Source organism: Tenrec ecaudatus, chromosome 1 (genome assembly GCF_050624435.1).
Source record: "Tenrec ecaudatus isolate mTenEca1 chromosome 1, mTenEca1.hap1, whole genome shotgun sequence".
NCBI lineage: Eukaryota > Metazoa > Chordata > Mammalia > Afrosoricida > Tenrecidae > Tenrec > Tenrec ecaudatus.
In genome coordinates, this window is record NC_134530.1 from 291,049,406 (window position 1) to 291,193,584 (window position 144,179).

Below are 144,179 nucleotides of genomic sequence, written 5' to 3' on the forward strand. Positions count from 1 at the left end.
AAAGCCCACTTTGCAGGGTCACTTTCCCAAGCCACGGGCTCCCTGCACCTGCAGGGGCGTTCTGGGAAGAGTTGAGCTGGGCTGAGGATGCCCTGCACAGCCCCAGGCTGACCCAGGTCACAGTACAAGCTACTGTGTTTCCAGCCCAGATGGAGCTTAGGCGAGATCCCGATTTGCCCATGATCCTAGCCCAGAGGCTGGCCCGGAGTCTCAGGGGCCCGGCATTTGCTGCATGCAAGAACCATGGAGGGGTGCAGCTTCTACCTTTGAAGGGTGTGCAGTCTCCTCCAAACAAACAGCATGCCTGGGTGGCACACAAAGTGGCTACCTGCCGAGTGCCGGGTTTTAGAATGACCCCACCTGCTGACTCATGGGGATCCTCCAGAGGGTTTGCAAGTCAGTAAATCTTTCCAGGAGCAGGGAACCTCTTCTTTCTCCTCAGGAGCAGTTAGTGGGCCTGAACCAGGCAACAGCCCAACACTTCCCAAGCAGGCCTCCTGGAGCATTGTTAGAGCAAGGGGTAAACTGCTAGTGATAATGGGCTCCTGGGAGGAGAGTTTGCAGAAAGGCCTGAAGCGCTGAGCAAGATCCCAGGACGGTGGCCCTCTGGGAGCTTAGGACAAGTTCTAAACCCAGCCAGGAAGCTGAAGGGCTGAGCAGACAGAAGCTGAGGGGGAGGAATGAGCATGCTGGGATAACTGCTGACCCCCGCCTGGGGCAGGGCTGCCTGGTTGGAGCTGTGGGAGCTGACTCAGGCCAGACCCCACCTGCTCTGAGATGCTGAGGCCACCCTCAAAGTTCACAGCCAACTGTCTCACGTGCTCGTCCGTATCCAGGTGGGTGCCTGGGGGAGGGGGTGGCTTCTGCAAGTACTGCCACCCCAGGCCCAGAGTCCCACACTCAATGCCCGGGCCCTTGGCCACCATGCTGTCTCAGGAGAAAGCCACAAGCCTCCCAGATGCTGTGTCCCACTGGGTGGAGGCCCCACCTGAGGAGACATGGATCGCACCAATGAATCACACAATCTGCCTCTGACACCTTGAGGCCTCCTCACCCCCCACTATCATCATCCCAGTGCCGCTTCCCACTCTGGACTAGAGTGCATAGGTATTAGCAAGAGATAAAACTCACAACACATGGAACCCAGGATCAGGAATGGGAATAGAGATACCAAAATGGTAGGGGGGTAGAGGATGGGAGGAACGGGAACCGAAAGCAATGAATGACATATAACCACACACCCCTCGCAGGTACAGGAGCAACAGAAACCTGAGGAAAAAAGAGACAATGGTCGATGTGAGATATGAAAATAATAACAATCTATAATCTATCAAGGAACCTCGAGTGGGGGAGGAGGAAAAAAAAGGGGAGCTGATCGCAAGGGCTCAATAGAAAGTAAATGTCTAGAAAAGAATGATGGCAATATACGTATGACTATGTCAGATACAATTGGTGTATGGTTTGTAACAAGAGTTGTAAGAGCCCCCAATAAAATAAATAAATTTAAATTTAAATTAAAAAAACACACCAAAAACCTCCATCTGAACAGTGAGGCAGTGAAGGGACAAGAGTCCCGAGTCCCTAGGCTCTCACACAAGGCCACCAAAGGCTACCTCTAAGTTGGGGTCTGGCAAAGTTGTGGATGGGTGGGCAAAGCTATCAAGCTGCCCATGAGGGACTTCATTGGCCCTGGAGAACTGGGTGGGGAAGGAGGGGTGGCGGGCAGAGCTGAGGCTGCGTAGACACTTGGTAAGGCTGTGGGATTGAGCGGCAGAGACATGGAGGTTTGGACATGAGTGGTGGTGGACTCAGGCCGGCTGTGACGCTGCCTCGGTACCAGGTCCCCTCACCCCGTGCTCTCCCGTGCTCTCCCAGGCTCCAGGTGCATGACTATGCCTTCTGGGCAGCCAGTGTGCAGTGAGATTTGCAGGTGGTGGAGGAGCCCCAAGACCCCGGCAGTGGAGCCCAAAGCTTCAGTGTCCACCAAGAGCTGCGGGCCAAGCTGGAGGCCCAGAAGGAGCTGCACCAGTGCGCCACCCAGCGGGGACAGCAGGTGCTCCAGGCTACAGGGCCGTCCGCCGTGGAGGTCGGCTCTCCTTTCTGGCCCTTCCCCAGCCCACTGGACCCCTGCACCCTGGCCCCACAGGGCCAAGCACCTTTCTTTTCTATATTTTTAATCATTTTATTGGGGCCTCGTGCAATTCTTATCAAAATCCATACATACATGCATTGTGTCAAGAACATATGTACAGGCTCTTCCTCTAACTGTAGCGGCCTGAGGTGACCTGCTAAAATGGTTCGCTACTCATTTGACCCAGAAAACCCTACAAAATCCTGCAAATACAGAGGGTCGAATCTCCGGGTCCACTTCAAAAACACCCGTGAAACTGCCCAGGCCATCAAAGGCATGCACATCTGGAAAGCCACCAAATACTTGAAAGATGTCACTCTGCAGAAGCAGTGTGTGCCTTTCCGACGGGACAATGATGGTGTTGTTAGATGTGCCCAGGCCAAACAGTGGGGTGGGACCCAGAGTTGGTAGCCCAAAAAGAGTGCTGAATTTTTGGTTCACATGTTTAAAAATGCAGAAAGTCATGCTGAACTTAAGGGTTTAGATGTGGATTCTCAGGTCATCGAGCACATCCAGGTGAACAAAGTCCCCAAGCTGCACCACCGGACTTACAGAGCTCTTGGCTAGATTAATCCACACAGGAGCTCCCCCTGCCACATTGAAATCATCCTAACTGAGAAGGAACAAATCGTTCCCAAGCCAGAAGAGGAAGTTGCACTGAAGAAAAAGATTTCCCAGAAGAAACTGAAGAAGCAAAAACTCATGGCTTGGGAATAAATTAAGCTTAAATAATAAAGGTTTTTTTTTTTAAAGAACATATGTACATTTGTTGCCATCATCAATCTCAAAACATTTGCCTTCTACTTGAGCCCTTAATATCTGCTGTTCATTTTCCCACTCCCTCCTACCTCACGAAACCTTCATCATTCATAAATTAATATTATTTTATCATATGTTGCACTGTCCAAAGTCTCCCACTTCCTTCTTCTCTGCTGTCCCTCCCCCAGGGAGGAGGCTATTTGTAGATTCTTGTAATCAATTTCCCCTTTCCACCCCACATTCTCTCCACCCTCCAGGCATCGCCACTCTCACCACTGGTCCTGAAGGAGTCATCTGTCCTGCGTTCCCTGTGTTTCCAGTTCCTATCTGTACCTATGTACACCCTCTTATCTAGCCAGATTTGTAAGGTAGAATTGGGATCATGAGAGTGGGGGGAGGAAGCATTTTAGAACTAGAGGAAAGTTATATGTTTCATCGTTGCTACCCTGCACCCTGACTGGCTCATCTCCTCCCCACAACCCTTCAGTAAAGGGTGTCTGGTTGGCTACCAATGGGCTTTAAGTCTCCCCTCTGCACTCACCCACATTTTCAATGATATGATTTTTTGTTCTTTGATTCTTGATACCTCATGATCCCTTCGACAGCTCGTGGTCACACAGGCTGGTGTGTTTCTTCCATGTGGGCTTTGTTGCTTCTGAACTAGGTGGCCACTTGTTTATCTTTGAGCCTTAAAGATCCCAGATGCTATATCTTTTGACAGCCAGGCACCATCAGCTTTCTTCACCACATTTGCTTATGCACACGTTTGTCTTCACTGATCGTATCAGGAAGGTGGGCACCCACTGATACGATTTTTAGTTCTTTGATGTCTGATAACTGTCCCTTCTACACCTCGTGGTCAGTCAGGCTGGTGTTCTTCTTCCATGTGGGCTTTGATACTTCTCAGCTAGATGGCCGCTTATTTATCTTCAAGCCTTTAACACCCCAGACGCTATATCTTTTGATAGCCGGGCACCGTCAACTTCCTTCATCACATTTGCTTATGCACACATTTTTCTTCAGCAATCGTGTTGGGAAGGTTTGAATCCTGGAATGCCAATTTAATAGAACAACGTGCTCTTGCATTGAGTAAGTGCTTGAGTGGAGGCCTAGTGTCCATCTGCTGCCTTAGTACTAAACCTATAAATATATGCACATAGATCTGTTTCCCTACACTCATATAAATATATTTACATATGTACATTCCAGTCTTTGGACCTCTATAAATACCCTTTGTCACCTAGTTCTCTCCTCTATTTCCTTTTACTTTCCTCTTGTCCCACTATCATGCTCAGCCTTCATTTGGGTTTCAGTAATTTCTCTCGGTTACCTTGCCCTTGCTGAATCCCTACCAGACCACTCACACCCTCCTTGCTACTGATTTTGGATAACTTATTGCTCCCCTGTCCCTGGGTTGGTCAGCACTACCCCTTTGCCCCCTTCTCTCCCACTCCCCTATTCCCCCGGAACTGTTGGTCCCCTTGTTTTCTCCTCCAAACTATTCATGCAGTCTATCGTATTTAGATAGGTCTGTAGAGATAATAATATGCACCAAAAATCAAGTCATTGCAAGATAGGCAATGAGTGAGAACACAGCAATGACAACAAAAAGGAAACCAATTACCCATAGAAGAGTAAATTAATTTTGGAAGGCAAATGCTTTGAAAATGATGAGGGCAAAGAATGTACAGATGTGCTTTATACAACTGATGTAAGTATGGATTGTGATATGAGTTGTATGAGTCCCTCATAAAATGCTTTTTTAAGAATAAAATAAAAGAAAAAAATTTTAAAGAAAGAAAAACCTATACATAGATGAAGGTCTGATTTTTAATCTCTAGGTGTGTCCTTCAGTCAGGTCCAATGGGGTACCATGCTTTGGCCCCAGAGTCTGTCCTTTGTACTACCTCAGGGGCTCTCTGCTCAGCTCCCACGGTTGCTCTGCCACACACTTTTAGTGGTTTGCCTCAGTGCCATAGGATCAGTCTGGGCCAGTTCTAACCCTGAGTCTCCAGTGTTGTCCCCCTTGGACCCTGGACCATCAATGGACGGTGTGTCTCGTAGTGGGATCAGCCACATTGTCCACTCTGTCCATTGGCTGTTCAGAGCCGGGATATAGTCCTCCAGGCCTGATGGGCCAGGATGTGCTCCACTCTCTCTTCCTCCCCTTTCTTTGCTCCCATTTGCTCTGATCAAACATGCCCCTCTCTCCTAGATGCAGCTTCAGTGCTGTCCTCTGAAGTAAATTCTTCAAGGGACAGGGGCAGTTGTCCACATAGCTGGTATGGGAGCCCAGCCCTCAGGCCCCTCCACTGGCTCCCCACTCCGTGTGGGCACACTACATTCATCTGGCACTGGCTTTATATCTGGTCTCTCTTTCCCTGAGGAAACACAAACAATACCCTCCCCTTGGGTGGGACAGTCAGGCACCTTTTCTCTGGAGCTTCCCTCAGCACCACCTTCGGTTGTGTCCATGCCCACGCCCAGGTCCAGGAAAGGCTATGCGCCCTGCAGGATGCTTGGGAGCAGGTCTTTCAGGCCTGGGAACGGAATCAAGGGAGACGGCAGGCCATGCACCACAAGAAGCTCTTCCTCAGACAGTGTGGCATCTGGACAAGATCCTGCAGGCCCAGGAGACAGCTCCCCTCACCACACACAGACACACTGACCCCAGGACCTCCAGTCCTCCTGTAGTACCACCCCAATCCCCCTTGCTTCCTTGATCACTGGCTGCTATTCTGATACGGAGCTAGATAGTGTGTCTTCCCAAGTGGCCAAGGGGACACCTGAGCCTCAGGTCACTCAGGGCCATCTCCTCCCCACACCTGGCCCCAGCCAGCCAAGCCCTACGCGGTTTGGTTGGAAATTGATGGGGCTCCTCCCCACCTCGTCAGAAGTTGGGATGTTCCTAACGGCCCCCAGGTTGGAGTGCTCTTCTTCCTCAGGTTCCTTCCCCTCCTGCTCAGCACCCACCTCCCCACCCCCAGCCGCAGGCCCCTTGATGCACCCCCAGAGAGCCCAGGCTGTAAACCAAGGTTCTGGCAGACGTTGCTGTCTAGGGTTCCCTTTGAACCACCATCTGTGCCCCCGATCCCCCCCCCACCTCTGTGTCACCTCCATGGCTGCCCCATGTCTTCCAGGAAGCCAGTGCCCTGGAGGGCTCTGTGGAAGAGGTGGAGTGGCTGATCCAGAAGCATGGCACCTTCCAGAGGTGCTGAGCACACAGGAAAGGGAGGTGATGGCCGGACGGTCATGGGTGTGACCCTGATAAGGCCGGGGTATCCAGACTGTTGGGGGCACACCGGTGAGGTGTGTATGCACACCGAACCTGTGCTGGTGGGTGAGGGATTACCAAGGAACCAGGGGCTCCAATCCAGGGCTGGTGACCAAGCCGAGGTGCCCAAGCACCCAGAAGCGCATGGGGATGGGTTAGGCCACACTCTGGGGACCACAGAGGGCATTTGGATCTGCCAATATCACATGGCCCCTGCTTCCTTCTGCCTAGCAGCCTGGCCAACCCTCAACTGCAGAGCTGAGGGGAGGCCCCCGGGACTTATAGTGAGGGCTATGGGCTGTGAGCCAGCCCCAGCAGGGGTACATTCGGTACTCAGGGCTGGGTCCACCTCCCACCTCCCACTACGCAGGAGGCTGCGCTGAGAGAGCAGGCCAGGGTGCTGCCAGGCCCCTGGGTTCAGGGCCTGCTGGGCACGATACGTGAGCGCCCGGCTTGAGTGGAAGCCCTGGGAGAAGGTCAGCAACACAAGCTTCACACCTCTCTGATTACTGCCGGCTTTCTCAGGGCTGCTAGCCAGGTCAGAGGGCACCCCACCTGAACCCCATTTTACCTTTACAAGTGACCTTCAGCCCCACTAGGGGCCAAGGGGCAGCCTGCGGTGGAACCGGATGTGGAGAGTTTAATGGCTTTTCCAGGGCCAAAGCTAGGACTGGAGCCCAGGGCCCTTGATTCTCAGACCAGTGTGGACACCTGTCATCCTGATGGGCAGAGTAGACAGGGCCCCAGTGGTGGGTGAGGGGCACCCTCCACATGAGAACCCACCCATGGACCCTGCCCAGCCACTTCCTAGATCTGAATAATGATGCGCCTGGGCCCTGTCATCTTGGGTGAAAGAAAAATTATTGTGCTGTCCCTGAGCTTGGTCAGCATTTCACTCCTTGGCACAGCCCGAGGGGGAGATGGGGTCACCGCTTGGGGCCAAGGCAGTATGAACATCAGGGCACTCATGTCCCCATCATCACACAGGACAGCGACTGGATCCAGGGGTGGGGCCAGCAGCTGGAATAGCCTGTCCCTCTTGGGGACCACAAAGAGAAGCTGATGTGGTTTCAGAAACACCTGGCCTATGAGACAGAGACCCCATGGAAGGGAGGCAGAAAGGGAATTGACAGGAAGACCTGGGACCCGTTCTAGGTACTGGTTTTCCATCCAGCAGCCTTGTCCCCAACACCCGCAGTGTCACTGTGCAGACACTAATCAGACACTGTCACCTGCCCGAGGCCAAGGTCAAGGCCAGCCAGGAAGAAAGGATCGAAGAGAACCCTGGGCAGAAGGGCAGAGGCCAAGCCTGTAATGTGCCCGTCCTCCACAGGGTGCCCTTGCTAGAGTCCTGGACCTTGGGAAGGATCTGGAGAGCATGGAGAGGCTGCTGCACAGACACGAGGCCTTGGAGCAGGAGATGGGCCTCCTCCAAGTTCAGGGGCAGGTATGCCACGGGGTCTAGCATCGGGGCCAGGCCAAGGGACCTCTTCTGTGGGACCCTGCAGAGGAAGAGCTGAGCCAGTATACTCCCATGCCAGGGGCCTTTTGAGCACAACCTGATCCCCTTCCTCAGCCTCCGGACATCCCCCATATCCCGGAGCAGAAGGCAGCCCTCCTCTGCCAGAGAAGCCTGGGGTCAGCCCGCAACCTCGGCCACAGGTGCCAACAGTTTATGGACAACAGCTCCAGAGCAGAGCCCAGAAGTGGTATGGACACCCTTTGGGCCCATTTCTTCACTCCTGCCCCCCTTCAGCAATCAAGTCCCATGCATCTCCTTGACTCCTTTTTTTAGGGTACAAAAGAGACCTTCAGGACAAACAATGTAAAGAAAACATCGATCAAGTCTTAAAAGAGACCACGACCACACAATGACCCAGACACATCATCCGTGAAACAAATCCAGGGAGACTCATATGTGTGTAAGAAAGAGGTCTACTGGCGATATCTAAAACAGATGGAAATAGAGTTACCATATGACCCAGCAACCCCCCCCCCCCCCGTTACTGGGCAAGAAACAAACCAAAGTCAGACATCTGTGCTCCAAAGTTCATTGGCACAGTTCACAATTGCAAGGAATTGGAAACAACCCAAATTTCCAACACCTGACAATTGGATTAAAAAGCTGGGGTACCTCTACCAGCGGGGATCAATGATATAATGTCACACCGGAAGTTCTCGGCGCCCCAGCATGGGTCTCTGGGCTTCCTGCCTCGGAAGCTCAGCAGCCGGCACGGCAGGAAGGTGAAGAGCTTCCCCAAGGATGACGCCTCCAAGCCAGTCCACCTGACGGCCTTCCTGGGCTACAAGGCCGGCATGACCCACATTGTGCGCGAGGTCGACAGGCCAGGCTCCAAGGTGAACAAGAAGGAAGTGGTGGAGGCCGTGACCATCATGGAGACCCCTCCCATGGTGGAGGTGGGTATCCTGGGCTATGTGGAGACACCTCGCGGCCTCCGGACCTTCAAGACAGTCTTTGCGGAACACATCAGTGACGACGAGTGCAAGCGGCGGTTCTACAAGAACTGGCACTAGTCGAAGAAGAAGGCTTTCACCAAGTACTGCAAGAAGTGGCAGGATGACGAGGGTAAGAAGCAGCTCGAGAAAGACTTTAGCAGCATGAAGAAGTCCTGCCCGGTCATGCGCGCCATCGCCCACACCCAGACGCGCCTGCACCTCCTGCGCCAGGAGAAGGCGCACCTGACGGAGATGCAGGTGAACGGGGGCTCCGTGGCTGAGAAGCTGGACTGGGCCCGAGAGAAGCTGGTGCCAGTGAACCAGGTGTTCGGGCAGGATGAAATGATCGAATTCACGGGGGTGACCAAGGGCAAAGGCTACAAAGGGGTCACCAGTCGTTGGCATACCAAGAAGCTGCCCCGAAAGACCCACCGAGGGTTGCGCAAGGTGGCTTGTATCGGGGTCTGGCATCCCGGCTGGGTGGCCTTCTCGATGGCCCACGCTGTGCAGAAAGGCTACCACCACTGCACAGAGATCAACAAGATCTATAAGATTTCCCAGGGCTACCTCATCAAGGACGGCAAGCTTATCAAGAACAACGCCTCCACCGACTACGATCTCTCTGACAAGAGCAACAACCCCCTGGGCGACTTTGTCCACTACGGGGAAGTGATCAATGACTTTGTCATGCTCAAGGGCTGCATGGTGGGCACCAAGAAGCGAGTGCTCACTCTGCACAAGTCCCTGCTGGTGCAGAACAAGCGCCGTGCCCTGGAGAAGATCGACCTCAAGTTCATCGACACCACTTCCAAGTTGGGCCATGGCAGTTTCCAGACCGTGGAAGAGAAAAAAGCATTCATGGGACCACTCAAGAAAGACCGGATTGCCAAGGAGGAAGGCGCATAACAGATGGTACAGCTGGTGGGATCAGAATAAAGACTTCTTTTTCAGTGGGGGAAAAAAACTGTGGTACATACATACAATGGAGTACTACGCATCGCTAAAAAGTAGTGATGAAAGTTTGAAGCACATCACTGCATGGGAAGAACTGGAGGAAAGCATGCTAAGCGAAGTAAATCAAGCACAAAATGACAAATACACACTGAGTCCACGGAGGTAAGCTTTAAAAAAATGCAAAAGGGACATAGGGGAAAAGCTACTGTATGATCATTACTGGGTTCCTGGGGTGAGGACCAGGTAATATGGCAGGGACCAGACCAAATTCAGGGATACACATGGTAGACAGATAAAAAGAGGCGGGGAAAGGAAAAGTAATAATAATAATTAAAAAATGGGTAGCGGGGTCACAGGGCACTAACCCGTCCAAGGGTGCCACCGTGAACCCGTATATCTCCGATCTGCCTGCCTCTGTGCCTTTGCCTGTGCTCACCCTTTCTCTACTTGGCTCGGTCCTACACCTGTTCTTTTGTGTCTGTCTTATGTCATTACCAGCAGCCCTGCTGGCGTAGTGGTTACGAATTGGACTGTGATCTGCAAGACCGGCAGTTCAAGTCCACCAGCTGCGCCTTGTGAGAAAGATGAAGCTTTCTATGTCTGTAAAAGAGTTACCATCCCCGGAACCCGTGGGGGCAGTTCCACTCTGCCCTTTAGGGTTACCATGAGTCAGAGTTGGCTGGATGGCAGTGAGTTGGGAATTTTATTTACTTCATTCCCAGCATGTCTTTTCAAGGTTCATTTGTGACCTGACATTTATCCCCCTATTTTAATGAAAGGACACCACTCTGTTCTAGAACTCGAACTCACTGACTTGGTCCATCCATCTGTCCACGGACTCAAAGGCGGCTTCCACCTTTGGCTTTCGTAACTATAATGCAGTGATGTCCATAATTTAAAAGAAAACATTTTGACATGATGTTTTTAGGGGACTCAGTGAGACCAGAGCATTTGTCCCTGCTGGTGAAGGGACTGGAGGTCAATCCTTTTTTTCCCTTCTTTTTTAAGTGTCTCTATTCCCATCTACAAAAGATGGGCCCCAATCAGGACTGTATATGGTTTCTCTCCTTGAAACAAAAAAATCCATTGTTGTGCCCATTACATAGAGGGGGGAACGAAGCTTACAAGCTAGTGCCCAGAACCAACACCCACAAGGCTGGTGGCTGGAGGAGGTCTGTTTGCCCACTGTGGCTGCAGGAGTGACAGAGGGGCCTGCAGGAGGGCCACTGGGCCTCAGAGACCTTCCAGGCGAGGCTACAGGAACTGCAGCAGCTCTGGGGCGAGCTGAGGGCCAACTGTAGGAGGAAAGAGACCACGCTCCAGGAGGCCTGCAAGGTGGGACTGTGCACGCCCTGGGCCAGGTTGGATGGGACCCCAGGTTGCCCAGTGCCCACTGCTCACCCCACGTCCTGTCCCAGGCCCTGCATACGGGGGAGCATCTGGGAGCTGGAGAGCTGGCTGCATCCTGTGGAGGGGGAGCTGCGAGTCCCTGGCAGTGGATAGGACCGTCCTGGGGTGGATGAGCTCCAACTGGGGGCAAACAAGACTCGTTTCAAACACCAGCTCTGTCTCCTCTAAGGGCCCGTGTACAACTGCGACAACACAACATTGGGTCCTGCTGGGTCCCCATTAGCATCTGGGAGGAAGGCTATTTATTACAGGGAATACTACCTTTGTCCCTTGGTGTTAATTGCAGACTCACTGGGTGACGGATTGTATCTGACACGCACCACGTTTGCCGCAGCAAACACCAACACTTTGTCAAACTCCGTTTGGTATTGCTCCATCCCTCCATTATTCTCCCTAATGACAAAAATAATAAACACATTCATATAAAAGCACAAGATGAGGAAAGCTTTAATTTATGCATCTAGTTCAGGGTCATCCCTCTTATCAATATATGACAATCTAATGAGGCTTAATTAAAAAGTAGCAGTGAAGCAATTTAGGAAACTGAGGGATTGTCATGAGTCCTGGTTGTGACAGCATGTTTTGTGCACCATGGAAGATAACAGATTTGTCTTCTGTGGTATCTCATATCCATCACCCCCAAACGACCTGCTCTTAGGGGTAGAGAGAGCGAGCTTGTCTTTGAAAAAAGTGCCTGGGTTTGGTAGCTGCTCACAGGATGGCAGGTGTAATGTATTATGAGAACTTAACAAGGCTCTGAGAAGATAGCTATTGGAAGGTCTGGGTGGAGGGCAAGGTCATGACCCTGAAGGATTCAGGATCCAGAAGTCAAGTCAGAACTGGATGCCAGAGACTTTCTCAATCCAGCCCTCTTTGCCTCTCCCCTAAGGCCAATACATTTCTAAGGGTTATGGATTCTACTTCAGAATCTTTCTCAAACCCAGGGCCCTCTTCACCATTATTGTCTAGACCTGGTCACCTCTGGCCTTATAAATAAAAATATGGGTTTATTGTAAGTCTCGGTCTGTTAGGTTTCTCGGGTGGGAAATGTCTCTGTCCTTGGCTACACACTGGAAAGAAATTCACACCAAAGCCTGGTTGGTAATCCGAGTGGGTTTATATACATGAGAGAAGAAGGTTCCGGCATTACACTAAACTGAACACGGGCACCCTCATGACACTGCACACCCAGCCCTGCTGAGTGGAAGGCAGAGAAGCAGCTGAAGGGAAGGTGGGGTGGTCTCCAGATTCCAGCCTTTTAAGGGCTTTCAGCTGGGAGGCATCAATTAAGCTCTCCTGGCTTGGGCTTAGCCCGCATTGGCTTCCAACCTCCCGTAGGGGGCCCCCTAAGCATGCAGAGGAACAACCCCTTGTCTTGCTACCTAACCGGTCTACATTCCTGCATGGCTACATTGAGATGGAACTAGCCCCTTTAGAAAGCCTGTGTGGTTCACCAGGAGACACGGGCCCCAGTGTTCCCTGTGACCACCTTAAACCTTAAACTACTGTTGGAGTTTATATTACCTGTGTGGGTCTGTGGGCATGGGACGTTTCCATGCCAGAGACCTGAAATTACACAAATAGGCATCCAGAACAGTACTCATACAGGCTCTAATAAGATGCTCAGGTGCTTCTCGCTAGGATGAGAATTTAACGAAGTGTGTGAGCAGTTCAGATCTTGTAAAGGAGAACAGGTCAGTAGGGTATCCAGAGAAGAGAGCAAACGTCAGGGGAAAGGGAGGGGGCCCACAGACATCTGTGCTCTGTGTTTGGCCACAAGACAAGAAACCGGGTCTCCTTGCAAAAGAAAGCAGAACAGCATGTCCCTCAGAACTACGACATTTTAAAACATGACCTATACAACACTCGGCTCTGGGAGGCGCCTTGGAACCATAAAAGCCCTAAAAGAGGGGCAAGGAGGAAGCCCAAGTCTTTGATTTTCCCTGCTGTGCTTTCAGTGTTGAAATGTCTGTGCACGGAGCCTTTGAAATTTCAGAATCAGAGAGTGGATTCACAAGCCAAGCTCCTGCTTTATTCTTCAATGCATTTTGGCCCAGCTTCTCCTTGGTAAGACATGTAACAGAAATTCTGGACTTAGGAGCCACTTGGTCCTTGGACACTAGGAGATTTCAGTGGAATCTGAAATAGGGCTCTAACCACCAGCTGGACTGGCCTAGGAAGCCCAAGTATTCAGTCTCCCAAACACCAACCTCCCGTTGCTCTTCATCTGCCTCCACCTTGTTCAGCTTTAGTGTTGTCCGTGGAAGCGTTTGGCACCCATCTGATGCTTCGGAACCCAGAAAGGAGGAAAGGTAAAACTGGGATTCAAATGAAACAGACTTAAGCAGGACCATAGCCAAGATGTGCCCAGGGCTCCTCGCAGCATTTGTCACCTTCATTTCCCTCTTCGGACTCAGACGTGGCAAGGTTCAGAAACAAGCTTTACCAGAAAGAACAGCTGTGAACCCAGCCTGCTTCCAAGTGAGAAAAAGCCCTTTACACATGAGTTCCTGAGGTCAGCCCAGCCCTGTGCGTCCCCACCACTCCCAGAGTCCCCGGCTCTCTGGCGAAGCATTAAAGCAAGTGGAAGCAGAGATTTGCTCGGAATAAAAAAATCATTTTTCACAATAGCACGGCACGTTCTGGATGGCAATCACGGCTGCACAAACCATATCCGTCCTCCAGCTATAATGTTGGCGCCTCAGTGACCACGCACATACATTGTGTGGCGAGACTCAGAGCCTATTCCATTTGTGGTCAATTGTTTCCTCCCTCTCCATACTTTGCACTTAGGAGACATGCTCTCTGGAGGTGGTTGAGGCTTGTCTTGTCACCAATAATCATCTCCTACGCCTTCCTTTACAGTCACTAATTTGATGTGTTCACTCAAAGAAATGCCAATAATATGAGGTTTCAGAGGAGAGCTCCTAGAGCTCCTAGAGCTCCCCCAGACAACAAGGAGGCTGAGTGTCACCGTCATTATCCTGAGCTGGGAGGGGGCACTAGTGTTCCGGAAGCTGGGGATCCGTCACTGCCTGCCCACCGCACAGACAGAGCAGGTGCTGGTTATAATTGCTTCTAGACGTCCTGCCATGCTGAGTTGAAAGTCAAACCCATAAACGCTGCCCGACTACAATAAAACTGGAGTACACAGACATTTCTGCATCATTGCTGGGTGAAAATATACTGATTGGAGTTGGATGAGATGGCAGCAAGTGCCTAAGGAGGGGATGCTGTGGGAACACCAACAAGATGACTGTCAGTCGCCGTTTCCTCTTCTCGTCTGCTTCCCCCCCCTATCTTTCAGGACCAAAAGACATGACAAATATGTAAGGAAACAAATTTGTTCATTTTTAGAGGAGTATCCCACCCCACCCCACCCCACCCCCATCCACCTCTGGCCTCCTTTGAGCAAGTCAGTAGAATTTTTTTTTTTTTAAACCTGGCTTCTACTATGGCAATTTCCGGAGTTGCTATGTGGCTGTGCTTAAAAGTCGCCTTTGGGATCCAGAGCACAATCCTAGTCACAAAGGCATTCTCCCAGTCCCAAATAGCAATGCGACCTCATTTCAGGAGGTTGTTCTTGTTTCTGTAGACCCAGAAAGGAGTTCAAGCTGTTGATCTTGACCGTGGTTGTCGAGTCAGCCTCTCATGGGCACCTCATGGGAAGCGGAGCAAACTATGCCAGTCTGTGCTATCACCGGGGCTGGGAGGGGAAGCCAACCATGGCGGGCCATAGGTCGATGTGTGGATGGAGATGATCAGCTCTTTCGTCCTTATTCTATTTCAGTCTGGAAACATCACTGAAGCCTGCTCAGTGTCATAGCAACACACAAACTTTCACTGACAGTCTGGGGCACATTGGCTGCAAATCGAACCCGGGTCTTCCCGGTGAAAGACGATGAGAGATCTACCACTGCAGCACCGTGTCCCTCACCTCAAACCAGGGCAGTCATTTCCCACAGATCTACCAGAGTTCAAACCAGACCACAATGCAGGATGACTGAGATTGCCACCAGAATCTGATACTGATGCAGAAAAAAACCTAACTACCATTTTATTGACTCCCACTCATACCGGCCCAATAGGACAAAGAACTGCCCCTTTGGGGTTTTGAGACTTTAAATCCTTACAGTAGCGGTTCTCAACCTGTGGGTTGCGACTCCTCTGGGGATCAAATAACCCTTTCACAGGGGTCAACCAATTCATAACAATAGCAAAATTACAGTTATGAAGTAGCAATGAAAATAATTTTATGGTTGCAGGTGACCACAACATGAACTGTATTAAAGGGTGGGGGCATTATGAAGGTTGAGAACCACTGCCTTACAGAAATAGACAACCTCATATTTCTCCCACGGATGGGCTAGTCAGTTCAAACCCCCGACCTTGCGATTAGCAGCTTAATGCACAGTCCACTACACCACCTGGGCTCCTAATGCTATAATAAGAGATACTATTGTTAGATCTCTCCTGGGAGAGATATACCTCAGGCCTTGGCTTCGCGCGAGAAAGAATTCACTTCAAAGCCTGGATTGTGATCCAAGTGAGTTTTTTGAGAGAAGAAGTTTCAGGTTTACACAGGCACCTCAGGGCCCCTCACGGGGCACAGCCTACCTAGAAGCTGCTGGAGAGAAAGTCATTCAGTGGGCTCCGGGATCCTGCCTTTTTTCTTTTTTTTAAAAATCGTTTTATTAGGGCTCATACAACTCTTATCACAATCCATATATACATCAATTGTGTAAAGCACATTTGTACATTCATTGCCCTCGTTATTCTCAAAACATTTGCTCTCCACTTAAGCCCCTGGCATCAAGTCCTCATTTTACCCCTCCCTCCCCGCTCCCCCATCCATCAAGAACCTTGATAATTTGTGAGTGGTGATACTGAGAGGGTTGTGGGAGGGTGGATTGGAAAGAGGGAACTGATTACAAGTATCTACATGTGACCTCCTCCCTGGGGGACGGACAACAGAAAAGTGGGTGAAGGGAGACATCGGAGGGGGCAAGATCCTGCCTTTTCAATTCCTCCATAGGGAGGCATGGTTGATGGTCATGGTCAACCCCAATGGCTGGATTGAATTCAGCTGGCCCAGATGGGCCAATCCAGGTGTAATGCCCACCTAGGTGTACCACCCCTTCCTAGCCGGAAGTTTGAACCTGAGCATATGTAATGGATGACCCAGTCCCTATGCTAAACCACCTAATAGTATTTGCAAGATGCCAAGCACCGTTCTAAGCTTTTTGTGTATAATAATTCAATTATTCCACTTAACAAGCCTATATGTGGACGCTATTCTGGCCTCATTTTACAGATGAAAAATCAGTGGCACAGGATGATAAAGTCATGAGCCTAGGACCACACAGTGAGGAAGTGGGAAGGAGAGATTTGGACCCAGGCTGCAGAGCCCATGCCTTGGGTGCCTACAGCTGCCATGTAGGGCACAGAAAAGCATGGAGCAGACTCGGCATAAGACATTAGGGAGTTGGGAAGACTGTAGCATGAATGTATGTGCTATGAATTCATGAGAGTAGCTGCTACTCAGATCCAGAAGAGAATACAAGCCTTTTGCAAAAATTATGTTTGCCAAGAGAGGGTGAAAACTGCATCTTGTGCGAAATCCCCCCAACATGCACATGTGCATAGCTATTTCAGAAGTTTCCAAACAATGTGTGCTGTGCGGCAAACCAAACTGACCTCAGGGGGAGCTGGTCTGTGGGTTATGTTAGCCAGAAAGTGAGCAGTTTGAACTCACCAGCCACCACTCCAAGGGAGAAAGAGGAGGCTTTCTGCTTCCATGGACTTACAGTCTTCGAAGTGGCAGGGAGCATTTCCATGCGTCCTATGATTAGGATCTCGGAGGGTGAGGGTGGAGTTGGTTGAGACCTGTCTTCAGGGCATTTCCCAGAAGGGCTTCCTGCAGTGGCTCTGCCTTCAGGAATGTCTGATGACCTTGAGGGCAGCAAAGTCCTAAACACACTCGGGCAGTGGTTCTCAACCTTCCTAATACAGCTCCTCTTGTTGTGGTGATGCCCACCTCCCCCAACCATTAAATGATTTTCTTGCTACTTCATTATTGTAATTTTGCTACAGTTATGAATTGGTTGAGCCCTGTGAAAGGGTCATATGACTCCCAAAGGGTTCGCAACCCACAGGTTGAGAACCACTGCACTAAGGGTTCCCCTCCCAGGCAGCCCTACCAGTGTCTGGTGTGCATAGTTCTGTGAGGTGAGAGAAATGGACTTAGTGTCTGCTTCTGGTGACAGTTGATGTGGGTGGGCTTTCTCCCTATGTGAAATCCCTCTCGAGCCATTTGTCACCACAACAGAGGGAGCCATGCACAAAAAAGCAAGAAGAGGATATAGCACAGCAGGACAGCAAGCAGAACAATGATTGAATAAGCACAATTCACTTCAATCATGAATTGGGTGCCCTTGAGATGTGAGGAAGACCCCAGTCTTGTGACATTAGATCAGGTTTAGGGATTGAGTGAAGGGACCCCTCTTGGCTCCCCTCAGCCCCTATTTTGCTTTCCCATTGACCCTGACCCTTGCATCGTGATTGGTGCTTATTCCAACATGATGGTTGGTTTCATAACCACGGCATATGGGAATGTGTTAGTCGATAGGTTATACAGGCACAGCCTCTGGAATGCGTAAGTGAGGAGGCGATTTGGGCTCGCTCATGCAGACCTCTAGTTGTCCTTGACATGACTGGTAGAATGGATCATGTGAAGTGATTTGAGATCGGCGTTGAAATCTGATAGGTCATGCAGACTTCTAGCTGATCCTGGCAGTACCCTATTTTAAGGAAACAGAATTCTTGGCGTTTAAGTCGTATTTGAGCTTAAATTTTGAGCAATAGGCTGTGGCTCACAGTGAGAGTCTATGTGGAGACCCTACATCCATTTTGAGGGGCCACAGATTCAGCCGCCATTGAGTTCTTTCCTACTGCTGACTGGCAGTGGAAAGCTTGTCCCTCAGGCAGTGTGCTTGCGTCCACTCCCCAGGCCAGACTCAACGATATACGGTAGTGTGCACATCCCAATGAAGGTTCCGCTCATGCTCTCACAGGCCCTCCTGAAACTCCATGAATTGATCTGTCTTCAGTCACAATTTTGTGACAAAGTTGTTTGTTTTCTATGTCTTATTTAAGTTTTCAGGAGCCCAGGTGGTAATGCTGGATAGTGTTGGACTATTAAGAGCAAGGTCGCTGGTTCAAAGCCACTAGTCATTCCACAGGAAAAAGATGAGGTTATTGCTTCCTGTAAAGGTAGCAACTTCAGGATCCCTACACAGAGTCACTATGAGTCAGAGTCAGCAGGACAGAATGGGTGTCATTTTATTTAAGTAACTGTGGCTTTGGGTCCTTCTACACCATTGTGGCCTCATGTGGATGCTCTCCTTCATCCAGAACAGCAGTTTGTGCCTTTTTCTTGTGTAAAACTTAGCAAAGGAGTTCCTAATGAAATATAGTTGAATTGGGGGTCTTTTCCCCCTAAAACAAAGTAAATACATAAATAGAAACGAGACTATGGTACTAATAACCAGTTGGAGAGTTGAGAGAGCTGAACTCTCAATCCTCATAGAAACCCATTGTGACTGAGCACCTGCTCAAGGTCATCCACAGCTTATGAGGTTGAGCCTATGTGTTGGGGAGTAATTGTGTACATGAAGTTAACAATTTATCTTTCTAAAAATTCTGTCTAAAACTTACTTTAAATAATAAGTTTTCCCCTGGGCTAGGTAAAGTTCAGGGAGTTTAACCCCCTAGTATCCACCCCCTCTCAGCATTCATCATGTTAGGCCAGAGGAGGCAAATCACACAAACTACCCAGGGAGCACTGCTTCCAAAAGCTCATTGCCTGTGCTGGTGGTAGATGGGAGGTACCCGGACCAGAAATGCTGACAGAGTGGAACCAGAGAGCTCAGCCCCCAGCTTCCCGAGGGAGCAGCTGTGATGGTTCACTTCTGGATGAATATGTTTAAGCAAAGGCCAAGGGCATGACTTGGGCAGCACAAAAAGCAGATGTGCAGAGGTTGTTCACTGCATTCCAGAAGTTCACACACTCTCCGGAGGCTCCTTGCCCCAATGGCAGGAAGTCATTGGTGGCTTCCACCTTCAATCCCAAAAGGTCACTGCCGTCCAGTGGATTCCAACCACAGTGACCCTATATGGAGTGTTCAAGACTGTAAATCTTCATGGGAGCCAGCAGTCTCATTGTCCCCCTTGGGACAGGGAGCTAGCAGCCCGTTTTGCCACCAGGGCTCCTTCCTCTCTAATTCTGGATCCAGTCCCTCCGAATATCCTACCTTGCCCTTGTCTAGGCTTCTTAAATGCGTTCCACGCAGCTTATGTTAGTCTGGGTGCATTCGAGAAACAAATCCACAGAAACACATATGTATAAGAGAGTTGTATGTAAAGGGTGAGTGCACATCAAGAAAACATGCTCGTATGTGCTTATGCACCCGCTTTGTCTTCAGCGATCATGTCAGGCTGGCTGGTGTGCTTTTTCCATGTGGGCTTTGTTGTTTCTTAGCTAGATGGCCCCGTGTTTATCTTCCAGCCTTTAAGACCCCAGACGCTATATCCTTTGATAGCCGGGCACCATGGTGCTTAACTACTACACCACCAGGGTTCATTAGCATGTGACTTATCTCCTGTCATTCACACTAGATGCTCAAAGTAGCAGGAGACCAGGTTTCTCCTTTGTGGCCACACCAGGTACTGACAGAACCAAGAACAGAGACACAGTTATATATCTTGACTATCATTTGCATATTATATGCCAGGAATCCCTAGGAAGTGTCTTGGAATTGTTCTACTCTGGTTCATATTTCACACACCCTCCCAGTTTCCATACTGAATCTGCCAAACCCCTAGTAACTGATTTGCACCTCCTATCAACTTGGGGAAAAGACCCTATGCCAGATATAGAAGTGGACATACTTGGTACCCAGAAAACCTCTTCAGTGTTTTGAGGGCGGCTCAGCAAACACCCTATGTCAGACATAGAAGTGGACATACTTGGTACCCAGAAAACCTGTTCAGTGTTTTGAGGGCGGCTCAGCAAACAAAATGGGCACAGTGATTAAGCATTCAGCTGCTAACACAACGGTCAACTCTGTAGTGGTTCTGAAAGAGAAGGACGTGGTAGTTGGCCCCCCAAAAGAGTTACAAACTTGGAAACCCTATGGGTATTTCTATAGGGTCGCTATGTGTTCCAATTGAGATGATTGTCATAGGTTGGGTTTGGTTTAACCCGTCTTACTGAGGAGACTCCTTCTTTACACGCGATCAGTTACTTTAGAGGAAAAAGACATGCCTGTCCCAGAACAATCCAAGGACTGGTAAAGGCAACACCCACAAAGACACTCCCTCTGCCTGCCTAACTCTAAAATGCTGCCCATAAAACACTGCCTGGTAATATCTGGGCAGCACACTGGGGAGGTGCAGCAAATGTGTGTTGAATGTATGAGGACATTTCATAGTGTGGCTGCACGATGAGGGTGTCTGTCATAAAGCCGATCTCTTTGACTCCACCTCTCAGCAGAGATGAACACAAGCTTCCCGTTTTTTTCTCGGCAATGTCCTTGTCAAATAAAAGTTCCTTGTAGATCAGTAACTTGCCACAGAGCAAAAGATATGGGAAGAGGCTCATCTTTCTCCGGGCTATGAAATAGAATGGCAAGCCCCTCCCTTCAACACACACACACACACACGCACGCACGCACACACACGCGCGCGCACACACCCCTGCCTTACAACTACATTCGGTTGATTAGCAAACAAAGCTCTACAACCCAACTATGTGTTTTTCTTCTCCAGAGGAATGACGGACTTATATACCCTGCATTGTCTTTTTTTAATGGAATTGCCCCAGTTCTCCTCACCTTTCCTTAGATAGTGCAGTGAACTATTAGATGACTGCAGGTATTGAAAACTAGTACTGATTTCCAGTTTGTGTCACCTTTGGCTTTGAGCACCCTCCACTTCTCTAGTAAGCTTTCCATTGCTTTGGGGGAAATGTTCTCTCTCTGAATTTATTATGTGAGGGGGGTAGGGTAATAATCAATGTGCCTATGGAGGACTACCTTTCCTGACCTAAACTCATTAAGGGGCAGTGCCTGATGGAGCATCAGGTTGGAGGAAGTCTTATTAACAACCTGCATTATACAGATGACACAATTTTGCAGAAAATGAGAAGGACTTTTTTCACTTGCTGATGAAGATGAAGGATTAAAGCCTTCAGTTTGGATTATGACTCAAGGTAAAGAAAGCCCAGACCCTCACAACTGGACCTATTGATAACATCATGATAAATGGAGGAAAGATCGAAATTGTCAAGGATTTTGTCTTGCTTGAATCCACAATCAATTCTCATGGAAGCAGCAGAGAAGAGAACAAATGATACATTTCACTAGTCAAATCTGCTACACGAGACCACTTTAAAGTGTTGAAAAGCAAGAGATTACTTTGAGGACTTGGGCGGGTTGACCCAGGCCATGGTATTTTCAACTGTCTCATATTCATGTGAAAGTTGAACACTGAATAAGGAAGACCAAAGAAGAATAGATCTATTTGATTAATAGTGATGTAAAAGAGTAATGAATGTACCATGGACTGCCAAAAGAACAAACCCATCTAACTTGGATGAAGTACAGCCAGAATGTTCCTCAGGGCATGGATAAGGAGACTTCACCTTAACTTTGACATGTTGTCCGGAGTGATCAGTCCCTGGAGCAGGACATCGTGTTCTGGAAAGTAGAGGGACAATGGAAAAGAGGAAGGCCCTCAACAAATGGGATTGACACAGTGGCTGCAACAATGGGCTCAAACTTAAGAACAACTGTGAGAATGGTACAGTACCGGGCAGTGTATGATTATGTTGTATGTATGGTCACAATGAATCCAAACCCTCCCTATGACACTGAACAACAACAACAACAACAACAACCTGACTGAATCCTCTGGGAGGACTCTTGAATGTGAGAAAAATGGAACGAAGCCAGCGGAAGGATTGGAGGATGTCTTAAGTTCCTGTCTTAATCTCCTTAACCAAAAATTATCCAACAAGTCAGTAGCCTTAAAACACTTTTCCCCCTGCTTTGGAGCTTACAGGTTCAAATTGGGGTGTGACTCTAGGTCAGGGTCCTTCTTTGTGGATACCAGAAAGTTCCTTGGCATTCCTCGCTATCTTTTTCCCCGTACTGTGTGTTACTGTGTCTATCCTGGCATTTAACTCAGAAGTGTTTAGGTTTAGGCTCAAGCCTATTCTCATATGGCCTCATTTTTTTAAAAACATTTTATTAGGGGCTCATACAACTCTTATCACAATCCATACATATACATACATCAATTGTATAAAGCACTTCTGCACATTCCCTGCCCCAATCATTCTCAATGCATTCTAGAAGCATTAAAGGCAACAGAGATAAATACTCCAATAATAACAATAACATACAAGGATAGCTACAGAGATAAATAGATAGATAGAAAAACCACAAAATCTGAGCAGTTGTGGGAAGGAGAATGGGACTAGCCCCATGAATAAATATAGGTTTGCCAGAAAATAATTCTATATACATATTAGCATATACTACAAATATGTCCATGAATATATTAGTGCATCCAGGAGACATAATTATGAAAATGTCTTAGCTTTAACAAAACCCCTTGAGGGAGCGTGTCCTAAATATGGGGGATCAGGAACATAGCACTGAGAGACCTCAAGATCAATTGGTACAAACTAGCTCACAAAGACAATGTTCTGTATCCATCAGGGAAGTGACTGGGGTCTTCAAAAGCTAGTGAGTAGCAAACTAAAAGTCGGTTCTTGGTCTCACCCTATGTGTTGGACAGGGTTCTCTAGAGAGACAAAACCATATTGCTAGTAATGATATATAAATATATTTATAAAGCTAGATATACAATACAAGAAATGAACCAGTAAATTATATACAGATAGATAACACAAGAAACTAACAGTTAAATTATAAAACAGTGAGACACTAGCAGCCCTTTAAGGCTTGACAGCTGCCAGTTGCCAGTCCCTTTCTGTAGAGAGAGCTGGGCTATGTGTACCCAGGCAGCAAACAGCAAGGCAAGTCACCAACTGTCACCAACTGTCGGTCCCCAGATCCAGAGACGAACATTCCAATCCTGTGGGATTAAATGGACCTCAACTTACAGTGACACAGTCCACAAGTTAGGCATCCCACAGGTAGTGTACCCCTTTAAATTGAGGCACAGAACAAGCAAGGCGAGGCACACGAAGCCATTTATCCCTCTGCCCTGCGATTAGTCCTACTTGTGTTTATCGGCCTGGCTGGCACGATAAACTATTGCACCCTGTCTGGAGCAAATAACAGTGAAGAAAATCAAGATGCCTGGCAACAATTAGTCCAAATCAGTAATGGACTATGCGTACCTCAGCCTCTATGATGCTAAGGTCACAAGAACTAAATGGTGCCTGCCTATCACAAACAGCTGCTCTGAAAGGGATCATGGTACATGATCCTAGATAGAGTTGGGAGTAATGTGTAAGAAAACTGAAAGTCATACTACTACTACCAATAGTATTAATAATAATGATAAAAGATGAGGTTTATTGGTTAGATAGACTAGTGGTCCTTCATCACCCTTCAGGTCTGGAACTGAATTCAAGCCCCTGAAAAATAGACAGGTTTATAAAGTGAACCTTATGAGAATCAAAGATTGCAGCCCTCAGTATGGATTACAACTCAATGTCAAGAAGACACACATCCTCACAACTTGATCAATAGGTACCATGATAAATGGAGAAGTTTGTTGTTGTTTTTATTTGTTGTTATTTGTTGAAGTTGTCACGGATTTTTGTCTTGATGAGGTCTATTATCAATGCTCTTGGAAGCTGCAATCATGAGATCCAATGACGCATTGCATATGGATACATTTGGTGCACAATACGTCTGTAGAGTGCTAAAAAGCAAGGATGCTACTTTGAGAACTAAGGTGCACCTTACCCAAGCCATAGTAATTTAAATTGCCTCATAAGTATGTGAAAGTCAGACATTGAATAAGGAAGGCTGAAGAAGAATTGATATGTTTGAATTGTGGTGCTGGTGAAGAATATTGAAAGTAACATGGACTGCCAAGGGAACAAACAGATCTGTCTTAGAAGAAGTATGGTCAGAGGGCCCCTTAAAGGCAAGGATGGTGAGACTTCCTCTCACATACTTTGGTCATGTTATTAAGAGAGACTAGTCCCTGGAGAAGGACATCATGCCAGGTGAAGTAGAGGGACAGTGAAAGAGAGGAAGCCCCTTAAGGAGATGGATTGACAGTGACTGAAACAAGGGGCTCAAGCTTGGGAACAATTAGGAGAATAATTCAGGGCTAGGTAGTGTTTCTTTCTGTTTGGCATAGGGTCAATGTGGGTTGCAACTGGCTCAATGGCATCTGATAAGAACAACTACAACAAAATGAATCATAGAACTGAGGAGCACACATTCCTCAGAACCATCAACCATTCAAAAGCAAATAGGCAGTATTTGCCCAAGGCCAAATTCAAAAGGCAGGCAAGGTTAGGGGTGAAGGGTGAATGAAAACAGGAAGCAGAGTTTCAATGGCATGAGTGATATTACATTGCAGGAGATTGTCATCAATGTCACATAACAAAACGTGTATAATTTGTTACGTGCAAAGCTGATTTTCTCTGTAAATCTTAACCCACCTTACAATAAAAAGTTTCTTTTTTTAAAACAAAGACACCATCGTTCGTATAATAGACACAGACAAAGATCTCTTGGACAATCCTAAAATGATCTCCCAAATGATTTGGGTAGTTAGCCCTCCCCAGGGAGTTCTACCCATTGAAACACTGGGCGGTTATGGCTGCAATTATATTTCAGGCCAGAAGAGGCAGCAGAGGCCTGGTTGTTCAAATGCTGCAAAACTACCAGACAATGGGCAAACAGTTTCTTTCCACGGACAACTAGCGGCTCTGTCATATCCATGTCTGGTGTTCAACACTTGGCGACAGAATCCAGCCCCCTGGGTTTGGGTGGGGTCTGTTTCTCACCCATGCTTCGCTTGGGATTGTTCTATGGCATCCAAAAAGTGGAGTCCTTTCCTTTCTGATGTCCCGAGAAAGCTGTTTACTCCTTTTTCTCTCTCCGGCCCTCTTCCCAAGAACCCTGGGGTTCACTCTGCTTTCCTCTGGTTGATGTTTCTCAGGCAGTTACTTGACCTTGGTTCATCTACTGCAGGTGACCATTAGCAAGTAACTGTACCGTCCTTGGATGGTATTGTTCATGAGCTAGGCTGCGAACTACGGGTTAAAGGTTTGAGTTCACCCAGAGGTGCCTACCAAGAAGGGCCTGATGATATGCCTCTGGAAAAAAACCCACCCCAGCCATGGAAAATTCTAGGGACTGGACTTCTCTAACACACTTGGGCTCTCCATGAGTCTGAGTTGACTCAATGGCAATTGGTTGCTGGTATTCCTGTAAGTAGAAGACAACAATCTTTAAGCAGTCCCTCTTGGATTCATGGGAGGAGGATGGCTTCCTCTGAGAGAACTTCTCAGGGCTCCAAGGGCTCAATGATCTTACAGAAAATGAGAGAAACGATGAGCCTGATGACAGATGATATTGCTGTGCAGGCCCTGTTTCAGGATGCTCAAGTTTCCAGGTCTTTCCCTGACTCACAGTGGAGCCCTGTGAGGTTCCAAATAGAAGGGCACCCTTGCTCCCAGGACCTGGAGCCTTGTAGCTGAGCAGAGCAGTCATGATGAGAAAGAGGACCCAAGGGGGAAGTCAGGGGGCTGCTTCACTTGTCTCAGTGTCAAGCAAACAAATGTTTTGGCAGGAAATTTCTCTTCAAGAGTGTTCTGATTTCTTGAAGGAAATCTTTTTCTGAACCATTTCCTCAGGGGAAAACCACTCAACTACCCCGGGAAGGAAGATTTTTCTCCTGCCAAGCTTACCAGGCTGTGCTAACTCACAGAGGAGGTGTGACTAGCAGGCAATGAAACTGATTTCCAGACTCCTATGAAAATCAGCAAGTGCTCGGCTGCTAAGTGAAAAGTCGGCAGTTGGAAAATCCCAGCTGCCCTGCAGGAGAAAGTGGTGGCTGACTGTGTCTGACAAGATGACAGCTTTGGAAACCTAATGGGGCAGTTCTCCTCTGTGTTCTACAGTTGCTTTGAGTTGGAGTGGACTTGACAGTGATAGATCTGATCTTTTTCCCCATGAAAATTGGCTTTCACGAATACATGTGCATTCATGGATGTCTGTGTCTGCTTTGGCATGCATGTGCACATATGTGCCTATTTGCACGTGGATGGATACGTCTGTGAATGTGGGCGTCTCTATTTACTTTGCCATGTGTGTGCACATGTCTGCCTTTGTCAGTATGCATGCGGGCTCAGGCAGCATAAAGAGATCACAGAGAAACTTGGAGAGAAAGAGAAAAGTAACCTATTTTCTCATGGGTCTCCCATACCTGACGGTCTACTGGCATCCACCGCCACGAAGACCAGAGGTCACTTCATGCCATGTGTCCAGCTGCCCATTGCTGGTTGAGGTCAGTCACCAGGGAGGCTGCAGGAGTGATTCCCACCATCTTTCCTGGATCCCCTCCCACCTTACTCAGCCTCCCTAGACCTTGAGTGAAAGGCGTTTCCAACGTTTTTACATAAAGATTTCTGAGATTGACTGAAGAAATGATTTCATTTGACAAAACATGAAGCTTTGAATTTAAAGATTTGAGGCAAGTGCCCTCCAGAGAGGGGGACACAGGACGGGGCCATGCTCCCTTCCGGTATGCACGGGGGTTGCTATGTGTTGGAACCAACTTGATGAGCACCTGCCAGCAACAACAACAACCAGAAGTTGTCCAAACTTCTGTGGCCTCAACTCGGAAATGAGAATATTAATATTGCCTCCTAGAAAGAACTCAAGGTATGTACAATTGGTTAATAGGTGTTTGGAAAGTGAGTACATTAAGTGGACTGATGACATTGATAAGGCAATAAGAAACTGAGAAGGCTTCACTAACAGGTGCTTTCACATTTGTAACCAGTAGATTACTTCCTTCTTCATCTCTTGCCATCTTCATCAGCTCCCACACTTTCCAGGCAGCTTGAGGGTTTAAATGTTCAGTCTGATCCTATTATAAGCCTCAGAATCAGAGGCTTTACCTGAGGTTTGAGGAGCTATACTGGGAATGAGGGAGAGTAACCTGTCTTTTCTATTGCTCTCCTATCGCTCCCTCTTCCCTAGCCCTTCCCTGTCTCTGGGCCTGCATTTCCTCCCTAGAGCATTGGCTTCCCGGAGAAGGGGATGGAAACAATGAGCACAATGAGCACATTCCTGACCAGGCCTCTTACCATGCTATCTTCCAACCCTCTCTTGGAAGGGCCTCCAGGAAGTCCTCTTATGTCATCTCACAATAACTTGTTAGATACCATTGAGTGAGCTCTGACTCATAGCAAATGTACAAACAAGAGATTGAAGGACCACCTGGTCCTGCACCGTCCTCACAATGGTCCTTGTGTGTGAGCCCATGGTTGCAGCAGTGTTGAGGAGATCCTGTCCAAGAAGGCTGCCAGTGGGTGGGAGCGGCTGCAGCATTCTGAGACTTTGGAGGATGCCAAGGTGGATAGTTCACGGCGTATCATATGAGGTCAGCCAGCGGACCTTGGGGGCCCTTCCCATTATCCATAGATATATAAAATAAATGGAGGCCCTCAGCAAGATGGGCTGCAGACACCTCCAGGACTCACTTGATCCTTGGCAAGCTCCCTTAGCCTTAGGACACCACCTGCTGGAACTGTGGCTTTGCTGCCTCTCCTGGCTCTCAACTTCCCTCCTAGAGGACTCCAGCCACCCTTCTCCATCCAGATCCTTCCAGCAGGAGGCAGATATTGGTCTCTGTGCTTTTGCATGTGGCCAGTTTTCTAGGGACAGATCAGCCTCTCCCAAGAATTTGGGTTCACCAGAGTGAGCATGCCCACAAGTCTGCAGAGCGTATGGCCAGGCCTCTGAAGAGAGAACTGCTGGAAGATTTGCCCCTTTTCAAAAGCGCTAATTCCAGAGTTGAGAGCTCGTCTCCTGGGGACTCAGTTTGAGTCTCAAGGAGCACATCCCCTTTGACACTGCTGGCAACTCGAGGTGCTGTGGGTCATTTTCTTGCCTTTGAGGAGTGCAAGGGAAATGCTACAATATGTCCCTTCACATGAACCACCAATCCTTATGTGGAGAACTCTCCGAGATGACAGGGATGGGAGGGAGATGTTCCTGGGGCACGCTTTCACCTGCACATCTCTGAGGTGAGTCAAACATTTGACCCCCAAAAGTTGAGTATGATGGTGAGAGTTCAGGCTGGGAGATAGAGTGTCTGGGTTCAAATCAAGAGCCTGAACATCTCAGCTCCCATGGTTCTCCTGCATAAAACCCAAGCCAAGCAGTTTATCACTTCCCTGCTGAGCATCCTACTGAGGTAAGCTAAACTCATGCTTTGCTGATGACAACGTTGCTTGTACAAAATGGCTTTGCCATGTAGCCCTTAGCAATGGCCAGAAGGGCTGCTCATCAAACCGCAGAGCAGGGCTTCTGTCACACATGTTAAGAAGGGGGCTATTGACAACAATGTCGGTAGTTCAGAACCCACTAGCTGTTTCTCTGGAGAAAAACTGTGGCTGTGTGCTTCCATAAAGATGCCCTGCCATGGAACACCCCTGGAGAAGGCCATGATGAGCTGGAGTGAGCTCTACAGGAGTGGGATTTTTTACTGTGGATGTAATCCCACCTGGGCAGAGATTTTCTTTGTGACATTAAAGAGGTTGTACCTTACACCAATCACTTGGCTGCTACAAAAGGATTCAATTCAACATTGAAGCAAACTAACTCCAAGGGAAGAAGGCAGCTGCCATGCAGAGAGCTCCAAGGACCACCAACCATGGAGGTTATTGAAGCCAAAACAAGAATACCGCCCACCAGCCCTCAGCCCCCAGGGATGGACAAAGAGAGCCTGCCCATCAAGCTGGTGCACTGGCATGATGCTGTCAGCCTCCGGTGCTGTGAGAACATTGACTTTGGTGTGTTAACGGCACCCACTTGCAGTATGTTTGTGATGTCAGCGTGTGGAAACTATGGCAAGCCCCCCTCCCGGCCTCACAGCAGCAAAGCCTCGGCATTAAAACCCCGTGCCTTCTGCGGCGCTTGCTAGCTGTGAGAGGGCAGGAAATGCTTTTGGCTTTTCTGCTCCTTGTTGCGACCTCCCTCTGAGGCAGGGAGCAGAGGATGTGAGCTTGGAATCTGTTTTGTTTCATCACTACCCTTTGTCATCTCTCTGAACACTGTCATGTGCTCCTCACCAGTGCTTCGCCCTCTCTATCACCAAGCCATGTGCTCTTTAAAACATGCACATACACACACACACAAACACACACACACCTAATGTTCACATTTTGAGGCACATATGTCTTTAATTCACTAATAATAACAATAATTATTCAAAGCCACTTTAACATCTGAAAAGAAATCTCTATGCATACACTTAGATCATGGATGCCAACTGCCTTCTTAACAACATTTCCCAATGAAATATTCAGCAGCGATTATATGAAGCCTGAAGCTGTTCATCCAGTTTGTGTAAATCAAAACAAAAACAAGAGACGAAGGGATCCAAAAGGACTTGTAAGATCATAGACTGAAAGTATCCCCATCGAGCACCAAAGGCTTGTCCAGAAGGGCAGAGCCACAGGTAAAAGCTACGTCTCTCTGGAGTTGCTGGCATTTAACTAGATGCAAAATGTCAGCGCAGGAAATGGCTTGCCCAATGCAAATACTAACAAGGGGGGCTTGTGTTCCTGTGTAAATGGAGCTTCAGCCAATCCGGGCCTTCAGGATCCAGCTCCCATCGCAGCATCCACGGGAAGCACCAGGGGAATGTTCCGTTTGCTTATTTTCTCTCTCTTTGCTAAGAAGAAAAAGAGCCTTTGTGGCCTAGTGGCTACAAGTTGGGCTGCTAATTGCTATATCAGCAGTTTGAAACTACCAGCTACTTTGTGGGAGAAAGATAAGGCATTCTGCTCCCATAAAGAATTCGAGTCTCAGACACTCCCAGGGGCAGTTCTACGCTGCCCTATAAGTTGGCTGTGAGTCAGTATGGATTCGATGGCAGTGAGTTTTCTAAGAGTAAGAAGTATCTAGGGGTGTAAACAGTTAATGAGCTCTGCTATTAAGGGAAAAGTTGTCATTCCCAACCCACTTAGAGGAGCTGTGAAAGAGAAGCCTGGCAATCTTCTTCAGAATCCTCGGCCATTGAAAAGTTTATAGAATGTATTGACCTTGGTTGTTAAATAGATCCAGGTATATGGTGGAGCATACAGGGACCAATGTCATAAAACTGCGTGGGGGTGGAAAAAATCTCTGAGACAGATGCAAAAACTGTGAGGGAATGAGTTGTTGAGCCTGGGGGATCAGGACCATCGTCTCTGGGATTTTCAAAGTTCCTGAGCAATCAGGAAAGGGGCAACAGTTGGTCTCTCCCCATCCAGAGGACAGCAGAAGAGGAGAACTGATTGGGCACAATGAATCAATGACTAATGACTCAAGCAACGATCACCCTCCACCACTGGAGACCAGAAGAACTAGATGGTGCCTTGCTCCCACTATCGACTGCTATGAAAGAGATCACATTAGAAGGGCTTGATTAGAGTAGAAGGGAAATGTGGGGCAAAACTCAAAATCATGATAAAACACCAAGCTTACTGTTTGGATAAAGGCTGGTGAAATTGCAAGACTATGGTGCTCAGTTACCCTGCAGATCTGGAACTGAACTCATCATGGCTCGATGTTCAACCAAACAATAGACAGGTCTATAATGGGAACAATGACATTAGAGACATACAAATACCATAGAATAATAGATCACATGAGATCAAAAGACAGCATTCCCCCAAGAACGAAGTTCAAAAAAGTTGAGAATGAAGGAAGCTTGGAGACAAGAAACAAGAAGATGTGGGGGAAGTGATGGTACATTGTGGGAATTGCTATCAATGACATGAAACAAAATGTGTATGCATTGCTCAATGGACAGCTGAGCTGCTCTTTAACCTTCACCCAAATCACAATAAAAATGTTTTTAATCAAAGAAAACATCATGGTTCACTTCTACTCTGACACACACGGGGTGATGAGGAAATAGTGTCAACCGGGTTTGCTGTGGTCCAGCCACCAGACATGTGCTTATGGGAGAAAGAGCATGCTGACGCTGGCAATACCGAGCAGGACCAAGATGGTTTTATTTGCCTGCATCATGAAGATGGTAGCCCTGGTGGTGAGATGATTCAGAGCTCAAGTGCTAACCAAGAAGCCACCCAGTTTTAACTCACCCAGCCCTACTGAAGGAGATTTCCCTCCTCAAAGGTGTTGTTGGTTGTTATGTGCCATTGAGAGGAGATGGGTCAGTCAGGGTGCGATGTAGTACCGATGAAGAACACAGCTTTCCCCCAGATCCTGGATGCTTCCTCTCCCCAACTACCAGGATCCAAATTCTACCTTGCAGGACTGGATAGGGCAGAGGCTGTACACTGGTGCATATGGGAGCTGGAGGCACAGGGAATCCAGGGTGGATGATACCTTCAGGACCAGGGGTGTGAGGGGTGATACTGGGAGAGTGGAGGGTGAGTGGGTTGGAAAGGGGGAACTGATTACAAGGATCCACATGTGACCTCCTCCCTGGGATATGAACGGCAGAGAAGGGGGGAAGGGAGACTCCGGAAAGGGCAAGAGATGACAAAATAACAATCTGTGGATTATCAAGAGCTCATGAGGGAGGGGGAGCGGGGAGGGAGGGGACAAAAAAAGAGGACCTGATGCGGAGGGCTTAAGTGGAGAGCAAATGCTTTGAGAGTGATTAGGGCAAAGAATGTACAGATGTGCTTTATAAAATTGATGTATGTATATGTATGGATTGTGATAAGAGTTGTATGAGCCCCTAATAAAATGTTTAAAAAACAAGAGCAAATAGATGAATGCTTGTTTGACTCCAAAACTGGGCACCATAGCCTCGCCACATTGATATGCAAAAGGAGCCATCACAGGGAGCTCTGTAACTGGGACCTGGCCAAGTGGTGACCAGTAGCCTGGGACTTTGTAGCCTAATACGTTGCAGCGAATTGCTTACTAGTTCTCCTCTAGCTATAGTCTTTGTAACTCCTACCAATGACAGGGTGGAACTATGCCACCGAGGGAAGTAGACAGCATGCTAATAATATCAGTAAGGTGCATGGTATCCTCGAAGAGGTGAGACCATTCAAATAAGACCTGTAGACCCCTAATGTAGGGATTGGTCGGTTTGGTCCTCCTGGGTGAGTTAGCTCAGAAACAGAAAGTGGAGTTTCAAGAGCACCGAGAAAGACGAGCCAGCAGTGGAGTGTGCTCTTTGGACCCAGGATTATTACTCTGAGCACCACCTCTGTCCAGGAGACAGAGATCCCTGACACTGGATGCATCAGGAGACAATGAAAAACAGTGGCAGATAAATAGCTCATGGAAGCAGAGGCAGCAGCACCAAGACCCCAGAACAGGGAGCTCACCAGCACACAGAATGAGAAAGCAGAGTGTCTTTAGGCCAAGGCTTCCAGACAAAGCGGGCTGCCTCAACGCACTTATCAGCAGAGCTGAAAGAACTTTGTACACGGTCCCAGGCAGAGCAGAGGTCAAGGAGCTGCAGGGCAGAGGCCAAGGACCAGAAAAAGTTCTGCCTCTGGGCACCACTGGGAAGAGACTGTCCTGACTGAAGAACTATATCCCCAGTCATTTCTGATCCTGAATTGTCACCTGCTAGGTCCCCAATTAACCCCAGAATCATAAGTATTGTTTGCGAGTTCTGTGTGGCCATTGCCACTTAAGGATTATCAAACCCAGCAGAGAAGAAGAGAGTGTCATGGTAGGGATGGTTGGTGTCAGAAACTGTGAAAAGAAAGGAGGGTGGAGGCATTTTGATCTCTGTCTCATAGGAATCAGCCTTGGGCTGTTTATCTTGATTTTCCTCCATTGCCTTTTGTGAAGTTACAGGGGGGTCAAATGCCTCCACTATGCCATTTATACCCCTACATTGACAAGTCGTTGGATGAAGGTTAGTTTGGGGAAGGAGCAGACCTTGGATGAGCTCTCATCAGCTGAGGCAATCCTAAAAGGGGCCAGACAGCTGGGACCTTTTCTATCAGTGGCTCTCTCAGCAGCTGGGGAAATCAGTCTCTTGGCCCTGAGAGGAATCTGCGTGACACACTCATCTATGACAATACCCTGAAGAACAAGCTCCCACAAAAACCTGGCTGAGAACTCTCGCCTAGAAAACAGGAGTGCATGCCTAGCTAATAATAGCCATTTACTGAAGGCCCTATGATTGGAACTGTGCCTCATTTACAGATGGAAAACTAGAGGAAGGGATTTAAGGTGGCTAAGTTAATAAGTGACAGAGACAAGATTCAAACACAAGTTTGAAGCTGGTACTGTTAGCCTTTTTTCCAGGGCTGGGTTTTAGATGAGGCAAATGAGACACTTGTCAGGCACACAAGGTAAAGAGGCCTTCCCTCTCCAGTGTGACTTTCCCCATAAGTCTGAATCATGGGCCTGGTGTGTCTTATTTGCCTTCCCTGAGTCTCAGAACCTGGTCTAGTCTGATTTGCTATTTTGAGGAATAAGCCAGAATGCTCAAGTACTCTGAGTCAAGACCCATTCTCCCCTGGAATTGTTCAGTGGGACTTACCAGCCTCTTCCTTCGTGTTTCACTTTTCTAGAAAGCTCCATGGAGGACTAGCTCTCATGAAGAGAGCTTCAAAAAGCTCATGGCAAAATTCCATTATTTTTTCGTATCATTTTTCCACACGCTTTTGGAAGCTCCCTCCTCATCCCTTTCCACAGTTTTTCTCAAGGAAAGAGACTGTTGCTGGTTGATGTCACATGCCCCTGAGTCTGTTTTCTACTCAGAAAGCTCTGCACAAACTCTATCAACAAATGACGTAGAGTCAAACGTGCGGTGTGTCTTTAAGTTGATGTCAGCTCATAGTGACCCTACAGGACAAAGTAGAACTGCCCCCAAAGGTGTCCTAGGCTGAGATCGTTATGGGACCAGCTCGTCAGGTCTTTTCCCCTTTAGAGCCCATGGGTAGGTTCAAACTACCAGCCTTTTGTTCAGCCATCCAGTCCTTAGCCATTGTACCACCAGGGCTCTTTAAAACAGGGATTAGGTTGATTAATTGTATAATCTCCAGCCACATTTGAAAGCTGCTTCCCAGAACACCCTTCCCCAGATTGTTGATTAAGACGGGCATTTGGGGACTCATTTCTTTCTCATTTGTGTAAGTGCACTCTATGAGAGGGGTTTCCCTTCATAGATAGGTGATCACATACTATTTTTCCAAATTGAACCACTCTTGGTGGTATATTGGGTTAAGAGTTGGGCTGCTGCTAATGGCAAAGTTAATGGTTCAAACCCACCAGCTACTCCTTGGGAGAAAGATGAGGGTTTTCTGCTCCAGTAAAGATGTGCAGTTCTGAAAATCAGCAGAGCCAGTCTATTGTGCCATATATGAGGTCAACCCCATGGCAGTGGATTTGGTTTTGGTTTGGGTCTGTGGGGGAAGTCCTTAAGTCATTCTTTAGTCACATGGAGGAGTCCCTGGGTGGTGCAGTTGGTTAACATAGTGGGCTACTAACTCATAGGTTGGAGCTTCAAGCCCAGCCAGAAGTGTCTCCGAAGAAAGGCCTGGTGCTGCATTTCAAACAACAACAACAAAATCAGTTATAGAAAAAAACAACAGAATGTCGTTCTACTCTGGCCCAAAGGAGTCCCTATGAATCAGAGTTAACTTCATGGCAACTGGCATGGGTTTGGTCCATGGGAAAGAAGAACCCTTCATAATTGCCTCCATGCCCAATAGTATCTTTCCTGTATCCCTAGACCACCCCAGCACCCTCAGCATCTTGCCTTATAATTTCCATGGGTCCGTCTCTCTTCCCAATGGGCCAGGCTGTGATGCAGCCGCTGCCGACACAGAGGGATTGTGCAGTCCCTGCATGATCTACAGTCCTCATGACATATATCTTGAATGAAGATTAAGTGATCCTCTCTAGAGCTTAGCTCAGGGGAATCCACTACCTCAGCTGGAACCGAAGTGGTTCCAGACCAATATCTGTTTTTAAAAGATAGAAGGACATTCCTAATCTTTGTGGAGAAACGGAGAGGATTTAGTGAAATGTTTCTGCAGTTGAGGCTACAGATGATCTGTTGACATGGTCTAAAAGGTTGTAGGTGGTTTAATGTCTCTGGGTACCATCAATTTTGCATTTTGTCCTGACTTAGCAAATTGGTTGGGATTTCGGCTTACTGACAAGGACCTTCAGAAAGAATGTGGTTGCAGGAGCAAGTTTAGAAAGGAAGGAGCTTTGAAGCAGCCCTCACTGAGTACCAATCCAAAACTCTGTAACCCAGCACCTCAGAGGGCTTGATCTGGGATGGACTATGGCAGCAGCACCATGAGCCACTTCCTCCAGTGGCCCTGACTGAAGGCTCAGAACCTGCCTCTGATTGGCAGCTGAGAGATACTAGGACCGTTACCTGCCACATCGCCTGCATTTCTCCTGGCAGTAAGAAATCCCCAAAGTACACTATGTTCGGGCAATCTTTCCAGCCTACAAGCAGTTGTTGCTTATCTCTGTCAGCTTTGTGCAGGGGAACAATCAGGCTTTGAAATCGAAAGACTTGCATGTGTGTGACTCATGAGATTAAGATCCCAACGCATAACCACTATATTACCAGGTTTCCTTCCTCTTGAAGGATAGGTAAGCAACAAAAGGACCATTTCTCTTAAAACCTCTGATCGAGAGTGGCACACAACTCCTTCCACTTGTATTCTATTGGCCAAGCCCTTCGCTGGCAGGGCAGGAAAGTTTACTCTTTCCTTGGATGACTAGGAAGTGAGTGAAATTTTGTCATCTCATACAAAGGGAAAAGGGAAACATGCTCTATGATCAAATAAGTTTTAAAAAAAAGTCAAAATATTCATAGAATCTGCCGAGTGTGGCAAAAGCATGAGCACTCCCATTGTAGAAGAAACACTGCTCTCGGAAACCACACTGTGCCTGGCAAGGGGGGCTGGGAGGATTTATGCTTGATCACTTTGGCCAAGTCATTAAGCAAGGCTGATCAGTAGAAAAGGAATTCGGGTTTGGTGCGGGGATGTGTCATTGTATATGCAGGCGATTCTCCTTGAGATGTATCGGCCCACAAATTTGGACTCACATACAGCAGTGACCATGAAGATGGCATCGGACCTGGCGACATTTCATTTTTGTATATAGAAAGTTGACACAAGCATCTCCTGGTGGTGTAGTGGGTTACACATTGTGTCCCTAACCTTAAACTCAGCAGTTCGAAAACATCAGCACTCGGTGAGGGAAAGATGAGGCTTTCTACTCCTGTCAAGAGTTACAGGCTCAGAAACTCATGGGTGCAATTCCCCCTGTCCTACAAGGTCGCTATGCATCAGCAGTGACTCGATGGCAGGGAGATTAAGTTGATAATACCTATTTTAGAAAACGGTTCTGATTATTCAATTAAGTAAGGCAGGTGCAGCCCTGTCACACAGGGTTTGTTTAGATAGCACAGTAGTGTCCACTCACTCATTTGCTCAGTGTGTCTAGAAACCCAATGTGTATTTCCACATGGGACAAGTCAGGTTGAAGACACTGGGGATTCGTGCTTTGTTGAGCAAGCCCTGGAATTGCAAGAGTTCTAAAAAGAGGTCAAAGTTCCTGTTTTTATAACTCTCTCTCACACACACAGACACACACACACACGGAGAAAGTGGTGAACTTCACAGAATGTAGTGGGGACTTCACAGAAAGGGAGGTTGATAGCCGTGAACAGGGTTGGGATGGGTCTTGTTCTATCCATTTGAAAGTCTCTAGGCTAAACAGAATGTCCTGGTAGTATAGTAGGTTCGGTGTTGGCCTGCTAACCACCAGGTCAGCAGTTCTGAATCCACCAGTTCCTCCATGGAAAAAAGATGAGGCTTTCTATTTGAGTAAAGAATTATAGTCTCAGAGAGTCACTGGGGCATGTTTATTCTTCCCTATAGGGGCGCTGCCAGTCAGAATGAACTCAGTACAGTATGCAAATAACAAGCTGTGCTAATACCATTCCAGAGAGACAGTGGTGTTCCAGGGACTTTGGTTTCGCCTGGCCCCTGACCCTGAGGAAACATGAGGTCTTCAGGTCCTCTCCTGCTGCTCTTCTTTACCATCCTCCCATATCCTCCTCTGCACTCCCAAGTGGTGGGCATGATTTATAAACACAGAAATCCACTTACTCCTTTGGAAAAGTGGTTTACTTCACCCAAAAATTCGGAGAACTGTGTCGTCTCCCTTTCAAAGTAAATTATACCATGAACATACAATATTGATTGCAGGCATGTGGATTCTTAATCCTCAAGTTCCCATGAAACCCTGCTTTCCATGGCAAATCAGCCCGCCATTTCAGCACGCCAGTATTGCCAGGAGAAAGGAGCCTCAGCAGCCACCACTGCTCCGCAGCCTGCTTTTCATGGTCACACGGGGATGTCAGAGTGCCCCACACCTCGTGCACTTGACTCAGTGCTTGCTTGCAGGGGTTGCATTTCGTTAGAGCCCAACAACTTCCGAGCATTGGCAAATTCCCTCAACCAAAGGTGGGCAGTGGCCTCAAAATGTCACCAGTCATTAACCACCAGCAGGGTTGCGTTATGCTCGTCAGTGCCGTCATGTGCAAGGGGAAAGACAATTCCCACAGGCTGCCCGCTGTGTTTGGGGAGGGAATGCCAAGTGGGGAAGCTAGGGGTCCTCACCCCAGCAGCCACAGTTCCTGGCTCCAGGCCCTGCCCCAGGCTGTGCCAGGACGAAGAGCCGGGACTCGCAGAGACTCCATAGCTCGATTTCCACTCAGGTTGTGTTGTGTTGATCATTCCTTCCCTAGGCTGCCACCCATCTGTCAGTTTGTCATCATGTTGTCATTTGTCTATAGCTGTGATTGCTGTAAGCGGTGTCACCAGCTACGATTATAACCAGAGCAAGCCACTCTGGACACGCTTCACCAGAGCATCCAAGCTTGGACACACTGGGAAGAAAGACCTGATGATATACTACTGAGAATGAGTCCATGGAACCCTGTGGATCAAAAGAGAATACCGTTCAAACAAGTACTGGAACAGGAGCACCCTAGGTGGGAATACACTCACACTATTCAGTGGGAGGACTCCCTGGGTAGTGTTTGACTAGCACCCAGGAGGTCGGCAGTTAAATCCCACCCAGAATACAAGAGGTGCCTAAGGAAGGTAGGCCTGAAAATCTGCTTCCAAAAGGTCACAGCCTTAAAAACCCTATGGAACAGTTCTACTCTGAAATGCATGGGGGTCGCTATGAGTCCAAATGGACCGAAAAGCAGCTAATAACAACAACACTGTATAAAGAACAACACTGCAAGACCTTAGGACAAAATACACAGCAGGCACAATAGCCTCGACCCCACAGGATAGGGCAAATTATTTTCCTTTGTACCAGAGACCGGAACTGTACAACGGAATGAAACCCTGCCTGCTCTTGTGTCATCACCACAGTCGTTGGTCCATGTTGAGTCCATTGCTGTAGCCACTGTGGACATCCATCTTATCAAGGGTCTTCTTCCCTCTTGCTGCTCCTGTACTTTAACAAGCATTATGTCCTTTCTTAAGAACCAGCCTCTCCTGATAGCATGTCCAATGGATGTGAGATGAAGACTTGCCATCCTCACTTCTAAGGGGCATTCTGGCCATGCTTCCTCCAAGAGGGATTTGCTTGTTCTTCTGACAGCCCAGACGACTTTCGGTATTGTTTGCACATCATTCACATGCATTGATTCTTCTTCAGTTTTCCTTACTCACTGTCCAGCTCTCACATGCATATTGACCATTGAAACTACTTACCTTGAATTCAGAGCTTAGGGTACACTACTCAAAGCCACATAGCTTGTGAGCGGCTGAAACATGTCTGCTGCCAGGAACTGTCCAATTCATTTTATTGAAACATCATACTCAAAAGATGCTTTAGGCAAACATATTTTGTCTTTTGACTACATGTCCCAATAATATAACCAGGCTCAGACCCTCACATTGTAATGATTCAGCTATATGTCTGAGAGGAAAAAGACCGCCAACCATAAAACTGATGGGAGAATAGGTACTGACTGTCACCTGCAATGCCATTCCTTCAACAAATATTTATTGAGTGTTATTCAAATGACAACATTTTGCAAAGCTTTAAGAAGACCCAGATGTAGAGAACACAGTCCCTGCTCACAGGAGACTCACAGATACTGCATCAGGGCATTCAGATCAGGGACACCACAGATAGATGCTGAAAGAAAAATCATAAAAAAAATAGCAACCACGCACGGAATGCAGGACAGATAAAATCCTCAGGAACAGTAATGGGAGTAGCGATACAGTGGTAGCTTTTTAATCTCCCATCATCTTGCATAGGGGTGGAGTCCAGACTGTCACTCAGGCCATAGCCAGTGAGGTCTCAATGTGGGCATGGCCTTCTCTTGAGGATTCTGGCAACTCCTGTATTCTTTCCTGGGGGTGAGAGACACCCATGACTTGATATTCCTGCTGACAAGATACATGGGTCTACATTGATGGCAGCCAGAGCCTTGAATGGGGAGGAGTCATGTGGAGACCCATGCCACTTTCCACCTCTACTGGGTCCATAAGACATTCCACTGACTGCCCTGTGATCTTCCAGCACTTGGTTTCATTGCATGTGTTGCATAAGTCTGAAAAAAATTTACACACTGTTATTGAATATATGGGTTAATTTCGTACTTATGGACGTGGTCTGGACTGGCTTGGGATGTTTTCTTAATATACAATTATTCTTCTATATAAAGCTTTTTTAAGACACATGAGTGTTTATGAATGTGATTCTCTAGTCAACTCGAACTGACTCAGATACCATGAGGGCACAGGGTGGCTGTGTAGGGAAGGGGAGGGAAAGGGAACTGATAACAATGATGGATTTAGAACACACAAACACACAGCCTAGGGGCCGAATAACAGAAATATGGGTAGAGGGACACAGAAGACGGTGTGTATAAAGATATTAATTTATATATAATTTAGTAAGGGTGTGAGGGTGGAGGACAGAGGGAAAAAACCGGAGCTGATATCAAAGGGGTCAAGTAGAATGACAGTGTTTAGAAAATGATGGTGGCAGCATATGTACAAACTCGCTTGAGCTAATTGATTTATGGATTGTTATATTATCTGTCAGAGCCCCCATTAAAATATGTTCTTTTTTTGATAACAACATAAACTCACTGCCATGGAGTCAATTTTCACTCAGTATAGAACACCCCCTGTGGTTTCATCGCTTGCTATTCTTTAAGGAAACAGAAAGCCTTTTCTTTCCCCTGCAGAGTGGTTTCAACTATTGACTTTGAGGTTAGCAGGCACCATAGAATCATGATTCCTAAGGATGCTGATACAAAGGAAGAACCTTGTGGAACATAATTTAAAATTCTTTAATTATGTAGACTTACTTAACTGGAAGAGTCCCAGAGATATGACCCTGAGTTACTCTTCAAACCTTGAATTGAAACTGTCCCCTGAAGTCATCTTTAAACTAAATAACAATTTAGCTCTTAAAGGATTGCATCCTTGAGTATTGCAGTCTTTAAAAATCAGCACAAATCTAAATGGGTTACAGATAATTCAAAATATATGTGAGAGGGTTGTGGCAGAGAGATTAAGTAAAAAGAAACACCTAGAATAGAAAGAACAAGAATGTTAATTCAATATGAAGAGTGTGACCAATGTCACTGAATATTGTGTCCAGAAAGGGTTGAAATGGAACAGATTTTGCTTTGTATGTTTTCACATATCAAAATTAAATATTAGTAGAAAAAGAGAGACTCGCATCTGTTTGAGGCAGACTACCAAATACTGGGTTATATATAATGCTAAGTATTGAATATTATCCCATTTTCATATGGCAAGTATGGAAAGCCAAGGATGGAGTGAGGCATTCACGGGGAGATGGCATTTGAATGATCCAGGAATATCGCTAAAGAAGATGCTCATTCCCGAGTGTTTCCACTGGGTTCGCAAACACATCAGCAAATGAATGTCAAATAACCCGTCTCACCCTCTAACTCAGAGGTGTGCAACCGAACTCTCTTCTACGATGAAAATGTTCCAGAGCAGTGATTCTCAACCTGTGGGTCGCGACCCCCATGGGGGGGGGGGGTCGAACAATGCTTTCACAGGGGTCATCCGATTCATCACAGTAGCAGTATTATAGTTATGAAGTAGCAACAAAAATAATTTTATAGTTGGGGGGAGCACCACACATGAGGAACTATATGAAAGTGTCAACATTAGGAAGGTTGAGAACCATTGTTCTAAAGGCATGACATCCAATCTGGTAGCTACTACATTTTATCAGGACAGACCAGTCCATGGAAAGGGACATCATGCTTGGTAAAACTGAAGGTCCACAAGAAAAGAGACTGACCATCAAGGAGATGGGCTGACACCATGGCTGCAACAATGGACTCCAACCTAACAACCATGGCGAGATTTGGCACAAGATCAGGCAGTGTCCTCAAAGTAACATCCTTGATCTTCAGTCTTTTTAAAAGATCTGTTGTAGCACATTTAGCCAATGCAACGTGTCATTTGATGTCTTGACTGATGCTTCCTTGAGCATTGATCTGGCTTAGGGTTTAAAAATTCCCCTTGGCTTCTCAATCATACAGGAGGCCCACACAGTGATCATCTTTCCTCACTACACAGAGTGTCATGCCCCACTCACATTGGTCTCCTTGCTGTTCCAGGAAGAAGCTTGGAGAACCCAATCACAAGGCCTTTTGCACTGACTGTCTCCTACCTGGAACACTTTCCCCACCGCCACATGGCCACTCCTGTGTCTTCCTGCCTTATTCAAGTACTGCACTGTCAATGAGATCTTCCTTGGCTGCGATGCACTACTTGCCCCAAGTTTCCCATCCAGCGCAGTTTAGTGAGAAAAATCTCACTGCTACCCGCAGGGGGGGAGCCTCGGCACTGGCATCTCAGAAAATGGAGCATAATCAGAACAGAAATGTGACCCTACCTCTCATGCTAAAAGGCTGCTAACTGCAAGATCTAAACCACCACACAACCAGCCACTTCTAAGGAGAAAGGCTGAAAGTTAGTCTCAGAAACCTACAGGGGAAGTTCTACCCTGTCTTATAGGGTCATTATGAGTCAGTATCAACTCTATGGCAGTAAATTTGCATTTGGGGGGGGCGTGTTCTAAGGAGCTCTGGGTCACATACCCTGATCAATCCAACTGGCAGCTGCATCAGCTGGCTAAGGCTTCAAAAGACTGAGTAGGTAACCCAGAGCTCAGTGCTGTTGGCAGAAACTTGTGGGGGGTCAGAAGGACTTGAGGTGATGGTGTCCTTCTCAGTGGCCTCAGATAATCTTCTCCCCGGTCTGGGCATCAGCATCTTCTTTGCAAAATGGGATGATTGCATTAGAGAACCACTAAACTCCTACATACCTGAGCAACCAGGAAGCAATTGTAAATCCTGGAGAGGAGCAAAGACTATGCTGGTGGCTCTGCAAATCTTGGGAAGCTTGGATCCGATGCGGCTGGAACTGTCCACTGCGAGGCACCAAGAATCCCGAGAGCTGTAGTTCAGGTCTCCCCCTTGCCTGTGTACCATGGAAGATTTAATAAATGTTCTCCTCATGCTACCTTTAGGATCCTTGGTGGTAAAGTGGCAAAATCCCTTCACATTGGACTGTTAACTGCAGGGTTGGCAGTTCAAACGCACCTGCTGCATTCCTGTAGGAAGGGCAGATTTCAACTCCCACAAAGAATTGTTGTTTCAGAAATCCACAAGGACAGTTGTATCTTGTAACTATGAGTCAGAACTGGCACAATAGCAGTGCGTGAGTGAGCTTTAAACTACATTTGAGACTGTGGTCTAATTTGAATTCCCCTACCTATCCATTTGGTGTCATGGGAAGAGAGTAGATAGGAGAAAAAAGGGTAGAAGGCAGTGAGGGAGGAGGGTAGAATGTACGGGAGTAACACGTTCTGGCAGAAAATTGTGTGTACGTGTGTGTGTGCGTGTTCTATTGTAATTCACACAGATTATGGGTGGGGGAGGGAACTGAAAAAGTAAATATCCATGAAAAAGAAAAAATTTTTTTCTTTGGTGATTTTCCTTTTGTTGAGCTAAGGGATGGAGAATGTACTGCATGGGCGTGACCAGCCACTGGACCGGTGTGCTGTTAACACGCCCTCCTGCCTTTGCATGCTGGGGGCCTCTCTGTAAACAGAAGTGACTTGTGACTTCTGATTTCCTGGGGCTCTAAAGAGAACCAGAGAATAGAAGTTCTAAATCGTGAACAAAGGAGAGACAAAGGGTTAATGAGCGGACAGAAGTTTGAAGTTTCATTGGATGAACACAGCGCCAGCATCCAACAAACATGCCAAAGGCTGAACTCTGCCAGGAAGTAATGAATGAGCACTGCCTTTAGCCCGTGTCCTCACTCTCCCCGTCTCCTGCACTCCAAGCCAGCCTCACTAAGAGTAGTCAAAGGTGACATGGTGGTCCTTTCATCTCTCTCTGACCCCTCACGCTGCCTTCACCTCTATCCAAGTTGCTTCATCCTTCCCCCTTCTCCCTGATCTTCCTCGTGGAAAGATCTAATTCATAGTAACTGGTAAAAGTCAGTTAGCACACAAGAAAGAAGACATCTCCTTCCTCAGCCTATGCTGCAGAAAAGGAAACTCGGGCTTGAGCTCATTTGCCCTACTGTCAAAGGTCCCATCACGGGCAGGGCCATGATGTGAAAATTCAAGCAAGCAGCCCCAGAGCCAGAGCTCCCCACCTTCATCCACTGCAGTTCAAGTTCATGGGATGAAGTGGTGAAAAGCTAACCAGAAACTGAGAGTTAATGTAAATACCCAAGGCTTACTTGCCAGGGCACTCACTCACTGCCATTGAGTCAATGCTGACTCATAACAACCCTATAGGACAGGGTAGAATTCCCCTGTGAGTTATTGAGGATTTATCTCTTTATAGGAATAGAAAGCCCCATCTTTCCCTTGTGGAGTGGCTAGTGGTTTTAAACTGTTGCACAAAGCATAACCATGACACCATCAGGACTCCAAAACATGCCAGGGCAATCAATGGTTCGGTGAGATCTCTCAGGATAGAGATATACCTTGCTCCTTGGCTACACACGAGAAAGCATTCACCTCCAAGCCTAGTTTGTGATCCAAGTGAGTTTTATGAGAATTAGAAGAAGTTTCATGTTTATAAAGGCACCTGCAGGGCTCTTCAGAAATGTGCATCTCCTTAGAAGCTTCCCTGAAAGTCACGAGGTCTGCTCTGTGCTCCTGCCTTTTAAATTACTCCCAGAGGTGGGGCGTGCTGGTGACCCTGGTTGAACTCATTGGCTGAACTGAATTCACCTGGCCTTGGTGGGCCAATTCAGGTGCAGAACACACCCAGGTGTACCTCCCCTTCCTGGCTGGGAACCTGAGCCTCTGAGCATGTGCAGTGTACCACTCGTTCATGGGACAAAGGCTCAGACTGCTGACCATGCGTAATGGATGCCTCAGTCCCTAAGCTAAACTACCTAGCAGTTCCAAAACCCCACTGCTGTGTAGTGTTCATGAACTTTGGCAGGAACACATCCTTACCACGAAGAATCCTGGTGGCCCAATGGCTAAGCACTTGGGCTTTAGACCGCGGTCAGTAGCAATGCATGAGAAAAAGGTCTTGCCATTGTAAGCATTCCACCCCACTGCCATCAAACGCAAAGGACCTCTGGTGACATGGCGGGCTACTCACAGAGCTACTAAATGCAAAGTCAACAGTTCTAACCCACCAGCTTCACTGTGGGAGAAAGATGAAGCTATCTATTCCTATAGAGACATAATATCTCAGAAACCTATAGGGAAAATTCTACCCTGCCATGGACTACTAAACGAACAACCTAATCTGTCTTGGAAGAAGTCAGGCCAGAGTGCCCTTGACAGCATATATGGCAAGATTTTGCCTCCCAAATATGTTGGACATATTGCCTGGAGAAGGACATCCTGCTTGGTAAAGTGGAGGGGCAGCACAAAAGAGGAAGGCCCTCAACGAGCTGGATTGACACCGTGGCTGCATCAATGGACTCAGGCAGAGAACAAATGTGATGATGGTGCAGGACCTGGAAGTGTTTGGTTCTGTTGTGCATAGGGTCACTTTGGGTCAGAAACCACTCAATGGCACCCGACAGCAACAACAACAAGTATATAAGATCACCATGAGTTGGAATCAACTCGATAGAAAGTGGGCTTTGGGTCTGTCATGGAACCAACCCTGGCTCATAGCGACCCAATCATGGGATTCTGAGGCTGTAAATCTTCATGGGAGGAGAGGGTCTCATCTGTCTCCTGCGGAGCAGCTGGTAGGTGTGAACCCCTGTCTTTGCAGTTGACAGTCCAACACTTCCCTTAAAGTACCCCCCGGGGCTCCTTTGGTTATGATGACAGACTAGGAAACCCAATGGGGACATTTCTACTCTGTCACATGAAGGCATCCTATGCAGAATGGGCTCAACGGGAACTAACACCAACCCCACCACTTTTAACACCATCCCAATCTTACAGACTGTGCTAGGCTCTTGAAGGAATTGACTTTTTGCACTTCCACTGAGCGAGCTATGAGCATGCATGCCAACACGTAACTTCCGGTCCTGAACTAGGGATCAGCTGCACATGTAAGGATGTGCTTCTAATGTGGAAGGAAATAAAGAGAGGGGATCTGAAAGCAGGAAAAGCCAGGAAGCAGGAGTCACTAAGGCAGACCCCTTTCCTAAACCAACTTAATTAGCATATCACAGATCCTGGCTCAGAGGTGATGTTCAAAGAAGAATTGTTGACTGAATACACAAGGGAAGGAACAGAATAAGTAAACACAGAAATGTGCTAATGACCAAATTGACTCACAGTTCTGACCCTGCTCTTCTTCTTCCAGGTTCTTCTCTAGTTGCTAATGGTATTTGCTCGAACTCTCACAAGCACAAAAGGAGCCCTGGTGGCCTAGCAGTTAGGCAGTGGGCTGCTAACCACCAAACTAGCAGTTCTAAATTAGCAGGCATTCTGAAGGAGAACAACAAGCTGTCTGCTCCTTTAAAGAATTACAGTCTTGGGAATGCACAGTGGTAGCTCTACCCTGGCCCATAGGGCTGCTCTGAGTCTGACTCGACTGGACAGCAGTGAGTATGGGTTTGGTTTGGTTTTCACAGATACCCCGATCCGTTGGTGGTCTTGGTAAATTGCACATGCTGGTTCAGTGGACCTTGTGTAGGGCTTGAGAATTTGCACTTCTATCAAGCTCCTGATGTTGCTAGTCTGTGACCATATTTGGGGTGGCAAAGTTCTGGACTACCCGGGTCTTCCTGGTGGCTGCTGTCACAGTGCAAGTTCCCAAGAGTGCACCGCTACTCATTTCTTTGGAATGATTTGGACTGAGTTTTCCCAGCCATTTCAACATGGTTTTTGGCTATTTGTTCCATGACACTGAAAAGTTTGGACCTGACATACGCAGCTCAGGCTGTATTATCTATCTTCTCTGCCCTCTTGGATTGGAGATGGATCACCTATGAAGCGATGAGGGAAAGAAGGGTTGGGTGTCCCCGGGTAATGTGAACAGTTAGCGCGCTCAACCACTGCTGATTAAAAGGTTTGCGGTTCAAATCCAGCCTTTGAAAGCTCTGTGGGGTCCCGTGGTGCTGACCCACACGGCATCACCGTGAGTTGGAATGGACTCCTCAGAAACGGGTTTAGTAAGCAGCACAAAGAGGAAACTCCTTGGTGAACTGGAGGCCACAGTAGCTGAAACCATGGGCTCCAACATACTACCCCTGAGGCTGGCAAAGGACCGGGCAGTGCTGCCTTGTGTTGCAAAGAAGGTCCCTGTGATGTCAGAATGACTGGACAGCACTAACAACAACAAAGGATGTCAGGGCCCTTCACTTCCCCAGACCACTGACCAGGTCAAAGACCCGCATGTGAGTATAGTTTCACAGTTAGACGTGTTTAGAAAAAATAATGTTTGCAAAAGTAAAATCTTGGTTTAATTTTACAGAGCATGCACAATTAGTAGAACTCTTAAGGTCCACCGGAACCTCTTTAGGGTCCCCTCCACTTGTTCACCACCGATAAGTCGATTCTGACTCATATTGATCCTACAGGAGAGGTTAAAATTTCCCCTGTGGGTATTTCTGAAACTGTAGCTCCTTATGGGAATAGAAAGCCTCCTCTTTCTTTGCAGCTGGTGGGTTCAAACTGCCAACCTTGTCTTCAGCAGCTCAGGACTGACTTGTATCTCTATGAAACCAAAATCTACCTCACTGCCAGGGAGGTGATGCTGACTCATAGTGACCCTATGAGGCAGAGTAGATCTGTCCCTGTGAGTTTCTGAGACTGTAATTCTTTATAAGAGTAGACAGACTCTTCTTCCCACGGAGTGGCTGGTGGTTTCAAAGTGCTGACTTTGGTGTTAGCAGCCCAACATGCAAACACTATTACACCAAAGCTCCTTTTGTACTCCTATAAGTAGATAGATATTTCTCTTATATCTGTGTTTCAACCAAAGGCATGGCTATAGAGGAAAAAAGGTCATGAGTGTCAAGAATGATTTGAAAATGTGGAGTTCTTTTGGGAAAGGATATATATACACTTGTGTATATAAATAGAATTCTGACGGCAAGAGTGGTCAGGAGTTGGACTGTTAATCTCAAGGTTTGAATGGCCAACCGCTCCTCTGGAGAAAGAGGAGATTTTCTACTCCTCTAAAGAATCACAGTCTCAGAAACCCACGGGGGCCATTTTACTCAGTCCCATGGGCCTGTGAGTTGGAATGGACTTGATGGCAGTGAGGGCATGTAAATATGCAAACGCCCACCTCGGACTTAGGATTTGACCTGCTCCCTCAGCCCCGTGAGCATCTGCATCTGAAGCCATGGACTTGGCCTTCTGTGAAGAACCCATTAGTGCACCGCCACAAAGAGAACGAGTTTCCTCTGTGTCAGTCCATTACCCTGCCAACGTTCAGGATGGAGCCAACACCCTTGGTTTCCCAGAGAAATTGGCTCAACATCCCCCTGATGTGGTTGCATGACATAGGCCACTCATGCAATGCACTGCATGTGCTCTATTTAATGCACTATCACCAACAAGTCTACATGGGTGGTAACTCTGAAAACCTTGCCCAAACAGCTGGCTTCACCAAAGTATATGGAATCATGTGGAGTCGTCGACCAGTTCGACTCTGCACTGGCTGTACGTTGGCATTGCCAAGGGGGCTTTCTCACTGACCGTGACCTGAATCCTGCTTCCACTAAGCCTTGCTTCATTGGTCTGGGATGGGGCCAGGCCAATGGGAGGCTGGAAAGCTCCTAAGGGATTCCAAAGTATGACCAAGGGTGAACACTACTGTTTTTGGCCATCACATCCGGGAAGGCCCTTGGGACTTTGCCACTCAAAGTACGATAGGTCAAGGAACCAGCAACATCAGCATTAGCTTCTCCCATGCTAATGCCATCGAGTTGATGCTGACTCATAGTGACCCTACAGGACAGGGTAGAACTGCCCTTGTGGGTTTCCCAGACTGTCACTCTTGCCCGGAGTCTACAGCCTCATATTTCTCCCAAGGAGTGGCTGGTGGTTTAGGACTACTGTCCTTGTGGTTAACAGCCCAAGAGTACCAGGGCCTCTAGAACTGCTGGATCCTAGACCCCACCCTGAACCCACAAAATCAGAATCTGCCCCCCAGCCCGATTTCCAGGAACCTGGGTAAGTGCATGCATGTGAAAGTTTAAGAAATACTTCCTTAGAAACCATTACTTTCCAGAACAAACTCCTCCGGCCAGAGGTGCAGAAATGGAAGCCCATCAGGCCATGCTCGCCTAGAAGCAATTTGAGGTCTCAGTGCTCCTATATCCTGGCTGTCATCCAGATTTCCTTATTCTCACCTGGACTGTTGTCACTGCAGCAGGTATTGGTGAGTCCTCAGCACGAACAGCCCCACATTAGGTCTAGAGACACAGCTCCCATTTCAGAGTAGTACAATCCACAGTTTACTGTAGAGTTTCTGGCTTTTACTGGCTTGGGGTAGGGTCTAGTGGGAAACGCATCTTAGCAAGAGCCATTATGTATTCTGGATGTGCACAATGAGTTTGTCTTGAGGCATATTTATGTCTGATGTTGTTATGTATTCTCTTTCTATCCCATGCAACGTTATTTTTTTGAAAATTTATATTTGCTTTTAATTACCCAGACATATAAGTGATTTATAGCTAGGTCTGATCGATTGGAATCAGATGACCACGCCTGGATTAACCATGGGTCCTGGTGACCATTAGGCACTTCTTTCCATGAATGATATTTTCACCTGAGTGAATGCATTCACGACTTTTCTTCTCTTAAGATAAATAAGCAGGTGGGTATCCTTTCGCTATGCTGGCACTTCCTTGTGCTGTTTTAAGTTCACCCAGCAATTTTTAAAAAGAGAAACATATTACAACTGTCACACACTTTATAATTCATGTGGAAAAATTTGAGGGAGAGCTAAATAGAGGTGGCCCGTGGTGCAGTCTTACTTACTGCTTGTTAGAAGGTACTGAAATCTTATATACATAAACACTAGAAACCAGGAGAGAGGAAATGGTGGTTCCATGGCAGAATTCTCACTAGCCATGCAGGAAATTTGGGTTTGATTCTTGGCCAGTGCGCCTCCTGTTACAGCTACCACCTAACTGCTAGTGGAGGCTGGCATATTGCTATGATGCTGAACAGATTTTAGCGATGTTTTCTGCCTACAGACAGACTAGGAGGAAAGGCCTGGTGAACTCCTTCAAGCCATCAGCCACTGAAAACCCCCCAGCTGACAAGGGGTCAAATCTACAACCCATTGAAGGAATGGGGCAGGACCAGTGGGCATTGAGTTCTGTAGCACATGGAGTCCGCATGAGTCAGGAGCTGGCTGACTTGAAGGCAATTGTCCACAGCACTCTCTAGGAGGCAGTGGTTGGAGCACATAGGCGTCCTTCATGTGGCCCCATGATCATCAAGCCTTAAGTCATGCAACCAACTCTGGGAAATGAGAGATGCCCGGGGTACCAGGAATATTTGAAAGACCTGGTGTAAATTGGTTCAGCCCAGGGGATTTCTGGAAACCACCGAGGTAAGCTTCCTGCTGAAACCACTAACTTAGCTCCAGTGCGAGTGGATGGGTGTCTGCACATGTACCCAGCCACCATTAGTGCGTTTTTTGTTGTTGTTGTTGTTGTTGTTGTTGCCGTTCACGTCCGTAGAGTCAATGCTGATTCACAGTGACCCTATATGACAGGGTAGAATTCCCCCTGTGACTTTCTCACACTGTGACTCTTTACAGGAGTAAAAAAGCCTCATCTTTCTCTTGAGGAGTGGCTGGTGGTTTTGAATGGTTGATCTTGCCATTAGTCCATTGCGTAACCAGGTGCTGTCAATTTGGTTCCAACTCATGGCCACTCTATGTACAGCAGAACAAAACAACACGCTGCCCTGCGCATTTTTCACAGCCATTCCTACATTTGAGCCACTGTGTCAACCCATCTTGTGGAGGTTTGTCCTCCTTTTGGCTTGACCAAGCATGCTGCCCAACTCCAGGGACTGGTCCCTCCTGATAACACCCAAAGTACATGAAGCCAAATGTCACCATCCTCGCTTCTAAGAATCAATCTGGCTGTAGTTCTTTCAACATAGATTTGTTTGTTCTCCTAGAAGTTCCTTGGTGTATTCAAAATTCCTCACCAGGACCATATTTCAAATGCATCAATTCTTCTCGTGGGACTTCCTTATGCATTTTCCAGCTTCCACATGAAAATAATCATGCCTTGGGATAGGATACTCCTGAGTTTTTAAGGTGACAAAGTCACCTTGGTTCAAAAAAATGTTTAAAAGGCCTTTTGCAGCAAATTCACTGAAAGCAATTTATCCAGTGATTTCTTTACAGATATTTCTATGAGCGTTGGTTGTGGATGGGTCCAAGTAAGATGAAATGCTTCATCATTTAAATCTTTTCTCTGTTTATCATGTTGCTTATTGGTTCAGTGGTGAGGATTCTTGTTCTTTTAACCTCGAGTTGTAATCCATACTGAAGACTATCATCTTTGAACTTCATCAGTAAGTGCTTCAACTCCTCTTCCCTTGCAGCAAGCAAGGCTGGTCGCCTGCATATTTCAGGCTGGCTGTTCTCAAATCTTCCTGCAATCCTGAAGTCTCCAATTCAGCCATTCAAAACTCAAAACAGCTCAATGCCATGGAAGTCAAGTCAATTCTGACTCCAGCAACCCTGTAGGCCAGGGAAGAACCTCCCGGAAGGTTTCCAAGGCTGTAATCTTTGTGGCAGCACATGGTCACATCTTTCTCACTCGGGATAGCTGGTGAATTCCAAGTGTTGCTCTTTCGGTTAACAGTGAAGTGCTTAAACATTGCCCTACCTGGATTCCAAGTGTGAGCTAGCAGCCACAATTTTCTTCTGAGACCAAAGGGGTTGTTAGGTGTGAATTCTCGACCAAGGGTGGTCCAGCAGACCTGCTCAGTATTCGCCCAGGTGCAAATTCCATCAAGAGGATGCATTGTCATTATTTTTAATCACATAACACACCCAGGTGTAGCAGCAACCCAGCTTTGTAATATCACCCTGGTTTTGATAAATATGTACCAATCCTTGATAACGCTTCCATATCCTTTAATATCCTGCAGCTCAGTCCCTGATGTCTGGCTGTAACAAAAGGTGTGAAGGGAGACCATATGTCAATAAACTCTCCCCGTCTACCACAACTCACCGCATAATCAGCTCCACGGTAAAATGCATGGTAAGTCAGTTATGCGCTGGCGGGGAGGGCAAGGGGCCCCTTTAAGGTTTGTCTTCTGATGAAGTTGACCAAAATGACTTCTTATTTCAGCCTATTAGGAGAGTGAGAGTTGCCCCCCCCTCCCTCGCCATTTTTCTTTTCTTTTCCCTTTTTGTCCCTTCCCCCTTGGAGGGACAGCCTGCTCTGCTATTCTGAAAGGGTTGTCTGTTTTATGCTGCGCTCTCCACTCCATTAAATCACCTTTCATCACATTAAATACAGGTCTTCAGGGTGGTCAGAGAGCTTTGCTGTGAGGGATAATGATATAATGAGGATGACATGCATGAAAAATCATTTTTCAGCTCAATCCCAGGCAGACCACGGGGAAGCATGAAATGGGAAGGGGGAGAGGTGTACCTCACTTTAGACAAGAGCCAGGCTTCTGAGGGGGCCAGTCTCGACCTGGAAGGCTGCTGAAGGCTTCTTTACCTCACTCACTCATTCACTCATTCATTCAACCAGCTTGCTACTTACTTATTAAATGCCACACCTTGGGGCTCTCTCACTGAACAAAAGAGACAAAAATCCCCCTACTGTCAAGAAGCTTCCATAAACAGAGGCATTCAAACACTTCCTAGAGAATGTGTTTAAAGTCCAATTTACACAAAAGCAGAAGAAGAGACTGATGCGAGGGGTTTCACACACACACATGTTCATATATGACTCCCATTGCAGCGACAAAGTGTAGGACTCTTCCAGGAGACACTATTCATTGGAGTTAAATTGCTCCCCCCAACCCCCTGAGCTCTCTCTCTCTCTCTTTTTTCTTTCTTGATGAGAGCAATTGCCCTTGGAAGGGATTAGCTGTTATCACTCTCTAGCACCTTAGTGTGAACTTATTTATTGGCTCCTTTTCCTACCTAGATAGGAGGGGCCTCCAGGGCTGCTAAAAGCCAGAAAAATCCCAAAAGAGGCAGCAACAAGAGAGGCAGAGGACAATTGGGGCCAGTGTTTCTCATTTCAGTGGGGGTGGGGGGCATTTGTTAAAGATGCAGATTACACACACATACAGCACACACACACTTCCCTGCCACCCCACCCAATATGGCCCTACTAAATAAGGATCCTACCCCACCATCTGTCCGGGAGCCCCTGAACTGGCCCTTCCCATGAAACAAGCCAGGGCCATTGAAAGTGACTCTTTAGGCAAAAGACCAGTGACTTAGGTTTTCCAAACCAGGATAAAGACCATTTGTTAAGCACTTGCATATTAACCAAAAGGTTGATGCTTCAAACCCACCCACAGGTTCCTAGGAAAGCAGGCCTGCTGATCTGTTTCTGAAAGGGCACAGTCTTGAAAAGGATCCCTGGTAACATATTGTCCTGCTAGCCATAAGGTCAGTAGTTCAATACTACCAGCTGCTCTGAGAGAGAAAGCTGAAGCTTTCTACTGTACAGATGTATAGTCTCAGAAACCTACCAGGGCAAGTATACTCCGCTGCCATGAGTCAGAATTGACTCAATGGCAGCAAGTGAGTGGATGGGCAGGGATTGATTGGGCACCAACTAATACTAAGAACAACTATTTTGGGTGGCAGTGACATTCTTCTGTTTTATCTAGAATCTGAACTCTCAGCGTCATTAACAATGGAGGCAACAGACAAATAATTATAAACTACAGAAGGGTAAAGAAAAGCTAAAGAAGTTACTTCTGTTTGGGGTTTAGTTGTGTGCTTTTTTTAGCAGAAAATATGAACTATGAAGGAGCAGGGACTTGCTGGACTTAAATATGAACTGTAAGATCTCTCTCCGGGCTAGAGTTACATCTCAGTTCTTGGCTCTGCATGAGAAAGAATTCACGCCAAAGCCTGGCTCGTGATCCAAGTGAGTTTAATGAAAGTTAAAAGAAGTTTCAGGTTTTACGCGCCACCCCTAGGATTCCTCCCCACCATGCAGCCTGGCAGAGACTGCTCGAGGTCACGCAAAGATCTCTCTCCTAAGTTTTCCTCCAAAAAAAGACCTGTCTCATGTTCTTTCTCAAGTTCTCTCCCCAGTTCCTGTCCCCAGTTTTTCCTTTCTCCCCCTCGCTCCTGCCTTTTCAAGGATTCCCGGGGAGAGGCATGGTGAATGACCCCAGGTCGATCCCATTGGCTGAATTGCAATCACCTGGCCCAGGTGGGCTGATCCAGGTGTAACGCCCATCCGTACCCACCAGCGGGAAAACCTAGGCTTTTGTTCTATGCTTGGTTCTCCTGGGCATGCGTCAATGGACATCTCATTCCTGCCTATCTGCCTAACAAAACCTATTTTTCAACCCAAGTCTTTCTTGCCAAAAAATAATGTCCCATAATAGGAATGGCATGAGCAGGGCTTCTGTGTTGGATCAGATCAAGAAGATAGCTTTCATGCCCTGTACTAAGATCACAAAAGAATGTAATCCAGTGCCTTGTAGACAGTCTCGTGTACACAAAAGGTTTTCTAAGAGTCTCCAGAAGGCTATGCTACAGCCTAAATAGGCTGAATTGCAGCCTAAAACAGAGAGGGACCCATTTCAAAGGGATGTGGGGACATGGATTTCATAAAATTGAATGCATCATGTAATCCAGTGCAAGGGAAACCCAGTAACTTTGGGAAGGAACTGCATTGGCTTGGACTAAACAGCCAGAGATAGTGCTACATAAAAAGAAAGAAGATGATTGATAAAGCAACCCAGACATTATTGTTGAAAAGGAAAAGGGACTTAGAAGACAATCAAAAGCTACAAGGAACCTCTCTTAGGGAGAAGTCTTGTGGTTTCAACTTGTGTGCTCTGGGGGATATTTGGCAGTCACGTATTAAATTTTGCATTCAATTTAATCCCTTTAAGGGATTTTGTCACTGGGCCTACAGCCCAACTATCCTGACAAAAAAATCTATCTTGAAAATCACCCTGCTGTGAGGAAGCTAAAGGCAAGCACATGATACGATCACATGGAGGGAAATTGGGGAGCCAATGCAACAGCAAGAACCCAGGCCCTAGACCTAGGCCCTAGACCTATGAACCAAAGCAAACCCATCTTGCTGGGTCTCGCTGCTTGAGCTGGTTTGGCCAATGCCACGTGGAGTGGAGATGTGCTGCCCCAGCCAAACCTTCCTCAAATAACAAAATTATGAGCAAATAATACACCGAGGGGGATTGAAAGTCACTAAGCAGCAATAGGTAAGTAAAACATATGGGCCTACCATTACCTATCTGTAAAGAGTCTTTGGCAACTGGTTTATGGAAGACACCGGCCCTGATTGCCTCCCATAACACATATTCTTTATCATAGCCACGGACACTCATGGAAACATTAAAGTTGTGCTTGAGAGAGGAAAAGGTGAGTTAAGAACTGAGAAAGATGGTCATGTGGCCTGGATATTGCTCAAACACTCCATTCTCCTTGGTCTCTTGGAAGAAGGAGAGGGATGAGAACCCAAAGCTGTAAACATTGTGTGGATTAGAAACGTGTTAAGTTTGGCGTGAGGGCTGAAGGCCCAGGTTGGTAAAATTATTTCTGTGGGATTATCTAGAACCAGGGCTGCTCTGAGGCCCACACTGGAGAGAATGCCATGGTCATTACCCTTGTATTCTTTATTTTGGCTGACTCCCTCCCCCATCATGTGTCAGGGCTTACCCAGTGCCCCTTCTCAGCCCTGATACACGGTGTTGCCAAAAGGGCTCAGAGATGTTAAGCAATCTGATCAAGGTCATGGGGCTTAAGGTCAGGTACAGAGCCAGACACTGAAATGCAAGAAGACTGACTCCTATGCCCAGACCTGGGACAAATCTCTCTGACAGAGCTGGGTAGATGCCCCTAAACATCCGTCTTGTGTGTGTGTGTGTGTGTGTATTTGTGTGTGTGTGTATGTGTATATCCACATATATATGTTTGGTTTATTTGTCATCAACATAATTAGAGTATTTCTATCCAATTAAAAAATGAATTAAGCCAAGGTTGGTGGTTTACAATTTGCACAAGTGCCTTTATGAACTATCATGGTTTACTTTCTTTCATTGGGAGGCAGCTCCAAGCTTCAGACCTCTTCACTCCCACGGTGAGGTGCTACATTCAGACCAGAGTCAGAGGAAAGGATTGACCAGAAAGAGTCAGTTCACTGAATGAGGTTCCTTTGCAAAGGAAGCCAAAATGGCCCTTAAACTCATGGCCATCAAGTCAATAATAGCTCCTAGTGAGGGACCCTGTTAAACAGGATCCTATGGTACAGGGTAGCTCTGTCCCTGTGACTCTCCAAGACTAACTCCATGGAAGCAGAAAGCACCAGGTTTCTGCCACAGGGCTGGTGGTGGTATCAAATTACTGGCCTTTGGGATGTCAGCTCAACTTGTAACCACTGTGCCACAAGGGCACTTAGTCAATCTAACAGGTCTGGCAAAATGTAGAGCCAGACATTATACACTGAAAATGGCTCACCACCACCACCAAAGGCTGGCAGGGGTAAGGGTAGGGGTAGGGGTAGGGGTAGGGGTAGGGGTAGGGGTAGGGGTAGGGGTAGGGGTAGGGGTAGGGGTAGGGGTAGGGGTAGGGGTAGGGGTAAGGGTAAGGGTAAGGGTAAGGGTAAGGGTAAGGGTAAGGGTAAGGGTAAGGGTAAGGGTAAGGGTAAGGGTAAGGGTAAGGGTAAGGGTAAGGGTAAGGGTAAGGGTAAGGGTAAGGGTAAGGGTAAGGGTAAGGGTAAGGGTAAGGGTAAGGGTAAGGGTAAGGGTAAGGGTAAGGGTAAGGGTAAGGGTAAGGGTAAGGGTAAGGGTAAGGGTAAGGGTAAGGGTAAGGGTAAGGGTAAGGGTTAGGGTTAGGGTTAGGGTTAGGGTTAGGGTTAGGGTTAGGGTTAGGGTTAGGGTTAGGGTTAGGGTTAGGGTTAGGGTTAGGGTTAGGGTTAGGGTTAGGGTTAGGGTTAGGGTTAGGGTTAGGGTTAGGGTTAGGGTTAGGGTTAGGGTTAGGGTTAGGGTTAGGGTTAGGGTTAGGGTTAGGGTTAGGGTTAGGGTTAGGGTTAGGGTTAGGGTTAGGGTTAGGGTTAGGGTTAGGGTTAGGGTTAGGGTTAGGGTTAGGGTTAGGGTTAGGGTTAGGGTTAGGGTTAGGGTTAGGGTTAGGGTTAGGGTTAGGGTTAGGGTTAGGGTTAGGGTTAGGGTTAGGGTTAGGGTTAGGGTTAGGGTTAGGGTTAGGGTTAGGGTTAGGGTTAGGGTTAGGGTTAGGGTTAGGGTTAGGGTTAGGGTTAGGGTTAGGGTTAGGGTTAGGGTTAGGGTTAGGGTTAGGGTTAGGGTTAGGGTTAGGGTTAGGGTTAGGGTTAGGGTTAGGGTTAGGGTTAGGGTTAGGGTTAGGGTTAGGGTTAGGGTTAGGGTTAGGGTTAGGGTTAGGGTTAGGGTTAGGGTTAGGGTTAGGGTTAGGGTTAGGGTTAGGGTTAGGGTTAGGGTTAGGGTTAGGGTTAGGGTTAGGGTTAGGGTTAGGGTTAGGGTTAGGGTTAGGGTTAGGGTTAGGGTTAGGGTTAGGGTTAGGGTTAGGGTTAGGGTTAGGGTTAGGGTTAGGGTTAGGGTTAGGGTTAGGGTTAGGGTTAGGGTTAGGGTTAGGGTTAGGGTTAGGGTTAGGGTTAGGGTTAGGGTTAGGGTTAGGGTTAGGGTTAGGGTTAGGGTTAGGGTTAGGGTTAGGGTTAGGGTTAGGGTTAGGGTTAGGGTTAGGGTTAGGGTTAGGGTTAGGGTTAGGGTTAGGGTTAGGGTTAGGGTTAGGGTTAGGGTTAGGGTTAGGGTTAGGGTTAGGGTTAGGGTTAGGGTTAGGGTTAGGGTTAGGGTTAGGGTTAGGGTTAGGGTTAGGGTTAGGGTTAGGGTTAGGGTTAGGGTTAGGGTTAGGGTTAGGGTTAGGGTTAGGGTTAGGGTTAGGGTTAGGGTTAGGGTTAGGGTTAGGGTTAGGGTTAGGGTTAGGGTTAGGGTTAGGGTTAGGGTTAGGGTTAGGGTTAGGGTTAGGGTTAGGGTTAGGGTTAGGGTTAGGGTTAGGGTTAGGGTTAGGGTTAGGGTTAGGGTTAGGGTTAGGGTTAGGGTTAGGGTTAGGGTTAGGGTTAGGGTTAGGGTTAGGGTTAGGGTTAGGGTTAGGGTTAGGGTTAGGGTTAGGGTTAGGGTTAGGGTTAGGGTTAGGGTTAGGGTTAGGGTTAGGGTTAGGGTTAGGGTTAGGGTTAGGGTTAGGGTTAGGGTTAGGGTTAGGGTTAGGGTTAGGGTTAGGGTTAGGGTTAGGGTTAGGGTTAGGGTTAGGGTTAGGGTTAGGGTTAGGGTTAGGGTTAGGGTTAGGGTTAGGGTTAGGGTTAGGGTTAGGGTTAGGGTTAGGGTTAGGGTTAGGGTTAGGGTTAGGGTTAGGGTTAGGGTTAGGGTTAGGGTTAGGGTTAGGGTTAGGGTTAGGGTTAGGGTTAGGGTTAGGGTTAGGGTTAGGGTTAGGGTTAGGGTTAGGGTTAGGGTTAGGGTTAGGGTTAGGGTTAGATTGATGTGTGACTTTACAGGGCCACTAGTAAGCCAGCATATATAAAAGACTTACTCCCTCCCCCAACAGAATGGGTTCTTTTCTCCAAGATTTCCCGAAACATGGCATGACCAGGAAAGACAACAGGTCCAAGTTCCTAAAGCCACCAATGTGGAGACCTTTCCTCCTCTCCCCATCCCCGTCGTCTTTTTCCCACTTTGCAGGAGGACTCAGGAGCTGGAGAGCTGGCTTAAGACCCATTGTGACCGCTGCCTGCCTATCAGTTCATGGGGGGCCAAAGAAAGAGAAATACCACCCCTTTTAAAGTCACCCCCCAACACGTGCACTTGGGCTGGCATGTCCTCTCCACCCCCCAAGAAGGATCACTGGTCAGCAGCATTCTCTGCTTAAGGCAAGCAGCCCAAACACCTGGGGAAACCCCCCCACAGTCCCTCTTTGGGTCTATGTCCCCTTTTTTCCCCCAGGGATTGCATAATTGGAATAAACAATACCCCCTGTCTGAGAAACCACAAGGTCTGATTTCTTTGCTAGACTAGCTTTTCCACATGCATCAGCCCACCTCAAACAAGTGCCAGCCACTTCTCCAGGTGCTGTTCACAACAGAGGAACGGGAGCCCTTCCAGAGAGAGGCCCAGAAAGCAGTCAATAGACCTGATGGTCAGCCAGCGGGCACTCCCCAGTGGAGAGAAACTCTTTTTACCACTCCACGAATAATGTGGGACCCAAACTCCCAGTAAGGCCCCGAGGGCTTAGCCAGGTATCACCAGTTTCTCTTGCAGGGCCTCCGCAGGACAGCTAGGAAACCTATGCATTTATCTAAGGTCAGTGAGAATTTTCAGGCGCCTACAAGAGAATGTCTGCCTGCCTGCCTGCCTGCCTGCCTGCCTGCCTGCCTGCCTCCATGCCTGCCTTTTTGGAGTGGCTGATGGAAGCCTGCGTTTTTGTACCCCCAAGGACCCAGAGGCCCCCGAGAACAAGAGGGAAATAAGTATTGCCTTTATTACTCAGCCGCCTCAGACATGAAAAAGAAATGGGAAGCATTTGAAGGGAACAAACTTCATGATTTGGTAGAAGTGTCTTAGTGGGTGTATCACAACACAGATGACTCTACCACGACAGAGACAAAGAAATAGCTAAAATACTAGGAATTGCCATGGGACACACCAGAGACTCAGGAAAAGAGATCATGGCCCACTCACGGAGAGACTGACCTGTGGCACTGCCAAGCCCCGAGGAAGGAAGGATCCAGGTGCCTACTACAGAAGAGACAGACATTGGAAAAACCATTGCATTGAAAACCCCAGGAGAGATGGACAAACCTCCACTAGAGAGGACGGCCTCGTCCTCGCCTAGAAAAACCCAAGCGAGAGACAATAACGCTTGAGGAAGCTGAAGGAATGTCTCAGGGCTCTGTTTCACTGGCCCCCAGGATCCCGTGCTAACTGTCCAAGTCGGGGGCCAGCCAGCAAATGTCTTGGAGGACACAGGGACCATCTTCTCAGGTTCAACAAAGAGAACGGACACATTGTCAAAGGAAAGATTGGAATTACTGTCAGCCTATGATTGCTTCCAAAGTACTCACACCAGAAGGTTTGCATGGAGATTGGGGGGCTTCCCAAGCCATCAAGGTAAAAAATGTCTCTCTGCCCTATGTCCCAGTTAGCCACATGGTTTTCATGGCACTGGCTCCCAACTCGGCTGTTGAGCCAGTGAAACTCTTTTAGCAGGAGTTGAAGTGGCCATCAGCAGAAGGACAAAACCTCCACAGTGGGCTTCCCGTTTCAATACGAAGCCACCTATATCACCTCTTGGACATTATCATTGTCCTGGGCTCTGAATCGCCACCCCAGATCTAGAATGCGCCTGACATGTGCACATGGTTTGAATCAGGTTCGGGTTAACCCCTCTTGATCACTTAGTGACATGGGACACTAGACCATGGCATACCTTTACTTTCCAGATGAGAAAACTCACTCAAAAAGACACAGGTACTGACCCACAGGAACACAACTGGTTAACAACAAAGCCACATTCCCAACCAGTGTCTGGAGCCAGAGCTCAGAGCCCCATATGCCTGTGCCCAGCTGAGCAGTCACCCTCTCCTGGACCCTCGAAAGATCTGAGCAGATCCTCCCCCCCCCGTGTCCCCTCCCACGACCGAATGTTTTTTCATAGGATGGCACTGAATCTGCAGCTCCGGGAGAGGGACATATCTGATGGAGAACACGGAGAAGACGAAGGGGGAGGAGGGGAGAGTGGAGCACATCCTGGCCCACCAGGCCTTGAGGATGATGTTCCCACTCAGAGAAGACAGTCCACACAGAAGACCACATGGCCAGCCCAAGATGAGACACGACGTCCCTCAAAGACCCATAGCCCTAGAAGGGACAACACTGGAGACACAGTGCGGGAACGGATCCCGCCACACCGAGGCATAGCACTAAGGGGGTGCAGCAGAAGAGCAAGGAAGTGGAGCAACAAGGTCCCCAGGGAATGCCATAGGAAGACTTTGGGGGCAGGACTTGGTGCCCACACAGACTGGACTGGAAAACACTGCTAAGGGCCAACAAACAGTCTGTGAACTAACTACGAGCTTTCCTTTCTTGATGAGTTGTGTTTTCTTTTATGGTCATTGGATTTTGGCTGTTTTCTTTCTTTTGGTGCTTGCTTTTGCTCTGTCTTGTGTTTGTGCATGTTATTACCTCTACTGTATGTCTAAAAAGAGATGCTGGATGCACAATCTGCAGGAGAGAAAAAGGGGACCAACGCTTCGGGGGAGGGCCACGGGAAAGAGGGAGTTGGGGGGAAAGCAAGTGATGTTAAGAAACCCAGAGACAAGGGAACAACAAGTGGATGCAAATCCGTGGTGAGGGCGATGTAGGAATCCTGGTAGGGCGTTATCAAGGGTGAAGGAACCAAGAGGATTTACTGAAACCCAAATGAAGATTGAGCATAGCAGTGGGCACAAGAGGGAAATGAAAGGGAATAGCAGAGCGACCTAGGAAGCACGGGCCAGTTATAGAGGTCTAAAGAAAGGCACGCACAGATGTAAATATATTTATCTGTGAGCATGGGGAAATACACCTATGTCCATATCTTTATAGGTGTCCTATTAAGGTAGCAGATGGCCTTTGGGCCTCCACTCAAGGACTCTCTCATTGCAAGAATACCTTGTTCTATTACATTGGCATTCTATGATGCTCACCTTCCCGACACGTTCCCTGAAGTCTAAGCGGTTGCATAAGCAAATGTGGTCAAGAAAGCTGATGGTGCCCTGCTATCAAAAGATATGGCGTCTGAGGTCTTAAAGGCCTGAAGGGTAAGCAAGCAGCCATGTAGCTCAGAAACAACAGAGCCCACATGGAATAAGCATACCAGCCTGTGTGATCACGAGGTATCAAAGGGATCAGGCATCATCAACACACAAAAATCTCATTGCGAGTGAGCAGGGAATGCTGGGTAGAGAGCCAAAGCCCATTTGCAGTACACTGGACATTCCCTTAAGTAAGGTCTTGGGGAAGAGACAAGCCTACACAGGGTACTAGACAGCAACGGTGAAACACAACTTTCCTCTAGCTCCTCAATGCTTCCTCTCCCCTCACTATCAAGATCCCAATTATAACTTACAAATCTGACTAGACCAGAGAATGTACACTGGGGCAGATAGGAACTAGAAACACAGGGAATTCAAGGTGGATGAGCCCTTTAGGACCAGTGTTATGAATGGGGATGCTGAGAGGGTGGAGGGAGGGTAGGCTGGCACCAGGGAACCGATGACAAGGATCTACATAAAACCTCAAAAGAAAAGGGGGTGAAGGGGAACATCAGACAGTGCAAGATATGACAAAATAATAATTAGTAAATGATGAAGGATTTATGAGGAGGGGTAGTGAGAATGGGGGTGGGGGGAATGAGGAGCTGAGGCCAGGGGCTTGGGTGGAGAGAAGATATTTTGAGAATAATGAGGGCAATGAATGTACAAATGTGCCTTATATCAGTGATGTTTGCACGTATTGTGGTTATTGTTGTATGAGCCCCTATAAAAGGAGAGGGAAAAAAGACCCTGCCAGAGGGCTGATGCTAGGATGATCTCAGGCTGGATTAGACCAGCAAAAGCAGGTGCTGCAGTCGCCTCACCCTGTGTCTATTCCTGTGTGAGGCATGAAGCTTAGGGTCCACAGCCCTGGCAGCTGGACAGTGAGAGAGGCGGGGCTCCTGGGTAGTCCTGCTGTCTGGGGCACCTCTTTCACGGAGCCCACACCAGGGGAGCTCTTCAACTCATGGGGGATTGGCAGGAAGCCTCTGCTCATGCACACACACCACCACCTAGCTGGAGGACCTCGGTGAACAAAGCCTGAGGCAGACAACAAGCCCACTAACTGATCTTGTGAGAGATATAATCAGGATCCAGGAACCGGCAACTGGGAGTAAGGGGCAGCATACCTGGGTCCCAGCCCCTCCCACTGCCCTCTGCAAGGAGTGACATTCCAAAGCACAGTGTTTTCCAAAGGCACTGTCAGGACTTTGGAATGGGCAGCTCATTTGTGGACATGGATACTATGTCATCCAGACATACTACCTCCTCCGATCCTGTCAGCTGAGACTAAAAACCCTTCCAAGCAGAAAGCCATGCATCTGAACAGTATCCACCAGCCACTCACGTCCACTCCTGCTGCCTCCAAAGAGCTTTCCTGAGTTGGTCAGATCTCTCTGGGGACAGATATCCCTCGGTCCTTGGTTCTGCGTGAGAAAGAATTCACGCCAAAGCCTGGTTTGTGATCCAAGTGAGGTTTAGGAGAGTTAGGGAGGTGTGGTGGGCAACCCTGGTCGATCCTAGTGGCTGAATTGAATATACTTGGCCTAGGTGGGTCGATGCAGGTGCAGCGCCCACCCAGGTGGACCTGCCCTTCCTGGCCGGAAACCTGGACCTCTGAGCACGCACAGTGTGCCACTCCTTCCTGGGCCGCTAACTGGGCCCTCTGAGCATGTGTAATGGACACCCCAGTCCCTATGCTAGCTACCTAACATTTCCACCCTGAAGAGATATGGACCCAAATCTTTGGGGTACTGGGCAACGACATCTCTAGCTACTTCCTGCTGGCAAAAGGGGCGAAGTGGGGCTTTGGGTCCACACCCTTCCTGCTCTGCAGGGAGAGGTTGTCCATTCAGCGCTAGGATGGATAAGGTTGAAGTGGTCCAGGAGATGGTGGTCCTGGAGCTGGCACACTTGGATTAGGGGCTTTGGTAACTTGAGAACTTCTGGAAAAACCAACAAACGCACAAAAGGGTGAACAGTTTAACTGAGACAAGGCTAGAATTGTGAGGTGGGACTGCCCTTGAAAGTAGGTGAGTATCACAGGAAGTAAGTAAAAATCTTAGAATTATCAGGCGTGTGTGTTTGTTCATTCTAAGTACCGGCACGGGGGTAAAAGCATTCACAATTTCCCCTAGGGGGGTCCAGGGTTTGGGCACTACTGGGTGCAGTGGGATCACCGCTTCACTTATGATCCTAAGGCATTGGCCCCTCTGATAAGAACCATCCTTCTTTTTAACCCTATAACGCCTCACTTTTAAATTTTTGGGCAAAAAAAATTTCGTTTTGATTCATTACTTTCATAGTTATCAATATATATACATTTATATTCATTTCATTAAATGTTAGGGAAAGGTCATGCTCGGTGTTATAGGGTTAAATTGTAATATTGGGATGCTACAGGCGGGGTCAACAGGGATCCAAAGTAGAGTAACTGCCTGTGTCATTTTTAATTTTCTCGGGTTCCATTTGAGTAAAAGGCTTGTAAGTTACCCAGGGACCAAATGCCCCTGGTGCCTCTACTAGGGGTAGAATGTTCAGGGAGGGTTCAGGGCTGGGAGAATAGTGACCTGGAGTGCAGGATCCCTTAGGGCAGGGGTCCTCAAATTGTTTACACAGGGGGCCAGTTCATTGTCTCTCCGACCGTTGGAGGACCAGACTATGGTTTTCAAAAAACCTATGAACAAATTCCTATGCACACTGCACGAGTCGGCTGCTAAGCAGGACAGGCAGTGGCAGCAAAAACACCCCGAGGGTGGGATAAATGACATCGTGCCACATGTGCCCCATGGACCACAGTTTGAGGACGCCTGCCTTAGGGGTTCCTGGGTGCACTGGGGATGAAGGTCTCCTACTGCTCCTCAAGAGGAGAAATGCTCTAAGTTCTGGCATCTCCGCCCACTTTCCCAACACTCTACCGAACTGTTCCCGGTGAATCACGGTTGGAAGGGAAAGCGTACCATTCTCTGCCCACCATTCTCTTTTCTCAAAACGATACTGTGGCCAAATAGAGTTGCAAAGTGAATCTATAAGCTTTTGTTTGCCCAGCCTCTCTGTATCAACTCTATCCCAATTGGACACGATTCATGCAAGGGGGCAATTCCTCCGTATCAAGCTGCTAAGTCCCATCTAGAAAGCACAAAACAAGGAGGCGATTGACAGCTTGCTGCCTCCAGGTCAATAACCCCCACTTGAGAGCGTACCCCTGGGTTGCCCTGAATCTCATGCCTCAGCCCGAGGGAAGGGGTCAAGGACCAGTCACCGAGGGTGACCTTTAGGCCCAACCATTTTTCTGGACAACAGACTAGGAGGACCACTGCTTGGGATGGCCCCAAGGCCCTCCAAGACGCCTGCTGGTGGGGCTGACGCTCAAATCTCTGAAGGGAAGGGACACGTGGCAGCTCAGGGAACCTTAAGGGAAATTGGAATTTCTGGCTGGAACATCATGGCAGAGGAGCTGTGTATTAAGTAAGAGCTGTCCCCAAAAGTGCCTGAAGCAGCATCGCTGAAAGCCTAAAGGTAACAGTGACTCCGCCTAGGCTTCCGAACGCCATTGGCCTAAGCCTGGGCCACGGAAAACCAGCCTGTAACAAGGAACAAACCAAATCTGGAAGAACACTAGCCCTATAACGCCTCAAGTTTTAAATTTAGGAAATATTTTTTTTTTGGTTTTTATTCTTTACTTTCATAGTTATCAATATATGTGGCATTCAAAATATATTTTAAAAGCATAAAATTTTCAGTGTTTTTGAAATGTGACCAAATTGTCACTTTTATAATTTGGGTACCAGATACGTTTTCATTAAGAATTATGACAATTTTGTGCTTGGCGTTATAGGGCTAGAGCAGCTTGTTTGAAAAACCAGGAGAAAGGCAAAGGGAATGAAGGGGAAAAGGGAAACTTTTGGCTCCCAGGACCAGGCAGGGCTAATTCCCCGGCCTCTTCACCCAGCTCCCTAGGCAGCGCCCTTCCACATGTTTGGACTGGTGGGTGCCATCTTGGCCATGGTCACAGACCCTGTTACCTCTCGGCTACAATGGCGACTGTGTAGGATCTCTGGGAAAAGCTGAAACAGCTTTGACAAGAGTGAAGCCATTTGGGGCTGACAGAAGCCACCATGAAAAGAAAATAAAGTAGCTAGGAAGTGTAAGTCAACTAGCTGATATTGGGGAGGTAGGCTGTGCAGACGTCGCCCAAGGGAATGTCACGAAGGAAATGGATGTTCAGAAGGCTGGCGAGAACGACCAGAGCAGTTTTGGTTCAACTAAGAATGGCTAACCCTAATACCCCGCTTCTCACTCGCCTAGTCCTGAGGAAGTATCCATGTACCTACTATACAAAACAGTGACATTGGAAAAATCAGTGCCTTGAAAACCCCAGGAGAGGTGGACGAGCCACCACTAGAGAGGACGGGCCTAGTCCTCGCCTAGAAAAATCAAAGCTACAGACAATAATGCTTGAAGCTGAATAAAGGTGTCCAGGCGCTGTTTCACTTGACCCCAAAGAGCCCATGCTCACTCTCCATGAAGGGAGCCAGCCAGTAAATTTCTAGGTGGACAAAGGGGTCACCTTCTTGGTTTCAGAAAAGACTACAGGTGCCTTGTCAAAAGGAAAGGCTTTCATTACAGGGGCCCCAGGGCAGACCCAAGCACACCCATGGACAACGGCCAGAATAACAGATTTAGCACAAGAGACAGTTACACGCTCCTTCCTGGTAATGCCTCAATGCCCCTTTCCCCTAATTGATCGTGACTTATTATGAAAAATGGCAGCCATAATTACTTTCTCATCTGCTACAACCACCTTAACCCTTGAACTTGAAAAGCCAAAAGTTTTGCTCACCGCTCCAATGTCAGAGTGATATGTGTTTTATCAAGGAGCAGAAGAGACCTCCTCAAAGGAACTTCTTGATAAATGGCTAAAAGATATTCCTTTTGTTTGGGCAGAGAACAACCTGCCAGACCTTTCTGAACTTCAGGTGCCTGGGGTCGTACAACTTCTGAGCTCAGCTACACTGGTGTGTCAAGCTAACCCTACTCCCTGGATAGCAAAGGTGGGTATTTCTGTTCCCATTTGCAGACTAAAAAGGACAGGCATTTTGGTCTTCTGCAAGTCCACATGGAATGCTCCCCTGCTGCCAATGCAGAAGCCGGGAACTGAGGACTTCCAACCGGTGCAGGATCTCAGAGAGGTAAATGAGAGGACAGAAACTGGCCACCCGACGTACCAAACCCCGAGACCCTCCTGAGTACTATCCTGTCAAACTGAATTTGTTATACTGTTTTGGACTTAAAGGATGCTTTGTTCTCCATACCCGTGTCCCCTGCACATCAACCCAGTGAAGACTTACAGGAACACAAGGAGGAACACCCCCAAACCACCTTGCTCCAGTATGCAGATGACCTCCTCCTGGCCTCCGAAACCCTGGAGGAATGCCAACGGGCTACCAAGGACCTGCTAATAGTCCTTGGCCCATTGGGGTACAGGGTATCTGCAAGAAAGGCTCAACTGTGTGTCCATAAAGCTGTATACCTAGGCTACCAACTGGAGGAGGGAAAACGGACTTTGTCCCCCAGCCGCACGGAGGCGATCCCCAAAATCCCAGTCCCTGAGACTAAGAGGCAGGTGCAAGAGTTTCTAGGAGCTGTGGGGTACTGTCCATTGTGGAATTTGGGATTTTCAAAAATAACAAAACCCCTATATGCAAGTACTGGGGAAAGGAAAAAGAACTTCAATGGACTGAAGTAGAACAACAAGCGTTTGAATCCTTTAAAAAGTCGCTCATATGGGCAACCTCTCTTGCCCTACTAGACATAGTAAATCCCTTCCAATTGTCTATGTGAGGCCAGAGGCACAGCAAAAGAAGTGCTAACTGAGAACTTGCGGCCATGGAAGAGACCTGCGGCCTATCTTTCAAAGAAACTGGACTCTGTAGCTGCAGGATGGCCGAGCTGCATGCGAGCTGAGGCTGCCATGGCCATCCTAGTCATAGAAGCTAGGAAGCTTACACTGGGACAGGATATTGCTGTGGTAGGGGGACCTATGGTTGAACCACTCCTAACCAGTCCCCCGGACCGGTGGATCTCGAATGCCAGGACTATACCACAAATCCCCAAGGTAGTGGCTGTGGCCATGCCATCCCCAGTGGTACAGCCACAACCTACATACTCAGAAAATGATCTAAAGATAAGCCAAGAGCTGGCCTGCCAAAAAGACTGGGAGCATCCAGGGTGGCTGCTCCATCCTGATGGAAGAAGATTCATGCCAGAAGCTCTGGGAGAGATCTGATTCAAGGACTACATGAAGGTATGCATTTGGGATCCTCTCTAAACTGTCTCAGTTGCTTCTCAGGCACTTTTACATACCCAGGCTTGGACACTGGGTGGCAGATGTCACCCACCGTTGATTGCACTGTGCTCGGGTAAACAACCCCAGAAAGAAAAGGAGCAACCCCAACCACGAGCTCGAGGTAGTAGTCCTGGAGAATTCTGGGAGGTGGACTTTATGGACATCAAACTTAGAAAGTATGGCTACCGATATTTGCTGGTGTTCGTAGACGCCTGTTCTGGATGGGTGGAAGCCTTCCCAACAAAGAAGGAAACTGCTGCCACTGTGTGTAAATTATTAGTAACTAAAATTGTCCCTAGATTTGGCCTTCCCATCACCTTGGGGTCCAACAATGGCCCAACATTTATTGCTCAAATTACTAAAGTCTTAGCAATGCTTCTAAATATTAACTGGAAGCTCTTCAGGGCAAGTAGAAAAAATAAACAGAACCCTAAAGGAATTGTTCGTTGAGTTGCATTTAGGACCTGGCGAGAACTGGGTTGATCCTTACTTTACCTTTTGCCCTACTTCAAGTCCGATGCAATCCCTATGTGAAAAGCATGACCCCATTTGAATTTATGTTTGGCAGACCTTCCCCAAATCCTCCCAAGATTGAGGGAAGTAGAAATAATGGAAGTCACTAATCGTTCCCTCATCGAGTGCCTGCAGGCTGTGCAACAGGTGAGAGACAAATCATATGCTCTGACACCTTCATTTTGGGCCTAACCAAGGGAAAGGGAACAGGCAGCCAACAACGTGCAACCAGGAAACTGGACATGGGTAAAGAAGCACCAACCTGACACCTTAGAACCTAGGTGGACTGGCCCATACCAGGTGATACTTACAACACCAACTGCTGTTAAAATAGTGGGGAGGGGGCCGTGGATTCATCAGTCATAAGTAAAAAAAAAAAAAGCCCTCCCCGAGCATATCCTGAAAAGATGGACACCCAGAAAGACAGAAAATCCCTCAAAATTAAGGCTTTACAGAATTAATTGTTTTTCTCCGAGTATTGCTGACAGCACCCACTGTTTCCCCCAAGCACAAACACATCTGTGGACTGCTATTCTAACCTCCAGCAGTGAATATGTAACCTCTTATACTGGGTATGACCCCCTGTTTTCATTTTGATTGGTTTGATTTGATAGGAAAAAAAATGGCATTCTGGATCCTTTAAAGGTAAAGGGCACAATGGGACCTATACTGGAATCCCGTCCTATGGGTGCGGAATACCCTCTATAGAAAGAAGGCTCCAAACAAACCATTTCTATATATGCCCGGCTCATGGACTCCCTAACTGCCAAGGGGAGGGACATTACCATTGTGCAGCTTGGGGTTGTGAAACTATCATTTTCAGGGTGGAAACTTGTTAAAGACGACCCTATTATTTTTACAAGAATGAGACTCAAGTCGGAAGGGTTTGATCCCACCACGTGTATGGTTTCCAAATGTAACCCAATAAGAATTGGATTCAAGCGTTATTGGGTTCACCGGGAAAACATGGGGAATTCAACATTATGTAAATGATAGAGATCCCGGGAAAACCTTTTCTATCCAGCAAAGTAAAATATGGCAACCTGCCATCCGTACAAAGGCCCAAACCTCGGGATAAATCCTGAAGAGCCACAGCTGGGTGTCATTAAGATTCCTTTGCCGCACCCTCCAGACTCTCCAGTAACTTTCCCGTTCACTGCCAGCCCAACTCACAGGGCCCTTCTCATTCAAGAGCCACCTCAAGGTTCTGTGTTTGATTCTCGGGATGCTGTATTCCAATGTATGAACTCAAATCCTCACCTCACAGCTGATTGTTGGCTTTGTCTGAACCCTGCTTCCCCTTACTATGTAGGCACAGGTACAAATAGCACTATTGGTACAGAGTGTAATCCAATTAGAAATGTTAGTAAAAAGGATTACACAAAGCAGCAGTCTATAGGTGATGTTAGTATGGACTCAAGTCTAAGCTCACTTTAAAAGATTTGCAAGGGCAAGGACCGTGTTTTTATTCATCTAAGTATCCCTTTAATATATCAAGATATCGAGATTTTTGCCTTCAAGCTGTTCCCATTGAACCAAATGTTGATCCTCATTTGTTATCTGCTCCAATGAGTACTTGCTTTACTTGTTCCACAGGACGAACACCCTGTCTCTTTTCCCCAGTATTAGTAGCGGACCTGGGTTTTTGTGTGCTAGTGCATGTTAGTCCTCAAGTGTACCTGTGTTCTGGTGAAGGAGGTGTAGGGATAACTTTGGAATTTCAGGATGAGTTAAAAGAGCCCCAGTATTGGTCCCACTGGTAACAGGGCTTGGGATTATGGGATTAGCTGCAGTCGGGTCAGTTGCTTTAATACAAGGAAACTTAAACTATCAGACTCCTAGTCAGCAAAATGCTTTAGATCTACAGGAATTTAAAAAAAAACCTGTCTCCCATTTAGAAAGATCCCTAGACTCCCTTGTAGCAGTTGTGTTGCAAAACCACCGAGGGCTTGACTTGCTCTTTTGGAAACAAGGAATGCTGTGCACAGCATTGGGAGAAACTAATTCTATGCAAAGCATTCGGGAATCAATAAAGATAGATGATCCCTGGTTAGGAAAAGATTAGAACAAAGAGTCAAGAAAAGAAATGGAGGAACCAATTGGTTTGAAAAGCTACTTAATTGGTCAGCCTGGCTAACTACCCTATGAACGGCCCTAGCCGGCCCCTAATCCTCCTCCTGCTAAGCCTCACATTTGGCTCAGTAATAACCAATAAGCTAGTGGCATTCCTTACACAGAAAGTACAAGCCACAAAACTCTTAGTGCTGAGCCCACCATACACTGGGCTGGCTACCGCAGATTCAATGATTTGAACTTGGCTAAGAACAGGAGGGAATGTAGCAGCTCTGGGCAAAGCTTAAATAGCCTTGACAAGAGAAGTCATTTTGAGCTGACAGAAGCCATTATGAACGGTAAATAAACTAGCTATGAACTGCCAATGAACTAGCTGATACTGGGGAGTTAGGCTGTGCAGACGTAGCCCAAGGGAACGTACAGAAGGAAATGGATGTTCAGAAGGCTTGCGAGAATGACCAGAGCAGTTTTGGTTCAACTCAGAATGGCTAACCACAATACCCCGCTTCTGAGCTCTGCCTGATTGCACACCTGCACATTGCAAAAGTATAAAAACCTTTGGAAAATTAGACTGGGGGGCCGCTCAGTCTCCCCTCAAGAGAGTTGATGGTCCCTGCGCAGGAAATGAAACTTATTCTGCTGAACTTTCCGGCAGTCTGGGAATGGAGTGTAGCTACAACAGACACAGGTGGCGCCATTCTGCCTGAGAGTGGAGTCACGTGGCTGGGAAAATGGAGGCCGCAGGTTGCGGCCTAGCCGAAAGCCAGCCTGGAGCCGGCCACCCAGCCAGAGTCCTGCCCAAACCAACAGGGTGGACGCAGGCGCCCCCAGGCCTGCTGCTTGCCGGAGCCGCGGCACAACACTGTGTCCCAGTCTTGGCACAACAGACTCCATTTTGAGTCCTGCACCTCCATCTTAGCTCTCAAGGCTGAACCCTAACCGACCTCCCCTCCCCTGCTCAACCCCAAATTCCTGGAACCAGCTCGTCCCAAAGCCAGAATGTTTTCTGAAGATAATGGTCACTCCATCCTTCCTTGACATATAGATAAGATTAACGACCTTCTCCCTTCTGAAGCGCCTGTGTGTGTAGAACCTCACCAGCTATGATCCTTCCCAGCTGTGCCTGCCAACAGTGGGCATAAAAACGCCGCCAGGATTCTTTCCCCTGGCGCAGCTTCAATAGCTCAATATCCTGAGTTGCTGAACCCGCCCGCAAACTTCTCAATAAAGCCTGCTTCTAAAACTTCGTTAATTGGGTCTTTCATTCTGTTTTCACATCCAAATAGACCTTGTGTTTTGGTGCCAAAAACCCGGGATAGGTGTGTGGCTCCCCACTTCTTTTGGGGTCCCCTAAGAGCCACCCAAATCTCCAGGACCTTTAGGCACGGCGCTTGCCTACGTTCAAAATCAGTCTATGGCTGCCCTGATGAGTCTCTCCCTCTCACTCAGACCTTGTGAAAGAAAATACTTGTTTTTCTCTCCCAAGTTGCCTGGCCCCAGTCCCAGCTTAACAACCATGCACATTGGCTTCCAACGGGCATTTTTGATTTCAACGTTCTACAGGACCTGGACAATTTCTGCAGGAGGACTGGTAAGGATTCTGAAGTCCCCTATGTGCAGGCTTTTTGGGACTTGCGTTCCCGCCCTGACCTCTGTAGCCATTGTTCCGCCCGCCAAATACGGTTAGCTCTATCTCCTCAGCAGAAAGAACCTGCCATTCAAACCCCAGAAGATCCAGCCAAGCTCCTCAGTGCGCCTCTTCCGCTGCTCTATCAGTCTACCCCGCCCGCTGCGCCACCCCATCGCTCTCTCCTGTCCTCACCGCTTGCCTTTCATACCCGCTCCCACAACCCTCCAGCTGCCCTTTGTCCATTAAGAGAGGTTGCAGGTGTATAGGGACTCATTCAAGTCCACGTCCCTTTTTCCTTAAAGGACCTGTCACAGATAGAGACCCGCCTGGGCTCTTTCTCAGCAGAGCCCTCTAAGTTTATTAAAGAATTTACCTACATTTCCCAAACGTATGATTTAACCTGGCATGGCATCCAAATGATCCTTGCTTCTACCCTTACTGCCGAGGAACGTACACAGAAAAAAACCACGCTATCGACCCTAATGTCCCCTTGGGGGCGCATGCCATCCCAATAGAGGACCCCAGTTGGAGTTACCAGCCCGGCCGGGCGTCTGATCTTCCTTATAGAAACCTCATGCTCAGGTACCTCATTAGAGGTCTGGAAACAGTCTCCAACAAGGTTGTCAACTATGACAAACTGAGAGAAGTTACTGCTCTTTTTCTTAACCACCTCCAGGAGGCACTCACAAAGTACACTCGTTTAGACCCAGGGTCTAAAAAGTGGGGCCTCTATTTTGGCCTCTCACTTCACCTTCCAGTCAGCCCCTGACATCAGAAAGAAAAGCTAAAGAAAGCTGAGGAGGGCCCTGAAACCCCTATACAGGATCTGGTAAAAATGGCATTTAAAGTTTTCAACGCTTGGGAGGAGCCAGCTGAGGCCACTTGCCAGGTGAGGGTCCAACAGATGGTTAGCCTCCATTCCCAAGCCCTGGTAGCAGCCCTAAGGCCGGCAGGCAATCCCGTCCATCGCCACGCTCCCCAGGGGAGCCGGCACCTACCGCCAGGAGCCTGCTTCAAATGTGGCCGGGTCGGCCACTGGGCAAAAGTTTGCCCCAATCCCAAGCCTCCTACCAAGCCCTGCCCGCAGTGCAAACAGCCAGGCCACTGGAAGTCAAACTGCCCGACCCTGGCTCTGCCACCGGCTCTGCAAAGCCGAGGTGCCGAGATCCTGGAAACTCCAGACACATAGCTGCAAGGTATGGAGCTGCTGGGGTTCATGGACTGAAGAGGCCCTGGCTCCTCGACTCCGGTAACCCTCGCCGAGCCCAGGGTTGTGCTCCAGGTAGCGGACTACCTTCTCCATTTCGCCCTCTCACTCAGGCCCTACTTCCCCTTCCCTGGTCTCGGTTATGGGAATAGACAGGCCCCCCTCCCACTCTGCAGATCCTGTTACTGACTTAGCCCAACAACTTTCCCGCTCCTACCTCAGTATGCTTTTTACCTCCCACTTACACTCCAACTTACACTGAACAGGAAAACACCCAGTATTGCTCCCTTCCTCAACAAAAATGGTGGGTACACAAATAGAACTTACTCATTCTCCCAAAGTTACAACAGGAAACAATCATCACCAATATTCACAATTCTCCACACATCGGGCCAAAAGCTCTCTACACGTTTCTAACCCCATATTTCACCCCACTGGACTATGGAGTACTATCAACACAGTACATGCAAAATGCAACATCGGTGCCCTCTCCAATAGCCAGAAAGCTCAACAACCTCATAAACAGCTCCACCAGATGTAAGGGCACCTACTGGGACAGGACTGGCAGATAAACGTTACCCACATGCCAAAGCATAAGCGGTTTAAATATCTCCTCACTATGGTGAACACATTTTCAGGATGGATCAAAGTCTTTCCCACCTCCTCTGAGAGTGCAAGCATAGTCGCCACTCACCTTCTTCAAGACTTCATTACTCGTTTTGGCCAGCCTGCTTCAATTCAGTCGGACAATGGTCCAGACTTCATATCTATGGTGCAGCAGGCAGTTTGCGCCTCACTGGGCATCTGCTGGAAACTCCACGCAGCCTACACCCCCAGTCTTCTGGTAAGGTTGAACGAGCTAACAGTCTCATAAAACAACAGCTCACCAAACTCTCCCTAGAACTGCAACTTTCTTGGCCTCAACTATTACCCTTTGCTCTTATACTCGCCTTGGTGCAGCCCCTCAGGAGCCGTCCGGCCTCAGTCCTTTCAAAATACTCTACAGACAACCTTTCCTTTTCTCGCCTCTTCCTGCAACCGATTGCCCTCTGCTAGCTTTTTACCTTCCATACTTGTGCTTGCTCCACAACCTTCTTAGACAACACGCCAACTCTGCCATCCCTGAACCCTCTCTGACCTCTGCTGATCACCAAAAACCAGTGCATCCTGGAGATGCTGTGTTAATTAAATCCCTTGCACCCAAACCCTTAGCACCCCGGTGGAAAGGCCCTTACACTGTCCCTTACCACTCCCTCAGCAATCAAGGTTCTTAGACTAGATTCCTGGGTACATTTGTCCCGAGTCCAGATGGCAGTAAACTCTGACCATGGCTCCCAGTGGTCTGCTCAGTCTACTGGTCCTATGTCTCTCTGCCTCACTCACCTCACCAAGCCAGCCAGCTAAACGTAGTATAATTTCCCCTTTTGCCTGGCGATTTTACTTGACTGAAAACTATACCAATTACGCCTGCACTAAGTGTTATGATTATTTGCTGGCCACCGCTAACTGCCCACCCACAGGGGGCAGAGCACCCATATACTTAAATTTCACTGATTTTAAAACGCTTCCTGTATGACCAGAAGGCAACTACCCAATGTGCAAAAAAGTGAATGCAGAAAAACGTAGGGTGTCCTTGGTCTTCCTGCCAGATACATTACTTTTCCCTTCGTCCCCAGGGATGATTCTACTACCATCAATCTAAATACACTCTCACAATCCCAGACCCCTGGGATAGCCGGTGGACGTCTCCGGTTCCAGGAGCCTAGTGCACCACTCGCCAAGAGAAATTTCTGGACGCCAAACTGTATGTATGGAGGTCGCTACTCCAGGTCCAATCCACCATCCACCGTAATATTCAGATCCAAGACCTTCAACTCACTAACTAAATTTCTAAACCTTCTGAGTCTCCCTTCTCCTGGCTCACCCTGCTACAGCAGGGACTGGCCATCGCCACTTTGCTGGACTAGGCAACCTCTCCACCTGCTTCATGTGTGCGGCCCTAGAACGCCCTCCTCTGGTAGCAGTACCAGGTCCTGCCCTGTCATTTTCATCCAACGTAAAGACCACAAAAGCCATAACCATCCCCAACGTCCCTCTGTACATCCAACCGGAAAACACTCAAGTGCCCTTTTGCTACTCCAATCCATCGACACAGACATGTAATGTCACTCAAATCCCCTCCAAACCACTAACAGGGCCAGAAAAAATTTTCTTTTGGTGCAACCATACACTCACTATGCATATAAACATCAGTTCTACCTCTACCCATCACTCTGGTTCCGCAGCTCCCTATATACACTCCGGCTGAGTTCCAGGACAAATACATCCAAGTATACAGTCGTCAAACTAAAAGAGCAGTTTTTCTCCCGATAGCAGTGAGAATCTCCTTCGCCTCAGCAGCAATTGCAGTAGGACTCAGCGGCGGAGCCCTTGGACACTATCATCACAGCAGACAAGTTTACCGCATGCTTCCAGCTGGCAGTCGATGCCTCTGCCAAGTCTCTAGCCTCCCTGCAAAGACAAATAACCTCTGTTGCCCAAGTTGCCTTGCAGAACCACCGCGCTTTACACCTCATCACGGCTGAAAAAGGAGGAACCTGCCTCTTCCTCCAGGAGGAAGGCTGTTATTATATCAATAAACTGGGGATTGTGGAAACTAGAGTCCAGATCCTCAACAAGCTAAACCGAGAGCTGCAAAACAACAGATTCAGAACAGATGGATCTTCCTCCTGGTGGAACTCTTCTCTGTACTCCTTCCTAGCCCCCATACTAGGACCCATAATTTTAGTTATAATTTTGCTCTTAATTGCTCCTTGTCTCATCCAGCTCCGGCAAAGTCGACTCCGCGAAATTACCCGTATAGCAGTTCACCAGCAATACCAACCTCTCCACCCTGTGCTAGGCCGCAACTGTCAGTACTCTGCCTGAAAAGCCCCTCCCCTTGCTTTTTACCCACTACCCACAGGAAGCAGTTACAGAAATGGTTACATCCCTTTTCCCTATAGGGCACAGTCTAAAATGTCCGGTCTTGGCACAACAGACTCCATTTTGAGTCCTGCACCTCCATCTTAGCTCTCAAGGCTGACCCCTAACCGACCTCCCCTCCCCTGCTCAACCCCAAATTCCTGGAACCAGCTCGTCCCAAAGCCAGAATGTTTTCTGAAGATATGGTCACTCCACGCGTCCCTGACATATAGGTAAGATTAACAACCTTCTCCCTTCTGAAGCACCTGTGTGCGCAGATCCTCGCCAGCTTTGATCCTCCCCAGCTGTGCCCGCCAGCAGTGGGCATAAAAACGCTGCCAGGATTTTTTCCCCCTGCGCGGCTTCAATAGCTCAATACCCTGAGTTGCTGAACCCGCCCGCAAGCTTCTCAATAAGGCCTGCTTCTAAAACTTCGTTAATTGCATCTTTGATTCCATTTTCACGTCCAAATAAACCTTATACACTGAGCCTCGAGAAGGCTTTGGGAGTCAAAATCCTCCCAGCCTCCAGGCAGCAGCCTCCCAGCCGCCTCACAAATGCAGCCCGGGAAGGCAGGCGAGTTCCCGGGAAAGCAGGCACGTCAAGTCCCGCACACCAGCAAGAAACGGCACAAAGACGGACACCAGCAAGAAATGGCGCAAAGACGGACACCAGCAAGAAACGGCGCAAAGACGGACACCAGCAAGAAACGGCGCAAAGATGGACACCGTGAATTCAACCCAACAATTCTCCCGAGGGTGGTGAGGTAAAAAGAGCCCAGAGGGGCCCCCAATCCGTGAGACCAACATGGGAGAGCCCACTCCTGGGGCCGGCTTACCTCATAGCTCCGAATCACACAGCTCCACTTCTTTTCGACCTCTCCGGGGACAGGTGTGCCTTGGTCCTTGGCTCCACGCGAAAAACAGCTCACGCCGAGGCCTGGTTTGGGATCCCCGTGAGTTTTATGAGCGGTTAGGGAGGCGTGGTCGATGACGTGGGTCGACCCCATTGGCTTAATTGTTGAATTGAATTCACCTGGCCTAGGTGAGCCAATGCAGGTACAGCGCCCACCCAGGCACAGCTCCCCCTCCTGGCTGGAAACCTGAACTTCTGAGCATGCAGTGAGCCACTGCTTCATGAGCCGGTAGCTTGGACCTCTGAGCATGTGTAATAAGCCTGCCAATCCCTATGCTAGCTCCCTAACAGGTTTTCCAGCCAAAGGTCTGCCTTCTGGAGCTGTTCTACAGAAAGCACTTAGTTCCTGACCCCTACGCATTCGGGGTAATGGATGCCCTCGCTTCCGTGCTTGCTTCTATGTCATTCTGGAATGGTCCTTGTTTCACAGGTCGGCGAGGTCAGGAATTCTGGGCTGGTTGGCTACCAAGCACAAAATAAATAGCCAACAGATTGAAATCTCAACCCCTATATTGGTTTATTATCGACCACACAAACTTGTCTTCTGGAACTTCCCTCCTAAATTTCTGAACCCTTGAATTCCTTGACACATGTACTTGGAAAGCAAGGATTCCAAACTCTGATCACCATATCTGACTGCTCCCCCAGTCCCTCTGCACTGTCAACCAGCAAAGTCGGGCCTCTCCATTTCTCAGAAGCTGCAGATTGTTACGTGACATCACCCTGTGTTTAAATGTTAGTGATTATGCCATTTAAAAAACAAATGTGTGAGCCAACTGGGGGCAAACAAGACTCGTTTCAAACACCAGCTCTGTCTCCTCTAAGGGCCCGTGTACAACTGCGACAACACAACAGTGGGTCCTGCTGGGTCTCCATTAGCATCTGGGAGGAAGGTTATTTATTACAGGGAATCCTACCTTTGTCCCTTGGTGTTAATTGCAGACTCACTGGGTGACGGATTCACTTTGTCAAACTCCGTTTGGTATTGCTCCATCCCTCCATTATTCTCCCTAATGACAAAAATAATTAACACATTCATATAAAAGCACAGGATGAGGATAGCTTTAATTTATGCATCTAGTTCAGGGTCATCCCTCTTATCAATATATGACAATCTAATGAGGCTTCATTAAAAAGTAGCAGTGAAGCAATTTAGGAAACTGAGGTATTGTCACGAGTCCTGGTTGTGACAGCATGTTTTGTGCACCATGGAAGATAACAGATTTGTCTTCTGTGGTATCTCATATCCATCATCCCCAAACTACCTGCTCTTAGGGGTAGAGAGAGGGAGCTTGTCTTTGAAAAAAGTGCCTGGGTTTGGTAGCTGCTCACAGGATGGCAGGTGTAATGTATTATGAGAACTTAACAAGGCTCTGAGAAGATGGCTATTGGAAGGTCTGGCTGGAGGGCAAGGTCATGGCCCTGAAGGATTCAGGATCCAGAAGTCAAGTCAGAACTGGATGCCAGAGACTTTCTCAATCCAGCCGTCTTTGCCCCTCCCCTAAGGCCAATACATTTCTAAGGGTTATGGATTCTACTTCAGAATCTTTCTCAAACCCAGGGCCCTCTTCACCATTATTGTCTAGACCTGGTCACCTCTTGCCTTATAAATAAAAATATGGGTTTATTGTAAGTCTGGGTCTGTTAGGTTTCTCGGGTGGGAAATGTCTCGGTCCTTGGCTACACACTGGAAAGAAATTCACACCAAAGCCTGGTTGGTAATCCGAGTGGGTTTATATACATGAGAGAAGAAGGTTCCGGCGTTACACTAAACTGCACCCTTATGACACTGCACACTCAGCCCTGCTGAGTGGAAGGCAGAGAAGCAGCTGAAGGGAAGGGGCGGCGGTCTCCAGATTCCAGCCTTTTAAGGGTTTTCAGCTGGGAGGCGTCAATTAAGCTCTCCTGGCTTGGGCTTAGCCCGCATTGGCTTCCAACCTCCTGTAGGGGGCCCCCTAAGCATGGAGAGGAACAACCCCTTGTCTTGCTACCTAACCGGTCTACATTCCTGCATGGCTGCATTGAGATGGAACTAGCCCCTTTAGAGAGCCTGAGGGGTTCACCAGGAGACACGGGCCCCAGTGTTCCCTGTGACCACCTTCAACCTTAAACTACTGTTGGAGTTTATATTACCTGTGTGGGTCTGTGGGCATGGGACGTTTCCATGCCAGAGACCTGAAGTTACACAAATAGGCATCCAGAACAGAACTCATACAGGCTCTAATAAGATGCTCAGATGCTTCTCGCTAGGATGAGAATTTAACGAAGTGTGTGAGCAGTTCAGATCTTGTAAGGGAGAACAGGTCAGTAGGGTATCCAGAGAAGAGAGCAAAGGTCAGGGGAAAGGGAGGGGGCCCACAGACATCTGTGCTCTGTGTTTGGCCACAAGACAAGAAACCGGTCTCCTTGCAAAAGACAGCAGAACAGCAAGTCCCTCAGAACTACGACATATTTAAACATGACCTATACAACACTCGGCTCTGGGAGGCGCCTTGGAAAACCATAAAAGCCCTAAAAGAGGGGCAAGGAGGAAGCCCAAGTCTTTGATTTTCCCTGCTGTGCTTTCAGTGTTGAAATGTCTGTGCACGGAGCCTTTGAAATTTCAGAATCAGAGAGTGGATTCACAAGCCAAGCTCCTGCTTTATTCTTCGATGCATTTGGGCCCAGCTTCTCCTTGGTGAGATATGTAACAGAAATTCTGGACTTAGGAGCCACTTGGTCCTTGGACACTAGGAGATTTCAGTGGAATCTGAAACAGGGCTCTAACCACCAGCTGGACTGGCTTAGGAAGCCCAAGTATTCATTCTCCCAAACACCAACCTCCCGTTGCTCTTCATCTGCCTGCACCTTGTTCAGCTTTAGTTGTCCGTGGAAGCGTTTGGCACCCATCTGATGCTTCGGAACCCAGAAAGGAGGAAAGGTAAAACTGGGATTCAAATGAAACAGACTTAAGCAGGACTATAGCCAAGATGTGCCCAGGGCTCCTCGAAGCATTTGTCACCTTCATTTCCCTCTTCGGACTCAGACGTGGCAAGGTTCAGAAACAAGCTTTACCAGAAAGAACAGCTGTGAACCCAGCCTGCTTCCAAGTGAGAAAAAGCCCTTTACACATGAGTTCCTGAGGTCAGCCCAGCCCTGTGCGTCCCCACCCCTCCCAGAGTCCCTGGCTCTCTGGCGAAGCATTAAAGCAAGTGGAAGCAGAGATTTGCTCAGAATACAAAAATCGTTTTTCACAATAGCACGGCACGTTCTGGATGGCAATCATGGCTGCACAAACCATATCCGTCCTCCAGCCATAATGTTGGCGCCTCAGTGACCATGCACATACATTGTGTGGCGAGACTCAGAGCCTATTCCATTTGTGGTCAATTGTTTCCTCCCTCTCCATACTTTGCACTTAGGAGACATGCTCTCTGGAGGTGGTTGAGGCTTGTCTTGTCACCAATAATCATCTCCTACACCTTCCTTTACAGTCACTAATTTGATGTGCTCACTCAAAGAAATGCCAATAATATGAGGTTTCAGAGGAGAGCTCCTAGAGCTCCCCCAGACAACAAGGAGGCCGAGTGTCACCGTCATTATCCTGAGCTGGGAGGGGGCACTAGTGTTCTGGAAGCTGGGGATCCGTCACTGCCTGCCCACCGCACAGACAGAGCAGGTGCTGGTTATAATTGCTTCTAGACGTCCTGCCATGCTGAGTTGAAAGTCAAACCCGTAAACGCTGCCCGACTACAATAACACTGGAGTACACAGACATTTCTGCATCATTGCTGGGTGAAAATATACTGAGTGGAGTTGGATGAGATGGCAGCAAGTGCCTAAGGAGGGGATGCTGTGGGAATACCAACAAGATGACTGTCAGTCGCCGTTTCCTCCTCTCTTCTGCTTTTTCCCCCCTTTCTTTCAGGCCCAAAAGACATGACAAATATGTAAGGAAACAAATTTGTTCATTTTTAGAGGAGTCTCCCACCCCACCCCACCCCACCCCCATCCAACTCTGGCCTCCTTTGAGCAAGCCAGTAGAACTTTTTTTTTTTTTAAACCTGGCTTCTACTATGGCAATTTCCGGAGTTGCTATGTGGCTGTGTTTAAAAGTCGCCTTTGGGATCCAGAGCACAATCCTTGTCACAAAGGCATTCTCCCAGTCCCAAATAGCAATGCGACCTCCTTTCAGAAGGTTGTTCTTGTTTCTGTAGACCCAGAAAGGAGTTCAAGCTGTTGATCTTGACCGTGGTTGTCGTCAGCCTCTCATGGGCACCTCATGGGAAGCGGAGCAAACTATGCCAGTCTGTGCTATCACCAGGGCTGGGAAGGGAAGCCAACCGTGGAGGGCCATAGGTCGATGTGTGGATGGAGATAATCAGGTCTTTCCTCCTTATTCTATTTCAGTCTGGAAACATCACTGAAGCCTGCTCAGTGTCATAGCAACACACAAACTTTCACTGACAGTCTGGGGCACATTGGCTGCAAATTGAACCCGGGTCTTCCCGGTGAAAGACGATGAGAGATCTACCACTGCAGCACCGTGGCCCTCACCTCAAACCAGGGCAGTCATTTCCCACAGATCTACCAGAGTTCAAACCAGACCACAATGCAGGATGACTGAGATTGCCACCAGAATCTGATACTGATGCAGAAAAAAACCTAACTACCATTTTATTGACTCCCACTCATACCGGCCCAATAGGACAAAGAACTGCCCCTTTGGGGTTTTGAGACTTTAAATCCTTACAGTAGCGGTTCTCCACCTGTGGGTCGCGACCCCTCTGGGGATCAATTAATCCTTTCAGAGGGGTCAACCAATTCATAACAATAGCAAAATTACAGTTATGAAGTAGCAATGAAAATAATTTTATGGTTGCAGGTGACCACAACGTGAACTGTATTAAAGGGTGGTGGGGGCATTATGAAGGTTGAGAACCACTGCCTTACAGAAATAGACAACCTCATATTTCTCCCACGGACGGGCTAGTCAGTTCAAACCCCCGACCTTGCGATTAGCAGCTTAATGCACAGTCCACTACACCACCTGGGCTCCTAATGCTATAATAAGAGATACTATTGTTAGATCTCTCCTGGGAGAGATATACCTCAGGCCTTGGCTTCGTGCGAGAAAGAATTCAATTCGAAGCCTGGATTGTGATCCAAGTGGGTTTTTTGAGAGAAGAAGTTTCAGGTTTACACAGGCACCTCGGGGCCCCTCACGGGGCACAGCCTACCTAGAATCTGCTGGAGAGAAAGTCACTCAGTGGGCTCTGGGATCCTGCCTTTTTTTCTTTTTTAAAAAATCGTTTTATTAGGGGCTCATACAACTCTTATCACAATCCATATATACATCAATTGTGTAAAGCACATTTGTACATTCATTGCCCTCATTATTCTCAAAACATTTGCTCTCCACTTAAGCCCCTGGCATCAAGTCCTCATTTTTCCCCTCCCTCCCCGCTCCCCCATTCCTCAAGAAACCTTGATAATTTGTGAGTGGTGATACTGAGAGGGTTGTGGGAGGGTGGATTGGAAAGAGGGAACTGATTACAAGTATCTACATGTGACCTCCTCTCTGGGGGACAGACAATAGAAAAGTGGGTGAAGGGAGACATCGGAGCGGTCAAGATCCTGCCTTTTCAATTCCTCCATAGGGAGGCATGGTTGACGGTCATGGTCAACCCCAATGGCTGGATTGAATTCACCTTGCCCAGATGGGCCAATCCAGGTGTAATGCCCACCTAGGTGTACCACCCCTTCCTGGCCGGAAGTTTGAACCTGAGCATATGTAATGGATGACCCAGTCCCTATGCTAAACCACCTAATAGTATTTGCAAGATGCCAAGCACCGTTCTAAGCTTTTTGTGTATAATAATTCAATTATTCCACTTAAGAAGCCTATGTGTGGACTCTATTTGGCCTCCTTTTACAGATGAAAAATCAGTGGCACAGGATGATAAAGTCATGAGCCTAGGACCACACAGTGAGGAAGTGGGAAGGAGAGATTTGGACCCAGGCTGCAGAGCCCATGCCTTGGGTGCCTACAGCTGCCATGTAGGACACAGAAAAGCATGGAGCAGACTCGGCGTAAGACATTAGAGAGTTGGGAGGACTGTAGCATGAATGTGTGTGCTATGACTTCATGAGAGTAGCTGCTACTCAGATCCAGAAGAGAATACAAGCCTTTTGCAAAAATTATTTTTGCCAAGAGAGGGTGGAAAACTGCATCTTGTGCGAAATCCCCCCAACCTGCACATGTGCATAGCTATTTCAGAAGGTTCCAAACAATGTGTGCTGTGTGGCAAACCAAACTGAGCTCAGGGGGAGCTGGTTTGTGGGTTATGTTAGCCAGAAAGTGAGCAGTTTGAACTCACCAGCCACCACTCCAAGGGAGAAAGAGGAGGCTTTCTGCTCCCATGGACTTACAGCCTTCGAAGAGGCAGGGAGCATTTCCATGCGTCCTATGATTAGGATCTCAGAGGGTGAGGGTGGAGTTGGTTGAGACCTGTCTTCAGGGCATTTCCCAGAAGGGCTTCCTGCAGTGGCTCTGCCTTCAGGAATGTCTGATGACCTTGAGGGCAGCAAAGTCCTAAACACACTCGGGCAGTGGTTCTCAACCTTCCTAATACAGGTCCTCTTGTTGTGGTGATGCCCCCCTCCCCCAACCATTAAATGATTTTCTTGCTACTTCATCACTGTAATTTTGCTACAGTTATGAATTGGTTGAGCCCTGTGAAAGGGTCATATGACTCCCAAAGGGGTCGCAACCCACAGGTTGAGAACCACTGCACTAAGTGTTCCCCTCCCAGACAGCCCTACCAGTGTCTGGTGTGCATAGTTCTGTGAGGTGAGAGAAATGGACTTAGTGTCTGCTTCTGGTGACAGTTGATGTGGGTGGGCTTTCTCCCTATGTCAAATCCCTCTCAAGCCATTTGTCCCCACAACAGAGGGAGCCATGCACAAAAAAGCAAGAAGAGGATGCAGCACAGCAGGACAGCAAGCAGAACAAAGATTGAATAAGCACAATTCACTTCAATCATGAATCGGGTGCCCTTGAGATGTGAGGAAGACCCCAGTCTAGTGACATTAGATCAGGTTTAGGGATTGAGTGAAGCGACCCCTCTTGGCTCCCCTCAGCCCCTATTTTGCTTTCCCATTGACCCTGACCCTTGCATCGTGATTGGTCCTTATTCCAGCACGATGGTTGGTTTCATAACCACGGCATATGGGAATGTGTTAGTCGATAGGTTATACAGGCACTGCCTCTGGAATGGGTAAGTGAGGAGGCGATTTGGGCTCGCTCATGCAGACCTCTAGTTGTCCTTGACATGCCTGGTAGAATGGATCATGTGAAGTGATTTGAGATTGGCGTTGAGATCTGATAGGTCATGCAGACTTCTAGCTGTTCCTGGCAGTACCCTATTTTAAGGAAACAGAATGTTTGGCGTTTAAGTCGTATTTGAGCTTAAATTTTGAGCAATAGGCTGTGGCTCACAGTGAGAGTCTATGTGGAGACCCTACATCCATTTTGAGGGGCCACAGATTCAGCCACCATTGAGTTCTTTCTTACTGCTGACTGGCAGTGGAAAGCTTGTCCCTCAGGCAGTGTGCTTGCGTCCACTCCCCGGGCCAGACTCAACGATATACGGTAGTGTGCACATCCCAATGAAGGTCTCGCTCATGCTCTCACAGGCCCTCCTGAAACGCCATGAATTGATCTGTCTTCAGTCACAATTTTGTGACAAAGTTGTTTGTTTTCTATGTCTTATTTAAGTTTTCAGGAGCCCAGGTGGTAATGCTGGATAGTGTTGGACTATTAAGAGCAAGGTCGCTGGTTCAAAGCCACTAGTCATTCCACAGGAGAAAGATGAGGTTATTGCTTCCTGTAAAGGAAGCAACTTCAGGATCCCTACACAGAGTCACTATGAGTCAGAGTCAGCAGGACAGAATGGGTGTCATTTTATTTAAGTCACTGTGGCTGTGGGTCCTTCCGACACCATTGTGGCCTCATGCGGATGCTCTCCTTCATCCACAACAGCAGTTCGTGCCTTTTTCTTGTGTAAAACTTAGCAAAGGAGTTCCTAATAAAATATAGTTGGATTGGGAGTCTTTTCCCCCTCAAAACAAAGTAAATACAAAAATAGAAACGAGACTATGGTGCTAATAACCAGTTGGAGAGTTGAGAGAGCTGAACTCTCAATCCTGATAGAAACCCATTGTGACTGAGCACCTGCTCAAGGTCATCCACAGCCTATGAGGTTGAGCCTATGTGTTGGGGAGTAATTGTGTACATAAAGTTAACCATTTCTCTTTCTAAAGATTCTGTCTAAAGCTTACTTTAAATAATAAGTTTTCCCCTGGGCTAGGTAAAGTTCAGGGAGTTTAACCCCCTAGTATCCACCCCCTCTCAGCATTCATCATGTTAGGCCAGAGGAGGCAAATCACACCCACTACCCAGGGAGCACTGCTTCCAAAAGCACATTGCCTGTGCCGGGGCAGAAGGGAGGTACCCGGACCAGAAATGCTGACAGAGTGGAACCAGAGAGCTCAGCCCCCAGCTTCCCGAGGGAGCAGCTGTGATGGTTCACTTCTGGATGAATATGTTTAAGCAAAGGCCAAGGGCATGACTTGGGCAGCACGAAAAGCAGATGTGCAGAGGTTGTTCACTGCATTCCAGAAGTTCACACACTCTCCGGAGGCTCCTTGGCTCAATGGCAGGAAGTCATTGGTGGCTTCCACCTTCAATCCCAAAAGGTCACTGCCGTCCAGTGGATTCCAACCACAGTGACACTGTATGGAGTTTTCAAGACTGTACATGTTCATGGGAGCCAGCAGTCTCATTGTCCCCCTTGGGACAGGGAGCTAGCAGCCCGTTTTGCCACCAGGGCTCCTTCCTCTCTAATTCTGGATCCAGTCCCTCCGAATATCTTGCCCTGCCCTTGTCTAGGCTTCTTAAATGCGTTCCACGCTGCTTATGTTAGTCTGGGTGCATTCGAGAAACAAATCCACAGAAACACGTATGTATAAGAGAGTTGTATGTAACGGGTGAGTGCACATCAAGAAAACATGCTCACATGTGCTTATGCACCCGCTTTGTCTTCAGCGATCATGTTGGTGTATGCTGGTGTGCTTTTTCCATGTGGACTTTGTTGTTTCTTATCTACATGGCCCCCTGTTTATCTTCCAGCCTTTAAGAACCCAGACACTATATGCTTTGATAGCCGGGCACCATGGTGCTTAACTACTACACCACCAGGGTTCATTAGCATGTGACTTATCTCCTGTCATTCACACTAGATGCTCAAAATAGCAGGAGACCAGGTTTCTCCTTTGTGGCCACACCAGGTACTGACAGAACCAAGAACAGAGACACAGTTATATATCTTGACTATCATTTGCATATTATATGCCAGGAATCCCTAGGAAGTGTCTTGGAATTGTTCTACTCTGGTTCAAATTTCACACACCCTCCCAGTTTCCATACTGACTCTGCCAAACCCCTAGTAACTGATTTGCACCTCCTATCAACTTGGAGAAAACACCCTAGGCATGATATAGAAGTGGACATGCTTGGTACCCAGAAAACCTGTTCAGTATTTTGAGGGCGGCTCAGCAAACAAAATGGGCACAGTGATTAAGCATTCAGCTGCTAACACAACACTCTACTCTGTAGTGGTTCTGCAAGAGAAGGATATGGTAATTGACCCCCCAAAAGAGTTACAAACTTGGAAACCCTACAGGTATTTGTATAGGGTCGCTATGTGTTCCAATTGAGATGATTGTCATAGGTTGGGTTTGGTTCAACCCGTCTTACTGAGGAGACTCCTTCTTTACACGCAATCAGTTACTTTAGAGGAAAAAGACATGCCTGTGCCAGAACAATCCAAGGACTGGTAAAGGCAACACCCACAAAGACACTCCCTCTGCCTGCCTAACTCTAAAATGCTGCCCATAAAACACTCTGCCTGGTAATATCTGGGCAGCACACTAGGGAGGTGCAGCAAATGTGTGTTGAATGTATGAGGCCATTTCATAGTTTGGTTGCACGATCAGGGTGTCTGTCATAAAGCCCATCTCTTTGACTCCACCTCTCAGCAGAGATGAACACAAGCTTCCCGTTTTTTTCTCGGCAATGTCCTTGTCAAATAAAAGTTCCTTGTAGATCCGTAACTTGCCACAGAGCAAAAGATATGGGAAGAGACTCATCTTTCTCCTGGCTATGAAATAGAATGGCAAGCCCCTCCCTTCAACACACACACACACGCACGCACACACACACACGCGCGCACACACACACCCCTGCCTTACAACTACATTCGGTTGATTAGCAAACAAAGCTCTACAACCCAACTATGTGTTTTTCTTCTCCAGAGGAATGACGGATTTATATACCCTGCATTGTCTTTTTTTTAATGGAATTGCCCCAGTTCTCCTCACCTTTCCTTAGATAGTGCAGTGAACTATTAGATGACTGCAGGTATTGAAAGCTAGTATTGATTTCCAGTTTGTGTCACCTTTGGCTTTTAGCACCCTCCACTTCTCTAGTAAGCTTTCCATTGCTTTGGGGAAATTTTCTCTCTCTGAATTTATTATGTGAGGGTGGTAGTGTAATAATCAATGTGCCTATGGAGGACTATCCTTCATGACCTAAACTCATTAAGGGGCAGTGCCTGATGGAGCATCAGGTTGGAGGAAGGCCTATTAACAACCTGCATTATACAGATGACACAATTTTGCTGAAAATGAGAAGGACTTGATTCACTTGCTGATGAAGATGGATTAAAGCCTTCAGTTTGGATTATGACTCAATGTAAAGAAAGCCCAGACCCTCACACTGGACCTATTGATAACATCATGATAAATGGAGGAAAGATCGAAATTGTCAAGGATTTTGTCTTGCTTGAATCCACAATCAATTCTCATGGATGCAGCAGAGAAGAGAACAAATGACACATTTCACTAGTCAAATCTGCTACACGAGACCTCTTTAAAGTGTTGAAAAGCAAGAGATTACTTTGAGGACTGGGGCGGGTTGACCCAGGCCATGGTATTTTCAACTGTCTCATATTCATGTGAAAGTTGAACACTGAATAAGGAAGACCAAAGAAGAATAGATCTATTTGATTAATAGTGATGTAAAAGAGTAATGAATGTACCATGGACTGCCAAAAGAACAAACCCATCTAACTTGGATGAAGTACAGCCAGAATGTTCCTCAGGGCAAGGATAATGAGACTTCGCCTTAACTTTGACATGTTGTCCGGAGAGATCAGTCCCTGGAGCAGGACATCGTGTTCTGGAAAGTAGAGGGGCAATGAAAAAGAGGAAGGCCCTCAACAAATGGGATTGACACAGTGGCTGCAACAATGGGCTCAAACTTAAGAACAACGGTGAGAATGGTACAGGACCGGGCAGTGTATGATTATGTTGTATGTATGGTCACAATGAATCCAAACCCTCCCTATGACACTGAACAACAACAACAACCACCTGACTGAATCCTCTAGGAGGACTCTTGAATGTGAGAAAAATGGAACGAAGCCAGAGGAAGGATTGGAGGATGTCTTAAGTTCCTGTCTTAATCTCCTTAACCAAAAATTATCCAACAAGTCAGTAGCCTTAAAACACTTTCCCCCTGCTTTGGAGCTTACAGGTTCAAATTTGGGGTGCGACTCTAGGTCAGGGTCCTTCTTTGTGGATACCAGAAAGTTCCTTGGCATTCCTCGCTATCTTTCTCCCCGTACTGTGTGTTACTGGGTCTATCCTGGCCTTTAACTCAGAAGTGTTTAGGTTTAGGCTCAAGCCTATTCTCATATGGCCTCTTTTTTTAAAATATTTTATTAGGACTCATACAACTCTTATCACAATCCATACATATACATATATCAATTGTATAAAGCACATCTGTACATTCTTTGCCCTAATCATTTTCTTTTTTTTTACATTTTATAAGGGGCTCATACAACTCTTATCACCATCCATACATATACATACATCAATTATATAAAGCACATTCGCACATTCCCTGCCCCAATCATTCTCAAAGCATTTGCTCTCCACTTATGCACTTTGCATCAGGTCCTCTTTTTTTTTTCCTCTCTCTCCCCGCTCCCCCCTCCCTCATGTACCCTTGGTAATTTATACATTGTTATTTTGTCATATCTTGCTCTATCCCGAGTCTCCCTTCCCCCCCTTCTCTGCTGTCCATCTCCCAGGGAGGAGGTCACATGTGGATCCTCGTAATCAGTTCCCCCTTTCCAACCCACTCACCCTCCACTCTCCCAGCATCGCCCCTCACACCTTTGGTCCTGAAGGTATCATCCACCCTGGATTCCCTGTGCCTCCAGGCCCCATATGCACCAGTGTACAACCTCTGCCCTATCCAGCCCTGCAAGGTAGAATTTGGATCATGGTAGTTGGGGGGAGGAAGCATACAGGATCTGGGGGAAAGCTGTGCTCTTCATCGGTACTACCTCGCACCCTGACTGACCCATCTCCTCTTCTAAACCCCTCTATGAAGGGATCTCCAGTGGCCATACGGCCTCATTTATATTACAAAAGAACTCCCTTCTTTTCAAACAGGATCATGTCCACCAAGGTTCAAATTTCTCACATATTTTGAGGGGGCTACAGATCAATCCATAATGGTTCTTTTGGGTAGCTGTAACAAATGGCTACCAATCGAGTGACTTAAACAGCAGGCATTTGTTCTCTCACTTTTCTGAATACAAAGGGTTAAAATTAAGGTGTGGGCAAGATTCATTCCTTCTGAGAACTCTGAAGGAGAATCAAAGTAGCCTCTCTCTGCTTCCGGTCACTGCTGCTAATCCTTGATATTTCTTGGCTTATAGATGCACTGATCCAATCTCTGCCAGTGTCTTCACACGGGGTCTCTGTGTGCCCACTCCTCTTCTTATAAGAACACACCAATCAGTGCATGTAGTATCCATCTGAAATCTAAACCCAGAAAGATGGAGCTCTTGAAATACTTATCTAAGCACATCTGCCAAGACCTCCTCTCCAAGTAAGGCCATAGCCTCAGGTCCCATGTGAACATGAATGGGTGTGTGTTAATGTGATTTAATGTACTACAGAGGGCACGCTTTGGCCTCAGGAGGAGTGTTTCCCCATTACCTGCTTCACAGCCCTGAGATTGCCCAGGCATTTGCCACATTTTCTTGTCTTCCCACCATTTATCCACCATTAGGCCTTTTTCCCTAAGTTGGTCAAGCGTCAGTTTCTGTCACTTGTGATCATGACCCTCCCTCCCGCCCAGGTCACAAATTTAAAGTGACACAGGCAGTTTCTTTAATGGGCACTATGTTATCATGACTAGCAAGCATTGCTAAGGAGGGAGGATGAATCAGGGAGAACCCGCTTGCTTCATCTAGCTTCGGGGCAGTCCACAGAGGATTGATCCCTGAGCCACTAACGAATTTTGCAACTGTCACAGAACAATGCAAATAAGTAAGATCCACATCTGCTGAACACCATCATGAGGTCAAACTGTGTGTAAATAAATGCCTGTTTCAAAGAGTGAGTAAATCCTAAGGTAAGGAGTGACAGGGCTTTGTTGGCATAAACCCAGCAAGGCATTATGGGTCGGATATTAATGAATTCATGCTCCTGGGCCTCACAGAGCCCCAGCTCAACTGCTTCAGCTTGTTGACAAACTGAACTCAGGGTACCCGGAGAGAGCACTACCATTTTGATGAACAAGGTTGGGTGGGGATGATGCTTCCTAACTTGCATTTTAATATAAATTTGATGCTTCATCTGAGCAATGTGGAAAGAGCATTCAGATAAAAGAGAGGGACAACCATCAAGTGACCAGAGGATGAAACTTCTATCTAATCTGTGCCCACTGGAATTGCTTCTTGGGAAGGTATTTTTTGGGGGTGTGGGGTTGTTCCCCTACCCTGCTCCAAGCCTTCCTCCTCATGCCCACCCCCACCCCAGCATACATCCTACTGGGAGAATGTCTCTGAATAATGAAGTTTTAATAAATGAAGCTTTAATGAGCCTGATAGTCTGCCTAAGACCCCTTCAAACTGTAGTCTTTCATTTGTATTCTTCCATTCTTTATGAAGAAATGAACCTGATGGCAGGTAGTATGTTTCCTTTCCAGGATGAGCTGATAGAGCCTCTCGCTGCTGCAGTGGGAGGTGAAACATTAAAAGGCCCTCTGTGGCCATGAGACATGCCCACTCTACAAGAGACACTGGGCAGGTTTTCTGAAGCTCCTCAGAATTGACTAGTGGCCCTGGTCCACCCATCTCAACCAAGCCAGTCTTCATTTGCACTGCATGCCCTCTCTGAGCTCCAACTGCATGCTTCATTTGAGGATGACAAAGCCACTATTGTCTGAGAAGATGCGCAGACGTATGAACTAATCAATGCTCCCCCTGTCCCCGGGGAGTGTGAAATTCTCCCATCATGACCCACCAGCTTCCCTGGAAATTCCTGTCTTAACTCAGGCACTTAATATCAATGGTGTCTCTGCTTCCTTCCTTCTTGCACACCCCCCAGGCATTAACTGTCATCCTTCCTCTCCCTAAAATATACTTTGAATCTATTCACTTCATGCCATCCCTACTGCCCCAAGGTGTGTCTTGCATTGACTATGAAACTAGATTCTGTATCCATTTTCCAGGGCTGTCAAAACAAAGCATCGTAAATCAGGTGGCTTTTAAGAACAGTCCACCACCTGTCTATCAGTTCGTGGTGCAGTGGTAGCTAGAGTGCTGCTGTGAAATTGGAAGCCGTGCCACCGATATGACAAACCCCAGAAGGGTCAGCAATGATGGTCAGGCTTCAGTGGAACCTCGAGCCCTGTGGTGCTCAACCTTCCTTTAATACAATTCCTCATGTTGTGGTGACCCCCAACCATAAAATCATTTTCCTTGCTACTTCATAACTGTAATGTTGCTACTGCCATGAATCGGGTGACTCATGTTAAAAGGTCGCTGGACCCCAAAAGGGGTCACAACCCACAGATTGAGAACCACTGCTCTAGCCTAAGGCAGACTAGGAAGAAAGACCTGGTGATCTACTTCCAAATATTAACAAATGAAAGCCTTATGGGTCACAACAAAATATGGTCCTATAGAGTGCTGGAAGATGAGCCACTGACCTGCACACAACAGCTACAAAAATAGACTCAAACACACCAACAAAGGCCTGCTGAACTCCAAAGCCCTAACAAACCCACTGCCCTCAAGTCCATGCCAACTCATAGCGGCCCTATAGGACAGGGGCGAACTGTGTATTAGTCTGGGTATGCTAGAGGAAAATCGAGGGAGACGCATGTGTATGAGAGAGAGTTGGTGGTTTTTAAAAATAATTTCCCTATTATTTAATCATTATATTAGGGATTCATACAACTCTTATCACAATCCATCCATCCATCCATTTTAAGGCACATTTATACATTCATTGCCCTCATCATTGTCAAAACATTTGCTCTCCACATAAGCCCCTGGCACCTGCTCCTCATTTTTCTCCTCCCTCCCCAATCCCCCCTCCTTATGAACCCTTGATAATTTTATTGGGGGCTCATACAACGCTTATCACAGTCATTCCATCCATCCATCCATCCATCCATCCATCATCCATCCACCCATTGTGTGTCAAGTACATTTGTACATGTGTTGCCCTCATCCTTCTCAAAATATTTGCTTTGTACTTGAGCCCTTCGTATCAGCTCCTCATTTCCCCACTTCCATCCTCCTCCCCCTCCCTCATAAATCCTTGGTAGTATATAAATTATTTTGTCATATCTTACAGGTCAAACATCTCACTCCCCCCACTTTTCTGTTGTCTGTCCCCCAGGGCAGAGATTTTATGTAGATCCTTGTAATCGATTCACCCTTTCTACCCCACCTTCCCTCCACCCTCCTGGTATTGCCACTCTCACCACTGGTCCTGAAGGGATCATCTGTCGTGGATTCCCTGTGTTTCCAGCTCCTCTCTGTACCAGAGTACATGTTCTGGTCTAATTCTACCTTATAAATCCAGAGAGAGAGTTTTATATCAAACAGTAATTGTACATTAAACAAACGTCCCAGCCCATTGCACATCAAATCCCTAAGTCTGATATTAGCCCATATGTCTGATACCAATCTATAAATTCCTTTTCAGACCCATGAAACATGTGCAGTGATGCTGAATGCAGGATAATCACAGGCCAATGGGTGGAAAGTCTTGTGGATCCAGTGGCATTGTAAGCATCTCAGTGCTGGCAGCGATCTCTCTGAGGATTCTTTGGCTTCAGAGGTCTGGTCGCATCCATTTGGCTTGCCTTCTGCAATGTCTCCCAAGGAGTAGCAGAGAGAGAGAGAGAAAGAGGGGTGTCTTCCACCTCCAAGGAGGAAGTACCAGATTTCTCAGAGTTCTCAGAAGGAGGCTATGCCCACATAAAAATCTCACTGACTATCTCCAGATTGGCAGCCTAAACTCCACGCCTACACTCCTAATCCTTAACTTGACACAAGATTAGGTGACTACCACAGGCTCCTAATCCATAACAAGCCCATTTATTTTTTCCCTGCATACCGACACCAATCCAATACCCAAAGCTTTACCCAATGGGTGGAGATCTACTTCTAAAACATGAATATAGAAAAATCGCTTTTGCTTGAAGGCTCTCAAGGAAATGCTCACTGAAAACTCCATTCCTATTATCTCACCTCCCCCAAATTAGTCTTCTTCTGGGCTTTCAGTCACACCAAGATCTCTCCTGCCCCAAGGCCTTTACATGCACTGTCACCTCTTCCAAGCCCTGAAGTGCCAAGTTCAAAGTTCCAGTTAATCTCCCTGATCCTGAATTTTAAGAACTGTGTGTGTGGGAGGGAAGGGGTTGGGCTGTTTGTTGAACTGCTGGGTTTTGGAGCCATTTGTCATGCAACCTCATTTTGTCAATGACTGGTTAATTAATGCAGCATTCATTTGCCCTTCTTCCAGTCACAGCACATGGCTTGTATCTTTGGGATCACTCTTCCACCATGCTCCATCTCCATGCTACTGCTGGCATTGACCCAATCTGCCAGCTCCAGGCCTGGCTAGTCAGGGCATGACTTTCCTCTGTCCAAAGGGACTGGGTCAGACTCAGTATGAGACTCATGCTAGGTTAATGATATCTAACCCTAAAAAATGCCCCAGAAACAATTGCCCCATTGCCAATGAGTCCATTTTGAATCATAGAAGGTCCCTGTGGGGTTTCTCAGACTGTAAATATTTATGTGAGCAGAAAGTTCCATCTTTTTCCCTATGAGGTAGCTGGTAGGGTAGCACTGCCAACCTTGCAGTTAGCAATCCAATGCTTACCTGATAGTACCACCAATGATTAGAAAGGAAAAGAACCTCTCTCTAATAGAATTCCTGAGCTTCTAGATAAAACTACAGCTGTCATCAGGAAGCCTGCGTGAAACTCAAAAGGAAAGAGCTCTGAAAGGAAAAGGTTCAAACTCTGATGGTCTCAACTGAGTGCCAGAACCCAGCTATTCCTGATGCTCTGTCTCCAGACTTACAAATTCCATAAACCTACCCATTAATTCCTTCTCCTGCTCCTTCCCTTCTCACGCCCCAAGGTACTTTGACTTAGCTTTGAAGGCACTCACAACTTCACGGGTTCTGCCTTGCACAGGTGTCTGCTTGCTTCCAGTTCAGTCCTGACATTGTCCCTATCTTTAGCCATGTTAGGCTTGCATCCTAGAGCTTTCCTTTGCTTGTCTCCCTATTGCTCTTGTCCTATGAAGTCTGTGGCTTTATCTTTAAGTCTAAGTCCTGCCCTTTCGTTTTCGTAGAAATCTGTCTCTGTATCTTGGCTCATGGCAGGTTGTGTCCTTCAAAGATGACTGTCCTAATGTTGCACATCGCACATTCTCTTGTTACAAGATGAGTTTGTGTTCATTTTTCCAGAAACAGGGCCTGCTTTCCCTCTTCCTTGCATCTTGGCAGGCCTTTGACTATGGCAGAAGTGTTGCTCTGTGACTTCCACCTGGTCGTATTGGGTTGTTCACCATTGGGACCCTGTCAGGATGTTGCAAGGAAGACCAAGCCAAATGAAAATGTCACATATAGGGTTCTTCTTGAGCTCCAACCAATAGAAGTATCAGTCGTGTGAGGGAGTGAGTCTTAAGAGAGCTGCAGCCTCTGTCCTTTGAGCTACCCCAGCTAATGCTTGATGAAGCCAAAACTAGTGTCCTCACTGAGCTCTGCCCAGATTGCAGATTTGTGAGCAAAATTGATATTATCATTACTTTAAGATGTTATTTGTGGGGATACTTTCTGTTAGCAGCAGATTATCAGAATACTGCCTAATCAGACTGCATTGCCAGTTTTACTCTCTCTCTCTCTCCATATATAGATATAGATATCCTCCACTCATCTGTCAGTTGGTTGTACTATAATGGTTTGTGTATTGTTATGGTGCTGGAAGCTCTGTTCCCAGAATTTCAAATACCAGCAGGATTGCCCATGGTGGACAGGTTTCAGTGAAGCTTCTAGACTAAGACAGACAAGGAAGAGGGGCCTGCTAGTCCACTTCCAAAAATTACTGAAAGAAAACCTTATGGATCACAAGAGAACACTGACTGACTAATGTGTTTTGGACACACTATCAGGGGACAATTGCTAGAGGAAGACATCATATTTGATGAAATAGAGGGACATGGAAGATCCTTATTGTGGAACATTGACCTAATCGCTGCAACAATGGACTTCAACATTCAGGAATGTGTGACGATGGTGCAAGGTCAGACAGCACTCCATTCCATTTCATATAAGGTCTCCATGGATCACAGTAGACTTGATGGCACTCTCTATATGTTTGTCTTCAGTGACTTCCCAGAGGGCTGCTCTGCCTGGCAGCCTCTAATCTTCATGCTTCCAAATGGGGAGCACAACAGGTCCATAGTCACTGATATTCCCCTCAATCCCCAGGTCAAGTAAGGAGGCATGAAACTAACTATGTTGTTCTCTTTGCCTTGTCTCTCTTCCTTTTCCCCTCCTCCAACAGGGCTAGAGGGGGTAAATACTTACCTTGCAGTCTAGAAGAGAATTTCTTCCACACCAAAATCTTCTCCTTCCTCAAAAGGCACATACATGCTTTTCTTCTTGTTTTGAATTAAAATGGCAGATGGGATGGTAGGAAAGAAAATGAACTAGTCTAACAAAATGGCCAAACAGATTTACCTTCCACATAAGAATGCAAATAACTCCTCAATCTTGTTATAGAGTCATGATATGATGAGCTCCATCAAAGCAGAGTAGAACACCACGGAGGGCAGACCAGAATGACCATATTGAGTTGATTTTGTGTGAGAGATTCTAGTTGCTAATTATACTATTCATAACAGACAGATGGCAGGTATAGAAGCCCAGACTTAAAATGTCTTTATCTAATTGCCTGCCTAAATATATATTTGCAATATGGTCCTCAAAGGGAATACTTTCTTTTTTTTTTTACATTTTATTAGGGTCTTATACAACTCTTATCACAATCCATACATATATATACATCAATTGTATAAAGCACATCCGTACATTCTAAACCATGTTTTTTTTTTGCATGTATCATCCATTTTTTTAAAAAAAAATTTATTGGGGCTGATACAATTCTTTTCACAGTTCATACATATACATACATCAACTGTATAAAGCACATCTGTACAGTCTTTGCCCTAATCATTTTTTTCTCTTTTCTTCTTTTACATTTTATTAGGGACTCCAACAACTCTTACCACAATCCATACATATACATACATCAATTGTATAAAGCACATCCATACATTCCCTGCCCCAATCATTCTCAAGGCATTTGCTCTCCACTTAAGCCCCTTGCATCAGGTCCTCTTTTTTCCCCCCCCTCCCTCCCCTTTACCCCCTCCCTCATATGCCCTTGGTAATTTATACCTCGTTATTTTGTCATATCTTGCCCTATACGGGGTCTCCCTTCCCCCCTTCTCTGCTGTCCCTCTCCCAGGGAAGAGGTCACATGTGGCTCCTTGTAATCAGTTCCCCCTTTCCAACCCACTCACCCTCCACTCTCCCAGCATCGTCCCTCACGCCCTTGGTCCTGAAGGTATCATCCACCCTGGATTCCCTGTACCTCCAACCCTCATATGTACCAGTGTACAGCCTCTGTCCTATCCAGCCCTGCAAGGTAGAATTCGGATCATGGTAGTTGGGGGGAGGAAGCATCCAAGATCTGGGGGAAAGCTGTGTTCTTCATCGATACTACCTCACACCCTAATTAACCCATCTCCTCTCCTAGGCCCCTCTATGAGGGGATCTCCATTGGCCGACAGTTGGGCCTTGGGTCTCCACTCTGCAGGGAATACTTTCTTTACCTTAAATTCCATTTCTTTTTCCCCTTTTTTCTGTAATTTTATTGAAGTATCATTGATGTACAATAACCATAGTGTGTTTTGCTCTTTGAGGTTTTTAAAAAGAATCATTTTATTGGGGGCTCCTACAACTCTTATCACAATCTATACATACATCCACTGCGTACATTTGTTGCCATCATCATTCTCAAAACATTTGCTTTCTACTTGAGCCCTTGGTAGTAGCTCCTCATTTCCCCTCCTTCCCCCTTCCCCTCCCTCATGGACCCTTGATAATTTATAAATTATTATTCTGTCCTATCTTACACTGTCCGACATCTACCTTCACCCACTTTTTTGTTGTCCCTCCCTCATGGAGGAGGTTATATGTAGATCCTTGTAATCAGATCCCTCTTTCTACCCCACCTTTCCTCCATCCTCCTGTTATTGCTACTCTCAGCACTGGTCCTGAAGGGTTCATCTGTCCTGGTTTCCCTGTGTTTCCAGTTCCTATATGGAACAGTGTATATTCTCTGGTCTAGCCAGGTTTGTAAGGTAGAATTGGGATCATGATAGTGGGAGCGGTAGCATTTAGGAATGAGAGGAAAGTTATATGTTTCATCGTTGCTACACTGCATCCTGACTGGCTCATCTCCTCCCAGCGACCCTTCTGTAAGGGGTTGTCCAGTTGCCTACAGATAGATCTTGGATCCCCTAACTGTACCCCCCCCTCATTCACAATGATATGATTTTTTTTGTTCTTTGATGCCTGATACCTGATCCCTTCTACATCTTGTGATCACACAGGCTGGTGTGCTTCTTTCATGTGCGCTTTATTGCTTCTAAGTTAGATGGCCACTTGTGAACCTTCTAGTTTTTAAAACCCTAGACTCTTTATCTTTTGATAGCTAGGCTCCATAAGCTTTCTTCACCTCATTTGTTTATACACCCACTTTTTGTCTTGAGTGATTGTGTCGGGAAGGTGACCATCATGGAATACCAGTTCCTTAAATTCCATATCTATAGGCTTAAGTCTTACCCACAGGAAACCTATTTTTATTTTATCCCTGGAACAAAATCTTGCAATAATTTTCTCTTTTTGGGTAAGTCCATCCTCAATCACTTATCCTTTAACATTTACAAGAATTTATCTGTAAACAACCCTATTTACATAGTTTCATTCATGCTATTTCAACAATAATTGCTAATAACCCTATTTTTAGAATCGGCAGAAAGCATCAGTATCAATATCCCATTGCCACTGAGTTGATTTCAACTCATGGGTACCCTATAGGACAGAATAGTATTGCCTCATAGGTTTCCAAGGCTGACAAAAAATCTCTTTATTGTGAGTTGGTTGAAGGTTTACAGAATACATCCGTTTTCCATTTGACAGTTCACACATATTTTGCTTCATGATATTGACTGCAATCTGCTAAACGTAATATCACTTATCGCACTTCCTCCTTGTATTTCCTGTTTCCATTCCCCCTTCTTTCCTGACCCTTCTGAACTTTATCTTTGAATAAATTATATCCTTTTGATTCAAATAGTTGATTAGTGTTACTTTTTATCTTATAGATCTACCTATTGTTTGGCTGAAGATTGAGCCAAGGGAGTGAGTTCAGTTCCAGATCTGAAGGTCCCTAAGGACAACAGTCTTGTGGGTTCCAAGAATCTCTCTCTGAGCAATACCACTGAACATTTAAAATAAGTTTAAACTTTGTTGCACATATTTCTCCTATTCTATCCCAAAATTCCAAAGCAAACTCATTATCATTGTCTTGAAGCTGACTCATAGAGACCCTACAAGATAGAATAGAACTTCACCCTTTGATTTTCCAAGGCTTAAATCTTTACCAGAGCAGACAAACTCATATTTCTCACATGGACCAACTGATAGGTTAGAACCACTTTCTTTGTGGTTAGGAGATCAATGAGGAGTCCACTCTGCCATTAGAGCTCGTTAAGAATGCGATCCAGGATCCCCTAATGCTATCCCTCTCAGATCAGTTGGTAGTGGTAATAAATGTAAATCTTAAGGGGGTCAGACTGCCACATCGTAACTCTTCCTTGGGGAAGATGGTGGGTTTGAACTGCTGATTGATTAGCCCTTAAGTGCTTAATTACTGCCTCACCAGGGTTCTCCTTAACATCAGAACAGTGGACACTTATTGGTTTATCTTACTGGTCTCTGTTCCCTAAAAATTGCACTTCATCCACAGGGTTTTCTTCCACAACACACAGCTGCTAATGTTTTTAGTTTGTTTTCCCACATGACTTCACCTTCCTGGTCAAAGCTGATTTGTCCAGGGCTAAACACACAATGAAAACATAGCCATATTTGCACACTACAAAATTTGAAGTGAGACAGCAAGCTATTTGTTGAGTTTTTTGAATGACTGAAGTCTAAAAGGAAGTGTTATGATACAGGAAACAGTGAGTTTTGATGTCCAGGATCTATGCTGGGGACCCAGTTGGCACTCCGAGTGACTATTCAAAGGGATGGTATGAATTCTCCTCTTCCATGACCTACACATATAATAGATATAACCACTAAGTCCATGATTTGACAAATGTCTTGTGTGATTGAGTTTGGGTTCCCCATAGGATTAGATCCTGAGACAAAGGTTTTAATTAAGCCATTTTCTGGGGAGATATCAATAAGGAAATGGGAAATAGAAAAGGGAAAGAAGGCAGCCAATGAAAAGTACATTATCAAACAATTTAAAATTGTGAGCAACTGAAGGTTAATCTTACTGGAGACACTAGAAAATCCACTAGTTATTCTGCCCAGAATGTGAGGGAGTGTGGCTATTTGTCCAACAACTCCTATGGGTCATTGGTTAAGGGTTACTCCAGGAAGCAAGAATTAACTCCACAACCTCCTAAGCCATGCATGCTCAGGTACAGTGGTCTACAGAAACTAGAGAAAGCAAGAAGAGAGATGTGCTGGCCATTCGGAATTAGGCTAGCATGCCAAGTTGTCAGACATGTCAGGTTTTGAACTATCATAACTTGAAAGTCATCATGATCCTGTGAGATATACCACTGGTATTTCAAACACAAGCATAGTTACCCGTGGTGGAAAATTTTCAGAAAAGCTTACAAGCTAAATAGACTAGAAAGAATAACCTGCCAATCTACATCTGAAAAAAATAGTGGTGTTTGTGGAGCACATTGATAGCAGTGGAATATTGTTTCATATAGTGCAGGATGATGAACCCCTCAAGTTGGAAGACACTCAAAATATAATTGGGGAAGAGCTGTCTCCTCAAAGTAGAGTTGACCTTAGTGATATAAAGTTTTCAGGACCTATATTTGTTGATGTGGCAATGACTCAAAATGAGAAGAAACAGCAGTACTGCAATAACCACTAACAAGAAGATGGGATGCATGAAATATGGATCTAGAAAAATTGGAAGCCATGAAAAAATGGAACACATAAAGATAAACACTCTAGGTGTTATTGAACTGAAATAGACTGATATTGGCCATTTTGAATGTCACAATAATATGGTTTACATACCAGAGTAACAAATTTGAAAGGAATGGGTGACTTTCATGTTAAAAAAGAGAATGTTTCAACATCGATTCCAATGTTCACCATTGTTAGGTGTAGGATATATTACACCTACAAGGATGAATAATTAATAAAGTTATTATTCAAATTTACACACCAACCACTAAACCAACCTTTTCAGTCTGAAATTGATGAAACATGCAATCAAGATTACTGATGACTTGAATGCAAAAATTCGAAACTAAGGATGAGGATCACTAGTTAGAAAATATGGCCATGGGGATGGAAGCCACATGGGAGATCTCATGATAGAATTTTCCAATAAGGATGGCTTATTGATTGAACATTTATTTTTCAGGGATGTAAACAGTAACCATAGACATGGATTATGTATATTGGATAGAAATACACAGGAATTAAATCAACTATATCTGTTGAAATTATCTACTATACATACTCGAGTATAACCCAAGGCAACTAATTTTACCCCCCAAAGCTGGGGTGCTTTTTCAGCATAAAAAATGTGCTGAAAAATCTCGGCTTATACTCAAGTATTTACGGTATAAAGAAGTTCAATATCATCAGTCACGAGACTGGAGACGAACTGTGGAACAAACCATCAATGGCAAATTCAACTCGAATTCCAACAAAATTAAAACTAGTCCCCAAGAGTCAAAGTATGAATTTGAGTATATCTCATCTAAATTAGAGGATACTTCAAGAAGAAAGTTGACACATTGAACACAAATCACCTGAGATGATACGAGTTCTGCAATAATATCAAGAACATCATAAATAAAGAAATTCAAAGATAATTAAAAAGATAGAAACTAAAGAAAAGACAAAACGGATATCACCTTGAATGTGGAGTAGCTGAAGCCAATGAAAGAAATGATGAAGTACGAAAAAGATAGAGAGAGAAATATAGAAATAATTGATGAAGTAAAGACGCTGAATAAAGAAGCTGAACATAAAATTTCAAAGGGGAATTCAAAAAGATGGAATAAAGAATTATATTAAAAGGTGCAAAGACCTGGAATTAGGACAGCAAAAATGAAAAGCATGTGCATTTCACTAGCTGAAAAAATTGAAGAGAAATTCAAAATACAGAATTACACAGATAGCATCAAAAGAAGATGAAAGGGATTCACTGACCACATGAAGCCCAGGCTCCACAGCGCTGAGTCCAGAAGACCAAGGTAGCATAGGGTTCTCACTGCAGATTGCTCTGAAAGTGCTCACAGTAGTAGGCCCTGGATCAACTGGGGAAAATGTAGAACTCAAAATAAGAAGACTAACCTTAGGATATGATAGGCACTAGTGGAATTCCCATTTGACACCTGACCTCACCTCCATGGCTCAACTTTCAGCCCCCAAATAGGAGACCTATACTGTCAACGATGTACAATTCAGAGCCCAGCATTTGTCAGGGAGTTACTCAGAAGGCAGGAAGGCATGGGAACGAAAGACCAATGGAAACGGCAAACAAAGGGAGGGAATAGGAAAAGTAGTATTGCATTGTAGGTATTGCAATCAATATCATAAAACATTGCATGTATTGTAAAGAAAATCAATTTAATCTGTAGATTTTCCCTCACATCACAATCAAAACAGTGTAAAAAGAAAATAAGTCATATGAAGGAGTACACTGGTAGATCTTGCTGAAGACCAATTTCCAGTGTTAAAAGATGTCACTTTGAGGAATAAGGCACAGCTGAGCCCTAGTGGTATAGTGGTTACAAACATAATGCGTCAGAACCAACCCGGTTGGGTTGCTCAACACAAGATCAACAGTTCTGCTCCCATACAAAGTTCCGGTATTGGAAACCCACAGGGATATCTCTCCCCTGTCCTATAGAGTTACTAAGGGTTGGAATCAACTTGATGGCAGTGAACTGGATGTAATCCAGGCTGACTAGAGACACAAATCAAGTGACACTCATATATGTGCAATAAATAGTTTTTAATCAAGAAGTCATTATAGTATTTCTATTTCAAGGAAATATCCCAGGCCAGTCCAACTCAAGTCCATAAGTCCAACACTAGCCCATAAGTTCCTTTCCAACTTACGCAGTTACATGCAATGATGCAGAATGCAGGGATGTCAAAGGCCAGTGATTTCAATGAAGTGTGGACCCAAGGTCGATGGAAGCATGGCAAGACTCTGGCAGCTCTCAACGTGGGCAGGAAGCAGTCAGGTGAATGCAAAAAGAAGGGGAGGTTCCCAGGGCCCTCCTTATGAGAAGGCCATGGCCACAAAGAGGCACCATCAGACTATGGTGTGATTGACAGATTGGATACCAACCTTACACTTTTACATATCTTCAAACTGACATAAAATTATATAACTATCATACTATGGCATTTTCAATCACCTCATATGTACTTGAAAATGGACAATAATTATGAAAGATAAAATAAAAGTTGATGTCTTTGAATTATGATGCTGGTGAAGAAAATTGAATATTCCATGGACTTTCAGAAGAAGGAACAAATCTTTCTTGGCGGAAGTAGAGCCAGAATGCTTCCTAGACGTGAGAATGGCAAGACTTCATATCACATACTTTGGACATGTTAACAGCTGAGCATAGTCCCTAGAGAAGGATATCATACTTGGTAAAGTGGAGTGTTGAAAAAAAGAAGAAGGTCCTCAATGGGATGAATTGGCATACTGGCTGCAAAAACGGTCTCCAACATTAACTGTGAGGAAACAGGCTGTGGGTGCTATGAGTTAGAGCCAAATTAACAGTGTCTAACAATGACAACTCCCCTCCCGTGCCCCATCTGTCAATTTGCTGCACTGTGGTAGCTTGTGCTTTGCTGTGATGCTGGGAGTTAGTCCACTAGTACTTCAAATACCAGGCAGGATCACCCACGGTGAACAGATTTCAACACAGCTTCCAGACTACGAACTGACAGGACGACAAAACAATCAGTCCACTTTTGAGGGATTCACCATTGAAAACTTTCTGCATAGCAGTAAAATATTGTCTAATATAATGCCAGAAAATGAGCCCCTCAGATTGCAAAACAATCAAAATATCACCGAGAAAGAGAGCTTCCTCAAAGTAGAGTCCACCTTAATGATAACTCAAAACCTCACAACAGGAGCTGTAGATAACATCATAATAAATGGAGAAAATATTGAAGTTATCAAGGATTTCGTCTTGCTTAGATTCACAACTAATGCTCATGGAAACAACAATCAAAAAACCAAATAACATATTGCATTAGGCAAATCTACTGCACATAACCACTTTAAAGTACTGAAGATCAAGAATTTCACTTAGGATTAAGTTGCGCCTGGCCCAAGGCATGGCATTTTCCACCACACCTTATGCATGTGAAATTTGAACATTGAATGAGAACGACTGAAGGAGAACTGGTGCATTTGAATTAAGGTACTGACAAAAAAATACTGAAAGTACCATGGGTGGAGAGAAGAACAAACAAATCTGTCTGAGAAGAAGTGCAGCTAAATGTTCCTTGGCAGATAGGATGGCGAGATTTCATCTCATGTACTTTGCAGATGTTATCAGGACAGACCAGTCCCTGGAGGACATCATACACATGACAGAGGAGGGGTTGCAAAAAGAGGAAGACACCCGATCAAATGGATCGAGACAATTCCTACAACAATGGACTCAAACAAAACAAAATTTTTGAGTATGGGGCAGGACCAGGCAATGTTTCATTCTGTTGTGTAGGCATTATTATGAGACAGAACTGACTTGAAGGCATCTAGCAACAAAGTGTACTAAAGCTTCTGGCACCTTCATTTGCTAATGGATTATAATTCAAAATGAGAAAAATCATTGCAACCATTCATTAATAATCAGAACATCAAACGTGCAAAATAAGAATCGAGGAAAATTGGAAATCATAAAAAAACGGAATCTGACCTATAAAGATCAATATCCTAGGCATTGGTGAGTTGAAATAGTCCCTTTGAATCTTAAAATGATAAGAATGACTATGCTGACAATGACAAATTCAAAAGAATGTCTCTTTCATCCTCAAAAAGAGCATTTTTAGATCTATCTTGAAGTGCAATGCTGCCTGTGACAGAATAATATCTATCTTCATACACAAGGAAGGCCGGTTAATAGAACCATTATTCAAATTTTCTCACAAACCACTAAAGCCAATGAAGAATTGTACCAACTTCTTTAGTCTGAAATTGACCACACATGTACTGAAAATGCATTAATAATTGCTGACAATTGGAATGCACACATGGAAACAAAAAGGAAGGAAGAGTAATTAGAAACTATGGCTTTGGGGATCGAAAAGAAGCTGAAGACTGCATGAAAGAATTCTGCAAGAGCAATAACTTCCTCATTGCAAACACCTTTATTCAACAACAGGAGCGGCATATATACATGTGGAAAACACAGGAATGGAATTGATTAAATCTGTGGGAAGACATGATAGAGAAGCTCAATATCATTGAGACAAAACAAGACCAGGGGCCAACTATGTAAAAGACTATCAATTACTAATATGTAAGTTCAAGTCAAACCTGAAGAAAATTAAAATAAGAACGCAAAAGAGCCCAAAAACAGCCTATATTATATCTGTGGTCGGCTGGGGTTTCTAGAGAAACAAACCAGTGATACTGATACATGTAGAAGAAGGAAATTTATATCAATAAAGAATTTTACATTAAGAAGTCCACACAACAAGAAACCCCAGTCCAACTCCAGCCCATAAATCAGATGCAAACTAGAGGCCCTTCCAGACTCCTGAAGCTGTTGGAGGAATAGCCCAAGAAACAGGAAAACCACAGGTTGGTGGAGGCAGAGTTGGGAGAATCCAAAGTCAACAGGCAGTTGGCAGGCCACAGACAGCTCTTAGGGTCAGCAGGTCTCATGGTGATTGCCATCCCAAGAAGCCAGACGTAGGGTCCAGGGTCATTTCATCAGGAAGAAAAAGAGTAAGCCCATTCTCCACAGTCTACTTATAGCTATGAAATAGGTCATACATCCAAGGAGAGTGTGACCTGCACCTTCTGAAGATCCTGGTCAAGCTAAATTGACACCAAACCTTACTATCACAATATCTCACCTGAATTTAGAGCCTATCTCAAGAATGGTTCGGACATATTGAACATTAATGATCAGCTACCAGAAGACTTGTGAAATAGCATCAAGGTCATCAATCTTTTTTTTTTTGTCATGTCACTTGTGGCTATTTATTTATTTATTTATCATAAATCATTTTATTGGGGGCTCCTCAAAAAGATCATTAATAATACAGGAAAGAAAGAAAATACTACAGTGGATATGAGAGGAGACTGTGAAACTTGCGCTTGAACCTAAAGCAGTTAAAGCAAATGGAAGAAATGATGAAATAAAAGAGTTGAACAGAAAAATTTGAAAGGCCAGCTTGAGAAGATAAAGTAAAGAATTATATTGTAACGTGTAAGGACCTGGAATTAGGAAAGCAAAAGGAATGAGTACGGTCAGTATATCATAAATTGAAAGAACAGAAGAAAAAATCCAAGCCTCGGATTACAATGTTCAAGGATTATTTATCAAACTATTGAATGATGTAGGGAGAATCCAAAGAATATGGACGGAGTGTACAGAGTCTCTGTTCCCAAGAATTAGTTGAGGTTCTACTAGTTCAAAAGGCCAAGAGGAAGTTGAAGCTGCAATGTAAGCATTAGTGAAAATCAAGGAAGGGATAGGAATGAAAATATTTCAACACGCTCATGCAGTGATAGTCCATGTCAAGAAATTTGGAAGATAGCTATCTGGCCAACCAACTGTAAGTGATTAATATTTGTGTCCATTCTAAAGAAATATGACGCAAGAAAATCTGCAAATTAATTTAAAATAACATTAATATGACATGCAAGTACAATTTTATTGACGATACCTTTAAAAGTAGTTATAGCAATATGTCAACAGGAAGCTGCCAGAAATCCAGGCTGTATTAAAAGAGGGCATGAGGCAAGGTATATCAATGCTGATTTCAGATGGACCTTGGCTGAAAACAGAGGATACAAGGAAAATGCTTACTAATGTACTATTGACTATGCAGAAGATTTTACTGTGTATCATAACAAACTTTGGGTAGCATATGAATACATATGAGAACAATGGGAATTCCCGTACATTTAATTGTGCTCCTGTGGTACCTGTACACAAACCAACAGGAAGTGGTTCGAATAGAATAAGTGGATAGTGCGTGGTTTAAAATCAGGAGAGTGTGTGTTGTGGTTATATCCTTTCACCATATGTGTTAGACAGGGTTCTCTAGAGAAACAAAACCAGGACATTTATGATTTGATAGATAGAACACGAAGGAATATAACAGCTAATTAGTCCACATAGCAGTACAGAGGACTCAGTTTAACTCACTTCCATGCAACAGTAAATATGGCAGTACAGCCAGGCAGCAAACTGCAGAACTAGGTAAGGCAGCCACACACTGGTCTGATCACCAGAGAGCAACTGAGAGATAGGTGTGGCTTGCTGAGCCATTTATCTCTTTGCCCACGAATCAAACTGCGAACTTATTAATCCCACATGTTCTTATTGGCCAGGTTGGCACTATAAACCTACCTATCTATCACACTATACTTATTCAAATAATCTGAGAAGCTGCTCTGTATGAAGAAGTTGAGGCATCTGGATTGGAGGAAGAATCATTAACAACCTGTATTATGCAGATGACCCAATCTTGCTGGCTGAAAGTCAATAGGCCTTGAAGTACTTACTGATAAAGCTCATATAGTAAACCTTCAGTATGAATTAGTCTTCAACACTAAGAATACAAGTGTCTTCTCAACTTGACAAATATAAACACACAACATCATTACAAATAGAGAAATGTAGCTAAACCCTATTTTACTTGGACCCACAATCAATACTCACAGAAGCAGCAGTCAATAAATCAACGTATTTCATTGGAAAAATCTGTTGTAAAAGACCTCTTTAAAATGTGAAAGAACAAATGTTTTACTCTGGGGATTAGCAAATTATGCCTGCTTTTAGCCTTGATATTTTTAATCACCTTAGATGCATGTGAAAGGACTCTTAATTTCAGTGTCTGGTATGGGTTGAATGACTTACATCAAGGTTGGTGGTTCAACCCACTTGCTGCTCCACAGAAGAAAGAGGAAGCTATTTGACCCTGTAAAGATTTACAGCCTTGGAAACCCTATATGGTCACTATGAATAAGAATAGACTTGATGCTAATGTTTGACATATGCATGTGAAAGATGGAACATAAATAAGGAAGAGTGAAGAAAATATGATGCCTTTAAAATATGATGTTGCGACATTGACCCTGCAGCTATGGGAGATGGTCATATTTGACCAGAGCACACGGGAGCAGATGAAGGGGCAGGAGGAGAGAGTGGAGCACAGCCTGGCCCACCAGGCCGTGATGATGATGTTCCTGAGTAGAGCAGCCAGTCCACAGAGAGAACAACATGGCTGGCCCTACCATGAGACATGATGCCCCTCAGTGACTAAGGGCGATACAGGGGACAGCACCGGAGACACAGTGTGGGAATTGCACCTGACCTGATCCCACCACACCGAGGCAATGCACTGGGGGAGTGCAGCGGAACAGCAAGGGAATGGAGTGGCAAGGTCCCCAGGGAATGCTGAAAGTGGACTTTGGGGCCAGGGCGTGGTGCCCCAACAGACTGGACTGGAAAACGCTCCTAAGGGCCAGCAAAGATCCCTGAACTAACTACAAGCTTTTCTCTTGTGAACTGTTTTGTTCTGTTCTTTTTCAGTGGTTTGTTTTGGTTGTTTTGTTGTCCGGGTATATACTGTTGCTTTGTGTTCCTCTGTCTAGTTTTCGTGCATGTTAGTGACTCCACAGGTCTGTCTGAATAGGACAGGCTGGATGAACTATCGGGAGGAAAAACAACGGGACCGACAGTTCCGGGGGGACTTGGGGTGGGGGGTAGGGGGGGTAAGGAAGTGGTGTTAACAAACCCAGGGACAAGGGAAAAACATGGGACCCCAAAGGGTAGAGAAGGGGGAGTGGCAGGCCTGGTGGGAAATGATCAAGGGTAAGGTTGACTAGAGAAGAGGTATACTCTAGCCCAGGTGGCAATGAAGCATGGTAGTAGGGCAGGAGGAAGGTCAAGGGAGATGGAGGAAAGAGCTAGGAGTCAAAGGGCATTCATGGAGGTCTAGACAAAGACATGTACATGCAAATATATATAGGAGGTTGGGGAAATAGATCTTTGTGTCTATATTTATAGATCAAGTATTAAGGTGGCGGAAGGACCTTGGGCCTCTACTCAAACACTCCCTCTATGCATGAATACCTTCTTTTATTAAATTGGAACTCTATGATGCTCACTCTCCCGACACAACAGCTGGAGCCTACATGGGTGAACAAGTAAATGTGGTGAAGAAAGCTGATGGTGCCCGGCTATCAAAAGAGATAGTGACTGGGGTCTTAAAGGCTTGAAGATAAACAAGCGGCCATCTAGCTCAGAAGCAACAAAGTCCACATGGAAGAACACACCAGCCTGTGTGATCGAGTGGTCCCAAAGGGATCAGTTACCAGGCATCAAAGAACAAAAAATCATATCATTGACTGCACACCTCCATGATAGGATCGCTGAAGACAAATGGGTGCATAAGCAAATGTGGTGAAGAAAGCTGATGGTGCCCGGCTATCAAAAGAGATAGTGTCTGGGGTCTTAAAGGCTTGAAGGTGAACAAGCGGCCATCTCGCTCAGAAACAAATAAGCCCACATGGAAGAAGCACACCGGCCAGTGCGATCACGAGGTGCCCAAGGGACCAGATATAAGGCATCATGCAAAAAAAAAATATATAAGTGTGTGTATGTATGTGTATTTATGTGTATATGTGTAGATGTATGTGTATATATATATTATATTAAATGAAGGGGGAAGTGCAGAGTGGAGACCCAAGGCCCAAGTGTCAGCCAATGGAGATCCCCTCATAGAGGGGCTTAGGAGAGGAGATGGGTTAATTAGGGTGTGAGGTAGTATCGATGAAGAACACAGCCTTCCCCCAGATCCTGGATGCTTCCTCCCCCCAACTACCATGATCCGAATTCTACCTTGCAGGGCTGGATAGGACAGAGGCTGTACACTGGTACATAGGAGGGTTGGAGATACAGGGAATCCAGGGTGGATGATACCTCCAGGACCAAGGGAGTGAGGGACGATGCTGGGAGAGTGGAGGGTGAGTGGGTTGGAAAGGGGAAACTGATTACAAGGAGCCACATGTGACCTCTTCCCTGGGAGAGGGACAGCAGAGAAGGGGGGAAGGGAGACCCCGAATAGGGCAAGATATGACAAAATAACGAGGTATAAATTACCAAGGGCATATGTGGGAGGGGGGAAAAGGGAGGGAGGGGGGGAAAAAAAGGAGGACCTGATGCAAGGGGCTTCGGTGAAGAGCAAATGCCTTGAGAGTGATTGGGATAGGGAGTGTATGGGTGTGCTTTGTACAATTGATGTATGTATATGAATGGATTGTGGTAAGAGTTGTTGGAGTCCCTAATAAAATGTAAAAGAAAAAAAAAAAAAAAGAAAATGATTAGGGCAAAATATGTACAGATGTGCTTTATACAATAGATGTATGTCTATGTATGGATTGTGATAAGTGTTGTATGAGCCCCTAATAAAATGTTTAAAAAAAAAAAAAAAAAATATGATGTTGCAAATAATATTGAATATACCATGAATGCCCAGCAGAACAAAGAGGTCTATCCCGGAAGAAGTACAGCCAGAATGTATTTTAGAAGTGAGGATGGTAAAACTCCATTTCATATACTTTGAACATGGTATCAGGAGAAATTAGTCCCTAGAAAAGGACAAAATACTTGGTAGAGCATCGTCAAAAAACAGGTAAGCCCTGAATGAGATGGATCAACACAGTGGCTGTAACAATAGGCTAAAATATGACCATTGTGAGGATGTCACAGGACTAGAAAGGCTTTTATTCTATTGTGCATAGGGTCACTATAAGTGGCAGTGCGTGAGTTTTTGTTGATTAACAACACTGGGATATGAGCAATGTCCCCATGGCATATGCTAAACTGTCACCATGCTGGACACAGTTGATCTTTGTGGCTTTAGAGGGTAATTATTTAGAGGGTTATGATTCCACTGAATTTTTTTCTGTGTATTCAAACTATTCCATCCTAAGATTCCACAGATCTATCCAAACCAAGCTCACTGCCATTGAATCAATGCTAACTCATATCGACCCTACAGGACATGGGTAAAATTGTACCTGTGAAGTTCTGAGACTGTACCTCTTTACAGAATAGAGTCCCATCTTTCTCCCGAAGAGCAGCCGGTGATTTCAAATTACCGACCGTGCAATTAGCAGCCCAATGTGTAACCAAGAACTATTCAGGGAAGCTAGAGGGAGAGCATGAAAAGAAATGAGTAGTTGAGGTGGTTGGATGCACATCCATCCCTTTGTTCTACTCTCTATGACTTTTTCTGAGTTCATTCAAAATGTAAATTAAGACACAAAATAGAATTCTATCCAACCCTGCTATATGCCTCAACAGTATCCATTTTTCTCATTCTTACTACTAATAGAAGCTCAATTTTGTTAGGGTGATAATGTACCTACTTAAATCACTCACTCCTAGGCTCCCTTACAGCTATGCATAAGCATTTGACCCAGTTTGTGCCAAATATGTGTAGGTGAAAGACACTTAGTAGGACTCCCAAGAAAGTTTTTGTTGTTGTTTAAGGCAAAACACTTGTCTGGCATAACCCATTTCATTTTTGTCCTTGGCTCTTCTGCTGTCATGCTCCCTAGTCAGAATATTGAAAGATGAGAGAGTCACATAGGTTACATGGGTTTGGCAGACCAAAAAGCATGCATTCTCCTATATCCAAGATGAGTCCCTGAGCAAATATGCCAGACCTAGGCTACCTATTTCAAGACTTACTATTGTATAAGACAAACCCCTGTGTGGTGCAAAGGGTTAACACAATTCACTGCTAAGACAAAGATGCCTTAGAAGAAAAAGGTGGCAATCTACATTTAAAAATTCAGCCCTTGAAAACCTCATGGGGAACAGTTCTACCCTGAATCATATGGGGTAACTGTAAATCAGAATCAATTCAGTGGCAACTGGTTTGGTATTTTTGGTGTGAATATAAGAAAAATGAAGCTTTTGTGATTAGACCACTAGAGTCGGTTTGTTTTTTCCCATGTAGCCAGATGCAATTTGGACTGATAGAGAAATAATTAAAAGAATGTAGAGTTAAGTAAGCGTAATGATTATGGAACTAATCATTTAGCAATGGGCTGCTAACCACAAGGTCAGTAGTTCAAATGCACCAGTCACTCAGGGGGAGAAAATTGAAGCTCTCTGCTTCTGTAAAGATTTATAGTCTTGGAAGCCCTATATGGGGTTGCTATAAGTTGTAATCACCTTGATAGCATTGTATTTGTTTGAGTTTGGTGACTAGTATGTAAGCTTTGAGGGGGTAGTAATAGATACTTTGAATACTATTCTTAGCACTATAGGTATTATGTCTTTTGCAAATGGATAAACGAACAAAAGCGATATTCATTTTGTGTTTTCTGTAGTTTGCTTTATTCTTCCAAGAAGATTGCTCAAGTGTTAAGACGCAGTCTTCTCTGGCATACTTGAATAAAAGAATAACTGATAGACACAGACTTGAACCCTGGCCTGTGTGATCTTGGGTGTGTCACTGTTTTTCAATCCATTTCTCATCTGTGAACTGGGGATTACACACGTAGCCCACAGGGTTGTTTTGGAGATTCAGAGTAATGTGTGTGTCTTGGATTGAGTGCCCTTGCATGCCGAGCTTATTCCTCAGGCCTGGGTGCAGGGAGTCTATTTGAGATCTGATGGCAGGGAGTGGGAATAGGAAAGCAGACGCAAGACTGAGTTAGGGGGAGAAGCAATCACAATGGGAACGAGGTATTGAGGCTTTTAATGTAGGATACAGGGGCTTGATTCCCCCAGGACTTCTGAGCAACATGGGTTCTGTCCTAGAATTGCCTACCAGAAACAGGAGGCTGGGCTCTTCTTCGCCTGTAGTGGTGTTGAGCATTCCTCCTAGTATGGTGACCTCTCCTACCTTCCTGGGTTTGGCTTTCCATGCCTTTGAAAAGGCTTCGAGGCAGAAGGACATGGAGAGCTGCGTGCTGCACAGTTGTGATAAGACACCATTTCAGCAGGAGCCTGCACTTACATAGAGCCGTTCGCCACTGCTATGATGGATATCAGGAGGAGCCCTGGAAGTGCAGTGGTTACAAGTTGGTTTGCTAACTTCAAGGTCAGCAGTTCAAAACTACTAGCTCCAAGGAAGAAAGATGGGGTTTTCTACTCCAATAAAGAGTTGTAGTGTTTGAAACTCGCAGGGGGCAATTGTACACTGCCCCACAGGATCGCTATGAGTCGGTATTGACTGGAAGGCAGTGAGATGGTGTCAGAGATGGGTCAAAGGAATGTGGCATGGCAACCCTAAGAATCTGCTACAGAACCATAAAGTGCCTGGGATAGATGAGTTTATTGTGCTTGACCTTTTAAAATCATCAAACGGGCAACAGTTAGAAAGACAAACATACCAAGTGTCATTGGAGATCCGGGGAAAGTAGAGAAACACTGCTAATGATGCAGGTTTGCTGCACAGCAATCTGGCAGAGCTTAGTGAAAGCCCATTGAATGGACCCTGGGACCTAGTGAGCCCCTCCTGGGCGTACAACCAAAGAAGCGCAATCACTGAGTTGACTTTCATTCCTCATGACCCTATCAAACAAAGCTGAATGGTCCCATGATGCTTTCAAGGCTTCTATTGGGAAGTAGACAGCCATGCCTTTATACCACAGTGTGTGGAAGAGGGCTTCAAACTACTGACCTTTGGGTTAGCAGCCAAGCACTTAATATCTCCCCCATCAGAGCTCTCTCCTGGATGTATAAAAACAAACAGAACCCCAGTTGATTCTTCCTCATTAGCAACCCTACAAGGCACAGTAGACTTGCTGCTATAGGTTTACAAAACTAAATTCTTACGACAGCAGACAGCCTCTCTTTGCTCCATGGAATAGCTGGTGGGTTGGAACTGCTCACCTTGGGGTTAGAAGCCCAACGCATAATTCCTGGGTATATAGGCCAAGCTATTTATCCAATTCACAGGGCCCTTGGGGCATTTTTACAAGAATGGTCACCACGCTGATACCTGCAGTAGAGAAGAGTTGGAGCCGAATTGGATGCCAATCAACAGGCAACTGAAGAAGGAAACAAAAGAAAGATGATGATTGCTCATGACCAAGTGGCACGCAGCAGCACATGCAATTGATATGCAGCATGGCAATAACTCTTTTTTTTTTAAACAATTTATTGGGGCTGATACAATTCTTTTCACAGTTCATACATATACATACATCAATTGTATAAAGCACATCTGTACAGTCTTTGCCCTAATCATTTTTTTCTCTTTTCTTCTTTTACATTTTATTAGGGACTCCAACAACTCTTACCACAATCCATACATATACATACATCAATTGTATAAAGCACATCCATACATTCCCTGCCCCAATCATTCTCAAGGCATTTGCTCTCCACTTAAGCCCCTTGCATCAGGTCCTCTTTTTTCCCCCCCTCCCTCCCCTTTCCCCCCTCCCTCATATGCCCTTGGTAATTTATACCTCGTTATTTTGTCATATCTTGCCCTACTCGGGATCTCCCTTCCCCCCTTCTCTGCTGTCCGTCTCCCAGGGAAGAGGTCACATGTGGCTCCTTGTAATCAGTTCCCCCTTTCCAACCCACTCACCCTCCACTCTCCCAGCATCGTCCCTCACGCCCTTGGTCCTGAAGGTATCATCCACCCTGGATTCCCTGTACCTCCAACCCTCATATGTACCAGTGTACAGCCTCTGTCCTATCCAGCCCTGCAAGGTAGAATTCGGATCATGGTAGTTGGGGGGAGGAAGCATCCAGGATCTGGGGGAAAGCTGTGTTCTTCATCGATACTACCTCACACCCTAATTAACCCATCTCCTCCTAGGCCCCTCTATGAGGGGATCTCCATTGGCCGACACTTGGGCCTTGGGTCTCCACTCTGCACTTCCCCCTTCATTTAATATAATATATATATACACATACATATATACATATACACATATATACACATACATACACACACTTATATCTTTTTTTTTTTGGCATGATGCCTTATATCTGGTCCCTTGGGCACCTCGTGATCGCACTGGCCGGTGTGCTTCTTCCATGTGGGCTTATTTGTTTCTGAGCGAGATGGCCGCTTGTTCACCTTCAAGCCTTTAAGACCCCAGACACTATCTCTTTTGATAGCCGGGCACCATCAGCTTTCTTCACCACATTTGCTTGTGCACCCATTTGTCTTCAGCGATCCTATCATGGAGGTGTGCAGTCAATGATATGATTTTTTGTTCTTTGATGCCTGGTAACTGATCCCTTTGGGACCACTCGATCGCACAGGCTGGTGTGTTCTTCCATGTGGACTTTGTTGCTTCTGAGCTAGATGGCCGCTTGTTTGTCTTCAAGCCTTTAAGACCCCAGTCACTATCTCTTTTGATAGCCGGGCACCATCAGCTTTCTTCACCACATTTACTTGTTCACCCACTTTGGCTCCAGCCGTTGTGTCGGGAGAGTGAGCATCATAGAGTTCCAATTTAATAAAAGAAGGTATTCATGCATAGAGGGAGTGTTTGAGTAGAGGCCCAAGGTCCTTCCGCCACCTTAATACTTGACCTATAAATATCGACACAAAGATCTATTTCCCCAACCTCCTATATATATTTGCATGTACATGTCTTTGTCTAGACCTCCATGAATGCCCTTTGACTCCTAGCTCTTTCCTCCATCTCCCTTGACCTTCCTCCTCCCCTACTACCATGAGACATGATGCCCCTCAGTGACTAAGGGCGATACAGGGGACAGCACCGGAGACACAGTGTGGGAATTGCACCTGACCTGATCCCACCACCTCGAGGCAAATCACTGGGGGAGTGCAGCGGAACAGCAAGGGAATGGAGTGGCAAGGTCCCCAGGGAATGCTGAAAGTGGACTTTGGGGCCAGGGCGTGGTGCCCCAACAGACTGGATTGGAAAACGCTCCTAAGGGCCAGCAAAGATCCCTGAACTAACTACAAGCTTTTCTCTTGTGAACTGTTTTGTTCTGTTCTTTTTCAGTGGTTTGTTTTGGTTGTTTTGTTGTCTGGTTGTATACTGTGGCTTTGTGTTCCTCTGTCTAGTTTTCGTGCATGTTAGTGACTCCACAGGTCTGTCTGAATAGGACAGGCTGGATGAACTATCTGGATGAAAAACAACGGGACCGACAGTTCCGGGGGGAATTGGGGTGGGGGGTAGGGGGGGTAAGGAAGTGGTGTTAACACACCCAGGGACAAGGGAAAAACATGGGACCCCAAAGGGTAGAGAAGGGGGAGTGGCAGGCCTGATGGGAAATGATCAAGAGTAAGGTTGCTTAGAGAAGAGGTATACTCTAGCCCAGGTGGCGATGAAGCATGGTAGTAGGGCAAGAGGAAGGTCAAGGGAGATGGAGGAAAGAGCTAGGAGTCAAAGGGCATTCATGGAGGTCTAGGCAATAACTCTTAATGACATTGCAAGGAGTTGAAAAGGTCAGAAACTGAATGAGATTTATATTGCAGTACCATTCATGGAAGCTGAAAGCCCATTCACCAAGCAGCATGGTCTAGTGCACATGGCAGCATGGTCTAGTGCACATGGCTGTATGCCTATAAGGACACACACACACCAAGCACCCAGCAGGGGGTACTAGTCTGAAGAGGGGAATGGAAGTGATGTGAATGTGGAAAAGGAGGGACAAAACACAAGCAGGGCCTGACATTGATCAGGGTTCACGGTGTGCTATAAAGTAGGCATGATTAATCACTTCCCTGTACCAGAAGGCTGAGCTAGATTTTTAAAGCAAATCGAGTGCCTGGAACACAATGGTTGTTAGCTGCTGTTGAGTCAGCCTCCAGTCCAACTCACTGTGACAACCAGCTCCCAGTGACTCCATGGGCAATATTCTCCCAGGTCCTGCACCATCTCTTTGGTTGTGCATCAGATTGTGATTCACAGGGGTTTTCGTTAATTGGTTTTCAGAAATAGAATACAAGGCTCTTCTTCATCGCTCATCTTAGTCTGGACACATCACAGAAACGGGTTCAGTCTCATAGCCGCACCCAACCAAGCTTCCCCATTTCAGTATCATAGCAACACAGAAATCAGTTCAGTACCACAGCAATAACCAAGCATCCCCCTGACAAATGAGTGTTGGATGCACATGAGTTGCATTGTCTTGGACTCAAACCCAGATCTCCCACATGGAAAAGGAGAATTCTACAACTGAACCACAATTTACCCTCAGAATATAATAAGTATCCAGTAAATGGTTATTAAGAATGTGGCTGCCAGGAAAATCCACCAATTTCCTGCCAAGGCTTAACACTAATATCTTCCCCCACACACTAGAAGGCTGCAGAGGAATGACTTTCTCCATGCCAGCCCTGGTATCTAGACAAGGGACCCTAACACTGAACCACTGAGCCCCAGCAGGCTGGGGAGCAATGTCAAATTGGATGAGGGACAATCCTGGTTGAGTTACTTCCCCTAAGCTCGTAGGGCAGTTTAGCATGTCCACAGCTGTGTTCAGAATAGCCATGCGATTACCACCGAGAGAAATTCTACATGCTTTCACACCCCATGCTAGTCGTTGCAGCCATCGTTGAGTACAGTTCATGCTCATCACTATCTAGAACTCACGGTGACGCTGTGGGTGAGCCATTGGGCAGGTAACCTCAAGGTTGGCAGTTCAAAGGCACCAGTTGTTCTCTGAGAGGAAGGTGAGATGATCTGCTCCTGTCAAGATTTAGCTTGAGGAATTTTATATAGGGTCACAGTGAGTCAGGATCAACTCAATGGTGTGGGTTTGGTTTATTAGACCCACCATCAGATCATATTTAATGGATTTATTAACATGTATATTTGCCACAAATCCAATGTCTTTTATTTTTATCACTGCATTTCAATACAATTTGTGCCTTTGTGATTCTGTATTTCATTGGAGGTATTTGGAAATATTATTCTGGGGAGTGGGCAGGTGTTCCATAGCCTTTCCTAAATGCCAAAAGGATCCATGGGGTTGCAATGGTTAAGACCCTCTAATAGAGTTTATCAAAGAGCCCTGGAGGCACAATGGTTAAGTGCTCAGCTGCTATCCAAAAGGTTGAAGGTTTGAACCCACCAGTGGCTCTGTTCTTGGAAGAAAAACCAGGCAACTCATTCTTGTAAAGATTACAGCATAGAAAAGCCTAGAGCAGTGGTTCTCAAACTTCCTAATGCCACAACCCTTTCATACAGTTCCTCATGTTGTGGTGACCTCCACAACCATAAAAATATTCTCATTGCTGCTTCATAACTGTAATTTTGTTACAGTCACCCTGTGCAAGGGTCCCACAGGTTGAGAACCATTGGTCTAGAGAGCTCGGCACTGATGAATTGAGTCACTATGAGTTGGACTGGACTAGAAGGTTCCTAACAAAAACGCCAACAATCATTTTTTACCATGACCTTGTTAACTCAAAAAGATTAATAAGCAAATTCACAAATGAGGACATCCAGTTGCCCCTCCAAACTGGAGAAGCATGAGTTAAATGGTGACCCTGACCCCACGGTGTCCTCCAGCTGGTGCCATGCTGCCTTTATTCCTTCTGCCTCTCAGTTCTGTGGAGAAGAAGGGGAAAGGGAGGGAAAGAAAAAGAAAGGAATGAAAAGATAATTTTCCCAGCTTCTTCACATCACTGAATTGAACTTTACTTTTAATAAAAGTATTATGAAATGGAAATGGTGCTTTCACTATTTTGCTTTCAGGTGATATTCAGAGACATGGTGCTGGTAATTATTTGAGCCGGGGAGGTTAGTGTGCAGATTTTCTGAATATGGTTGAGCCACATGCCCCCTTCCAGGCCTAGCATTTCCCTGGGCTATGAGAAGTTATAGACAGTCTACCCTCTTCTTCCTCCAACTTCGCTGCAAACCATGGACACACTGGTTCTGACTTGACCTGGCTCCAGTACAGAAAAAAATATCCTCCTTGCATAATTGTAGTGCTTGCATTGGAAGGCACCCAGATACAAATCTCTCTTCTGGTGGCATAATGGGTTATGTGTTGGGCTATTAACTGCAAGGTCAGCAGTTGGAATTCACCAGTCGCTCCTTTGGAGAAAGATGAGGCTTTCTTCTCCCATAAAGAGTTATAGCCTTAGATGAGTATAAAAACTCAAAATACTTTGGCAGAGATTCCACAGAGAATAAGCCTCCATTAAATCCCCTGGGACCATTCACCAGGGATGGGATTAAACCCTGCTCACCGTCAGTACATCAGAAAGTGTATTGTTGCAGATATGATTAGGTTAAAAATTAACATCTTATCATTTGTCTTTACTCTTAACACGTTTTTCATTTGTTCTTTTTTTAATTTTCTGCTTTCCTTTTTATTGAAAAATTAACTAATGTCACTAAACAAGTAGAGAATTTGTTAAATGAAAATCTAATCGGTTATGTAAACTTTCAATGAAAACATAACACAATTTTATTTTTACAAAGAGTTATAGCCTTGGAAACCCAGGAGGCCGCAGTATTTTCTCTCGATAGGATTGTTATGCACCCAATGGCAATGAATGTTGTTGGATTTTGTTTCTTTATTGTTTTCTGTAGCTATGGTGGGGTATAGGGGTTATGTGTTGGGCACTATACGCAATGTCTGAAATGGCAAATTTGAAATCCCCAGCCACTCCAAGGGAGAAAGATGAGGCTTTCTACTCCCCTAAAGAGTTCCAGTCTCAGAGCAGCCAGTCCACAAAGAGAACAACATGGCTGGCCCCACTATGAGACATGATGCCCCTCAGTGACCAAGGGTGATACAGGGGACAGCACTGGAGACACAGTGTGCGAATTGCACCTAACCTGATTCCACCACACCGAGGCAAAGTGTGGTGGAGTGCAGTGGAACAGCAAGGGAATGGAGTGGCAAGGTCCCCAGGGAATGCTGAAAGTGGACTTTGGGGCCAGGTTGTGGTGCCTCAACAGACGGGATTGGAAAACACTCCTAAGGTCCAACAAATGATCCTTGAACTAACTACAAGCTCTTCTTTCTTGATGTGTTTTGTTTTGTTCTTTGTCAGTGGTTTGTTTTTGTTGTTTTGTTGTCTGGTTGTAAACTGTTGCTTTGTTTTCCTCTGTCTTGTTTTCGTGCATGTTAGTGTCTCCACAGGTCTGTCTAAATAAGAGAGGCTGGATGAACTATCTGGAGGAAAAACAACAGGACTGAGAGTTCCGGGGGCACTTGGGATAGGGGGAGGTGCGGGGGGTAAGGAAGTGGTGTTAACAAACACAGGGACAAGGGAACAACATGGGACTCAATATGGTAGTGAGGGGGAAGTGGCAGGCCTGGTAGGGAATGATCATGGGTAAGGTTACGTAAAGAAGAGGTATAGCCCGAACCCGGGTGGGGACGGAGCATGGTAGAGGGACAGGAGGAAAGTCAAGGGAGATGGAGGAAAGAGCTAGGAGTCAAAGTGCATTTATAGAGGTCTAGACAAAGACATGTGCATGCAAATATATATATATATATATATATATATATGGATGGGGAAATAGATCTATGTGTCTATATTTATAGGTTTAGTATTAAGGTGGCGACAGGACCTTGGGCCTTAACTCAAGCACTCCTTCAATGCATGAATACTTTCTTTTATTAAATTGGCACTCTACAATGCTCATCCTCCAGACACAACTGCTGAAGCCAAAGCTGTTGAACAAATAAATGTGGTGAAGAAAGCTGATGGTGCCTGGCTATCAAAAGAGATAGTGTCTGGGATCTTAAAGACTTGAAGATAAACAAGCGGCCATCTAGCTCAGAAGCAACAAAGCCCACATGGAAGAGCACACCAGCCTGTGTGATCACGAGGACCCGAAGGGATCAGTTATCAGGCATCAAAGAACAAAAAAATCACAGCATTGGCTGCACACCTCCATGATACGATTGCCGAAGACAAACTTGTGCATAAGCAAATGTGGCGAAGAATGCTGATGGTGCCTGGCTATCAAAAGAGATAGTGTCTGGGGTCTTAAAGGCTTGAAGGTGAACAAGCGGCCATCTAGCTCAGAAGCAAAAATACCCACATGGAAGAAGCACACCAGCCTGTGCGATCACAAGGTGCCAAAGGGACCAGGTATAAGGCATAATGCAATATATATATATATATATATACCATATATATGGTATATATATATATATACCATATATATGGTATATATATATATATATACACATAATAGTGAATGAAGGGGGAAGTGCAGAGTGGAGACCCAAAGCCCATTTGCTGGCCACTGGAGATCCCCTCTCAGAGGGGTTTAGGAGAGGAGATGGGTCAGTCAGTGTGCGATGTAGTACCGATGAAAAACACAGCTTTCTCCCAGATTCTGGATGCTTCCTCCCCCCAACTACCATGCTCCGTATTCTACCTTGCAGGACTGGATAGGGCAGAGGTTGTACACTGGTACATATAGGAGCTGGAGGCACAGGGAATCCAGGGTGGATGATACCTTCAGGACCAGGAGTGTGAGGGGTGATACTGGGAGAGTAGAGGGTGAGTGGGTTGGAAACGGGGAACAGATTACAAGGATCCACATGTAACCTCCTCCCTGGGAGACAGACGGCAGAGAAGGGGGGGAGGGAGACTCCGGATAGGGCAAGATATGACAAAATAACAATCTGTGGATTATCAAGGGCTCATGAGGGAGTGGGGAGTTGGAGGGAGGGTAAAAAAAAAAAGAGGACCTGATGCAAAGGGCTTAAGTGGAGAGCAAATGCTTTGAGAGTGATTAGGGCAAAGAATGTACGGATATGCTTTATACAATTGATGTATGTATATGTATGGATTGTAATAAGAGTTGTATGAGCCCCTAATAAAATGTTAAAAAAAAAAAAGAGTTCCAGTCAGAGAAACTCACAGGTGCAGTTCTACCCTATCCTATAGATTCGCCATGAGTCGGCATCAACTGGATGGCAGGAAGGACACATAACGATTCAGACCTGGGCTTAGTTTGGGTTCTCACTGAAGCAGACGCTGGCCAAAGACTTAAAGGCAATGAGCTTATTTAGGAAACTCTGAGCATGCAGGTAATGATGTGGCATTGTGAGCCAGTGGAGGGAAGGCCACCGATAACAAATAGATTGTGAATCCAATTACAAACCTGGGAACCTGCTGCTTAATCACTTAGAAAGTCTCCAGGGGTAGGTGTAGCACACGCCTCTAAGAGTTTTGCCATCCAAGGAGTGAGGGCCCTGGTCAGGGCTGTTCCCAGGGGCATATGTTCCTCAGCACATTCAGTGTCGTTAGGAAAGACCAGTTGTGAGAAGAGGACATCATGTGGATCTGGGGAAACTCTTCATGACACGAACTGGCACCATAACCGCAACAATGACTTCAAACCTGCCGATGGCCAGGAAGATGGCATAGGTTCTGGCAGTGATTTGTCTTATCAGACCTACGGTCAAAAGGAGTCAAATTTGACTTACTGGAGACTAACAACAACAACAAGGTCTTTCTATCTATTGATGCATTCAATCTCAACCTCGAACACACAACCTAAGCACTATTTTTCACTTCCCTTCTACACACAGCAGCGCAAAGGGGGTTCAATGATTTGTCCCAGGTCATGGAGCTAGAAGGACATAGAGCCAGGACTGGACAATGGAGCGATCTGACAACAGAGACATTTAACATAAGCAAGGCTTTGTCTCCCACAAAGATCATAGGCATTACCATAATGGACTTGGCACAAGTCCTGCCGCATGGCAACCTTTCAGCAGATAGGTGCTATCTTAGTGCCATCCAGTTGACAGCAAGTCAGCGACTGTATAGGACAGGGGAGAACTGTCAGTGGGTTTTGACATGAAATATTTACAGCAGTAGAAATCCTCATCTTTCTCCCACAAAAGTCCCTATGATTGTTAGTAATTTGGTCAGAAGTCACTTTAATGGTGACCAAATCCTTCCTTTTTTGGGATTCAACATTATACCCCACTGCTTCCAATAGCTCCTCGCCCCAAACAAAAACAGGCATGAGAGAGTTGATTCTGACTCATGGTGCCCCCATGTGTACATTGCATAGGACTTTCAAGACTATAGGCTTTAAGCAGGTTGCCAGGCCTTTCCTCCATGGTGTCCCTGGGTGGGTTCCAACGGCAAATGATTTGTTAAATAGTAGTGTGTGGAACTGTTTGCCCCCCTTCAGGAACTCCAATATCCTTGCAGCTCTCTATTCACAAAGACTGTCCTTCCAACCAAGAGCTCAGAGTGCTTGTTTTCTCTCTCTTATTTTCTTTACATCAAGAAGTTTGGGACTCCCCAGGAGCTGGGTCCCAGGGACATATTTATATGTAATTATGACCCTGTCATCTACAACATGATCATGATAAATGGAGAAAAGTCTGAAGTGATCAGGGCTATCTTCTTTCTGGAGTCCACAATAAATGATCATGTGAGCCCCGGTCAAGAACTGAAGGGATGTATTGTATTGGGTAAATCTGCTCTTTGAGATCTCTTTCTTTTTTTCTTTTTTTGCAGTTGGGAAAGAGAAAGGGGAGATGGGCTGTTCTCCCAAGTTGGGTCCCTGCCAGGGCACCCCCCACTCAAACCTGGCCAACTCCACTCGGGAATAGAGTTCCCTGCCACTTCTGTAGAACTGCCCTGTGGAAGGACCAATGTCCTAAAGGTTCAGAATGGAGAAGACAAGTTTCAAGGGCTACAGCCTAGCCCCTTACAGCCAGAGTGTGACTCAACAAGGGCCCCAACAGGCACTTTCTAGGGATCTTAAGTAGTTGGGGCTTAAGGAGATTGGCATGGGGCTCTAGCAAGCTAGGAGCCCATCCCAGGCTGGGGTTACATATCCCAAGCCCTTGATGGGGAGGCCTCAGGTAAGCAGTGGGCCCATGGAGTTCTGGGTATGTGGGCCTGGGGGAAGGGAGCCACCTTTGGGGCTGGGCCAACCCAGGGCATCCCAAGTGGAATGGGGTGCAGAGGCCTGGGCAGGGTCCCTCTTCCTCTCCATCCTCCATGGCCAGTCAGGCTAACACAAGGTCTTGGGCAGGCAGGGGGCCTGGGGCAGTGCCCAGATGACCCAGGGGCTAGCTGGGCAGGGGGTGTTTCCTGGGTAGGCAGAGGGCCTCGGGCAGGGTCTTTGTGGCAGGCCCAGACCCAGGTGGGCAGGGACCTGGAACAGGGATCCCAGGCGTGTGCCTGGCTTGGACTGGACCCAGGGTTGGCCAGGTCCCTGATGCAGGTTCCTGGGTGGGCAGCGGGCCCAGGGCAGAGTCTTGGTGGTGAGCAGGCTCAGGGTGGGGGCAGGGGGTCTGGAGTGTGGTCCTGGGTGGGTCAGCTGGGAAGGGCAGGGATCCTGGTGGCTGGCCAGGTGCCTGGTGGGCTGCAGACCCACATCAGGGGTCATGGTGGCAAGGCCCTCCCTGGCGGGCAGGAGTCTGGGAAGGGGCAGGAAGGCTGTACAGACCACAGCTGGTCTTTGAAGTCCTAGGCCTTGCGCATCAGGTCATTATGGCCCATGGAGGCAGTGCGGCTCCGAAGCAGGCTCACAGCCTTCAGAGCTTGGCTCGCTCAGCTCCTGAGCCCTTGACCTCTATAGGAACTGCTGGCTGGCCTCCTCTCATGTTCTCAATAGGCTCCAGCTGCTGCCAAGTAGGCCAAGCCTTAACGGGGCCATGGGCTTCCACCTGTGCGCCCATCCTCCTCACCCTTAAAGGGGCCGGGTGCTGCCGCCAGAGACCTCTTTCAAAAGTGTTCTTCAAAGTGTTTAAGAGCAAGAATGTTACATTAAGGTGCACCTGACTAAAGCCATCTTAGTCATATTTTCGATGGCCTTCTATGCACGTGAAAGTTGGACATTGAAAAGGAAGACCAGAGAAGAATCATTGCATTTGAATTGGGAGGATGGTGAAGAATATTGAAAGTACTATGAACTGCCAAAGAACAAACAAATGTGGGTTAGAAGTACAGCCAGAATACTCCTTAGAAGCCAGGATGGTGAGGCTTCCCCTCACGTACCTTGGACATACTGTTAGGGAGAGACCAGTCCCTGGAGGAGGAAGGACGTCCTGCTTGGTGAAGCAGAAAGGCAGTGAAAATGAGGAAGAACTTCGGCCAATGGATTGACACAGTGGCTGCAACAAGGGGCTCAAACATAACAACAATTGAGAGGATGGTGCAGGACAGGGTGGTATTTCGTTCTATTATCCATAGGGTGGCTAGGGGTTGGAACTGGCTCAATGACATCTAACAGCAGAAACAATGTCTACACCCACTACTAGCAGGGCAGGAAGTTTCCCAACCCCTCTCATCTCTCAACCCCAGGAACAGAGATGCCACCTTCCTTCTAGCTGTATTCCCAGTATCTAGAACAGAGCTCAGCAATGAAGTACCTAACAAACCTGAAGTAGCTGTTACTTAGCTCCATGCCTCATAGGTCTCAGTTCCCAAGTCCCGAAACAATGACATCAGTGTTGTTGTTTGTTGCCATCAAGTCGATTTCCAGTTACACCTGCGTCACACCTGCCTACCTAGAATCCCACCTTATGAAAATAAGTCACAACAATGATTCTTGCCCACGGTGTCTGCAGACTATGACTCACCACTCTGAAGGGATGTCATGTAAATGTTGAACTGCTAGCTCAAAGTTGACAGTTCAAACCATCAGCTGCTTCAAGGAAAACGATGAGGCTGTCTGTTCCAGTAATGTTCGACAATGTTGGAAAACTTACATAGGGTCTCCATGAGTTGGAATTGACTGGACAGTAATGGGTTTGCTGTACCTGGAATGTTGATGCGACCAGAGAAAGAATGAGAGGGAAGTCTGAAAAAGAAGCACCGACCTGCCCTCCATCGGGCTGTTTTGTGATTTTTTGCAGCAGATGGTTTGAAGGGAACAGGGAATGAAGAGGCGGAGTGCATGGCACAGTTGAGGGCTATTTGCCATTCTGACCAAGTGCCTCTGTGAGAAAAGGGGGAGGGGAGGCTTGACCTGGGTCTTGATCAAAGCCCAAGAAAATATATGGATTTCCAGAATGAGGGAGTTTTCCCAAGTCAGGGTAGTAACAGGAGCTGCCAGCTCTCACCTCTGACCCTGTGGGCCCTGTTCAAAGAATTTCCTGGACTGGGTGGGAGGTGGGTGGTTAGGCAGAGAGACAAAGAGAGAGTCGAACTAGGAACTCTGGCTCTTTCCCAGCCTGAGTCTTAGCCCCCGAACCTCCTCATCTCCACTCTCCCCCTTCCCCGGCCCCCCACAGGGACACCTTCCAGAGGTCTTCCTGTACCCATATGTAGGTTTTGGCTCTTCCTGCTTTTGGCTCTGCTCAGTGGCAGGGCATTTGAAGGTTGTTTGTGGGATTTGTACAGTTGACATTAGGGTAAATGCGTGATCATTTCTTAAATTTATCCTACTGCAGATTTAGGCTGTGTTTCCAAACTCCTGGTCCTCACAGAGGCTCTGCAGAGGGGACAGTGACTCTGATTCCACCTGGAATTTCCTGGTGGAGCACAGGGATTTCCCATCCCAGTCTAACCATGGCACCAGGGATCAGGGTGCTAGGAGAGGGGCAAATGGGTCCCCAAAGGAGATGTGTAGTGACCACAAAAGTGACACACTGGTGGTCACCTACTAATTGTACATGGTGGTGCTTGCCCCTCTCAAGGTGGACACATACAATTTTGCCTATGCCTCTTCTCTAAAAGCAAGTGGACCTGCTTGTGACATGAGGTTTTGGAAAGTTCTTTCATGGGCCACAAAGAAGTGTGGCTCATCCAGTGTCTCAAGCTGATTTCGAGTAGTGTCCAGAGAGTTCGTGGTGAAAGGGGGTAGGGAAATGTGGGGAGCTGGCCAGGGAGTGAACACGGAATAATTTGAGCCAGACAGAGTAATGAATGGGAGGCAGAATGGATATGGAAGTAATCTGGGGGACGAGTTTGGATCTGCCTCTGTGGGTTTCTGACACTATAAATTTGTCCATTGTCAGACGGCCTCATCTTTCGGCCTCTCAGAGCAGCTAGTGGGTTTGAACTGCTGGCTTTGAGATTAGTAGCGGGATGCTTAACCCACAGCATCACCAAAACTCCTTAGCAAGAAGGATATTACCACAACCACAGCCACCACCCCTTTTTCCTAATTTTCTGAGAGATAGGGAGGAAAGAGTGCTGTCCATCATTCGACTCCCTTTAGAGAAAATGGGAGGTCCAGGGTGATGAGAGCAGGTGCTGGAACATCCCAGCCTCGCATCCAGGGCCACCCGGAATGATCCTCCCTTGTGGGCTCTGTGGAGCAGGCACACTCAAAGACCATAGGACCTCGGTCTCAGCTGTCGGCCTCGGGGCTTGGGTTTCTTAGTTCCTGCTGCTTGGGGAGGGGCTGCTCAATGGAGAGCCTCGTCACTTAGCATCATGCCTGCTCAGATGTGATACCCCTGAGTCGTGTAATTTACATTTCATGCACAATTGAAGCAGCTAATGGTGTCATTCTCCAAGGGGGGAACAAGTTGTCATGATGTTAATTACATTGCAGGCGTGCTCCCTCTCCTTTGTCCCCAAGTGCTCCAAGGGAAGTTCCCAGGTAGCAGTCGAGTGGGTGTCCAAGAGAGTGGCTTTGGCTCCCTCCAAGGTGTCAGGGCTGAGGAGTGGTTACAAGGCCAAGAATTCTTTCTCTGACTTCCTTGTGGGTGTGTTGGCGCAGTGGGAGTAGAGGTGGCAGCTAAAACAGCCCAGTGATCTCCCCATCCTTTTCTAACCTGCGCGTGTGCAATCGGGCAGGGCTGGAGGGTGCCTGTTCAATGCTCAAGCTAATTTTGCTTGATAGGGGACAGTGGAGATGATGTGTAGGGAAAAGGAGGCAAAATCCAACCACTCTTAGTCCAGATATCAGCAGACGGTAGAGCTAAGCCTGTAGTCTCTGAGGCTGGTCTGCTGGGATTTAAATTCCAGCTCCCCCTTGGATAACCTGATTACCCCTGGGCCAGATGGCTTCACCTCTCTGTGCATTCGTGTCCTCACCTATAGACGGAAGCTGATGTACTACCAATGCGTCAGTCGATTCCATCTCATAGTGAGCCTGGAGGACAGAGTGGAACCATTCTATAGGCGTTCCCATAGGCTGTGACTGATACTGGAGCAAATTGACGCATCATTCTCATGGGAAGCTGCCGAGGGTTTCGCTGAGCTGGTGGTAAATAGTCAAGTGCTTCTCTATTGCCCCGCCAGCGCTCCTCTTAAAGGGGTTGCAAAAGTCACCAAAACCCCACTTCTCTTGAGTTCATTCAGACTCATAGCAACTCAGCAGGATAAAGTAATAACTGTCCCTGAAAACGTCCGACCCTGAAAATCTTTATGAGCTCAGACAGCCCCAACTTGATCCCGAAGAACAGCTGGTGGGTTTGAACCACCGACCTTCTGGTTAGCAGTTCTAATGCTTCACCCCCACCACCACCAGTGGGATGAAATGAGTGAATGTACATGCAATGCTTAGAACACTAGTACATAACATGCACTTAGTAATTGTGAGCTATTGTGGTAGGAGGGGAGTCCAAAGACCAAACCAAACTCACTGCCATCGAATCCACTCTGACTCCCCATGACCTGAGTTCTACCTATAGGACAGGGTCCAACTGCTCCTGTGGGTATTTGAGATTGTAACTTTATAGGATTGGAAAGTTTCATGTTTTTCCCTGAGAGTGGCTGGTGGTTTTGAACTGTTGGCTTTGGGATTAGCAGCCCAATATGTAATCACCCACGCCATTATTAAATGAGAGCTACGAGTTTCTGACATTTTCTGTGAGGTGGTAGAAGTATATGTCATTCCTATATTTAAAGAAGGTAAATCTACAGAAACAGAACAATTGCCATGGCTTTCCAAAGAGAGGAGAGATGTCAGTTTTAAGGATATATAGAGCTGTGAGTCATCCCTGGAGAGTACAAATGGTTAAAACACTTGGCCATTAACAGAAACTTAGGAGGTTCAAGCGCACCCAGAAATACCTTGGAAGAAAAGCCTGGCCATCTGTTTCTGAAAGGTTATGCCGATTGAAAGTCCTATGACTCACCATGAATCACAATCAACTCAGTGTCAAATGGTCATTTTAAATTTCAGGATGGTTCCTGGGCAGAAAGCAAACATTCTAAGTTGTCTATTGAAGAGGAGGTTTGTGAGAGCACCTGGCCCATTCAAACACAACTGATGAGGAACCTCGGTGGGGCCACTGTACACAGAACAGGCCATGCTTTCTCCACATCTGGTTTTGTTGGATGCTGTCAAGTTGGTTTCAACTCGTGGGGACCCTACATACAACCGAAAGAAACACTGCCTGCTCCTGTGCCAGCCTCACAATTGTTATGTTTTAGTGTGTTGTTGTAGAAACTGTGTCCATCCATCTTGGTGAGGGTCCTCCCCTTTTGGGCGCCCCTTTACCAAGCATGATGGCCTTTTCCATAATGTTCCTCCACATAGCTCCTGATGCCCAAGGATGTGAGATGAAGTCTAGCCATCCTTGCCTCTAAGGAGCATTCTGGATACACTTCTTTCAAGACAGATCTTGCTCCTCAACTGAAATTCTTGCAGAGAGAGTGAAAACACACCTGATTTTCCTAGAGTCTCATTTCCCAAAGTGGGCAACACCACCCACCTACTGGGCACAGAAAAATCCAGAGATCTACAAAGCAGATATCTACGTTTTATCCTGGATGGTGGGCTATAGTCCAAAATTCTTTCATTGCTGAGGGGTCCTGAGTAATTTCTTTTTCTGAAAAGAGGGCAGTAGGCAGAATAAGTTCGGGAACCTTTGGTCTGGAGCAGGAGCTGGAAACCTGTTTTTCTGCCAAGGACCATGTGGTGATTGATAACATCATTCATGGGGCCATACAGGTCAAATATTTAATGAACTCACCCCTAAGGTGATGGCTCCAAATGCTTCTCGTTGGTGAGGTGTGTGATGCTGGCAGCTATTGATTATTTGGGGGGCCCTATACAGCCCTCGGGCCATACGTTGGTCTAAGGTAGTGGATCTCAACCAGTGGGTCACGACACCTTTGGGGGTCCAATGACACTTTCACAGGGGTTGCCTGGTTCATCGCAGTAGCACAATTACAGTAAAGAATTAGCAATGAAATAATTTTTATGATCGGGGTAAACACAACATGAGGAACTGTATGAAAGAATCATGGCATTCGGGAGGTTGAGAAACACTTGTCTAGGGAATGGTTGGGATCTCCATGTAGGCTACACATGAACTTCATAGGCAGTCAGGCAGCATATCACTTGGGTTTCATTGGAGAGGAAAGAACTATTGATCATGTTTCAAGGACAAACAAATCTGGAAGGAAATGCTATTGTGGATGAAAACAAAACATAAAACAAACTCTTGAAAGATTTCTGTATGCTAGAGATGAATTGCAATCAAGAAAATTAAATGATATCTGTTAGGGGTCCAGCAGAAAACAAACCATGCAGAAGGTTTAATTAAAGAGAGTTTAATGAAGACTATTCACAGTGGTGGGGATGGGCTTAAGAAAGCCAACAAAAGGTAGGGAGGCCCCAAGGGTCTAACAAGAGCATAAAGCTGTTGTCACATGTCCCATGGAATTTTCTCTTCAGCTCTTTGACTTTGTCATTTCTTCTCATTGTCTTAACTACTCTATGATATAGAGCAATTCTGACTCATAGGAATTTGATACTACTGTCCTCTCCCAATTTCCATTACTTTCCAACGTCATGTGTGTTAAAATATGCAGTATTTCATCAGATTTCCTATGCTCTAAACCAGTGGTTCTCAACCTTCCTAATTCCTTGGCACTATAATGAAGTTCCTGATGTTGTGGTGAACATCCATTCATAAAATTATTTTCGTTGCTACTTCATAACTGTAATTTTGCTACTATGAAGAAGATACCGACCCCTGTGAATGGGTAGCTCAACCCCCAAAGAGGTCCCGATCCACAGGTTGAGAACTGCTGCTCTTAACTAAGAGGTGTTTCTTTAAGATGTAGTTCAGTATATTGTTAGACGCCCAAGTCCTGTTGTTGCTGTTGTTAGGTGCCGTCGAGTGGATTTTGGTTCACAGCAACTCTCTGTACAATGTACTGAACGCTGCCCTGTCCTGTGCATTCCTCACAGTGGTTCTTTGCTTGCGCTCATTGTTGCAGCCACTGAGCTATTCCAAATAGTAGGGGCTGCCTCTCCTTTGCTGCCCTTCTACTCTACCAATATCTGTGTCTTCCTCTAGGACAGTGCTTCTCAACCTTCCTAAATCCACGACACTTTCATAGAGTTTCCTTTGTAGTGATAGACCCCCAATCATAAAATTATATTCTTTGCTACTTCGTAACTCTCGTTTTGTTACAAGTTATGAATAGTGCCACCCTGTAAAGTGTTCGTCTAAGCCCCAAAGAGGTCACGACCCACACGGCGAGAACCACTGCTTTAAATTTAGAGGAGTTTCTCTTAAGGTCTATTTCACCATACTGTTAGAAGCTCAAGTCCATTTGTTGTTGTTGTTAGGTGCCGTCGAGTGGGTATGTCTCATAACAACTCTACGCACAATATAATGAAATGCCGCCCTGTCCTGTGACATCCTCACAGTGGTTCTCTGCTTGCGCTCATTGTTGCAGCCACTGTGCTAATGCATCTTGTTGGGGATCGCCTCTCTTTTCCTGCCCTTTCATACCTAGATTTGGGACTTCCAATAGAGCAGTGGTTCTCAACTTTCCTAATGCCATGATATTTTCATACCGATTCTCATTTAGTGGTGACACCCCCAACCATAAAAATGATTTCATTGCAGCTTCATAACTGTAATTTTGTTACTGTTATGAGTCACGACACCCCTGTGAAATTTTCATTCCATACCCACAAAGGGGTCGGGACACACAGGTGAAGATCCCCTGCTCTAAACTAAGAGGAGATTCTCTTTTTTTTTTTTAATTTTTTAAAAATTTATTTTATTTTATTTTTTTTATTTTAACAATTTATTGGGGCTCATACAATTCTTTTCACAGTTCATACATATACATTCATCAATTGTATAAAGCACATCTGTACAGTCTTTGCCCTAACCATTTTTTTCTCTTTTCTTCTTTTACATTTTATTAGGGACTCATATAACTCTTACCACAATCCATACATATACATACATCAATTGTATAAAGCACATCCATACATTCCCTGCCCCAATCATTCTCAAGGCATTTGCTCTCCACTTAAGCCCCTTGCATCAGGTCCTCTTTATTTTTTCCCCCCTCCCTCCCCATTCCCCCCTCCCTCATATGCCCTTGGTAATTTATACCTCGTTATTTTGTCATATCTTGCCCTATCCGGAGTCTCCCTTCCCCCCTTCTCTGCTGTCCCTCTCCCAGGGAAGAGGTCACATGTGGATCCTTGTAATCAGTTCCTCCTTTCCAACCCACTCACCCTCCACTCTCCCAGCATCGTCCCCCACACCCTTGGTCCTGAAGGTATCATCCACCCTGGATTCCCTGTACCTCCAACCCTCATATGTACCAGTGTACAGCCTCTGTCCTATCCAGCCCTGCAAGGTAGAATTCGGATCATGGTAGTTGGGGGGAGGAAGCATCCAGGATCTGGGGGAAAGCTGTGTTCTTCATCGGTACTACCTCACACCCTAATTAACCAATCTCCTCTCCTAAACCCCTCTTTGAGGGGATCTCCATTGGCCGACACTTGGGCCTTGGGTCTCCACTCTGCACTTCCCCCTTCATTTAATATGATATATATACATATATATACATACATATATACATACACACATATATACACATACATACACACACTTATATCTTTTTTTTTTTGCATGATGCCTTATACCTGGTCCCTTGGGCACCTCGCGATCGCACTGGCCGGTGTGCTTCCTCCATGTGGGATTATTTGCTTCTGAGCTAGATGGCCGCTTGTTCACCTTCAAGCCTTTAAGACCCCAGACACTATCTCCTTTGACAGCCGGGCACCATCAGCTTTCTTCACCACATTTGCTTATGCACCCATCTGTCTTCAGCGATCCTATCATGGAGATGTGCAGTCAATGATATGATTTTTGTTCATTGATGCCTGGTAACTGATCCCTTTGGGACGACTCGATCACACAGGCTGGTGTGTTCTTCCATGTGGACTTTGTTGCTTCTGAGCTAGATGGCTGCTTGTTTATCTTCAAGCCTTTAAGACCCCAGTCACTACCTCTTTTGATAGCCGGGCACCATCAGCTTTCTTCACCACATTTACTTGTTCACCCACTTTGGCTCCAGCCGTTGTTTCGGGAGAGTGAGCATCATAGAGTTCCAATTTAATAAAAGAAGGTATTCATGCATTGAGGGAGTGTTTGAGTAGAGGCCCAAGGTCCTTCCGCCACCTTAATACTTGACCTATAAATATAGTCACCTAGATCTATTTCCCCATCCTCCTATATATATTTGCATGTACATGTCTTTGTCTAGACCTCCATGAATGCACTTTGACTCCGAGCTCTTTCCTCCATCTCCCTTGACTTTCCTCCTGCCCTACTACCATGCTTCATCGCCACCTGGGCTAGAGTATACCTCTTCTCTAAGCAACCTTACCCTTGATCATTTCCCACCAGGCCTGCCACTCCCCCTTCTCTACCATTTGGGGTCCCATGTTTTTCCCTTGTCCCTGGGTTTGTTAACACCACTTCCTTACCCCCCCTAACCCCCACCCCAAGTCCCCCCAGAACTGTCGGTCCCGTTGTTTTTCTCTTAAGATAGAATTCAGCATACTGGTAGATGCACAAGTTCTGTTGTTATTGGTGTTAGGTACCATCGAGTGGGTTTTGGCTCATAGTAACTCTATGCACAATATAATGAAATGCTTTCCCATCCTATGCCATACTCACAGTGGTTCTTTTGCTTGTGCTCATTGTTGCAGCCACTGTGCTAATCCAACTTTTGGGTAGCTGCCTCTTTTTTGTGGCCTTTCTGCTGTACCAAGACTTTTGTCTTCCTCTAGGGCAGAGGTTGTCAAATTTCCTAATGCCATGACCCTTTCATACAGTTCCTCATGTAGCGGTGACCCCCATCATAACATTATTGTTACTTCATAACTGTAATTTTCCTACAGTTATGAATCATTTCACACCTTGAAAGGGTCATTCGATCGCCAAAAGTGGTCACGAACCACAAGTTAAAAACCGCTGGTCTAAACTAAGAGGAGTTTCTCTTAATATCTACTTCACCCTATTGTCAGAAGCACAAATCCTATAGTTATTGTTAGATTCTGTTGTGTAGCTTTCGACGCCTAGCAACTCTAAGCACAATATGATGGAAAGGTGTCCTGTCCTGCGCCATCCTCCCAGTGGTTCTTTTGCTTGCGCGGATTGTTGCAGCCACAGTTGTATTCCATCGTGCTGTGGCCTGCCTCTTTTTGCTGCCCTTCTACTGTACCCAGATCTAGGTCTCCCTCTAGGGCAGTGGTTCTCAACCTTCCTAATGTCATGACTCTTTCACACCATTCCTGATGTACTAGTGACCCCCCCCCCAATCATAAAATTATTTTCCTTGTTACTCCATAACTATAAATTTGCTACTGTTATGAATCAGGTCACCCATGTGACCCACAGTTAGAGAACTGTTACTCTACACTAAGAGTTTCTTTTAAAGTCTTCTTCAGCATATTGTTAGAGGCACAAATCCTGTTGTTTGGTGCCTTCGAATGGGTTTAGGCTCATGCCGACTCTATGCACCATGTAATGAAATGCTTTCCCGTCCTGTGCCTTCCATACAGTGGTTCTTTTGCTCACACTCATTTTTGCAGCCACTGTGCTAATCCATCTTGTTGGGCACTGCCTCTCTTTTCCTGCCCTTCTGTACCAAGATATGTGTCTTCCTCTAGAGCAGTGGTTCTCAACTTTGCAAATGCCACAACCACTTCACACCATTCCTCGTGTAGTGGTGACATCCAACCATAAAATATTTGCATTGCTACATCATAATTGTAATTTTGCTTCTGTTATGGATCAGGCCACCCATGTGAAAGGTTCGTTAGTCTCCTCAAAGGCGTCTCGACAAACAGTTGGAGAACCAATGGTCTATACGAATAGGAGTTTCTCTTAAGGTCTACTTCAGAATATTCTTAGAAGCCCAAGTTCTTTTTATTATTGTTTGGTGCCTTTGAGTGTGTGTTGGCTCACAGCAAGTGTATGCACAATATAATGAAACTCGGCCCCATCTCGTGCCATCTCACTGTGGTCCTTTGCTTGCGCTCACTGCTGCATCTCTTCCATCTTGTAGGGGCTGCCTGACTTTTGCAGCCCTTCTGCTGTACCAACATTTGTGTCTTCCTCTAGGACAATGTTTCTCATACATCCTAATTCTGCAGCCCTTTCGTACAGTTCCCAATGTAGTGGTGGACCCCAAACATAAAATTATAAAATTATATTCATTGATATTTCATAACTGTACTTTTGCTACAGTTATGAATCAGGCCATCACTGTGAAGGGGTGTTTCGAAACACCCCCCACCTGAAAGTGTTCACGACCCAATGTTGAGAACCCTGCTGTAAACTAAGAAGAGTTGCTCTTAAGATTTACTTCAGCATATTGTTAAACACACAAGCCCTGTTGTTATTGTTAAGTTCCGCGGAGGGGGTTTTGGCTCATCGCACCTCTATGCACAATATCATGAAATGCTTCAAAGACCTGTGCCATCCTGACAGTGATTGTTTGCTAGTGCTCATTGTTGGAGCCATATTGGGAGGGGGCTGGCTATTTTTTGTTGCCCTTCTACTCTACCAAGATTTATGTCTTCCTTTAGGGCAGTGGTTCTCAACCTTCCTAAAGCCACAACATTTTCATACCGTTCCTCATATAGTGATGACTGCCAAATCATAAAATTATTTTCATTGCAACTTTGTAACTCTAATTTTTCTACTGTTATGACTGGGCGACCACTATGAAAGGTTCATTCATCCCCCAACAGGGCTCGTGACCCAAAAGTTGAGAACCGCTGCACTAAACTATTAGGAGTTTCTCTTATGGTGTATTTCAGCACATTATAAGAAACACAAGTCCTGTTGTTTTGTTGTCAGGTGCAGTCGAGTGGGTTTTGACTCATAGCAACTCTATGCTCCATTTAATGTAACGCTGCCCCATCTTGTGCCATCCTCACAGTGATCCCTTAGCTTGAGCTCATTGCTGCAGCCACTGTGCTATTGCATCTATTTGGGGGCTGACTCTATATTGCGGCCCTTCAACTGTATCAAGACTTGTGTCTTCCTGTAGGACTGTGGTTTTCAGTAATCCTAATGCCACGACCCGTTCATACAGTGCCTCGTGTAGTTATGACCCCCCAACCAAAAAAATTATACTGTTGCTACTTCATAACTGTAATTTTGCTACTGTTACGTATCGGCCCACGCCTATGGGCGGGTCATTCGAACACCCCTAAAGGATTTACCACTCACAAGTTGAGAACGGCTGCTCTAAACTAAGAGTAGTTTCTCTCAAGGTTTAGTTGAGCATATTGTTAGATGTATGATTCCTCCTGTTATTGTTGTTCGTGCCATGGAGAGGGTTTGGGCTCATAGCAACCCTGTGCACAATATAATACAGGCATGCTCAGACTTGCATCATCCTCACAGTGGTTCTTTGCTTGCACTCATTGTTGCAGCCACCGTGCAAATCCGTCTTGCAGGGACTTCCTCTTTTCTGCTGCCCTTCTACTGTACTTGCGTCTTCCTCTAGGACAGTGTTTCTCACCCTTCCTATTTCTACGACCTTTCCATACACTTCCCAATGTGTAGTGGTGGTCCCCAAAGCATAAAGGTTTTTTTCTACTGTTTTTCCATAACTGTAATTTTGCAAGTCTTATGAATCTAGTCACCCTGTGAAAGGGTTGTTCAACCAACCAAAGTGGTCACAAATCACAGGCTGAGAACCGCTGTTCTAAATTAAGAGGAGTTTCTCCTGTGGTCTAGCTCAGTATATTATTACACGCACGAGTCCTGTTCTTATTGTTTTTAGGGGCTGTCGAGTGGGTTTGGCTCATAGTTGGCTCATAACAACTCTATGCACAGTATCATGAAACACTGTTCCATCCTCTAACACCCTCACACTTTTCTTTTGTTTTCTTTCATTGTTGCAGTCTCTGTGCTAATCTATCTTTTGGGGGACTGCCTCATATTTGCTGACCTTCTACTGTACCCAGATTTGTGTCTTCTTCTAGGGCAGTGGTTCTCAAACTTCCTAATGCACGACTCTCTCACACCATTCCTCATGTATTGGTGCCCCCCCCCAATCATAAAATTACTTTCCTTGTTACTTTATAACTAAAATTATGCTACTGTTATGAATCAGGCCACCATGTGATATACTCATTCTCCACCCCACCCCCCAAAAGGCATCACGACCCACAGTTTGAGAACTGCTAATCTACACTAAGAGGAGTTTCTTTTTAAGGTATGTTTCAACATATTGTTAGAAGCACAAATCCTGTTCTTGTTTTTGGCTGCCTTCGAGTGGGTTTTGGCTCATACCAACTCTATGCACAATGTAATGAAACGTTGTGCTGCCCTGTGGATCCTCACAGTGGTTCTTCTGTTTGCGCTCATTGTTGCGGCCACTGTGGTAATCCATCTTGTTAGGGACTACCTCTCTTTTCCTGACCTTCCGTACCAAGATTTGTGTCTTCCTCAAGAATAGTGGTTCTCAACTTTCTGAATGCCACTACTATTTCATACCAGTCCTCATGTAGTGGTGTCACCCCAACCATAAAATATTTTCATTGCTACATTATAACTGTAATTTCGCTTCTGTTATGGATCAGGCCACCCATGTGAAAGGTTCATTAGTCTTCTAAAGGCACTGTGACACAGTTTGAGAACCACTGGTCTAAACTAAGGGGAGTTTCTCTTAAGGTCTACTTCAGCATATTCATCGAAGCACAGTCCTGTTGTTTTTGTTTGGTGCCTTTGAGTGTGTGCTGGGTCATAGCAACTCTATACACAATATAATGAAACGTGAGCCCGTCTCGTGCCACCCTCACAGTGGTTATTTTGCTTGTTGTCACTGTTGCAGCCATGGGCTAATCCAACTTTTGAGGGGCTCCCTCTCTTTTGCTGCCCCTCTACTGCCCTTTCATTCATTTCCTCAGGTAGTGATGAACCCCCAATCATAAAATTATTTTCATTGCTACTTCGTAACTTTAATTTTGCTACAGTTATGAATCAGGCCTCCACTGTAAAAGGGTCATTTGACCCCCCCCCAAAGGGATAGCGACCCACAGGTTGAGAACCACTGCTCTATACTAAGAGGAGTTTCTCTTAGGATCTACAGCACCATATTGTGAAAAGCATGAGTCCTACAGTGATTGTTGTTAGGTGTTGCCCAGTGGATTTCGACTCTCAGCAACTCTACGCACAAGATAATGAAACGCTGCCCCATCCTGTGCCATCCTCACAGTGGTTTCTTGTCTGCACTCATTGTTGCAGCCACTGCGCTAATCTATCATTGGGGGTCTGCCTCTCATTTGCTTCCTTTCTGCTCTGCCAAGATTTCTGTCTTGCTCGAGGACAGTGGCTCTCAACCTTCCTATAATGCCACAGGCCTTTTATACCACTCCTCATGTAGTGGGTACAATCCCACTCATAAATTTATCTTCATTGCTACTTCATAATTGTAATGAAGCTACTGCTATGAATTGGGCCACCCCTGTGCAAGGGTAGTTCATCACCCTAATGGAGTCCTGACCCACAGGTTGAGAATCTCTGCTCCAAACTATGAAGAATGTCTCTTAAGACATATTTCAGCAAAAGTTAGAAGCAAAAGTCCTGTTGTTATTGTATTTAGGTGCCTTCAAGTGGGTTTTGGCTCATAGCAACTCTATGCAAAATGTAACGAAACACTCCCCCATCCTGTGCATTCCTCACAATGGTTCTTTGCTTGTGCTGGTTGTTTCAGCCACTGAGGTATTCCAACTTGGAGGGGCTGCCTCTCCTTTGCTGCCCTTCTACTCTACCAACATTTGTGTCTTCCTCTCGGACAATGGTTCTCAATCTTCCTAATTCCATGACCCTTTCATGCAGTTCCCAATATAGTGGTGGACCCCCAGTCATACAAAATTTTCGCTGATATTTCATTACTGTAATTTTGTTAATCTTATGAATCAGGCAACCCTTGTGAAAGGGTCATTCAACCCACTCACTCCCCAAAAGGGTTCGTGATTCATAGGTTGAGAACCCTGCTCTAAACTAAGAGGAGTTTCTCTTAAGATCTACGTCAGCATATTTTTAGAAGTCAAGTCTTTTTGTGTTGCTGTTAGTTGCCGTCGAGTGGGTTTTGACTCTCAGCAACTCTACGCACAATATAATGAAACGCTGCCCCGTCCTGTGCTGTCCTCACAGTGGTTTGTTGATGGCACTCATTGTTGCAGCCACTGAGCTATTCCATCTTGTAGGGTCTGCCTCTCACTTGCTGCCCTTCTGCAGTACCACGTTTTGTGTATTCCTCTTGGGCAGTGTTTCTGAACCTTGTTAATGGCATGGATCCTTTATACAATTCTTAATGTTGTGCTGAGCCTCCAACAGTAATTTTTTTTCATTGTTACTCCATTACTGTGATTTCTCTACTGTTATTAATTGGCAACACCTGTGAGAGGCTCGTCTGAAACCCCATAGGGGTCGCAACCCACAAGTTAAGAACCACTGCTCTAAATTTAGAGGAGTTTCTCTTAAGATCTAGTTCAGCATATTGTTAGAAGTACACGTCCTGTAGTTATTGTCGTTAAGTTCCGTCGAGTGGGTTTTGACTCTTAGCAACTCTATGCACAATATAATGAAACGCTGCCCTGTCCTGTGCCACCCTCACCGTGCTTGTGTGCTTGGCCTCAGTGTTGCAGCCACTGTGCTAATCCAACTTGTTGGAGACTGCCACTCTCTTCCTTCCGATCTGTACCAAATTTGTGTCTTGCCCTAGAGAAGTGGTTCTTAACCTTCCTAATGCCACTACCCTTTCATATCGATTCTCATTTAGTGGGGACCACAACCATAAAATTATTTTCATTGGTACTTTGTCACTGTAATTGTACTACAGTTATGAATCGGGCCACCCCTGTGAAAGGGTCATTCTACCCTCCCAAGGGGCGCGACCCACAGGTTGAGAACTGCTGCTCTAAAGTTAAAGGACTTTCTCTTAAGTCCTACTTCACCATATTGTTAGAAGCACAAGTCCTGTAGTTATTTTTGTTGAGTGCTGTTGAGTGGGTTTCTGGTCACAAGAACTCTATGCACAATATAATGAAATGCTGCCCAGTCCAATGCCATGCTCAGAGTTGTTCATTTGCTTGTGCTCATTGTTGCAGCCACTGGGCTAATCAATCTTGTAGGGGCTGCCTCTCCTTTGCTGCCCTTCTACTCTACCAAGAATTCTGTCTTCCTCTAGGGAAGTGGTTCTCAACCTTCCTAATGCCACGGCTCTTTCATACCATTCCTCATGTAGTGGTGACTGCCAAATCATGAAATTATTTTCATTGCTACATCATAACTCTAATTTTTCCACTTTAATGAACGGCCCACTGCTGTGAAAGGGTCATTTGTGCCCCAAAAGGGGTCACAACCCTCAGTTTGAGGACCGCTGCGCTAAACTAATAGGAGGTTCTCTTCAGGTCTACTTAGGTACATTGTTAGAAAAACAAGTCCTGTTTTTTTTTCTTGTGGGTTTTGACTCATAGCAACTCTATGTCAATATAATGAAACACTGTCCCGTCTTGTGCCATCCTTGCAGTGTTTCTTTGGCTTGTGTTTATTGTTGCAGCCACTGTGCTATCCCATCTATATTGGGGCTGAGTCTATTTTGTTGCCCTTCAACTGTATCAAGAATTGAGTCTTCCTCTTGGACAGTGGTTTTCAACATTCTTACTCACGACCCTTTCATCCAGTTCCTCATGTAGTCGTGACCAACCAACCATAAAATTATTTTTGTTGCTACATCATAGCTGTAATTTTGCTACTGCTATAATTCAGGCCACCTCATGAAAGGGCTGTTTGACCCCCTAAGTAGACACGACCCACAGGTCGAGAGCCGCTGCTCTAAAAGAAAGGGGAGATTCTCTTAAGGTCTTCTTCAGCATATTGTTAGAAGCACAAGCCCTGTTGTTATTGTTGTTGGGTGCAGTCGAGTGGGTTTGGCTCATAGCCACTCTCTGCACAATATAATGAAACTCTGGGGGTCTTAAAGGCTTGAAGGCAAACAGGCTGAAATCTAGCTCGGAAGCAACAAAGCCCACAGAGAAGAAGCACACAAGCCTAAGTGAACACGAGGTTTTGAAGGGATCAGGTAGCAGACACCAAAGAACAAAAACCATTATTGTGTGATCACCTTCCCATCATAAACGCTGAAGATGAATGTGTGCATAAGTAAGTGTGGTGAAGAAGGCTGATGGTGCCCGGCTATCAAGCGACATAGCGTCCCGGGTCTTAAAGGCTTGAAAGTAAACAAGCAGGCCCTGAAGCAACAAAGCCCACATGGAAGCATCACACCAAAATGTGTGATCATGAAGTGCTGAGGGGACCAGTTTTCAAGCAACAAAGGCGGGAGGGGGGATTATATCATCGTGAATGAGGGGAGTGCATGACGGGGGACCTATGCCCACCTGTAGACAACTGCACATCCCTTGCGGAGGGGTAGTGGGAAGGAGATGAGTCACTCAGGGTTCAGTGTAGCAATAATGAAACCCACAACCTTCCTCTAGTTATTAAACACTTCCTCCCCCCACCTCTCATGATCCCAATTCTACATTGCAAACCTGGTTAGACCAGAAGATACACAGCGCTACAGATGGAAACTGGAAACACAGGGAATCCAGGACAGATGAACCCCCCAGGACCAGCGGTGAGAGTGGCGATACTGGGAGGGAAGTGGGTGTAGAAATGGGAAACCGATCACAAGGATCTACATATAACTTCCCCCCTGGGAGATGGGCAACAGAAAATTGGGTGAAGGGAGACGCCGCGCAGTGTAAGATAAGAGAAAATAATAATTTATAAATTATTAAGGGTTCATGACGGAAGAGGAGCAGGATGAGAGGGGGAGAGGGGAAAGGGGAAATGAGCTGATTCCAGGAACCCAAGCGGAAAGCAAATTTTGAGAATGATGAAGGCAACGAATGTATAAGTGTGCTTTGCACAACTGCTGCATGTATGGATTGTGATGAGTTGTATGAGCCCCAATAAAATGATTTTAAAAAAGGAAAAGAAAGAAATGTCTATAAATGAATGAAGGCAACATATGTACAAAATGCCTGATGCAATCAATATGGATTGCAACAAAAGTTGTAAGAGTCTCCAATTAAAAATTTTTAATAAAAATGTATATATAATAAATATTTTCCTAACTTATATAAATGATTAATAAGAATAAAATTAAGCAGCCTGGGTTTTTTATAGGAAAAAATAATGATAAAAGAACAATGAGAGATTCAGCAGGAAGCAATGGATAGGAAAGTATTATAAGGAAAGTTTTCTCTTATATGGAATGTACATTCTCTTACATGACAACAATCAGAATATGCCGTAAGAACCTCAGACCAAATCCTAGAAAAAAATAGAGGAAAATATTCCCAACCCTTCAATAAAATGCTATATGCTTTCTATGATTTTCACAAAAGGTCAAATTCTTTAACAAAATATTTTGTTCATTCAAATTTTTAATTATGCATAAATTTATGTCTCCTTGCATTACATCTCATAAAAAGGCATAAGAATTGTTTTTGCTCTATCTAAAACTAAATAGAACATAGTGAAGGTGAAAAAATAGCTTTCGTGAATGTTGCTTTGAAATACAAATGGCATTGTCCTAAGAAATTATAATCATTTAATTTTTAAAAATCATTTTATTAGGGGCACATACAACTCTTATCACAATCCATACATACATCAGTTGTGTAAAGCACATCGTACATTCATTGCCCTCATCATTCTCAAAACATCTGCTCTCCACTTAAAGCCCTGGCATCATGTCCTCATTTTTCTCCGCCCTCCCTGTTCCCCCCTCACTCATGAACCCTTGATAATTTGTCAGATCTTACATATTTTGTCTCCCTTCACCCACTTTTCCGTTGTCCATCCCCCAGGGAGGAAGTTATACGTAGATCCTTGTAACTGAGGTCTCAGAGCAGCTGTGTGTGATGCAGGGGAAGCTCTGGAAGCAGCTGCAGGAACTGCGGGAGTTGGCAGCCCAACAGTGAGGGTCACTGCATCCGTGGGTACCAGAAAACTGGCTGGGGTTGCTTATTCCCCTAGATGCTACCCCTGCCTTGAAGAGAACCGTGACAGAGGCCTGTAGACATGTGTCAGGAAAAGATGAGTCCTTCACTGTTTCCTCTTCCCACAAACTTTTGAGGAGAGCCTGCTGGGCAGGGGCTCAGCACCCTGGCTCCAGTCAAATGCCCTTCCCCCCACCACACCCTCGCCAGCCCCAACTCCCCATGCCCTGGGTTTGCTTCTTGAATCCAGAGGAGCAGCCTGGGCAAAGACCATGAAGAACCTTGTCCTTCAGGCAGCCCCTTTGATTGGGACCCTTGACCTCCAGAGTGTGGACACATGCACACAAACTGTTGGGGGACTCAGGCTGTCACCACAGGGGCCAGGATCTGAAGAGGATGCTGGCACTGCAGGGCTTCCTGAGGGAAGCTGAGGACTTGCAGAGCTGGCTGAGCAGCCAGCAGCAGGTGGCCAGAGGAGAGAGGTCTATGAGCACACCCTAGTGAGGAAGGGGCTAGGGGCAAGGAAGGTGGCCTGGAGCCGAATGAAGACGGGTAGTGGATGGGGGGCTGCATGCACAAGGGG